The sequence below is a fragment of the Hemiscyllium ocellatum genome, chromosome 28 (genome assembly GCF_020745735.1).
Source record: "Hemiscyllium ocellatum isolate sHemOce1 chromosome 28, sHemOce1.pat.X.cur, whole genome shotgun sequence".
Taxonomy (NCBI): domain Eukaryota; kingdom Metazoa; phylum Chordata; class Chondrichthyes; order Orectolobiformes; family Hemiscylliidae; genus Hemiscyllium; species Hemiscyllium ocellatum.
This window is the reverse complement of record NC_083428.1, coordinates 20,072,401-20,194,296: the sequence shown is the minus strand read 5'-3', so window position 1 is coordinate 20,194,296 and position 121,896 is coordinate 20,072,401. Positions and strand designations below refer to the sequence as shown.

General features: G+C 40.1%; 1 protein-coding gene across 3 annotated transcripts; it reads right to left on the bottom strand.

Moving 5' to 3' along the window:
* Positions 1–2,306: 2,306 nt before the first annotated feature.
* On the bottom strand, positions 2,307–77,466 carry LOC132829178 (nuclear receptor ROR-beta-like). Of its 3 annotated transcripts, none has more exons than XM_060846535.1 (10): positions 77,340–77,466; positions 32,183–32,268; positions 24,404–24,545; positions 21,760–22,173; positions 19,922–20,043; positions 18,066–18,198; positions 15,296–15,403; positions 12,843–12,953; positions 5,898–6,010; positions 2,307–2,891 (listed from the first exon to the last, which is right to left on the bottom strand). In XM_060846535.1, the coding sequence occupies exons 1-10, from the start codon at positions 77,458–77,460 to the stop codon at positions 2,730–2,732; spliced, it is 1,512 nt and encodes a 503-aa protein (XP_060702518.1). In that variant the 5' UTR covers positions 77,461–77,466; the 3' UTR covers positions 2,307–2,729. The 3 variants fall into 3 exon arrangements, with proteins under 3 accessions (XP_060702518.1, XP_060702520.1, XP_060702519.1); XM_060846537.1 differs by having other exon boundaries at positions 77,246–77,426; XM_060846536.1 differs by lacking the exon at positions 77,340–77,466 and adding an exon at positions 46,938–47,015.
* Between the last annotated feature and the right edge of the window lie 44,430 nt (positions 77,467–121,896).

Here is a 121,896-nt window from a genome sequence, read left to right as displayed (position 1 = left end):
TCTTCCATATCTAACTGGAGGTTAAATGCTACACTGCAAGTGAAGAAGTGGAAATGAATACACAAGACCCATCAATGAACAGGAAAATCAAAAGCACATTAGGTTGTCTCTAATGTACATTTCATAAAGAAATCTTCAATATTTTTAAGTATAAAAGGTGCTTAAAATCTGGAATCCAGTGAGCAGATCCTTAGCTTACACATGTCCAGTCATCTCAACTGTACCCAACCTACTAAAAATAATACTTTATGCTTTGGCTGTTTCAGCAGTTAATTAATCCATCTACTTAAAAAGCACAAATGCTCTTTAGTGTGTCCATAGCTGAGACATGCCAATATATGGTTTTACTTTTCAGATTAGATGCTGCATCAGGAATGGGAGGACAGGTATTGGAATTGCATTAGAAAATCTGTACTATTTTAGAAGTGCCATTTAGTGAAACAAAAACACTACCCTTCATTCAATGCTCTGTGCTTGGTCGTCATCTTCCTTTTTGTCCTCTATGTTCATAATGGTGGTGAGCCATAATACAGGTCTATGGTTACTGATAGCTTGCTAGTATTTTGTTCAAAGGACCATTTTTGAATCAAGAGTGGGAATCCCAGTTGGCTTTACAACTGTGCACACACATATGCTTTCCAGAAGTTGCTCAGTGAATGATGATTAGGAATGAAAGCTGACTTATTGATTTTTCTCCTCCCTGGCTCAATGCATTGACTTCAATCATTGCGAGTTTCATGTCTCCACGGTTGATGTTGACCAACAGACAGTGAGTGAATCTGAGTTGTCTGGGCTTAATATCATACCACTCATTCTAAATTTACTTACAGGGTACTTTAAGCATTTGTAACGTCCCTTGTATGCTGTTCCAAAAACTTCATATAAACCGTTTGGACCATAACCTGGTGTCATGTTATTTGTTACCAGTCCAACAGCAGCACCTCCACATCATGACCCTTATATGCAGTTCACACAGCAATTTTTCAAAGCATATATAATGTGATTGTTTCATTGGAATCTATTAGGTCTATGATATCTGATTCGGCAACTGCAATTTCAGCTCTCTGTTGATGCCACATTCTCTGCACAAGTAATTTTCCATGGATCTCCATTATTGCTGCCTAACTGCAAACATGCAACAAGTGTGTAATGTCCTAACTGCTAGAATTGATTTTTTTTTCAGTTGCCCGCCCCCTACTTCCATGAAAATTTTGAATTAAATTTGTGATGATAATCCATCACAATGTAAAGCTATCCTCTATGCTTGAGCCAATAAATAATTAACTTTCACAATTCTGCTTGTACATTGTTATATATTATTCCCTTACAGGAGATCAGTAATGGGAAAATTAATTTACACAATATACTAAACAGATATTTTTAAAAACCAGTTATTTCAAACATTTGATTAACTATTTAGAATGTTTAATTGTTTCAGTTACATGTTACATGTGTGTCCTGTAATGTTTATTGGAGTGTACTAGATACTACACATTGTCTGTGGGGAAAATTGGGTAATGGATGAAAACTTTCCTGAAAGAAACAAACAATTGTAAATAATATTTGAAGACTATTTTTAATATATTTGGGTGCAGCAAGGGATTATCACGAGAAAAAGTGTGAAAAAGTGCATTTTTAAGTTTTGGGGTGCACATTGTTGCCTGCTGTGAGTAGATCAGCAGTTAATTTTATTTTTACCAGCATTTTAACTTTATCGATTTAATTTTCTGCCTACAAATTCAAATGCCAAATGTCACTTTGGTGTACTATAACCAGCTTAGGACTGTCACTTTTTGAAGATCGCAGCCACTTTACAGTTAGCTATTAAAATCTTACCAGCCTGTGTGGCTGCATTTTTCAATACGTTATTCAGGGTTCCCCATCACCTGGAATAATTTGGTTCCTGTGCAGTAAAATAAAGAAACCTTTTCTTAGCCATCTAACGTGTTTCTGCAATAGTCAGTCCAACAGGCCATTTTATGGCAACTAAGGGAAACACTGGACTTCAATCTAAAGATAAAATAAAATACATTGCAAAGCTATGACTACTGTCCACTAACATGGTCATAGTGCTAATGGATGCCATAATCTTTTACTTCATTATTACATGCAGGTGTCTTTTTTGACCATTTCCTAAAGATATATAGTAATAATATAAACACATACATATTTACATGTATAAGATTTCAACGTTTTTAAATGCTGGTTTCAGCATTGTTGTAATTTAGTTTCAAGAAATTTTGATCCATTCCTTCAAATCATCTTCATAATTTATTACTGCTGAAGTTAAAAAAAAACTGCCTGCGTAATAAATCTTCCATCAATGATGAACCACAAGAGCAACCCTGAAATCACTGAAATCTCAGTAAAAACAAAAACCCTTCATAAAATATATAGGTTTGCATTACAGATAAAATACTATCTATACTCCTTTAATCCACAGTTCTTTTTACCAACAGAAACAGATTTCACAAACAGCATTGGAAGGTCAGTCTTGCAATTTTGAATTAACTCTGGTCCATGAACACAATGGAGCAGCTTTTAAATGTCATGCACAAGGGTTTTTTTTTCCACTACTTAGTATCCAAGTATTTACATTCTTTTGACTGTTGCGGTGAAACCTTATGAAGTGCAGTACATTCATCCTAGTGCTATTGCAATTGGTGATGCAGGAATTTTAAATCCTTCTTTTCACTTTGGGAATGCAGAGTTGCACAGAACTGGCAAACTTAGCTGTTGGAGGAGTCTGGATATTGCACCTCTGTGCTGAATACTTCCTTGTAGAGTGGAGGAAAGTTGTGCACTGTTTGTGGATGTAGCAACTTAAATAGCTGTAGCTTATCCACATGGAGGTTGCATACGGACTTCACCATGGACAATTTGGAGATCAGCTGTTGAGAAGGAAGAGAGAAAAAAAACTGCATTGAGCTGTTAGAAAACAGGGAGAGTTTCTTCGAAAGCTTATTTAAATTATGTTAAAGGATAGAATTCTTATTTTTGTTTCAAAGCCCAGAAATTAGCATATGAATGCTGCTGCTTATAGTTACTCTTACTAGACGTGCTGTCATGGTTTGGTATGCACCTACATCTTGCACCTTCTTAACCCTTCTTCTGCAGCTCGTCTGCAGCCACTCTGTAACTATGCCTTGGTCCAGTTTATTTTTTATAACATTGTCCACTATTTTAAGTGTAATGTGAACATCTTCATTAAAATAGTGAGCAGAAAGAAACAATGTAAACTTCCACGCCCAGATGTCTTGCTGAAGTGAAGTAAAATTGGATAACTCACTTCCAAATGACAATCAAATCATGTTGGCTGGGACACATTTATGGTTCAAACTTCATTGGAGGCTGGAGAACACAGAATAGAGCAGATGGTGCTGGTAACTGAAGTGCTGGTGTTCATTTCACATTTTACAGCATCACTGACATTACTGTACTTTCTTTGTAGTTCAATCAAGTCAATTAAGTCTCCAGAAGGAAACCTACAGCATCAAGTGGGACATCACTGTGAACAGTTTTGGTTGCCTTATCGAAGATATACTGGCATGGGACCCAGTCCATAGAAGTTCACTAGATTAATTCCAGATATGAAGGGATTTTCTTATGAGGAGAGACTGAGTATGTTGGGATTGTAATCATTTGAGTTAAGAAGAATGAGAGGCAACCTTACTGGAATATGCAATATTCATAGGGGATATAGCAGGGAAGATGTAGAGATTTGTTTGCCCTTGCAGGAGAGTCTAGGACCAAAGGACATAATCTCAGAGTAAAGGGTCATCCAGTTAAGAGAGAGATGAGGAGAAATTTCTTTTCTGAGGGTAATGTATCTATGGAATTCTTTGATGCGGAGCGCTATAGAGGCTGGGCCGTTAAGAATATTCAAGGTTGAGATAGATTTTTGATCTATAAAATAATCAAGTGCTATGGAGTAAAGGCAGGAAGTGGAGTTGAGAATTATCAGATCAGCATTGACTGAATGTCAGAGCTGACTTGATGGGTCCAATGTCCTCAATTTACTCCTGCATCTTATGTGCTGATCAGTTTTGCATCTGTCTAATGTCATGTTTCACTGATTTCCAAAGTGGGCATGTGATAGGGTAAACTTCAGAACTTTAATAAGTGTTCATTTACTGAAAGAAACAGCAATACCTCTGTATGGACAAAACTGTTAAGAGCCAGGGACAAACTTATCTAGGAATGCGATTAGCCATGCCTTGAAGAAGAGAGAGTCAAGGCGACATGAACAGAACTGTTTTAACAACTGCTTGATAAATGGCTGCCTTATGTCACAAGGACAAATGACTGCCCTACAGAAGAACTTAAGGAGTTAATCACAGGAAAGCTGTGTCTTCAAACGGTCAATGCCAAATGTAACAAGGAAGCCACTTTTGTTAAGAAGGCAAGCTGCAGACTTGCAATATTCTGGATGCAAAAGATCATCAATAATGTCATACCACAAACTTGAAGGACAGAAAATTGTATGAAAATTCAACTGTAGGATTTCTTGGGAGCAGAACGTGGAGAACAACACTGCATAAGGACCGCATCCTGGACACAACCAGAGACACACCATTGATAGGAACCAAACCTAAAAAGCACCCTTAATTGGGTAATAGCCAACTTGAGTTGTGAGGCTTAATTTGCTTATTTGAGGGGTTTTATTTTGGTTGCTACATGCAATAAAATTTAAATCATTGTTTCAGTATTTGATTACTTGAGGTTTCTTAATAAGTAGCCAAATTAAAGGTTACTTGTGATCATTTACACTTAATAGGCAGAATATCAAACAAATGTACCTGATTCTGTCCACTTCAAATGGGCACATTCGATCAAAAATACTCAATACCATAAATGTTGTACACAAGCAGTGTATGAACAACAGATCAGAAAAATGGGCTAACTAACCACCTGATTTTTCCATTGTTGGACTGCTTTAAAGTTCTCGAGAAAGTGAGGACTGCAGATGCTGGAGGTCAGAGTCGAGTGTGTAGTGCTGGAAAATCACAGTAGGTCAGGCAGCATCTGAGGAGCAGGAGAATCTACTCTGTTTTAAAATTTTGGTCTTATCAACACTTATGGAAGTTGGGCTGACGCAGAATCAGGTGGTTTGGCTGTATGTATTTATTTTTGTCAGGAATGTGGTAGTATGTCACCTGGACACACTCCAGGGCCAGCTTGTCTCTATCAGGCTAGAGACATCAAATCTCTGTCAATCGTAGATATGACAAAAGGCACCAATATAAATGTTACCTGAAAACATCAACATTTTTTTAAAAACATTTTGGTGCATTGAAATTACATTTGAACCATGGGTTTTAAAATATCAAGTCAGACTTGGTTGCACCAGTTCACTGTAAGTCAGTGCATATTTCAAAAGCCCTGACATATTGATTGTTTTCGTGTATGATTTTTGTGAAGATACACACACATAATCCTATTTAAAGTTTGCACAGAGAATTTCATTGTATTGTGTATACTGTACTGACATTTTATGAATAAAATGTTACAAAGCTTGTGCTGCAAAAACTATAATGTGTACATTGTGTCTAATCTCAATTGCAATTGAAAATATCTGCTATTTTGTTATAGTTACCTATACATTATTCGATTAACTATTTTATGTTTTCTTTTACTAACTAGACAAATGTTTGCAAGTTCAGCACCCCCCCCCCATTCCTTGCTAGAACTCTCACACAACATTCTGATTTTGATCACTAATACATTTTTTATTTGATGCCAATATTTCCACTCTTATGATTCGGTGACAGAAACCGGAACAATGTTTTATATAAAAGTGCAATACATATGCATAATTTTTGTTATTCATCCATTGTTGATTGCACCTGGTCATGCTAATTTCTGTGTCTATGACCTCCTGAAACAAATCGCTATACCTTTGATAACTTGTCATCATCCAGTTGATTTTTGTGAATGACATGCTGCAATGCCTCAAAAATCTTGTCCTGTAGCTTCTTGACTTTTCTAGCTTCTGTCAACCATGGTCGATCTAAAAGAAAAAGGTGAAGTGAGACATTCCACACCTACTAAAGAAACTTTCGGAAAGTCAGAGTCAGAGATGTACAGCATGGAAACAGACCCTTCGGTCCAACCCGTCCATGCCGAACAGATATCCCAACCCAATCTAGTCCCACCTGCCAGCACCCGGCCCAAATCCCTCCAAACCCTTCCTATTCATGTACCCATCCAAATGCCTCTTAAATGTTGCAACTGTACCACCACTTTTTCTGGCAGCTCATTCCATACAAATACCGCAATGTGTGAAAAAGTTGCCCCTTAAGCCTTTTATATCTTTCCTCTCTCACCCTAAACCTACACCCTGTAGTTCTGGACTCCCCGACCCCAGGGAAAAGATGTTGCCTATCCAGCCTATCCATGCCCCTCATAATTTTGTAAACCACTATAAGGTCACCCCTCCGATGCTCCAGGGAAAACAGCCCCAGCCTGTTCAGCCCCTCCCTATAGCTCAAATCCTCCAAACCTGGCAGCATCCTTGTAAACCTTTTCTGAACTCTTCCAAGTTTTACAACATCTTTCCGATAGGAAGGAGACTAGAATTGCATGCAATATTCCAACAGTGGCCTAACCAGAGTCCTGTACAACTGCAACATGAGCTCCTGACTCCGGTACTCAATTTTCTGACCAATAAAGGAAAGCATACCAAACGCCTTCTTCACTATCCTATCTACCTGTGACTCTATTTTCAAGGAGTTATGAACCTTCACACCAAGGTCTCTGTTCAGCAACACTCCCTAGGACCTTACCATTAAGTGTATAAGTCCTGCTAAGATTTGCTTTCCCAAAATGTAGCACCTTGCATTTATTTGAATTAAACTCCATCTGCCACTTCTCAGTCCATTGGCCCATCTGGTCAAAATCTTGTTGTAATCTAAGGTAACCCTCTTCGCTGTCCACTACACCTCCAATTTTGGTGTCATCTGCAAACTTACTAACTCTACCTCTTATGCTCACATCCAAATCATTTACGTAAATGACAAAAAGTAGAGGATCCAGCACAGATCCTTGTGGCACTCCACTAGTCACAGGTCTCCAGTCTGAAAAACAACCCTCCACCACCACCCTCTGTCTTCTACCTTTGAGCCAGTTCTATATCCAAATGGCTAGTTCTCCCTGTATTCCATGAGATCTAACCTTGCTAATCAGACTCCCATGTGGAACATTGTCGAATGCCTTACTGAAGTCCATATAGATCACATCTACCGTTCTGCCCTCATCAATCCTCTTTGTTACTTGTTTAAAAAACTTAATCAAGTTTGTGAGACATGATTTCCCATGCACAAAGCCATGTTGACTATCCCGACTCAGTCCTTGCCTTACCAAATACATGTACATCCTGTCCCTCAGGATTCCCTCCAAAAGCTTGCCCACCACCGAGGTCTGGCTCACTGGTCTATAGTACCCTGGCTTGTCCTTACCACCCTTCTTAAACAGTGGCACTACGTTAGCCAACCTCCAATCTTCTGACACCTCTCCTGTGACTATCGATGATACAAATATCTCAGCACGAGGCCCAGCAATCACTTCTCTAGCTTCCCACAGAGCTCTAGGGTACACCTGATCAGCTCCTGGGGATTTATCCACCTTTACCCATTTCAAGACATCCAGCATTTCCTCCTCTGTAATATGGATATTTTACAAGATGTCACCATCTATTTCGCTACTTTATATAACTTCCATATCCTTTTCCACAGTATATACTGATGCAAAATACTCATTTAGCATCTCCCCCATTTTCTGCGGCTCCACACAAAGGCTGCCTTGCTGATCTTTGAGGGGTCCTATTCTCTCCCTAGTTCCCTTTTGTCCTTAATGTATTTGTAAAAACTCTTTGAATTCTCCTTAATTGTATTTGCCAAAACTATCTCAAGTCCTCTTTTTGCCCTGATTTCCCTCTTAAGTAAGTATAATAGGTCGGAATTTTTTGCCAGATCAAACAAGTAATATACGATTTGTTGCTCACTATAATGCTTTATATTGTGATGTGTACATATGTACTTGTGATTTCTTCTGGAGGACTTGAGTTTTGAAGGATTATGAAAAAATAAATTTAATTTTAAGTTTTGTAAATATACCTGGATTGATTTTTTTTCAAAGAGACAGTGAAAGGATACATTGGAGCATTTATTTAAGAGATATCTGGGAAATTTCATCACTTCAACTAACTATACTGTGATTAGCTCAGTGGTTAGCACTGCTGCCTCACAACACCAGGGACCCAGGTTCAATTCAGGACTTGGGCGACTGTCTGTGTGGAGTTTGAACATTCTCCCAGTGTCAGTATGGTTTTCCTCCCACAGTCTAAAGATTTGCAGGTTAGGTGAATTGGCCATGTTAAGTTGCCCATAGTGTTCAGGGATGTGAGGGCTTGGTGCATTAGTCAGGGGAAATGTAGAGTACGGTAAGGGAATGGGTCTGGGTAGGATACTCTTTGGATGTTCATTGTGGACTTGTTGGGCCAAATAGCCTGTTTCCACAGTGTAGGGATTCTATGAAAGACATTAAATGGTTTAAAACATTACATTTAGCTGGGTGCTGTGGCTCACGCCTGTAATTCAGCTGCTGGGAGGCTGAGGATGCCGGATTACTTGAGTTGGGAGTTTTGGGCTGTTGTGGTCTATGCTGAGGATGACACAGTGGCTCAGTGGTTAGCACTGTGCCTCACAGTGCCAGGGTCCCAGGTTCGATTCCAGCCTTGGGCAACTGTCCGTGCAGAGTTTGTATATTCTCCCTGTGTCTGCATGGGTTTCCACCAGGTAATCCAGTTTCCTCCTACATTCCAAAGATGTGTAGGTCAGGTGAATTGGCCATGCTAAATTGTCCAATTCACCTGACCTACCGTTGGTTTTGCTCATGTGTAGTGTAGTGTACAACATAGTGTACAAAATCCCATGCAAGGACTGCACAAAACACTACATAGGACAAACAGGAAGACAGCTAACAAACCACATCCATGAACACCAACTAGCCATGAAACATACGACCAGCTATCCTTAGTAGCCACACTCGCAGATGACAAACAAGATGAATTCGACTGGGGCAACACTACTATTATAGGGCAAGCCAAAAACAGAACAGCCAGGGAATTCCTAGAGGCATGGCACTCATCCACAGATTCTATCAACAAACACATCGACCTGGACCCAATATACCGGCCACTGCAGCGGACAGCAACTGACAACCGGAAGCGGCAGAGACAAGCCACTATAAATGCCGGAGGAAACATCACACAAGCGCTTCAAAGGAGGCTCCCAAGCACTGAGGATGTCACCTAGAAAGAGGACGAAACGTTTGCAACAAAAACTCCCAGCTTGGCGAATAGAACCACACAACTAGTTTAAACAAACAGAAGACTTCTCAATGCTGTGTTTAATGAGCAAGCCACGTCTGCCAAGACTCCAGAGACAATGGCACGTGTTTAGTGACCTGTTTATAAATCTGTTTATGTGTGCCTGAACACCAATCAAAGACTAGGAATTTTTGGCCAAACTTTTTTTTTAAACCACACAAAGTGAATTTCTGCAGTGGGAAGTCCATCTTTTCTCCTTTATCTGATGTGTGCATGCACATGTGTTGGGTTATTTCGATGGGTAAGCAGTTATATTATTCCTATTCCAAACTGTACATTTGCTAACTACGGTAATGCGAGTAGAGAAAAATAATGCACTCCTCCCATCTTGGTCATAACAACAGTTCATGCAATCAATTACTTTACAGTCAGTGGAAGGAACTATCAGGCACTGCATCTAATAATGTCCAACCCAATACCATTTCTTTTGTACCAGTGCCTGAGAACAGTTTGATTCAATGGAATGGCTGTTAATGAAGCCTCCTACTGGTTTATTGTTTGTCAAACTTGATAGCCACTCATCAAGATATGTATAACACAGGCAGCACACTTCAACTAATTTTTAGAAACTAAACATCATTCTGCATTAATTTATTCCTTTTACTAGCTCATAAATCTTTATGAAGTGGAATAAAGTCATTTTTCAGTTCTGATCAGTTACTTCTTCAAAGTCACGTTTAACTGATTTATCGGAGTACTTTGAAGAAGTAATTTGCGCTGTTAATAAAAGGGAATCCAATGGATGTATTGTACTTCGACATTCCGGAAGCCCTTTGCTCAGTGCCACATCAACAGTTTTCGTGGGAAGTAAAACCTCATGGTATAAGGAATGACATATTTGTGTGGATAGAAGATTGGCTAGCTAACAGGAAGCAGAGAGTAGGAATAAGGCTGTCATGATGTCATGAGTGGTGTGCCACAGGGGTCAATGCTAGGATTTCGATCCTATACAGTTTATGTAAACGGTTTGAATAAAGACACTGAAGATATGATAGCTAAATTTGCTGATGACACAAAAAGAGATAGGAAAGTGAGTTGTGAAGGGGATATAAAGTATTCCTGATGAAGGGCTTATGCTCGAAACGTCGAATTCTCTATTCCTGAGATGCTGCCTAACCTGCTGTGCTTTGACCAGCAACACATTTGCAGATATAAAGGAGCCTACAAAGAAACATGGATAGGTTAAGTGAGTGGATGTGAAAAATTGTGAAATTGTCCATTTTTGCAGAAAGAATAAATAACGAGTATGTTTTCTAAATAGTGAGAAGTTGTAGAGCACTGTTTTGCAGAGAGATCTAGGTTTCATCGTGCATGAATCGCAAAAGGTTAATGTGCAGGTGCATTAAGTAATCAGGAAAGCCAATAGAAGGGAATGCTCATGAAGCAAGACTAAACATGTATCCTCTGGTGTTTAGAACAGTTGTCAGTGGCTTAATTGAAATATATTAGATCCTGAGGGGACTTGAATGAGTGAATATCAAGTGGATGTTTTCTCTTGTGGAGAAATCTAGAACTTTTAAAATAAGAGGTCACCCATTTAAGACAGAGATAAGGAAACATTTTCTGTCTCAGATGTTTGAGAGCGTTTGGAATACGCTTCCCCAAAGACAGTGGATGAAGAATCTTAAAAAATATTTTTAAATGCAGAGATAGATAGATTCTTGATTACTAAGTGGATAAAATATTGGGGATATTCAGGAACGGAGAGTTGTGATTAAAATCAGGTCAACCATAATCTTCCTGAATGGCAGAGCAGGCTTAAGAGCCAAATGACCTACTCTTTACTCACTTTATATGTTCTGACATTAAACAAAGTCCCCACCTATCTTTGAAAATATCTCCTGAGCATTTCTAAAAGTAACAGTGCCCTAGCTAAAAGTCCTCCTTTCACTAACACCTCCAGAAAAGATTAATTGTTTTTTTTGCAAAATCACTTGCCCACTCATATCCTCCATGGCAATTTTCTTCCTATCTTCTCACTCTTATGGGTCCTCCTCGCTAACTAAGCTCTCTGCATGAGTCCTTATACTCTTGGTGCCAATCTATTACAATTTCTAGTTTATTCACCGTATACACTCTACAGAACCAACAACCCCTATAGAATCAATACTAGGTGTGAAAAAAGATTTATAAAACCTAGTCACTCATTCAAACTTTATTTTTTAAAAATACTTCTACTGTAGCCCTATATATGAACCAGCCATTCAGACCTTTAAAGTTTCAAATGGAGAAGCTACTATCCCATGGAAACCTTGACTTTGTGAAAAGTAAACATTGTGCAATCAAAAAGTAACAGGTGTCAATCAAGCAATGTTTTCCCTTGGGTGTAGATGTTTCAAACACACTAAGAGACCTCTGGGCTTTTGGCCAAACCTCACTGTGTGTTCTTTCAAAAGGTTCTCTCGTCTATATGTCGATTCATAACGCCTTAAAGGGGGGTGAGCATGACTCCTTGAAAAGTTTACCTGACACCAGAAAATCATAAGGAACTAGGAGAGATGCCTAATCCTGCCATTGAGCCAAGCAGTTCAGGAATACAGGGTGAGGTAACGTGACCTGCATCAATCCACACTGGCAGAAATTGAGGGGGGCTGCAAACCAGGCAAGGTATCCTAGAATCAGGTCCTGACCACTGTTTTTACAGGTTTGCAGAGTCTCCCTGCAAGGAGGGCTGACTCCCTTGGAATGACAACTCAAGTCCTGGATTAATATCATTTTTACAGCCTAACAATTTAGAGATGCAATAATATAGCAGTCACTTACTGTCTTTCTACATTCCATGATGTTTATATTCAGCTGTCTACTTCAAAGCAATTAAAAGTGAATTCCGCTACTATTTTTCAGGAAGCACTTCCGCTCCACTGTTTAGGTGGAGATGTGTCAAGGGAAGAATTATGGAAAAGAGACATAATCACCAAGGCAAATGTGAAGGCTGCAGATATAATCACCAGACTACACACACAAAGTCAGTATACATGATTCTTAGGTGGCTCCACAGAATAGGTCATATAGAGTTCTACAGCACAGTAATAGACCCTTTGGTCCAAATTGTTCATGATATCCTAATCTGTATGGAGAGACTGTTTCAACTTCTGGACCAGAGGGTGTAATCTCAGAATAAGAGGACGCTCATTTGATATGGAGATGAGGATTTTTTTTACTTGTAGAGAGTAGTGGATCTGTAAAATTCTTTACTATAGAGGGCTGTTGAGGATGAGTCATTAAATATATTCAAAGCTGAGGTAGACAGATTTCTAATCATTAAGGGAATCATAGGATTATGTGGATAAGTGGAATTGAAGACTATCAGGTCAATAATGATCTCTTTGAATGGGATGCCAGACTTGATGGACTGAATGGCCTACTTCTGCTCCTACATTTTATGGTCTTCTGATATGGTCAACAGTGCTTGTATTTTCCAGCTTACTGCTTTAAAGGTCCACATTTTACATACCTGGTGATAATAAGATGCCAGCTGTGAATAATGCAATCTCTTCCTCCGTCAAATGCAGGCAGCACAAGCTTTTTGCCAAGTCAAAGACAATGTTGATCAAATCATCACAACCTAAGGAGGAAGTATAAATACAGCTGCAAAAATGTCTGCAAAAACAGATTACTGGTAATGAGATAAAATTTGTCATCACCATCATCATCAAACAGCTGCAAGAATGTTACTTCTGTAATTCCTAAACTGAATGCCATAAAGTACCATTTGAGAAATGCCTTAATTTAAAATCTTCTAGGGTAGATTTACATCCTCAATTTCCACAGAATGCAGTGGTCTCAATTTTCCATGCTTGCACCATGCGAGTTTCTTCACTAGGGGTCAAAACTGGGAAATTGACCTTATTACTGCAATACAAAAATGGAAATTCAAATCTAAATTTTAACCACATTTCCAAGTTAACACCAAAATGGCAGGTGACAGACTCTAGTTTGTAATGTAAGCACTTACTGATCTTTATCTGAGAAAGAACATCGAACTTTGAACAGCAAAGGGCTGACGATGTTGTGACAAACATGATGCCAAATTAAACTAAACCCTTCTGCCTGCCCTTGGTCTATATTTATTCATGCCTTGCATATTCATGTGCTTATCTAAAAGTCCCCATCATATCTGCCACCACCACCACCCCAGGCAGCGTGTTCCAGACGCTTACCACTCTCTGCACAAAAAACCTGCCCCTCACATCTCGTTTGAACTTTTCACCTTTACCTTAATGCATGCTCCCTTGTAATAGACATTTCAACTCTGAGGAAAATAATTCTGAACGTAAACCCTATCTATATATCTCATAACTTTATACACTTCTATCAAATTTCCCCTCAGCCTCCCTAACTCCAGAGAAAAGAACGTGAGTTTTTATAGCTCATACCTTCTAATACAGGCAATATCCTAATAAACCTCTTTTGCACCCTGTTCAAAGCCTTCACATCTTTCCTGTAATGTGGCAACCAGAATTGAATGCAATACTCTTAAATGTGGCCTAACCAAAATCTTATAAAGCAGCAATATGGCATCCTGACTCTTGTACTCAGTTCCCTGACTAATAAAGGCAAACATGCCATATGCCTTCTTTACCACCCTGTCCACTTGTGTGACCACTTTCAGGGAGCTATGGACTTGAACTCCAGGATCCCTCTATACATCAATACTGTCATGGTCCTGCCATTAACTGTATACATTTCCTTAATATTTGATCTCCCAAAGTGCAGCACCTCACACTTACCCAAAATAATCACCATATGGCATTTCTCTGCCCATATCTGCAACGGATCTAGATCCTGCTGTATCTTTCTACACTATTCACAACTTCACCAATCTTCGTATCATCTGCAAACTTACTAACCCAACCATCTATATTTTCATTTAAGTTATTTATATCTATCATAAACAGTAGAGGACCAGTACAGATCTCTGTGGAACACCACTAGTTATGGACTTCCAGCCAGAAGAACACCCTTCTACCATGACCTTCTATAGATAAGCTAATTCTGAATCCATGCAGCCATGTCACCATGGATCCCATGCATCTTAATCTACTGTATGAACCTACCATTAGGGACCTTGTTGAAAGCTTTACTAAAATCCATGTAGACAATGTCCACTGCTCTACCCTCGTCCAGCACCTTGTCATCTGCTTGAAAAATTCAATCAAGTTGGGTAAGACATGATCTGCCCCGCACAAATCCATGCTGACTGTCGCTAAATAGGCCATGCTTTTCTAAATGAGAATTAATTCCATTCCTAAGAATTCTTTCCAAAAGCATCCCAACCACTGATGTGAAACTTGCTGCTCTATAATTTCCTGGATTATTCCTCTTTCCCTTCATGAGCGAATGAACTTTAGTTATTCAACAGTCCTTTGGGACCTCTCTGGTAACTAGCGAAGATACAAAGGTCTTGATCAAGGCCCTAGCAATCTCCTTTTTTGCCTCTCTCAATAACATGGGGTAGATACCATCGAGTCCTGGGAACTTATCCACCTTAATGCTATTCAAGAGACCAAACACCACTTTCTTGATCTTAAAACGGCCCAGCATATTAGCATGCTCCACACTAAACTCACTATCCTCCATATTCTTCTCCTGGGTGAATCCTGATGCAAAGTACTCATTTAAGGGATTTCACCCACATCCGCTGCCTCCAAGCTCAAATTCTCTCTTTTATCCTTGAGTGGTCCTATCTTATTTTAGTTATTCTCTTGTTTCTATAATGTATGTATAGAATGCCTTGGGATTCTCTTTAACCCTACTTGTCAAGGCCATTTCATTACCTCTCCTTGCTCTCCTAATTCCATGCTTGAGTTCTTTAGGAAACTTAGGTGTTAATTCAGTACTGTCAGATTTTTAGACTAGTTGACTTTACTGTGATGCTTCCTTATTTGCATACTAATTAAATCTTACCCAATGATTTGAAGATCTGTGTGTCTCCATACTTTCCTTCAAAAAATATTGTATTGTTCAAAGGGTTATATGCTCGGCACATTCGAACCAATAAGACTTCTAGGCAACCTAGAATAGAAAGATAAAAAATTTCATCTCCAGTCTTACAGTTTAAGACATTTTATTTGGAACAGAAACTTCAACGTGTGGTTAGACTTCATCAATTTCAGATTGACATTTCAAAAAGAATCTTTAAAATAAGAGGACAAAACTGAATTAAAAATTTGATAAACTTGAACATAAAAGGGCAAAATGCTACTTAGAAGTGTACCTAAGATAAATGGTTAATTAAAAAATAATGACTCAACAAATGGCGATGGCAGAAGTAGTCAATTTTGGGTGTAATTTTAAGTTAATTTGCCCACCTAGCTGAAATATTGGACTTACACTCAGCCTGATTTTACTCGCTAATGTACAGAGTAGTGCTTGGTTGGTAATGATGAGATCAACATTCCTTCCATTCCTGTGAGCTTTCCATTTGGTGTGTTGGTTAAAAAAAAATCTTCCAATTTGTCTGTTTTCACAAAGGAAGAGGAATGTGGGATTAAATGATGAAGGATGCTATTAAACATCCACCATTTAGAAATCTTTAGAGGAAACTGCAGTGGAAAAGTTGGCAAAATTCAATCAACACAGGGCTGAGACACAAGGTCATCATGAAAGAACACAGGTGAGAATTGAGAAAGTTTTTAATAATAGCTTTACCACAAGCCGTTATTGAAGCAGACACCAAATGTATTTAAAATTGGAACTGTACTAAGTATTTGAAAAGCAAGAAATAACATTTGAATAAATAGATAGCACAAGGGCAATTGATAAATATGCTGAGGCTTTAATATCAATACTTTACAGTTATAAACAATATGTTCATCTGCTCCAATGTTCCGGATTTGTAAACAGTTCATTCATGACTTGGCATTCACATCCACCTTTTAATAGCAAGTTTACGATATCTTTATGGTTTCTGTTTCACGTGCAATTTATTTTGTAACAAAAATAACTTTAGCTCTGACATGGAGGGTTAAATCAAATCTAACCCTGTTGCTAAATCTAACATTGTAATGATTTCTTCAATCTGTTTGATATATTCAACTTCTGTATCTTCCATTTTAAAAGTTGAATGTTAATCCAGAAAGTATTACTGTTTTTTATTATGATTCACTTAAGGACATCCAGGCAATTTTCCAAGGGCAATAATACATTCTTACAGACTAGATTATTATAACGTATCTTTGGAATGAAAGAAATTTATTATATTGGAGTGGTGTTCACTTCTGGCTGTTTTGCAATACCATGTTACAACAGAAGTTGAAGGAGTGCACAAATTCCTTTCCAGTGCCACTCCTCCCTTGGTCAAAACTTTTAAATTTAACCAGTTTGGTGATATAGTCAATTTTGTAAATTTTAAATGTATCTTGTTTTTATATTTGAAACAATTCAGCCAAGTTTCTTTCTTCAAGAAAGAAGAATTAATTTACTACCAATCAAATTACTCAAACACGAAAATGTAATTGACAAAAAAAAAACTTATACTATGCAAAGATACATATGACTATTATTCCAGCAGCCCAAACTTAACATTAGGCAAATATGAATAACTAACAAATGATGGTTGATTATCTTAAAGAGTAATCCAAATAGCAAATGTGAACAAATAGATCTCAGTCACCTCCGAAGATGCGATGGCATTTGGGGTCACCAAAACGAATTAAAATTTCACAAGGGATCACAATTCTTCACTTTTGATGTCTTGACCATGAAACTTCCTTAAAAGTGGTTTTCTAATGGAGTGCCTCAACAACTGCACATCTTCTGGTTGTCCACGTTCTTTTCCTGTGACTGCTGTCCTCTGGATTTGTGGAAATTGTACTTCCATACTTACTTATAAGCACCACTCAAGATTTTCACAAACAGCATACTTTACCAAGCTGATACTATTTCTGTATTTCTTTGAGCTCCTATTATGCATGAAACAAATGCTGCTTGTGGGCTATCAACCCCAACTACTGTACTGGGCAATTAACTTACTACCTATCTATTTATTCTATCCATGCCCCTCATGATTTTATAACCTCTACAAGGTTATTCCTCAGCCTCAGACTCTCCAGGGAGAGCCGCCCTAGCTTATTCAGCCTCTCCCTGTAGATCAAAATTTCCAACCCTAGTAACATTGTTGTAAATCTTTTCTGAATACTTTCTATTTATATTTCAGATTTTCAAACATCTGCAGTATTTTGTTTTTAAGTATAATGATGCATTCTGTGAATAGCCCCATTATCAAAAAAAAGGATTTGTGTCTAATTTGATATTACGTAGGTTCGGATTGTCTGTTTAGCCTGTACTTAATTTCCTTCATTATAGAATCTGTTCTCTTTCCAATCCTCTAAAAGCAGGACATCATGTTATGGTTGCTTAAAAGCGGACGAATATATTTGCAGACTTAGCCCTTTGTCAATCCATAGCTGAGAATTCTCCAACATTCACTGTTTTGCAGGGATAGGCCAAACATAAAATCCCCCTGAATTTAAAACAGGCCAACAGGTGACACTACAGGGTTAGAATTCAAAGTCTGAATCAGGCTCTCAGCTTTACTACTGCTTTGGTGCTGGTGTTTTTGTTGTGGATTTCCATTTGTCACAAGCCGATTAGAAGCATACCTGCAATGGTCTCAATGCTTAAATTTAGTAAGACAATGTTTTGCAATTTTCTTAGAATAAGATATGATCTGTACCTGCTTTAAGGAGTATAATCTGATCATTCTGACACAGTTCCATGAATCCACTGATTCGCTTGGCAAATTCCACTACATACTGGATTGCATTTGTCACCTGGATTGCACACTGCTGCCACATGGCCTCACAGGACTGTTCAAACATAGAATCAAAGTCAAGGTGTTGTACAAAGACATCACAGTCTAAACAACAGTTCTTGAACCTGACAAGTAATACAGACAGGGTAGGATCAAAAGATTATTTATTTATTTATTTATTTTTTATAATTAATAAATAATTGTTACAAACAAAGAAAGCTTCTTGTGATGGTTGAGGAGATATTCTCCAGCACCAAACAGAAATTCCAGGAAAATATTACACCAAATCTTTGATTTAGTTCAATGTTAACAGAAGAGTTGTAGTGAAGCCCAATTCCCATTTTGCTTATGTGACAACCTTGAACAACAGGCTCCTGATTTTAGTGATCGGAGATATGAGTTTTCATGCCTGCGCTCTAATGGGTACAGTACCCAGCCAACATTTGAACAACCCCAACTGTTACAATGCAATGTTGAGGCAGAGTTTTCTCATTAATTTAATGAGAGTTAAGTTACCATCAGCAGAGTTTTCAATGACCTCATATTTAGGGAAGGTAGGATGTAGGAGACCAGCCAGAAGTGTTTTCAATCATCAAGACTAGGCAATTAAAGTATATAACTTAAAGACTGTAGATGGCTATTATGGATTAAAATCAGAAACATAATCTCAATGGAATTTGCATTCTTGCTGTTTGGGTTTTTTAATAAATTGTCAGCCGGGTATAAAATATTTTTTCACAAGCAGAGAAGGTTGCTTCAAATTACAGAGGAACCTTGATCACATGGGCCAATGAGTCAGAAGTGGAGTTTAATTTAGATAAATGTGAGGTGGTGCATTTTGGAAAAGCAAATCAGGGCAGGACTTATTCACTTGATGGTAAGGTCTGGTCTGGTATGCTTGCCTTTATTGGTCAGTGCATTGACTATAGGAGTTAATGGTAAGATACTGGGGTGTGTTGTCGAACAATGAGATCTTGGAGTGCAGGTTCATAGTTCCTTCAAAGTGGAGTCGTGGGTTGCTAGGATAGTGAAAAAGAGGTTTAATATGCTTGCCTTTATTGGACAGTGCATTGAGGGAGGTCATGTTGTGGCTGTACAGGACATTGTTAGGCTACTTTTACATTGTTGTATGCAATTCTGGTCTCCCTGCTGTGGAAATGATGTTGTGAAGCTGGAAAAGGTTCAGAAAATATTTATGAGGATGTTGCCAGGGTCAGAGGATTTGAGCTATAGGGAGAGGCTGAATAGGCTGGGGCTGTTTTCCTTGAAACATCTGAGGCTGAAAAGGTGACCTCAGAGGTTTATAAGGCCATGAGGGGAATGGGTAAGATAAATAGGCAAGGTCTTTTCCTGGGTAGGAGAGTCCAAAACTAGAGTGAATAGGTTTAAGGTGAGAGGGGAACAATATAAAAGAGACTGAAGGGACAACTATTTCATGCAGAGGGTGGTGCATGTATGGAATGAGCTCCCAGAAGAAGCAGTGGAGGCTGGTACAATTACAACATTTAAAAGGCATCTGGACGGGTATATAAATATGGGCCAAATGCTGGTAAATGGGACTAGATTAATTTAGGATATTTGGTCGGCATGAACAAGATGGACCGAAGGGTCGGTTCCAAGCTGTATATCTCTTATGGCTCTAATTATTTTAACTGTAAGTGACTGAGAATGTAATTTTAAATGTAAATTTCTTTTTTTTTGTACGTGAAGGTCTTTCGCTTTATTTAATCATTATTTATAGAATTACTGAAGGTCACTTAAAGTAGTTCAATCAGTACCTTATTTTGAAAGTTCCTGATTTCTTCTTGTGTATATGGCTGCCAGGCAAGCTGCTTCAACTCTTCAGTTGTGTACTGGCAAGTCTCTGAATGTGATTCCACCACATTCTGCGCTATCCGATCTGGAGACGAATGTGCAGGTTTTAAAGGGATGATACAAAACACTGGCTCAGAGCCAGGAATACTTATGTATTTAATCCAAACAGATCCTAATTACAAAGCCAAAATAAAGCATTTCTGGCGCCCCACTTAGATTGCTATCTGCTAGGGTCAGGACATATTGGTCATCGTATGATGTTTGCTGTTCATTATACTTGTCACTGAACTATGCAACTCAAAAATGATTTGCCCACAAAGTTGGAAATCCAAGCTAATATCTGCACAACCACAGAATCTAAATTTTATATGCAATTGGTTAAGGAGGGATTTCTTTGGGTGACAATGAGATTAAGTATTAGAAATTCAATGTCAAATCAGGCACAAGATGACAAATTAAAAAAAAGAAACATTGGATCATAAAAGGAGAGAATAGAGACAAATTAAATATTGTAAATGGTCCAGAACGTGCTCTCAAAATAAAGGTAATGTTAATGGCATTCACGTCTGTTTAAATAAGGCAAGAATCAGATTCCAAATATTGTTGTCAGAGTGACAGCACTGTTGTTAGCTTTGACATTTGCTGTTACATTTTCCAATGAAGGTCATGAAATTGCTATACTTGTAAGCTCCTCACAACTGAAATCCACCACAGATATGAAATACTGGTAATTAGTAGCCAAAATACCCCTTTAATGACATGATAATAATTTATTAACTGGCATTGAGAAATGAGAACTATCTATCAGATGTGTTGATTCAAGTTTTGAACTTTTCCAGAGAGTTTTTAAAATGTCATAGAGTCATGAAAGTCTACAACACAGTAAAAGACCCTTCAGCCCATCAAATTCATATGAGTCAAAAACAAGCACCTAACTATTCTAATACAATTTTCCAGCATTGGGTCCGTAGCCTTGTCTGCCTTGGCATTGCAAGTGCACATCTAAATATTTTTTACATGTCATGAGGATCTCTGCATTGACCACACATCAGCGAGTTCCAGATTCCCACCACTCTATGGGTGCCAACTTTTAAAATGTAATTTTTTTCTCATTTTCACATTTATTTTATTATCCATGAATCCAATCTTTTGTTTCTCCTCTTTTTGCATTTGTTTTGACATGGTGGTGACCCTCCCTTCCAGTTCTTCATGTGTTTGGTTAAGCAGGTATCCTGCTGCTGGTCCTGTTCATTCAGGTCCCAGATTTCCTCTTTCCCTTACTGCATCCTTATCACTTTCGGAAACTTAGTGGGCATAATCTTTGAGCTTGAACAAGTCAAATGAATTACACATGATCAAACATGGAGTGATGAACAGCAAATTACTAATTGTCCACCTGCTCCTGGCCTGACGCTACTGTTTCATTTTATAAATAGGTAACAGAGAATGCTATCAGCTTCAACATTACCAAATTATGGCCCATTATGAAATTCCAACTGCATAACTTGTGGTATAGTGAGATTGCTCAAAGTTTCAAGTTATCAGTGGGATACATGAATATTTGAACAGAATCATTGCAGTGTGTGTTAAATGATTTGAAAGTGAAACATATCATTTCATAGTACAGCAGGAGTACAATGGCGAAAACTGAAGATCTCTCTGGATGGATGAATTAGGATGGCCAAAAGGTCGTTCACAGCTATAATTATTTTGTGATTTAGTGTGCAGAATAAGTGGATTGTCAGCCCATATTTTTAGCACAAATTCTTATGCTTTCTTAATCAAGAATAGCAATACATACCTATCTCTGCCATTGAAATTTCTGAGGCTAGTTGACCACTCTCTGGTGAAGGATAGGAGAACAAACTGGGTTCCAGCATGATTTCATATATGGACTCTTGTTTAATGTGTTTAATGTCATTCATGTCAATAGCAGACTGGTCTGGAGATGGTTCAGCAGAGGTTGAAAGATCAAAGTTATAAAAACTGTTTCCTCCATCAGGGGTCAGTGGAAAGTCAAACAGGAGCCCGTCTGAGAACGTGCTGCTAATGTCATCCAGATCTCCCAGTCCACTACTGACACTGTTTGTGTAGACTCGTGCTAGTCCCTCAGAATCTTCCTTTGATGCCAACTGCTCCTGGTGTTGTTGATGTTTTTGTACCTCTGCATAGAGGCTGTCACGTTGCTTTTTGGACATGCGACCAAACTTCACAGCTGTTAGTAAGTAAAGGAGAAGTATTACTGATGAGCACCGATTGCCTGTATTAGCAGTTGCATAAAAATGTGATTACACATCCAAAAACCTTTCGAGGTCCAGAAATGTTTTTGTTTAAAATTTTAAGAGTATAGGTTTGGAAATCAACAAATTTTGATCCTTCGTTTTGGCTTAATATTTTGACAATACTGTTTCTCTTCATCAGATCATCTAAAGATCTCTGCACAAAATGTTTTTTTAAAATGGAAAATGGACAATAAGACAAGATAAGTAAATATGACAGCAATCCAGGTGAGCGCAGAATTCTTTTCACTTCAGCCACTCCCAAACATTCCAGTTTAGGTGGAGTGAGATACAGGGAATAAAGACAACTTTCCCCAGCTCCAATAATGGACTGGATCTTCCACAGAGTGATGATCATGATTGGATTGCTATTCACCTAACCCACGCAGCTCTTCATTTCTTGCCTCCAAGCCCAGCTTCACCAGAAATATAGAGCGCAGCATCCATTAAAGATGTCCAACTCAGCGCAGCAACTTTTACTTGAGGAGTAGGAGTGTGTGTGTGTGTGTGTGTGTGTGTGTGTGTGTGTGTTTTAGAATGAATGAATGATTGGTAAGATGGTAGGCTAGACAATTGGATGAGTTAAGTGAATAAGTAGATTGGGAGATTGATAATGTGCTATGTGAACAGTTGCATGACGAATGATGTGGGCGAGTGTGTAAGTGGTTGATATGAAGGGTTCTCAGGCTGTAGGGATTAATCAGGTGTGCTTGGGTGAGGTTGTAGTCAGGGTTTATTGTGGCCTGGTAGTGGGGGGGATGGGGTGGGGTGGGGTGGAGGCTTGGTCAGGCAGGGTTCAGCTCTCTAGTTACCTAGATGCTAGGCTTTCATAGGTCTAACACTGCTTGGCTCACTATTCATGTAGAAACCATGGAACTGTCCCTGTCCAAAGTCTCCAATTTTAGGTTAGTCAGAAACATTTGCAGATGATTCCCTGGAGCACTAGGAATTACTGATCAGAAGTCAGAGTTCATTACATTGGACCTTCAGATGATCCAGGCCAATCCCTGAATCCCAAGCTTAAAGTGAACAGGGTTGGTAATGTGAAAAATTAAACGCCGTTTTCCCACTTTGTGTCTGGCCGTAAAATTGTTTTTCGAGGTTCTGATTGCAAAGGTAAACCAAAGAACTGCTTGTTTTGACAAAACAACTTTCACTCTCTCATTAACCTCCTTTCATTCAGGCATTTGTTTTTACAATGTGCAAAATTCTATTTAAAAATCCAATATTTAATGTAGCCCCCTTCTAAATTCTCTCTGTGGATAGAACTTAAGAGCAACTTGTTTGGTTCAGCAGAAAGTTTAAAGATTAATTAATGTGTTATCAGATTATATCTTAAAATATAGCAATAGTAGATTTTTCTCAGTTCCACATCAATATTCCATCAGTAGCTTGACAGTAGTCAAACCTTATAAATGCATTACCACACAGCTTAGATATAATAAGCTACTTATTATATATTATAATATACAATATTATTATAATATTATAATAACGATAACAACAATACTTAGGGTTTTTGTACATTACAGATAAAAATAACTAATTTGGACATCTTTGAACTGTTGCCTATTTAAACATTAATACATCTGGAGAAATGAAGAAAAGTCAAATTGGATAAACTTCCAATATATGCTGCTGCCTCTCACTGAAATCTACTGGTGGATGGATAGGCTTCAAATGTTTGTTATTAAAAACAGATATGTGGGGAATACATCAAGCCTGGATCAAGGAGGGTGAACAGGAAATTGAGGTGTTTGGTTTTATGACTTGGAATTCAATGCTGAAATTTATTGTCTGGCCAAGAATAGGTTTATTGGGGTCCAGTGTATTGAACTAACACCAGAAAATAGAGAAGGCTAGAAACCCAATATGATCTAAATCCAAATCTACCTGCCCCATGGGAAAACCTGAGCCAGTACCAATACCAGAATAAATGCATGTTTTCACTGAAGTTCTGCTAGTGAATAATGCTAAAGGGAATCAGTTGGACATCTTGAACTGCGTTTTGTTTCAGGTCCAAAAACCAAGAAACTACCCGAAGCAAGACCAGTTTACAATTTCCTAATCAATGATAATTCTTAAACCATGTACACACACACATAAGTTTCAAACAAATGCAGAAAAAGACAGACTAGTTGAGCTAATTCCAGTCTTCTCTCTTACCATCACGTGACATTCCAAGAGTAAGACACTTCTGCAGTCGGCAATGCTGGCAACGATTCCGATTGGTCCGATCAATCAAGCAATTCCTCTGACGAGGACAGGAGTATGCAGCATTATTCTGTTGGCTTCTCCTGAAGAAACCCTGATTTAAAATAAACTTAAGGTTGTTACTAATGGTGTCACTTTGGAAAAGCATATTGTATTTCCTTAGACTGTTAATTTCAGACCAAGAAACTACCACTGCTCATAACAGATAGTCACCACAGATTCATGACATGTGGCTGTATTTTACTTATTCAGTAAGATGTAAAGAAACAATGAAACTACAGTATACTCTGGACACTTTACAGAATGAGATCAGCTGTTCTTTATTTGCAGCTTTCTTCACAATATCATAATTGTATGCACTGTCAACATTTTCAATAAAATGGTTAGTTTCTATACCTAGCATCCAAAGCTCTACCCTTCGATGGAGTTGTGCAAGTATCAGGAATAAAGAGGTTTTCATGAATTCTTGGGTAAGTATTCTCCAAATCCCAAAAAATTGTCATTTGTATCACAAAACTGCTGCTGCCGCTATCTTGAGCTGACCTACAATCACTGTTTTACATTGGAAAAGGGCTTGGTGCATTGAAAGCAGTCTATATTCCATATCGAACCATCCATGGTTTTAGAGCACCTCCTGCAAGTTATTTGGTTCTCTTGATAACTGCTTGATAATTTGCAGTTATTTGTATTATTTGAGGATTGTCCTTTTATTCAAGGTTCACTACAGCTAATTAATGACACTGCACTTTGGAACATTGAGGATATAATAAGCAGTATATTATCATGATGTTGTTCTTACAATGCAGTGTTTCTGCAGAAATGATTCCTTCTTGAAGATATTTTATCTCATTGCTCTTCATATGAACCACTGATTTCAGGCATTATTTGTAGTTGACAGAGCAGTTGGCAGACAACCTGCTCCCAGGCTTTGAATCTGCTATTCCAAACCAGAGATCAAAGTATTGTAGGGGAGGGAGAGATTGCAGGAATGGAGAAAATCAAAGCTATATATAAAGAGTTTTGAGAGAAGGAATGAGAACTTTAAAATTGAGATGTTGCCAGATCAAGATTCAAAGTAGGTCAATGAGTGCAGGGTTTTTTAATGATTAGGAGTTTATGCAAGTTCAGCTAAAGGCGGCAGAGTTCTGGATGTGATCAAGTTTATGGAGGTTTATTAGTGGGCGACCAGCCAGGACAGAACTGGAGTAGCCAGTGAAAAACATCAAAATGAAATGAAACTCTGGCTAGCATATCACATTAAAAAGATATATCTCATCGCAAGGAACTCTGGTTGTAAAGGTGAAGAATGTCACTTTAAGATTTTAAAAAGTTGTAAAGTTCAGTTATTATCAGTTTATTTACTTTATAGTTATGCCATGTGCCAATATTGGCTACTGCAGTAAATACGCAGTAGTACTTTCAAGTATGGTGAAAGAAGTTGTAGTTTGTCTTTGGGAAAAATATGTTTTGTAGTACTGTATCCACTTGCAGTAAAATACAAGGACATGGAGTGACTATGGAGAATTCCTGCCAACAGAAATGGCTCACTGTGTCATCCATAGCACTGTGGTAGCACCTAAACCTCCAAATTAGAAGATTATGACTTCAAGTCCTACTTCAGGACCTGAACACAAAAAAGGACAAGAATGACAATCCAGTGCGGTACTGAAAAAATACTGCATTTGGATGAGATTCTAAACTAATCCCATCTCCTCTTTCAGGTGAATGTGAAAGGTCCTATACCTGAAGTCTGAAGAAGAGTAGCAGAGTATTTTTATTATTATTCATTAAAGGAATGGCCAGCATTCACTGTCCATTGTTAATTGCCATGGAGAAGGTGGGTTGAGCTGCCTTTTTGAACTGCTGCTGCAGAAATACTTACAGTGCTGTTCGGAAGGGAGTTCCAAGCCTATTATCCAGTCACAGTGAAGGAATGGCAAATGAATTCTAAGACCAAATGGTGTGTGTGGCTTACATAAGCTGGTCCTCTCATGCAGCCGCTGCCCTTGTCTGCTGCTGGTCTAGTTCAGCCTCTGGTCAATGGTATCCCCTAGGATGTTGATAGTAGAGAATTCAACAATTGTAATGCCATTGAATGTCAGGGGTCAATGGTTTGATTTTCTCTTGTTGGAAATAGTCAATAACGGGCATTTCTTTGGCATGAAAGTTACTTGCCACTTGCCAGCCCAAAACTAGGTATATGTCCAGGTCTTCCTTCATATGCAAATGGACTGTTTTGATATCTGGTGAGTCATAATTAATGCTGAACATGTATAATGATCAGCAAATATCTCCAGTTCTGATCTTGTGATGAAGGACAGGTCATTGATAAAGCAGCTGAAGTTGATTGTGTCTAGGACACTTACTGGAGGAAATCCTGCAGTGATGTCCTATAACTAAGATGATCAGCTTCCAACAACCACAACATCATCCTTTGTGTAAGGTATGACTTCAGCCAGTGGAGAATGTTTTCTTTCTGATACCTATTGACTCCAGTTTTGCTCAGGTTCCTTGATGCCATACATAGACGAATGCTGCTTGATGTCAAGTGCAGCCACCTTTAGAGTTCAACTCTTTTCTCCACGTTTGCACCAAACTTGTAATGAGGCCCAGAGCTGAAGTTGGCGCGCCAGACTAAATTGTAAGCCCGTCACCCTCAGTGCTTCCTCGAAGTACTGTCCAACGTGGAGTAGTACAGATGCATTAGCAGGGGCAAGGAGGTAGTAAATGGTAATCAACAGAAGTTTTCCTTGCTCAAGCTTGACCAAATGCCTTGAAATGTCACGGTGTCCAAAATCAGTTTTGAGGACTTCCACGACAACCCCTTCCCAACTATACATCTTTGTGCCGTCACCTCTGTTGATCTGTTCTGCAGTTTGGACAGGACATACCCAGGGACAGTGATGGTGTGTTGGCTTATATTTATCCTTCAAACAATATCACAAAAACAGATTTCCTGACTAGTATCATACTTGCTGTGAACTAATAGACTATTTCCTACATTACAGCAGTAACCACTGTCAAGCACAGATGTCTAGTAGCCACGAGGTAGCATATGAATGAACATCAATTCTTTTTGTTCATTATTATCTTCAGTGAGATTTCCATTTACTTTGTCTGAAACATTGCACACAATCCAAATAAAGTTATAGTCATAGAGTCATTGAGATGTCCAGCATGGAAGCTGGTCCAACTCATCCATGCTGACAAGGTATCCTAAATTAATCTAGTCCTATTTGCCAGCAGTTGGCACATATCCCTCTAAATTCGTCCAATTCATATACCCATCTTGAAGCCTTTTAAGTGTTGTGATTGTACCAGCTTCCACCACTTCCTCTGGCAGCTCATTTCATAGACACACCACTCTCAGTATGAAAAGATTGTTCCTTTAGGTCTCTTTTAAATCTTTCCCTTCTCACACTAAATCTATGCCCTCTAGTTCTTGGACTTCCCCACCCAGGGAAAAGACCTTGTCTATTTACGCTATCCATGCCCCTCATGATTTTATAAACTTCTATAAGATCACCCCTGAGCCTCCAACCCTAACCTATTCAGCCTCTCCTTATTAGCTCAAACCCTCCAACCCTGGTAACATCCTTGTAAATCTTTTCTGAACCCTTTCAAGTTTCACAACATCCTTCCTCGAGGAAGGAGAGTAGAATTGCGCACAATATTTCAAAAGTGTCCTAATCAATGTCCTGTACAAGCCGTGACATTTCCTCCCAAACTCTGTCCTTAATGCTATGACCAATAAAGGAAGCATACCAAATGCCTTCTTCACTATCCTATCTATCTGAGATTCCACTTTCAAGGAACTATGAACCTGCACTCCAAAGTGTCTTTGTTCAGCAACACTTCCCAGAATGTTGCGGTTAGGTGTATAAGGCCTGCCCTGATTTGCCTTTCCAAAATGCAGCACCTCACATTTATCTAAATTAAACTCCATCTGCCACTCCTCAGCCCATTGGCTCATCTGATCAAGAACCTGTTGTATTCTAAGGTAACCTTCCTTGCTGTCTACTACACCTCAAATTTTGGTGTTGTTTGCAAATTTACTATCTATACCTCTTACATTCACATCCAAATCATTTACGTAAATGCTGAAAAGCAGTGGACCCAGCACTGTTCTTTATCCCACACCACTGGTGACAGACCTCCAGTCTGCAAAGCAACCCTCCACCACCACCCTCTGTCTTCTACATTCTAGCTAGTTCTATACCTAATGGCTAGTTCTCCTTGTATTCCGTGTGACCTAACCTTACTAACCAGTCTACCATGAGAAACCTTGTTGAATGGCTTACTGACGTCCATATAGATTATGTCTACCGCTCTGCCCTCATCAACCCTTTAGTTACTTCTTCAAAAAACTCAATCAAGTTTGTGTGACATGATTTACCATGCACAAAGCCATGCTATCTCTAATCAGTCCTTGCTTTTCCAAATACAAGTAAATCCTGTCCTTCAGGATTACCTCCAACAATTTGCCCACCACCAATGTCGGCTCACTGGTCTATTGTTTCTGGACTTTTCTTTACAACCTTTCTTAAATAGTGGTACTATGTTAGCTAACTTCCAGTCTTCTGGACCCTCACCTCTGACTATGGATGGTACGAATCTCTCAGCAAGGGGCCCAGCAGTCACTTTGCTACCTTTCCAGAGTCCTAGGATACATCTAATCAGGTCCTGGGGATTTATCCACTTTTATGCATTTCAAGACATCCAGCACCACCTCGTCAGTAATATGGACATTTTGCAAGATGTCACCATCTATTTCTTCACATTCCATATCTTCCCTGTCCTTCTCCACAATGAACACTGATGCAAAATACTCATACAGTATCTCCCCCTTCCACTTCTGCAACCACAATTGCACCTGAAGGTGATAATGATCATGACCCTCTGTCCCTGCAATAACAATAGTTTTTTTAAACGTAATGTTTAAATTTACTTTTGTTTTGTTAATAAATATGATTTAAACCTTCATTCAGGTTATGCTATACTTTGTGTAGGCTTTTGGGTGATTTTTGAGCGATCATGAGTGATTTTTTGTAGGGGTCTGCCCCAACTCTGCTTTTCCCATAGGCCTCATTATTTCTATTAAGCGAGTTTTAGCTGGAATGTAACTACAGCGTTATAGGTGAGTACTACCTATATTCACATTGTAAGTCAAGATACATTCATAGCTGACAACTCACACAGAGGTGAACAGTTTAACAATCTCAATTACTATACAGAAATTTACAACTTGAGCCAAAAACGTTCCTGCTACCAATTAGGGAAGTATTTCCTGACAGTTCAAAACCATCTGAAGAGTATTTTGAGTAAAGGAGTTGGGATGTCATGTTGAGGTTGTACAGGACCTAGTGAGGCCAATTTTGAAGTACTATGTATAGTTCTACTCATCCTGTTATAGGACAGGTATTATTAAACTGGAGAGGGATCAGAAAAGATTTACCAGGATATTGTCGGGACTGAAGGGTTTTATTTATCAGGACAGGCTGGATGGGCTGGGACTTTTTCACTGGAGCGTAGGAGGTTGAGGGGTGACCTTATAGAGGTTTATAAGATCATGAGGGGCATAGATAAGATGAATAGCAAAGGTCTTTTCCTACGATGATGAGTTTAAAACTAGGGGGCATATTTTTAAGTTGAGAGGAGAAGGTGTTGTTGTGGTTCTGTTCGTCGAGCTGGGAGTTTTTGTTACAAACGTTTCGTCCCCTTTCTAGGTGACATCTTCAGTGCTTGGGAGCCTCCTGTGAAACACTTCTGTGCTGATTCCTCCGGCATTTATACTGGTTTGAATCTGCCGCTTCCGGTTGTCAGTTGCTGTCCGCTGCAGTGGCCGGTATATAGGGTCTAGGTCGATGAGAGGAGAAGGATTTAAAAGGGACCTGAGGGGCAACGTTTTCACACAGACGGTAGTTTGTATGTGGAATAAACTGCCAGAGAAAATGGTAGATCCAGTTACAGTTACAACATTTAAAAGACATTTGGGCAGATACATGAATAGGAGAGAATGGGCCAAACACAGGCAAATGGGACTAGTTTCATTTGGGAGACTTAGTTGGCATGGATGGGTTGGACCAAATGGTCTGTTTCTGTGCTGTATGACTATATGGCTCTATGCCACTATGACTCTGATATTGTACTTTCAGTGGGGAGTCAACTGTATTTCTTTTGGACTTGGGTCTTCTTCCAATGTGAATGAAGCAAGGTTTTCAGTAACCTAAATTAATTATCAGGGTTGACAGCTTGAAGCAGATCAGAAGATCACCAAATGATCTTGGCAAATTCCATGTACACATGCGACAAGTAAGCAAAAATAATGTACCAATCTTGGTTGATGGTTAAGCTGCACAATGAACTTTCATATTTTGCACTGCAGTGAGAAAAAAAGATGTAAAACACTATTTATAACGATTGCCTTTTCCTAAGCAGAAGCAAGTCCTCACAATACACTGCCCATATTTTGGTATTAATGAGCAATTTCACCCAAAGTAGTCATAAGCACAACTGGTCTTAGACACATCTAACTGAACAGTGGGCTTCCTTAAAATGAAAGTCAACATAGATTGTCGACTTCAGTCTATAAATTATGCAATGCATTATATCAAGCCTCTATTATATTTGGTCTATAAGAAATATAATAAATAATGAAAGAAAATAATGTTCTGTTTCACAGGACCAGTTAGTGTCTTTGCTTTCAAATGACAAAAAATTAATTAAATCTTATAAAATCCTATAAAAGGAGGAAGATTAAGGAGGAAGTTTATAAAGTGATCAGGATGTGCAGCAACAACTTCAAGAGATTGTAGGTTGATGTTCCCTATTGTGAAATTCAACCTTCTGCGTTTGCCTTCTATTTCCATACTGCAGTGGCAAATTGCTGCTCACTAGTGTCCCCATTGCATTGATCTCATGTTTTCTCCCCAGAAACATAGTGTCAGCAGCACACCTAATGGCCAAATTTTATCATCTTCATAGCCTCTTGTGACATGAATGACATTCCCAGCATGCCATCATATCCTGAGATGCAAGAAAGAGCACAGAGACATTACGGTACAAAATAAATATCAAAATGTGGGAGGACAGGTTGAGAAGCTGATTTGAGAACATACACTCTTAGGTATTATAAACAAAGGCTTAGTGTACATAACATAAAAAAGAGTAATACTAAATTTATATATGTCATTTGTCAGGGCACAGTTCTAATACTGAACAAGAATCCATAACACATTCACTCCAATGACAATGAGAATGACAAGCTACAAAATAAACAAGATTTTGCATTCGAGCAGAGAATATCATTCAGTTTTCTTTCAGGGATACTTAAAATTATGAGATACCTTGCTATGGTAAAATTGGGAAATATTATTCTTGCAATCCCAAACTACGGAGTATAAATGGAAAATGATACTGAAAGAGATTCTAGGTTTTTTTGCATGGTGGGTGTTTCGAGAACATTGTCGAAAAAAAACAGCACAGTAGCTTATAATTGGAGCTAATTAAAAAGGAACCATTTAAAAAGAATGTCGGAAGCGGACTAGAGAATGGATCATATTAGATGGCTTTTCAAAAAACTAGAACAGGAGTAATGTAATCCATAAATCTATTTTAAGGCTCCAACTCAGCGAGCTCCTCCCTCCTGAGTAAGAGAACTCAACATAGAAGTGGCAGGGAATGAGAAATGATAAATTAGAAGGAATTAAATAAGTGCTTTACCCCACTTACTTTACATCCTTCACAAGTGATGACTCCATAGTGGATTCCTGAAGATTTATCTCCACAGATTTTACACGGTATCACTTCAATTTGGGCTATAACAAGAGGAACAGAAATAAAAGTAAATCAGTTAGCTAATAATTTTTTAGTTACTTTCAAATCTAGTTAAAAAAAAACCAAACGTTTCCTAAATCGGAATTAATATTTCTTCTTGATTCCAATTGTTCTTCGGAAACTTACACTTAATCATTCTGAGCCCTTTATCCAAGGATCACAAAATGGTAATACCCTTATTTTCTCAACATTCAAGAAAAAAAACTTGAATTACTTAGCCCCCGATTTACAGCCACAAGCCACATGTAATAAAGATGCCACAGGTTAGGAAAAATTTACAAATCGAATGCCTCAAAATGAGCTTAACCCATATATTCCCTTATATTTACAAGCGAGTAGATTAGAATCCATTTTAAGAGTTAACTTTGGAGTACATGCCCAATATATATGGAAATCTCTCTCTTTTGCCTGCAGCGTTTATAATATCATGAAAATTTCCCCTGTTGCCCTGTTCATACATGGGCAACAAGGGAAACAGTGTGACAACATCACAATACTATCACGCATCTTTAGCTTGGGTAGATCTGAAGAAAGACATCTTGCCTTATGAAAATAGAAAGGAAAATAAATTTTGAAAGTATGAAATGGAACTTTCAAAGATGCTGTTTACAAAATACCACACTTAACACCCTTCACATTTGAGAAGGCTGCAAGCCCTAAATATGATGACATGGTTGTTACAGATTTGAACATATTTTTTAGTTTCTTGTTAAAACCAGTTCAATATTTCCACAGCAAATACATTTTTAACTAAGACAGTTTTGTTTTGAGAATACAAATATCCCTTGTGCATTATTAAAGCAATGCATGACCAGAAGTCATATGCTCTTGCTTTGTTCATTCCTGACGTAGTTCTTTGTAATTTTTTTACTCATCCTATTTAGTGAAATTCTAGCAGTTTGTGTTCCAAAATACATAAGTCATTTTTCAAATTCCACATGATCTCAAATGGCAAATATATTTTTAACTACACTGATAAACAAGATGAGAATTATAGACTGCCTATATATGTGATATTTTTTGGGGGTGAACATTGAATTCATTAACAACGTTAGACCATTGACTCAGGTTGCAATATCGTATTGAGATTGGGCTTGCATGGTAGCAGAGTGAAGTGAGGTCAGCACTACAGTCAAGGAGTCATAGAGATGTACTGCACAGCAACCGATTCTTCAATCCAACTCGTCCATGCTGACTTGATATCCAAAATCAATCTAGTCCCATTTGTCAGCATTTGTCCCATATTTCTCTGAACCCGTCCTATTCATATACCCATCCAGATGCCTTTTAAATGTTGCGATTGTGCCAGCCTCCACCACTTCCTCTGGCAGCTCATTCCATACACACACCATCCTCTGCATGAAACGTTGCCTTAGGTTCCTTTTATATCTTTCCCCTTTCACCCTAAACTTATGCCCTCTAGTTCTGGTCTCACCCACCTCAGGGAAAAGCTCATGTCTATTTATCCCATCCAAGCCCCTCGATTTTATAAAACTCTACAAGATCACCCCACAGCCTCCTACTCTCCAGGGAAAACAGCCCAAGCCTATTCAGCCTCTATCTATAGCTCAAACCATCCAACCCCAGCAACATCCTTGTAAATCTTTTCTGAACCCTTTCAAGTTTCACAACATCCCACTAAGTGACTTAGTATTAGGACAACTGAGAGGTTCTAGTTATACAAATAAAATATCTCAAGTGCTAGAAATTCAAGAATAAAAATCAAAATCTGAAAACACTCATCAAGTCAGTAAGCAACTACAGCAAATCAGCATTGAATATTTCTAGCTATCACTCTTCCTCAAGCAATTCTATTCTTACTGGACAAGTAGTGGTGTACACTAAATAAGTGAACTGAATCAAGCTGCACTGAAATACAGTCATGTTGATTTTCTTTCTACCTGCATTTTCTAAATAATAACAGTGATTGCACCCATGTAGAAATCCCCAGGTTTTTGAACACTATTGGAGTGTTGAAAAGATGCAATATAGATGTTTTCTTTTGCTCCAATCAGCTAAACAGATCCAGGCTTGTTCACAACTAGCTGGTCTTAGCAACAATAGCTGCGCAGGTTCTACATTTAATCTCAGATTAGGAAGGAAAAATATTAAGAAAATGTTCTTGCTGCTAATTTCCAGCCTATTACAGTACCAGTTTGTTGGACATTCTGAATGAAAAGCTTTGGCACCTGAAAGGAGAAAGCTATTTATAAAGTTAACTAGACATGGGGCACGGAGGTAAATTGGATGAGCAACAATGTAATGATAGTAAAGTCAAGACTGCAGGCTGGAGTATGGAGACTTGGTGGTAATGTGAAAGGAAAAGGGAAGGAAAATAAGAGATATGGGTTCAGAAACATTGGGTTTCACCCATTAGAGGTAGAGGACTACTTTTTCAGGTTCACTTCTATCTTTAAATTGTTTTTAAGCAACTGCATTCGCATCTTACTTAGTAGCCAAACTCACCCGTATGGTTTTCTACTTTTAATATGTTTGTCTGAAGATTACTGAAATGTTTGTAGGTTCAGGTGCAAGGACAAATATCTTGCAACTGATTCCTGAGATCTGATTGGACTTATCCCCTTACATTGAAATTAATTAAAGATCACTCAACTCTGAATTTGGAAAATAACAAGTGACTCAATTGTAAATCTAATTTTTTTAAGCATGTCAGGCAATATTCTATAGCATCCTGAAATCTAACTGTAAAGGTTGATTATTTGTGTTCAGAAACATATTTGAAAATCCTATTAATCTTCTTCCTTCAGATACCGCACCCAAGAAGGTGCTGACAACCATAGATAGTCATTGCATTGGCCAGGCCAATGCTTGGTAAAGTGATTTCTATAACATTCTGTGAGAAATTCTCCCATTCTTACTATTAGACAAATTGGAAAGATATATTGGCTGGTAGTCAATTATTTTATTTCAAAAATATATTTTATTCATAAAAATGATACAGTAGAACCTCAATTATCCAATAATCAATTATCTGAATTTCTGATTATCTGAACAAGATCTCAAGTCCCATAAAAATGGCATTATGCAAATCAGCATTCAGGTATTGGTTAAACGGCATTATGGTGTGCATTGCCGGATAACCAAGAAATGTTCGGACAGCCGGCACTCATAAATTAACGCTTGTTTATGATCAGATCAATTATCAGAACAACATACTCCTCACTCGTCTCGTTTGGATAATCGAGATTCTCTGTAGTCATTGAAGCAATTTAGTTGTATACAGTCGCATATGAACAAACATTTGAATTTGACTAACTCCAGCAGCAAACCAAAGGCATTTCTTACTTGTACACAACTAATATATTAGATTAGATTACTTACAGTATGGAAACAGGCCCTTCGGCCCAACAAGTCCACACTGACCTGCCGAAACGCAACCCACCCATACCCTTACATTTACCCCTTCACCTAACACTACGGTCAATTTAGCGTGGCCAATTCACCTGACCTGCACATCTTTGGACTGTGGGAGGAAACCGGAGCATCCGGAGGAAACCCATGCAGACACGGGGAGAATGTGCAAACTCCATACAGTCAGTTGCCTGAGCCAGGAATTGAACACGGGTCTCTGGCGCTGTGAGGCAGCAGTGCTAACCACTGTGCCGTCCATATTTGAGGCATCAGGAGAGTCCAATAACTGAATTGACCCACATTTAACTTTGGCTGAAAGATCTTAGATGGATGTCTTTCCCCACTGCACCTTGGCAACAGCTGCCCCAAACTTTAGTGCATCCCTCAGCACGTAGTACTGGACTTTGGAAATGTGCCACTCTGCAATACTCGGCTGAGCTCAAGTCCTTGCTCTGGACGACCAACAAGTTTCGGGCAGATCAAAGTGCATTATCAATCTGTTTGGATGTGTTAAGAGTGCACTTTCTATGGCCATCAAGTCCTGAAGGGGTACCTGAACGCAGGGTTTCTAGCCCAGAGGTAAGGATGTGTCCACTGCATCACAAAACTTCCATGCCACTAACTATCCTGTTTTATTATAGATTTTGTGCTAGTTTTTATGACACACAAAATATGCTTGGGGGCTAGATCAATGCCTCTCTGCTCATCCCTGACCTGATTCTCTTAAACAATAAACAAATGGGTGCCAAGATCAATTAATTGGTTTAATTCTCCAAAGGACATTGGTGGACTAGATGGATTTCATTACAAATGGCACATTTCAGTGTTTTCTTGTGCCTGCAGCAAGTTATCAGATTTGTAAATTTAAATGTCACAATTTGGCATTGTGAGATTTCAACCCACTACCTCTTGACTGTTAGACTTGTATCATAACCAAAGGATGGCAAGTGATTGTGAACAGCAAAACAGCAAGTGTTATCCCCACTGGCCTGCCATTATTGAAGAAAAATACCTTACTAGAGAATAAAGAATCATATAATAAAGGCAGAAAATGCTGGGAATGCTCAGTAAGTCATGAAACATCTGTATGTAGAAATGTTGAGTTAACGGGTGGAATCTTATTGATTCCTGACACCAGGGTGCCCCTTTTCATTGAGCCCCACAAACCCAGAAGCCAATCTGGTAATGGGTGGCCAGCAACAGACCTTTCACAGGAAAGAGGATCTGGGTGCTGGTCACTATCGAATGGAAAACAACTTTTTTTTGCTCAGAAGTATCTGATTCTGGCTGTTCCTCAACTGAAATGTACTGGAGTCCCAGACTCACTCAACATCCAAGTCACAAGACTTCAAATGGGTAAAGTGGGAGGATGGGATTTCAAGGGGTGGGGAAGGCAGAAAAGGAGGGGTTGAGGGAGCCTTTAAAGAAATCAACAGCAAGGGCAGAGGTGTTGCTCTCAGTAATCCAACCCCTCTTTCTGATGTTGAATCCATCAATCAGGCTTTGAGTGCTTTGAATTGAGGATCACATATCCCAGTTCCTGGAAAATGACAAGCTAGATGCACAACTGTACATGCCATACAATGACAGCCTGCCTGCAGCTGGGTGAATACCAGCAGTGGCTGGATAAAGCTCTCACTCGTTGGTGAATTGGTGACATGGTGAGAGTTCCAATCATGCGCCTTTATACCCCTGACCTAGTTCTGGCAGAGGTGGGAAGGTGATGGGGTTCAAGTACACCACCGTCCCACCTAATTCAATGCTTTCCCAGCATTCAGAGTGGAGTACAAGAGGGGCACAATATTCTGCTCAATACCTCAGAGGTCCGTGACCTTTCGCCAGCTCCTGAAATGGAATGTTATTCAGTTTCTCACTCCACACATTAAGTATTTTCAGCACTTTTTGTCCTTATTTCAGATTTCCAGCACCATAATGTTAGTTCTTCTCATGATACTGCTTCATTATGACTGAAATTTCTGCCTCAAGTTTGGAATACAGCGTCATCCTGGTCGCCAAATAACATATTCTGAAATGGTCATCTAGCAATCCTAGCCACTACACCTAATGATTCAGTTTGTTCATCAGACTTTGGTGGCAGCTCAACTTTTTGCTGCAGTTGCAAACCCTCTTAAAATTAAATTGAAATGAATTTTTTGTCCCGTTTTTCTAAACAGAAGTTTAAATGTTAAGAACTAGGAGCCAGAGTAGGCAATTCAGTCCCTCAAACCTGCTCTGACATTTAGTTTGATCCTGGCTGATTTCTCCTCAGCCCCAATCTCAGTTTTCTGTCCAGTCTCCATAACCCTTCAACCCGTTACAAATTAAAAATCTATCTCTTCCTTAAATTTACTCAATGTGCCAGCATCCACCACACCTCAGGGTGGTGAATTCCACAGAAGTTGTTAACATTGCGTCCTCTTCCAACTGATTTTAGTACTTTACAGCCACCAATCATCACTGATTGACATATTTTTAAAAAAAAATCATTCAGCAATACATTGAGCACGATACTTAAAGACGGACCAGGTTAGTCAAGATCATGCCCAAGTTCCTAACTTGCCCCTGAACAACTTTGTGGATGATCCCACAGGTTACGACCAAGATGAACAGGAAATATCACATTCCACAATATTCTAAAACTTCGCATAAATTCAGATTTGTGTTGATATAATCTGTAGAATGCAACATTTAAGTTAAAGCTAAGGATGGAACACTCTTGTAAACCATTGGGGTTATACATTACGTTGGTTTTAATAGTCAAATTGAAGACAGTACTTCCTGTTTAAAGTAGGCTGAGTAAGCTGTTTGTCTTCTTGATTTGGGACCTATTTACCAGAGGTCACAATAGGAGGAAACAAATAAAGCCAGAGAGGGTTAAAAATAACCTAAAAAAGATTTTGCATACCTGAAAAATGTAATGTCTCAGTATCTGGGACACATGTTACAAACTTCGACGACTATTGATTATCACAGTATGGGCTGCAAGTTCACAGTTTCATTGACAGCTTGAATTTTTTTGTCAGTGATAAGCTCTATTTTATGTGGGGCCATGAATATAAATATTGTTTTTGCAGAGGACTATATATGTGAAAGTACTTAAATAAACTGAATGGATTTTTATCAGTGAGCTTTGTTTTTAAGTATAGTTGTCTTTAGATATTTAGTGTTTTATTTTATGTTATTTCAGTATGGCTCCTAAGGTGTTCCCATGGTGATTACAGGGTGAGCTAGCATGGAGTGAGTAACAGCACAGAGTGGTGGGGGTGGGCATGGATTGTCAGGATTAGCACTAAGGTAGCATGGGGCTATAAGGGATTATGGGTGAGGGTTATCGGTTAGCACAGGCATTAAAAGGTTTCAAACGAATGGGTAGAAGAGCTTAGGTTGGCACAGAGAGTATGAAGAGGTATGAAACGATTGGGGCAAGAGAAATGGATTGAGAGTGGGTAAGGGGACTTAGAGGGCTTAATTTCTCAAATTACCAATTTAAACTAACCTCTCTCAGGTAGCAGGCTGAACTCCAGTACAGACAGCGTCCAACTGCCCACACTACTAACCATGCCTGAGCTCTACTCCCACCTTCAGGGGCAAGTTACATGCAGCTGTTTCCTCTGTGCCAGGTTTGCTTAGCCAGCAATACTCTCTGCACCAGCTTCAGTGTGAAAATCAAGGCCTATTATTCTATCAGGTGACATTTTCTTGTTCATACATTAAATATAAATATTGTTATATTCTTTAATATCTCCAATCTATTTTAGTCCTTCAGGTAAAGTACCCTTTTTTAAAGAATATTGCATGTCAAGACTTACATTTAGTTCCCACAAAGAATATAAAGGTGAAATAATATGAACAAGGTTAAGGTTTAACAAAGATTGAGGAAAGTGGTTTATTTTATTGTATCAAAGTTTCAGTTATAGAGCATCTTTAATATAGAGAAATGCCTCAGGTACTTTACAGGGCTGTAATCAGACAATAGTTGACACAGAGCCAAAGTGACATTGAGAATCATTTGCACTTCTGAAACAAAGTTTGGTCTTAAAATAAAAGCAAGCTACTGCAGATGGAGATCTGAAATTTAAAAAATCATAAAGTACCTTGAAAATTCAGGGAGACAGAGTATCTATAGAGACAGAAATGGAGTTAATGTTTCAAGTAATTTTCTTTGGTACGAAGGGCTTTCTCTCATTAGAGAGAGACGACTGCTGGTGATTTAACTTCAGGGTCACCACATCTCAAGTGACGGCAGAGGTTGAGAAGGCTGGACCTTTCACAATAACCTCAGCCAGTGCGAGAATTGAACCTGCTCTGTTGGTGACACTCTGAATTGCAAACCATCCATCCAGCCAACCGAGCTAACCTTAGAGGGGATACAGTATCAGAAAATCAGCCAATGGTCACATGTAAGATACCTTAGCCTTTTTGTTCCAAAACATCTCACACATAAAATGCTACTAAATATCTTTTCAAAATACAAACTACATTTTCTGGATTGTGCTTACACAAATTTTTTTAGTTACTGTCTCACAGGGCTAGCGAGCAAGAACAATGTTCTAAATCTGTGCTGATTACTCGTTTGGATCTTGTGGTCTTTAGACAAGCACTGACAGCATCTTGTATACTATTCGTCAGTATTTTCCCCTCAGGACTGATGTTACAAGAATGAAGTAAGTTGAAAAAAAAAGTGACTTTTTGATGAGCACAAAAACAAAAAAATTGTTCAAAATAATAGTTTCGGCCAGATGAACAGGTAAATATAAATAACAGGAAACTAGAAAGGAAACAAAAATTGTTTCCTGTTTAGAATTTATTTTTTAAGATAACGTACACAACTTAGGTTGGTGAAAACACAGAAGGAATGAATTTGTGGAAAAGACCTGAATTGCATTTTATTCGTAGAATTTTAATTTTTTTTCTTCAACAGCTTTCACAACCCTTTTACATTACCTTGAGTGAAAATGGAGTAGGACTGCAGATATTATGACTAAGCAGATACAAAACATTGCAGGTTTTATGGACAACCAACCATAATATAGTTAGACCAGTTGAAAACTAACAAACTAGAAATGAAAATTTTCTTAATGGATTAGTATTAACATATACCTTACAAAGTATTCTATTTATAATGCAACTACAGCAAATGATTTGCTTTTTATTATTTTTAAAAAAATGAAAAGAGCTTCACTCACTACACTGAGCACAAACATTAGTCACACCTCAGTTACAGTTAGCAGTGTGTAATTGAGTTCTGATTATCCAGGACTTTGAAGAACTTATCGGCAGGTCATTGGCATATATATCAGCAGAGCATAATATCCACAAACATTTTTATCAGCTTCAGAATCACACTGCTCTTTGGAAAATATTACTGTAGGATCAAAAGAGCTTAGTGGAAAGTGCTAAGCTAGCTTTGATGAGATTACTTGTACAGAGACCCTTCTTCGAGATTTGTAAGATATTAATATTCTGCACAAGAACGTACAATTAAATCTCAATTAAGTAATGCAAAAACAAAGTACTGCAAAGGTTGGAAATCTCAAATAAACAAAAAGTGCTGGAAATAATCAGCAGGTTGGGCAGTATATGTGGAGAGACAGAGAGAGACAGTTAATGTCTGAGATCGACCACATCTCAACAAAGCCATAAAACAACAAAAAAAAACCATTATTATTAATTATTCATCACTTCCCATAATTCTTTCTCAGAATAGTGCTTACATCTATTTTGTGACTAAAAACGGATTCAAGAATTGGAAAAGTCGATAAATCAGTGGATATGACCCATTAGACATATGCCATTTTCTGTGCATCATGGAACATGTTTTCTCAGCTTCTTTACAACACCTACTGATCAACATATTCAACATTAAAGCAGAGCTGGGCTGTTCTGCCTGTTTTAAGCAGAAGTACATCTTAAATATTAGACACAAACATCAATGAGAGAAACAAAGTATCAAACTTTCTCAATGTTGAATACCAGTAACTTTAACAAATTGATACTTACAGTGGGATGGATTTTTCATTTCAAAATTAAACTCAATACTCCTCTTAAACCTTTCCTATCTGCCAATTTGCAAACAATATCTGCTGCTCTGTTTCCCATGGCACAGAGTAAAGCAGTGCTTACACTAATAGGATTTAACATGGAACACTCTATTCAGCTCCTTTCAAACTGCATTACTCAGCTATCAATTCCACAACATATCTAATGAAGGTCTCTAAACCAAACTCAGCAGCAATGTTTTTGTTCAGTTTCAAAAAAACCTTTCAGACCCTGGAGGCATTTAACAAAATGCACCTGTAATCGCTTCTTTCTATTCCGATGATAGTCACTGGACACAATGGAGCAACCTAAGTCATTAAAAATGAGCAACCGCTTTCAAATACTGAAATCATTTACCCTGGCAGTTATGTAATGTCAAAATCTAAATGTTTATTTCTCAAGTAAAAGACAAAATTAAAAATTCTGAGTACATACTGAAACAACAATCTTGAAATGAAAAAGAAAATGGCACAATAGTAATCACATGGTAAAATATTAAAGCCTTTGAGACCAAACAAATTGACTGATTCACTGTTAGAATATGTTTTTTAAAATAGGTTAAAAAGATAACAGTGAAGTAGAGAAAATCTTAGCACTGCATTTCAAAACCTTTCCTATGAAAGGAATATGAAGCATATAAATCTTTCCATTTGCTGTATGGAGTTGCTCTTACATTTTTTTAATATGACTTTGTACACAAGTCTCTCTGGGTAATGAATTCAGATACAGAGTGGGAAAATCTGAAATGCCAATTAACTTACTGCAGACTTAATGGTAGATAACCTTTCATGCATTATTCTTCCAAATGAGCAGATGGATCAAAGGAGGCCAAAATCTCCACTTAAAAGATGCATTATTTTGATCTTGGTTTCTCGTTATACACTTTTAGAATCAGTTACTACATTTCGTCCAAAGAAGACAAGTTAGTATGATGGCTGCACTCTTTTTCATTTTGCAAGATTCAAATTAGACTGTCAAAAGTTGAGGAAAACTGCAGATGTTTCACATTTTTAAATTAACTTTTGAATCAACATCGAAAATGATTAAAGAGTACACTTGACATGTCTTTATTTTATCAGTGATAATTTTCCAACTAGCTGGCTGATTATAAAATGCTACTTATACAAACCATTTTATAAAATTGAAACAAAATCACAAACACAGAACAATATTTAAGATTTTTAGCTATTTAGCCTCTCCCTATAGCTCAAATCCTCCAATCCTAGCAACATCCTTGTAAATCTTTTCTGAACCCTTTCAAGTTTCACAACATCTTTCCGATAGGAAGAAGACCAGAATTGCGTGCAATATTCCAACAGTGGCCTAACCAATGTCCTGTACAGCCGCAACATGACCTTCAACTCCTGTACTCAATACTCTGACCAATAAAGGAAAGCATACCAAACGCCTTCTTCACTATCCTATCTACCTGCAACTCCACTTTAAAGGAGCTATGAACCTGTACTCCAAGGTCTCTTTGTTCAGCAACACACCCTAGGACCTTACCATTAAGTGTATAAGTCCTGCTAAGATTTGCTTTCCCAAAATGTAGGTCCTCTGAATTAAACTCCATCTGCCACTTCTCTGCCCATTGGCCCATCAGGTCAAGATCCTATTGTAATCGGAGGTAACCCTCTTTGCTGTCCATCACACCTCCAATTTTGGTGTCATCTGCAAAATTACTAACTGTACTTCTTATGCTCGCATCCACATCATTTATGTAAATGACAAAAAGTAGAGGACCTAGCATCGATCCTTTGGCACTCCTCTCGTCACAGGCCTCCAGTCTGAAAAACAACCCTCCGTCTTCTACCTTCGAGCCAGTTCTGTATCCAAATGGCTAGTTGTCCCTGTATTCCGTGAGATCTAACCTTGCTAACCAGTCTCCCATGGGGAACCTTGTTGAGCGCCTTACTGAAGTCCATACAGATCACATCTACCATTCTGCCCTCTTCAATCCTCTTTGTTACTTCCTCAAAAAACTCAATCAAGTTTGTGAGACATGATTTCCCACACACAAAGCCATGTTGACTATCCTTAATCAGTCCTTGCCTTTCCAAATACATGTACATTCTGTCCCTCAGGATTCCCTCCAATAACTTGCCCACCACTGAGATCAGGCTCACTGGTCTGTAGTTCCCTGGCTTGACTTTCCCACCCTTCTTAAACAGTGGCTTCACATTAGTCAACCTCCAGTCTTCTGGCACCTCACCTGTGACTATCGATGATACAAATATCTCAGCAAGAGGCCCAGCAATCACTTCTCAAAAAAGTTGTCTTGAAAATTTATGCAATTGGGAATACATGTGCCTATGTAGAACATTTACCACTGATCCTATCAAAGTTCACAGGTCAGGAATGTCATGTGATTTAAATGCGTTCACTAGGCTAGGGCCACCAGCCCTTTTGTCCTTAAAGGCCAGCAAGTTATGTAAGAAGTCACAGTAATCCTTCAATTCACTTTTACACTCTCATGGAAATACGTTGAGAATATCTAGCGTTGTAATTGTAGGCCTAAGCTTGGCCCCACTTCAGGTTTGCAATGCAAAGCGATGGCAATAGCACAGGTTCAATTCCTGCACTGCCGGAGGTTAACAAGAAGGAAATTACATTCTTAATCTCTCCTTTTGCCTGAGATGCGGTGACCCTCAGGTTAAACCACCACCAGTCATCTCTCTAATGAGAAAGCAGTCCTCTGGTCTGTGGCATCATTAACTTCTTGCCTTACAGAGGGACTATTATTTAGCCAATGTCCATCTTATTTCAGACTCTAATTGTTAACTGTCAAATTGTTTAATGTCACAATTTCCTGGAATCCATTCTGAATACAGCAATAAGATACAATACAGAGAGTTTAACATGAGGTCTAGGTCAGCTGGTATTGGGGTACAGTGTCATTTCATTTCTGGACAAACAGTCCAAAATCAGCCAAGCAGGTTATTAAGTGCTGATAGGAGAGCAAGGAACCAGTATCTCACCCAGTCACAGGCCTCAACATTGGTGAATAGGTTGCTAGAAGCAGGGGTACTAAAATCTACTGGTTGAGGCCTACTTCTTGTGGGGGAGGGGGGGTTCGGTGGAAGGGTAAGTTTCTTTTTTCTTCTTGTAGTAGTGTTGGCTGTTTGAGGAAGGGGGGGGAAATGGGTTTAGGCAGGGGGGTAAAGGGGTATTGTAGGTAAAAGGTAGAGAGAGTCGGGTATTGGAGGTATGAACCAAGCAGTTAGCAGGTCACCATGGCTTCCCACTCAGGAAACTAGTCACCTTAATTGCCTACTGGAGAGCCAAGTTATTGGTGAGGTGGAGGCTTGAGGTTCTTACATGGCCTTAATTGACCACTTAAGGACTTTAATTGCTGGTGAGTTGAGAAAGTCACCCATGGATGTTCTCACTCAGCATCGGAATGCTGAGATAGCAAGAAGGAGGTGAGTTTCAAAGACCAGCTTGCTCAGTTATGTCCCTTTCTTACCATCTCTCCTTACTAGAGGAATATTGAATCCATAATACAGATATTTCTCAACGATATGCTTAAAATTTCACCAAAATATTTAAACGAAATTTTTTTAGCATGTCAGAAATAAAATTTAATCAGATCAAATAAAGTTTTAAGCATTCTCTCAGGACTTGCTCCAACCACAGTACAGTCTTTTTTTTTGTTTATAAGCTGATCATATTTTAAAGGTTAACAAAATACATGTGTTTTATGGATGCTAATCTCAAGATACGATTTTTTTGACAGCACAACAATATAATAATGGATAACTCTAAATTGAGCTAATAAAAGCTCTAATTTAGTTAAGTCCATCTAGGCGAAAGTATGTTCGAAATTTTATTTCAGTGTCTATTGTAGCTATCAGCAAAGCATTCACCATCACAGAGCGACACAAAAACAACAGATGGCCTCAGTGGGCAGATCTCTGTGATTAGCCAAATTAAGTAACCAATGGACTGAGAACTTAAGATAACAACCAATACCCCATTTCAGTCAATGCCTTTGGAACTCCCTACTGGCTTAGTGGGTAATGTGCCAAATGAAGTGTTGCTGAGGCCCACAGATCAGGGCTGAACTGGTTGAATGCCCATTCTGTGCTGAATTAGCCAGTCTTAGAAGAAAAGGCAGTGGATATGTTCCAATTGGCTTTTGTATCTTCAATATAAAAAGGGCAAAACAAACTCTGCTAGAGTACTATATTGTCCAATGACCCCTGCTGAAAGTGTTAAAGTATCAGGTGCAGTCCAGAATGAGTTTCTATATGATAGCTGCCACTGTTGGATGATGTGACACACAGTGATTTTCTGATTGAAAGCTAAAGAACAGGAACTTAGGCAAGGTTCCAAAAAAATTTCAAGTGAATGAGAACAGGAGAAAGGGGGCAAGATAAAGATACAAATGCATTAAGAGGCACATGCTATAACACATGTGATTATTAAAAAATGTTTTCACACTGGTCCAATCTATAGGAGATGGAACAGAACATTTTACATTGTTGAATAAATTACTAAATTTTATCCATTCTTCCTCCTGTAACTATTTTAAACTAAACATTTTTTTTGCGATTTCAGAAATAGCACATGGGGAAAAGATGCATCAGAGCTGATAAGAAGCATCCCTGAAACACAAACAATTTGTTGCAAGCTCTTGCCTATACTGAGCATCAGCAGAATTCAGAGAGGCTGGTAAAGCTGCTAACCACAAATGTCGCTACAAGCTCTATCAACAGCACTCCCAACTGAAGAAATCATACCTTGAGACAGGCAAGTTCTGAAAAAAAAATGCATCTTTAAAAATGTACTGTTAAATCAACCTTTCTGCTCGCCTTCCAACATGCTGCAAGGTTTACTCTCGAAAGTCAAAATGATGGAAGACTTAAAAATATCTTCATATATTCAATCTTTATATTGATACTATGGTTTAACATTGCACAGTTATAAAAAATGTCAATGTGTATCATACCAGTACATTAATTTTCTATTATAAATTTTATTGATATGACAAAAATCTGTTTTTAATCAGTTTTACCACCTTTTGTGATCTTCAGACCCAGAAAAGTGCTATTTTAGACTGTTTCTCACACCATTACAAAGACAGTATATTGAAAACTTGAGCAATAAATTAAACACGGCTAAATGTGTATACACACACACACACACACACACACACACACACACACACACACACACACACACTAGAAACAAACTGGAACCACAGTTTCTTTATTTTTTTAAAAATCAGCAAACTTACATGAGGGCATCTTCTATTGCTCAAGTGCTGCAATGTTGAGGCATTGAATGCTTCCTATTTAGTTAATTTGAGCATCTTCCTTGATGTGTAGAACCACAGTGCAGTTACAAAAAGGTGTACAGTGGTGAGTACTTCCTTTAATTCAACAATAAGCAGCAGTCAAGCTATGCACATCTATTTACAGGCTGGATTGATGAACCACAGTTATGTGGTGTGCTGGATTTCTTAAACAACTATTTGAAACCATTTTGCCACAATATGTTATACAATTTTCACAGGCTTGCACACTGTGCTTTCACCTCTTGGTTTGAATTCAAACCAATGAGGAGGTCGTAATCGTATCTCTGGTTGCAAAATCTGCTTGCAAAATAACTTTCAGGGTAGTATGAACATAGCATCTCATAACCGGTAAATCAGAGAAGTGTAGGATATACACCACAATTTACTATCTCACTAAACAAGACAAGTGGATCAGCAATATAGGAAGAAGTGTTTTAGTTTGCACCTGGCTATTGTCATGGTGAATCGTGGTTAAGCACACTAGCCCCAATTTCAATAAGCTCAAATATTTACCCAACTGTTGGAGAAAATTTAATGCTTTCTTATTTATTGTTTACAAAGGATTTCAGGTCATGTTCACATGACTTAAGGTTCTTCAGAAAACAGAGCAATTCTCAGGACACAGTATAATAATGAGATTGAAAGGCATAAAGGAAGGAAGATGCTTGCATTTATATAGCACCTTTTACAACATCTCAATTCAGTATGTTTGAAGTGTACTGACTGTGTAATGGAAAAACAAAGCACAATGAGAAGACACCATCAGTAATAAGCTATATGACGGAATAATGTGTTTTAGTGATAATAACTTGCAAGATGGATACAGGCTAGGGCACTGGAAAACTACCCCAGCTCATCATCAACCATGACACTGATCTCTTCTGGCAATCAAAGAGGACAAACTATTCCCAGGTTTAATGTTTTCTTTGGAAGATGGTACCTTCTACAGTGCAGCTCGTGCTCAACACTGTACCATGGTATCAGTTTTAATTATGTGCTCACATTTCTAGAGTGGATCTTGAATACACAACAACTCGCTCAGATGTGAGCATGCTAACAAAGAGGCAAAAGGTGTAGTCAGATGTTTATCAACAAAACAAATAACAAGCCTTCTGTTCTTGGAGCTCACATTTTCTTATGGAATCAGTGGCAGACAGAAACTGGGATAAGTCTGTAAAGGAGCCATTCAACTCACATGCTCATTACTTTTTGTCTGATTTCAAATCTTCTTGCCCTGGATTTTTAGTTTCAATTTCTTCTTTTAGGTATCTCTCAACCCCATTTATGTTACTTCTTAACGTGTTTACATAGTTCCAGAAATCCAATAAACTGCGTGAAAATGTTCTGCATATATTCCCGATTTACTAATAGTTTTTTAAAACATACTTTGAATCTAATCAGAGTGAACAATTTGATTTGATCAATTTTGAATTTATTTTGGAACAAAAATAGAATGCAACTTCCTCAGTTGTTCCTTATATTTAACATTTCCAAGCTCCAGACTATCCTGCATCCCTCTCAATAACTACAACATTTCCTACGATGTAATTATCAGTAATACAGCATTAACCAACACCGAAATATTGACTGGCTGAGTGCCAATTTGTGGCTTATTTCATACTTGTGCAATACTTGGGATGTTTTATAATATTAAAATTTGTTGTGTAAATGAAAGTTCTTGATATATTCTCAATTTGTTTTTGATCTCTTCGAGAAAGAAACTGAATGTGTTGTAGTAAGCCAAGTACTCCCAAAACTATTTCCTGAATCACAGGCTTTATAAAATGTTCCAGGAAAGGTATTTAATCCAGTTTCTTTAAAAGAAAAGACAAAGACATTCTTTCTTTCCTTTACATATATGGAAATTCCCTTGATGTAATTCTTGGCTTAGTGGTAGCATTTACACATCTGAGTCAGTAGGTTACGTATTCAAGTTTCACTCCAGAATCACAGGCATACATCATTAAGGTTGACACCTTAGTTAATTGAGGGACTGCTAAATGTCAAATGAGATGAGACGTTATACCTGGACCCATTCTGCCTAATAGGGAGACATAAAGGATTCAATGGTACCATTCAGAGCATGATTGTCCGCCATCTACAAGGCAAAAATCAGGACTGAGAATCAATATCCTACACTGACTGTTCCAATGATATTTGAGAAGCTCAACGCCATCCAGTGAAAAGCAACCACCTGATTGACACTCTATATACCATCTTCAACATTCCCTTCCTTCACCATTAGTTCACTGGGGCACCATTTAAAAATCAATCAATCTGAAAATAAGTCAAAAGGCACCACCCACCAAACTCATGGCCTCTATTCCATAGAAGCAGCAGATGTAATGGGAACAACAGCAACTGCAAGTTCTTCTCCTTCCTGACTTGGAATTGTCATTATCATTCCTTCAGTGTGGCCGGGTCAAATGCCCAAAACACCCTCAGTAATATCAGTTTGGGTGTTCCAAAACCTCCACGGTCTGCAGCAGTTTAACAAAGGCAGCTCAGGACCAACATCTCCAGAGAAATAAGGCATGGGCAGTGGACTCTGACTGAACCAGCAAAGTCCACGTCCTATAAATAAATAAAAATGTAGGCAACTTTTTCATGGTATCCTGGCCAGCATTTACTTCTCACCCAATCTCAAAATATGGTCATTATCTCATGCTACTGTGAGATATAGCTCTATGTTAAGTTGGTTGCCATTTTTCCTAGAATTGCCACTTCAAAAATACATCTTTTACTATAAAACGCTTTAGAACAATTTTTCCATGTTAATTCACTGTGCTTTTCTATTTTTCTCCTATTGTTGAACTTCCTTTTCTTAAGTTTCTAACAAACGTCCATTTGTCAAACCATTCTTTAGAGAGGAACCACAAACAAATATCGGCTTCCATTAAAGAACATAGAACACAAGAATAAGAAACGGGAGAAGAAAGGGGTCAGCCAGTCTCTCAAGCCTGCCCTGACATTCCATAAGACCATGGCTAATATGCCACAGACTTCAATTCCTTTTCATACCAAACACTCCACAGCCCTCAACTCCTCGATATTTCACATAATTCAATCTCAGTTATATCGACTCCGCAGATCTCTGGGAGAGAGAATTCAAGACTTTCACTACTCTTTAGGAGAAGAAATTCTCTCTCATTTCAGTTTTAAATGAATCTCCCTTATTTTGTACCTTAATTCAAGACACCTCCACTCGTGGAAACATTTTTTCAATGTCTACCCTGTTAAGCTTAATGTTTTAATAAGATCAGTCCTCATCCTTCTCAACTATAATGAACAAAGGCCTAACTTGTTTCGTCATTCTTGGTAATTCAACACTCCGTCCTTGCAATACCCTCGTGAATATCTTTTGAATACCCTCCAATGTCTGCATACTTATTTTTAAATACAAGGACCAAAACTGTGCACAGTACTCCAAGAGCAAGACTTCCCTATTTTTAAACTCCAACACCCTCTCAATCAAGGCCAAAATTCCAATTGCCTTCTTAATTACCTGCTGCACCCGCGTGCTAACCTTTTGTGTTTCATGCACAAGAACACTTAGATACCTCTGCACTGCACATTTTTGGACTCTCTGTCCATTTAAATAGTAGTTCTGTCCTTTGATTCTTCCTAACACAATACATGGCCTTACACTTACCTACATTAAACTCCATCTGTCAAGTTTTTACCCACTCACTCAACTTATATTCCCTGGTTGATTTCTTATGTCCTCATCGCAACAGTCTTCCCACTTATTTTTGTAAAATCAGCAAATTCGAACACATTATGCTCTACCTCTTCCTCCAATATAGTAAATAATTGATTAGGAGAAAGTGAGGACTGCAGATGCTGGAGATCAGAATTGTGAGTGTGGTGCTGGAAAAGCACAGCAGGTCAGGAGCATCCGAGGAGCAGGAGAATCGATGTCCTGAGACTGATTTTTGTGGCACTCCACTTATTATATACTTCCAATCTGAAAATGTCCTATTATTAATTCTAACTATTCATATTTAAGGAAGAATTCTAACTATTCTAACTATTCGTCTTGTGTGTATTAACCAATCCTCAGTCCATATTGATACATTACTCCTCAATACATGAGCCGCTATGTTGTGCCAAACCCCTTTATGTCCCAGCTACTGAACGCCTTCTGGAGATCCAAATACTAGTTTTTCTTTGTCAATTCTGCTCATTACATTCTTAAAAGAACTGTAGCAAATTTGTAAAACATCATTTCCCTTTTTCCTGTTTGATCGTGTTAATCTTTTTTAAATGTTCTGCTATTTTCCCGAATAGTCTGTAGCATTTTAATAGATATTAGGCTTTATGACCTGTAGTTTCCTGCTTTCTGTCTGTCTGTCTCTCTCTCTCTTGTCTTGAGCAGGAATGTCCATTAACAGTTTACTAATTCTCTGGAACCCTCCAGGAATGTAATGACTTCTGGAATATTTTGACCAATGCCGTTGTTGTCACTTCCTTTAAAAGTAAAATGTATTTTTTATCTGCTATTCTCATTTGCAAAGTTGGGAGGTCATTCAGCTCACCAATCCTAGGAGTCTACCAGCAATGCTCTTAATCAAATGGAAAGAGGAGAGGAATGGAGGAAAGCTGAAAGGAAAGGAAAAGGAAACAAAATTGCCAACTTTTCATAATTTCAGTCTGCACTAAAACATTTTACAACATTTTTTTTGGGATTGGAATCACTGCTGAATTGTGACAAAGCAGCAGTAGTCCGAAGGTAGGTACAAGTTACCCAGTGATTCAGTCTCTATACTAAAAGGTCAATAGATATTTTCAACAATTTTAATCTGTAATATATTGTCAGTGTTTAATCTTAGCATTTCCTGAATTCCAGCTTAAACATCCAGTCAAGTGCTACAATGCATTAATTTAACACCCCATTTCTACAGAATAGAAAGAAACATTTGTCTTTGTGATTCTTTACATAAATGAGTTACTAATATTTACTAGGTAACAAAAGAATAAAATGTCAGCTAAGGATGAATTTTGAGCCAGTTGCCAGAAAGTGGAAAAAGGCTTCAGTACAGATAATTTAAAACAGATAATCTTTATCAAGGCGAGGTCATACCTGACAAATCTATTAGAATTCTTTAAGGAGGTAATGAGAAAGTTAGACAAAGGAGAGCCAATGGATCTATTTTGATTTCTAGAAGGCCTCTGACAAGATGCCACACAGAAAACCGGTAAATAAGAAAAAGCCCATGGTGATAGGAGCAAGGTACCAGCATGGATAGAGGATTGGCTGACTGACAGAAGTCAGAGAATAGGGAATAAAGGGGTCTTTTTCAGGATGGCAGCTAGTGACGAGTGGAGTTCTCGAAGGGTTAGTGCTGGGAACACAACTATTCATGTTATACTTTTACAATTTGGACAAAGAAACCGAGGGCATTGTTGCTAGGTTTGCAGGTGACATAAGTAGAAGGAAGTGTTAAGACTGGAAGGCTGCAGATGGACAGCGTGGGCAAAGAGGTGGTAGATGGAATACAATGTAGGAAAGTGTGAGGTTTGGAAGAATAGAGACATTGACTGTTTTCTAAACGGGGACAGGCTTCAGAATTCTGAGGCACAAAGTGACTTAGGAGTCCTAGTTAATGCAGATTAACATGCAGGTTCAGCTGACAGTTAGGAAGACAAATGTAATCTTAGCATTCATTTCGACAGGTCTCGAATACAAGAGCAGGATGTATTGCTGAGGCTGTGAAGGCTCTGGTCAGACCATATTTGGTATACTGTGAGCAATTTTGGGCCTCATATTTAAGGAAGAACGTAATGACTTTGGCAGAGGTCCAGAGGATGTTTAAAAGAATGATCCTGGGGATGAAAGGATTGTCATATGAGAAGCAATTGAGGTCTCTGGATCTGTACTCAATGGAGTTTAAAAGAATGGGGGAGGGGCAGGAATCTGACAGAAAATTATAGAATACTGAGAGGCCTGGATAGAATGGACATGGAGAAGATGTTTCCAGTCATAGAAGAAACTAGTACCTGAAGGCACAGCCTTGGAGTGAAGGGATGACCTTTTTTAAAAACTGAGTGAGACTGAATTTCTTCAGCCAGGGGGCAGTGAATCTTTGCAAGACAAATAGGTTCTTGATTAATAAGGAGATCAAAGATTACAAAGAGGAGGCAGGAGAATGGGGTTGAGAAACTCATCAGCTATGAACATATGAGGTAGATCATACTCAATTGGCCTTATGACCTAATTCTGTTTGTATATCTTTTGGTCTTAAGTGCCCTCTCGATTTAGGAGGACATAACACAGAAAAATCTATTGTTAAAATATTGATTAAAATAAATTCCAAGATGAAATGCATCTCAAATAATTTGCTGCATCCCCTGCAAATGGAAGGTATTAACTATACTTTAGTTAATTAGTTACTAATTTAATAATCAAATAAATAAAGGAGGCTCAAGGGGTCAGTTTAAGGGAGGCTTAGGAATCTAAAGAGAAAAGTCAAGTCAGCAGACCAGTTAGCAATTTTAGGTAAAGATTGGATAAATGAGACAGGGAATTTAATGATTGTTCACCAGCAAATAAAGGCTCATATAAAAGCATAGCAAAAAAAAATTGAAAACTCTTCATCTGAATGCATGAAACAACGGTGACAAGATAAGTGGGCTAGCTAAACAAGTGCAGTTAAATGATTTGACATAATCACCATAACTAATACATGGTTGCAAGGTGACCAAAGTTGTGAAATAAATATTCCAGGTATACATTATTTTGAAAAGACAAGCATAAAGGAGAAATAGCCATCATTATACACGGTATTAAAAGGATCTTGGCTATTCCAATAGAATTAGAATAGACATTAACTGATTAGGAATAAAAAGGGCAAGAAACATTGATGGTAGTACAACTCCTTAACATTGACAAGGGAAATAAATAAAAATTATTGGAGTTTATAACACAGGCAATGCAAAAATCTGAGGAGAACTATCATTTTCATATAGACTAAACAAAGTAAATTGGCAAAGGCAGTCTGAAGGATTAGTTCGCAGAATGCTTTTGCAATGTTCCTGTAGGATAATCATTTGGGGAACAAATCAGAAAAGGACAAATTTATTTTAGATTTGGGATTGTATCATGAGGCATGGTTAATTAGTAATCTCATAATAAAAAGAACCGCTGGGAAAATGTGATAATATAGCATTAAATTGTATTACTAAGTTAAAAAAGTAGTAAATTAAAACCAAAACATGAATTTTAAATAAGACCTACATAGTTCTGAAGTGGGAATTGGCTAAAGTTGATTGGCTGAATAGACTGAAAGGTAGAACAGTAAATAATTGAAGAGGAAAAAGGATTCAAAACATCTCAACAAAAATTCATTATATTATAGATAAAATCTGAGTCAGGAAGATTTATCCCAGGCATACTAGGGAATTTAAGGATAATATTTGATTCAATCAAAAGGCATATCATGCTGTAAAGTGTAATAATAGGGCTGAGGATTTGGAGAGATTTAAAAACCAACAAATGGTGAATAAAACATTGATAAAAAGGGGAAAAAATAAAATGGGATTCACCTAGTCAGGAGTATAAAGACAAATGATTAAAGCTCTTAGGAGTACATAAAGAAAGGAGAGTAGCTAAAATCATTAGTCCCTTGAGACAGACAGAAGAGACTATCACAGGAATTTGACACAAAATGTATTCTGCACCTGTTTTCACAGAATGCATTAGAAATAGAGGCTGAAAAGAGCTGAGTAACTTAAAGCAACCATCAGCAGGTAAAGGTTGTTGGAGAATCGTAAGGAACTAATACACAGTACCTGATACCTTTTGTGCACCCCAGGTGCAAGCTAACTGCAGAGATAATGCACTAATTTTCCAGAATTCTCAAGATTCTAGCATTGTTTCAGCAGATTAGAAGTTAGTAAATCTAAGATAACTTATCATGAAAGGAGAGAGAGAGAAAATAGGATACAGACTGGGATTAGGAACGTGCAGGAAATCTTAACAATGCACTTAGAACACCATAGAACATTCAGACTGTAAATATGTGGCTCCAAAAATGTGGACTAAGTTTAGATGCCACCTCAAGACTCTTGCGAAGTACCATCAACATTGTTTAACACAAATACTCTGCATCATCTGGGAGAACATCAGCATTCCTGAAGCAGCTAATGGTACCATCATCGAAGCAATGATAATCTTCAACCAACTCCACTGGGTTGGCCATATGCTTAGGATGCTTGCATTCCGCCTTTCAAAGCAAGTCTACTTCAAGCTTAAGGAAGTCACTCAAATGAGAGGGTGACAAAGGAACAATTTCAAAGACTCCCTAAAAGCTCCCCTCAAGAAATGAAACATAGCCATCAACGAATGGTAGACCCTTATTCAGAAAAAAAAACTGGCTTGGAGGAAACTGTATGAAGGGATACAATTCTTCCACAACACCTGTTAGCAAGATGAAATCTAGAAAAGGAACTAGGAAAAGGAACATCAAAAATCTCAAGGCCAAGAACCACATCCACCTCCCAGAATCACCTGTCAGAGATATGGCTCTAGGATCAGGCTGATCAATCATGCAGGAACCCATAGATCCCATGACGAGTGACAAGGAATTTCCGAGGTGAACAATCGTACTTATTAGCAAATGTTGAGTTTAGAAAAGGAAACTACTGTCTGACACATTTAAGCATTGTTTTGAGTGTGTACTCGTAGTGTAACGGGCACTTGATAGATTGAGTCTACTTTGGATTTCCAAATGGTATTCAAAAACTTCCAAATAAATGATTAATATGCAAGATAAGGACTTTTGAGACAGTCAAAGATTCCTACAGCATGGAAACAGACCCTTTGGTCCTACACATCCATGCTGACCAGACATCCCAATCTGACCTAGTCCTATTTGCCAGCATTTGGCCCATGGCTCTCTAAACCTTTCTATTCATAAACCAAGCAGATGCCTTTTAAATGCTGTAATTGTACCCACTACTTCTGGCAGCTCATTCCATACAAGCACCACTCTCTGCGTAAAATAGTTGCCCTCTGGGCCTTCTTAAATCTTTCTCCCTCACCTTAAACCTATGCCATCTAGTTTTGGACTCCCCCACCAAAAGGAAAAGACCTTGGCTATTCACCCTATCCATGCCCCTCATGATTTTTTTTTTAACTTCTGTAAGGTCACCCCTCAGCATCCGACACTCCAGGGGAAAAAGGCCCCAACTTATTCAGCCCCTCCCTATAATTTAAGTCATCCATTCTCAGCAACTTCCTTGCAAATCTTTTCTGCACCCTCTCAAGCTTAACAACATCCTTCTGTAGAAGGGGGAAACAGAACTGTGGACTATTTTTGAGTTGCAGAATGCTACCAGTATTTTAAAAGTGGCCTCACCAATTGGGGCAATTTATTAGCAACGATGGAAGACCCAGTTAAAAGGACAGCAATCAGAAATTGGGGATAAACAGGGAATTTTCAAGTTGCCACCCAAAGCTCATGGAGTGTCATCATGATCAGTGAACCTCAGATATTTATCAATCTGTACAAATAGTTTTGACAAACAGACAAAAATTAATGCATCCAAATTTGCTGACATACAAATCTGTGTAATGTAAGTTATCAGCGCACCAAGAGGCTGCACAAGTCTATACAAGTAGCTAAACGGAGTGGGCAACCCGGTGGCAAATCATGTATGACATTGTCAGGTGTGAGATTATTCACTTTGGAAGCATGAACAGAAAAGCAGAATACATTTTATTACGGAGCCAGCTTTTAAATGTTGATGAACAGAGAACCTGTATATTCTAAAAAAAAGGAAGAAAAAACATTAGCATTCAGGCACAGCAAATAATTATTAAGGCAAATGGTATGTGAGCTTATTGACAAGGAGCTGGATACCATGTCTTTCTATTATATGGGGGTCTAGTGTGACTACAGGGGGATTACTGTGTGGAGTTTTGGTTACCATACTTAAGAATGGATACAGTTGCATTAGAGGAAGTACAACAAAAATTCAACATAGTTGTTCTTGAATGACAGAGTTGTTCCGTAATGAGGAGCTGAGCAAATTTGACCTACATTCTCTGGAATGTAGAAGAATGGGGAAGGTTTCTTCTCTCAGACGTTGTTTGGAATTCTTTTCCAAGAAAACAGCTGAGATTGGGTTATTAAATAAATCGGAGACTGATTGACAAGGGAGTTAAGGCTACAATCAGATCAGCCATGACCTTACAAATGGTGGAGGAAGCCCGAGGGGTTGAATGGCCTATTTCTGCTCCTGTTTCTTATGTTCTTACCTCATTAAAATATACATGATTCTGTAATGTGCACATTGAAAGACCTAAATTGCTCTAGTTCAGGAATCTAGTACAAGGTAGCACCACTTCATGATATAGGGTTGATCATTTAAGACAAAAATGAGAAGGAATTTGAGGATTGTGAATTTTTAGAATTCTCTATGACAAAGAGATGTGAAGGTTTTTATATTTATTGATGGGATGTCATCATCACTGCCTAGGCCAGCATTTATTGTCTAATTCCAAATGTACAGGAGAAGGTGGTGGTGAACTGCTTTCTTGAACTGTTGATGTCCTAACGGTGTAGGGACACCCACAATGGTGATAGGGAGGAAGTTCCAGAACTTTGACCCAGCAACAATGAAGGAACGATGATACAGTTCCAAGTCATGAAAATGTGTGGCTTGGATGGAACCTTGTACGTGGTTGGGCATCTGCTTTGAGGAGGCTAATAGTCTACTCATGATCCTATTAAGTTATCTTCAGAGTTGAACTAAACAGAGAGAGAAAAATTTAACACATTATCCATTTCAACGTACTGCAGCTCAAAATTAGTCCATGATTTGGGATGGTACTATATTGAGCCACATTCTCTTAAGCTTTGCTCACATTCTCAAATCCATATTGATGAAATTTGATCATTTCTAAATTTACCATGGTTAAGCTTCTCATTTAAATTTTAATGAGCCATATGAAAAAAAATGGGATGGGTAAATTAATAGTACATTTAGTCATTTAAATTCAATGTGGAAAGGCTTTAAACAGACTACAAAAGAAGTACTCAATCTGCAAAGTTATCCTTCAAACATTGACGTGTGCTGAGTGGCTGAGAACTGCAACATTTTAGGATTTATACTGCTGAATCAAATCTGTTTCTGAAGTACTAAACACGTGGGATCTATTTCATTCAAAGATGGTGAAGATTCTAAATCTTCTCCCACTGCCGAAATTTTGTAACCTGAAGCAAATTATAATTGAAATCTAGTCTATTAAAAGGTAAAACAGCAACTATATGCTGTCATGACCATGGATCATAACCCCTGGATCACCTATGAACATACTGAAATTTTAATTGCAATGTGTGTTTTAAGAAAAAAAAGAGTTCCAGATCCTCTAACCAACCTGTCATCTATTTTCCAAGGATCCATAATCCCTCTGCTCCCTGCCCGTTCATGTATCTGTCTAGATGTGTCACAAATGACGCTATCATGCCCATGCCTACCACCTCCATTGGCAACACATTCCAGGCACCCATTACCCTTTGCATAAAGAACTTTCCATGTATATTTCCCTTAAACTTTTCCCCTCTCACATTGAACTCGTGATCCCTAGTAATTGAGCCACTCTGGGTAAAAGCTTTTTGCTATCCACCTCTCATGATTTTGTAGACCTCAATCAGGTCCCACCTCAACCTTCGTCTTTCTCATGAAGATAATCCTAATCTACTCAACCTGTCTTCATAGCTAGCGTCCTCCATACCAGGCAACATCCTGGTGAACCTCGTCTGCACCCTTTCGAAAGTATCCACATTTTTTTGGTAATGTGGCGACCAGAACTGTATGTAGTATTTCAAACATAGCCAAACCAAAGTCCTATACAACTGTAACATGATCTGCCAACTTTTGTACTCAATACCCCTTCCAATGAAGGAAAGCATGCTGTATTGCTTCTTGACCACTACTGACCTGCATTGCCACCTTCAGGGTACAATGAACACCCAGATATGGCCAGACGATGATTGTGGATGTAAGTTCACTGGATGTCTGGATAAAATTCTGGTATGTCAGAACTGGACAAAGTTAGGGAAGAGATAACCAGAGGCTGACTACCCAACTTCCTGTCAGCAGGAGGCTCAATACAGTTCCATCATGAACCATGGACTACTTTTGAATTGCAGATATATATGTTTTATCTACCAGAGGTATGCAAACAAAATGGGATTAAAGCGAACTTCAGACCTCATCTATGTGTGTTATTGGCCTGATATCCAATTATGCGAACTAGTGTGTTGTGAAGGTCACTGTTTGGAGAACAAATATTAAGTACCCTACATTGCTAGCAAAGAAAAGATACTTTCACAATAGAAGTGCTGCCAGCAGTCACTGTGTAAAGGAACCAGGACAAAACAAATTCAATTGGCAAAATCAAAATTCACAAATTGATTGTACAATTCCCAATACTATGGTAGCATCCACTGGAATGGTCGCAATGTTCTACTGTCTATTGTTCACTAACAAATCAAACGTTTGTTTGGACTCGCCTGTTCTTAAACATGTGCATGTGTTATGTTATTATTTCTTGTGCTCAGGGACTAATAAGCTCAAACAAGTGAAATGTCATGAGTTAGTAATTCCTCTACCTTGTTACAATTGATTGCAGCTGTCTCATAACTCCTGAGATGCAGGCAGGAGCTTGGATTCTAGTGTGCATGGCCTAGAAAACTTAAATCCTGCTGGATGTCACTATCTGATTGGCTGGCAGCTCTTCATTCCCAGCAGTGCCAAGGCTAAGTAGTGGGCACTGTCTGGATTGTAGTAAAATCCACAATGAGGATCATGGCTGTCCCAAGAAGGTAGTGCCTGGAAATGTTGGGCAGAGAAGAATCTTCCTGCCCATTTCGGGGGGTGCAGTACCACCAGTGGCCACTACTCACACTAGGTATAGTCAGTTAAAAATTACACAGCACCTGGTTATAGTCCAACAGGTTTATTTGGAAGCACTAGCTTTCGGAGTGCTGCTCCCTCATCAGGTGGTTGTGAATGAAGGGGCAGCGCTCTGAAAGCTAGTGTTTCCAAATAAACCTGTTGGACTATAACCTGGTGTTGTGTGATTTTTAACTTTGTACACCACAGTCAAACACTGGCACCTCCAAATCAGAGGTATAGTCAAGTAGCTACCATTCTCTGATTGGCTGGCATCTTTGTGGGAAGAACTTATCATTGGGAATTTCCATCATGGGAATGCCTGTTAGTGCCTGAAGGGAAATGCTGTGGCAATTACAAGAGTTCCTAGCTGGTTCTGACTCACAGGAATTACCCCCGTTAGCCTCATGAAATCCTGTCCAGTCTTTAAGCTGTGTTCAATATTCTTTACAGTTGAGAACTTTTATCATTCTGGCATGTTTCAAAATGTCCAAAATTATTGTAGTTCAAAGCATTATGAATGACTGAGCATTTATACTTTGTTTTGTCCATATATCCAGTTGCTGATTTGCACTGGGTAGAAGTTTATGAACATGCAATCTGCTTCATTTACCTGCATAACCCCTTGAAATTGAAACACTGCTTATGGACTAGTACATCATACATTTTCCCTTCCTATGTGCATTGCTACACATCTGCCCATATTAAATTTTAATAACATTTCTCACTTAGAGGTAATGTAAATAAAAGTGACCTTTGAGCTGTTGTTTCTAATCCCATTGCTCCATCTACCTTGGCATCTTCTTTAAATTGACCAAAATGTTCAAGAGGTTTTTGAATTTTTCTGAATGGTGCGATCCTAACACCACTTCTTTAAACACCAGATATGATTCTTTCCCTCAACCCTAGACCACAACAGAGTCACTCAGTATTTCTATACTAGGTTCTTATCTATTCTCAAGATATTTGTGTTCCTATAGTTTTGAGTTTAAGTCATAAACTTAGCTCAAAAGGTAATACACTAAAGGTTGTTCTGCTATAATGCAACAGTCGTATTGCTTTGCAGCCTTGTGCTATAGAAAATTGCGCTGCAGAAGATCACTAATAGAAAATCACTATACCCGTTCAGTAGAAAGTTCGCATTATCCAAATAACATTCCCAATTTATCAATTGCATTTTGGCCAATTCATGCAGACAAAACATGCATTAGAGCAGGACATGACTCGTAGGGCCCAGGGCTTGAATTCCATTCCTGTTAAGTCGTGTGAACTGAAGGTTACAAATTTGGCTCGGAATTCTGGCTGACCTCGAGTATATTCATGCCCATTGGGGACAGTCTCAGAACATCAGCAAGCTGTTTAGGACTGAGATGAAGAAATGAACCTCTGGAATTCCTTGCCCCAGAGAGCTCTGGAGGCCATGTTATTCAGTATATTCAGGACTGAAGTTGGTATATCTCCAAATATTGAAAACCTCAAAGTGTAGGGCAAGAAAATGATGCTGAGTCAAAGATCAATCATGATCCCATTAAATGATGGATCAGGCTCCAGGGGTTGAATGGCCTACTGTTCCCATTTCATATGTTTATGTAATCACTTGTGATAAATTGTCTACTTTGCAGTTCTATTAGTATGTCTGGAACTTCACTTATTATTTTACTGAGTGAATAATTAATTATTCTAAGGTGGATCTAAAACAGATCGAACTATAGTGCAATAGATATATAATCCTGCAAGGCATTATTGGAAATTATGAATATCATCTCTTTTAATGGATTCACCATTGGTGTCTAGGTTTCTGTTCTTCTGCACAGTTTCAGATCAGATGAATCATCTTTGCAGAGCATCTGGAAACAACTTGTGCTAGGCACAAAAAGACTACAGTTGTTGAATGGACTTGCACAGTTTTGTTTGAATGACACTTACTAACAAATACATTGACAGAGCTGATAATGTAACTGACAAATTACATCTTTTATTTTACCAGCACTCTTACCTCCAAGTATCCTCGATTTCAACTCCCCATCATTGATGCCCTTGCCTTCAGATGCCAAGATCCTAAGCTGTGGAATTCCCTCCTTAGACCTTTGCCTCTCTTTCCTCTTAATGCATGCTTCTAAAATCTACTTCTTTGATGGAAATTAGTGACATCTGTTGTAATACCTCATATGGTATTGATCTCACTAATACTGCTTGATAGTGCTTTTGTAAAGTACATTTTGATGTTAATAAATACAATTACTGTCACATATAATGATGAAAACCACGAATTCTAATAGATCAGCTGGCAGTTTTCATTTTCATCTTGATTAATTTTTTAATGAATTTTCCACCTTTAATTGAGAAATATAATGGTTCATTATGAGGTGTATTATCCTGAGAACTTACATTGTATTGTGGCCTCTTAACTGATGGTCTGTGTCCCCAATTTACAGCTAATGTGCTAGGCCACTTGTGTGATAGAAGCAGAAACACCATCACATTGTAAGTGTATGAGCTGTACAGCATCTCCTCTGCAACTACCCTGTCACACTCATTGACAGATCAAGGTGATGTCGGTCATCCTTGACAGTGTTCTTCTTCTCAATGTTTGACCAATGGATCACCACTATTCAAAATCACTTGTTAAGATCAAACTGCCTAAATAATTTCAACAAAATTAAGAGCAATGTATGTTATTGAAATATTAAATATATGTTTGTGCACCTATGTTATCATCTTAATATATTAGCAACAGCACAGACGTTTCAGTTCACTTCTTGAGACCTTGATAGTTTGTATTTTGGAAAGAGGCCAGATAGATGTGTGAAGCCAATATAGCAATACTTCAGGTAATGTCTAGCTTTATCTATTGAAGTGACCTTTAGTTGTAAAGCACAGTTTATTGTATGTCCTCCGTTTTAAACCATTTGAAATGATAAAGATTAAAGATTCAATACTCTTTACAGTTGAGAACTTTTATCATTCTGGCATGTTTCAAAATGTCCAAAATTATTGTAGTTGTGAAGGTGTAATCTTCATGATTTTGACTAACTGCTCAGTTTGGGAAAAGTGAGAATTTGCTTATGGTAAGTTAACACCTGGCATAAAGCACCATCTTACATTCCTCAGCGGGTTAATTGTATTAGCTTTAATCTAGAAGATGAGAATTTTCTTGATAAAGAAATTAACCATACACGGTCTGAACTGAGCTTTCTGGCATCTGACCACAAAGTCTCTGAAGTAATGACCACAACGTGATATCATTTCACCATCTTAACACTGGATCAAATAATGTACTGGAGGAAAAAAAATCTAATCAAGCAAAAATTCTGGGATCTGTAAACAAAGCCAGCAATCATCTGTGAAAATCCCTCTCAGATTTGGTTTGATTTAGGTTCTGCAGTTCAGATGTTTCTTCTTCCCTGTCCCAATGTTCTCTCTGAGTGAATCAGTTATCAGTAGTTCAAAAGGACCTCAGTTCTAAATTAGTTATAAACTCTTGACTTTAACTATTTTCCATGTTAGTGCTGAGAATGGCAACTTGAAAACGTCAAGCACAGAACCCACAAACCAAAGAGATAAGGGGCACAGAGAGAGAGAGAGAGAGAAAGAGAGAAAGCGTTGAGAGTTATTTGGCGTGCACAGAAACCACACAGCATCTTTACAAAACTGAGTGGCAAAGGAAGTAAATAGCTTTTTAAAATGTCAAGTTGGCTGTTTTGCTTCTTAGAGTATGGCCACAAGAAGGAACAGTTTTTGCAGCCATGCATTTTGACTTCAATCAGGTGGACCGTTCGCTGTGAAAGGATAATTATATCTGATCCTTTGTTCAATTCTTTGTCTTGAAAACTGCTAATGCTTTGATATATTGGTACATTTGATACTACTTAAATAATCTAACTGATAGTGGCTTTGTGTACTAGAATTAATATTTGAATGTACTCAAAAGATAAAAAGTGATTTAAAAACTGCATACAATAAAATCCAAGCAAAGAGAGTATCAGAGAAAAATGCCCAAAAGCAGTAAATATATTTCATGATTTATTTTGATCTAATTAAAACACTGGATTTGAAAGAAAGATTGGATAAATTATTCGCTGATAATACCAACAGTTTCTTGACTGCCAGTTGCTCAAGAAGTTCACTAAGATCTATTTACTTTCACTGTCCCATGCTATGGCTTAACATTTAAAAAGGTTAACTCTAATTTTGTACTGATTTGCGAACCATTGGGTTTGAGCATTTCCCCTGAAATCTTCTGATTGGTAACTTCCCATTTTAGGATGGACAGATCGGACACTGGGAAACCAACAAAACAAAAATATCTGGAGAAACAGCTCAAAGGTGGGAAAGTTGGAATTCTTCAAGTAGGTCACCCCTTAACCAGACGAGACAGGAGTGCCAAAGCACTTATTCTTTCCAAGCCTCCACAGACTTAAAATTTAAACAAGACAAACCAGTGGATTAAAAATCATTCAAATACAACCAAATTGTTCAGGCTGTTCAGTACCATTCACCGGCATTCACAAGCTTCAGAATTGCAGCATGGGCAAAAGTGCTGAAAAGAAACAAAAATGGTAGGAAAGGACTTCTGTTGATGCTGGTAAAAACAATGAGTGCAGATGCTGGAAACCAGATTCTGGATCAGTGGTGCTGGAAGAGCACAGCAGTTCAGGCAGCATCCAAAGTGCAGCGAAATCGACGTTTCGGGCAAAAGCCCTTCATCAGGAATAAAGGCAGTGAGCCTGAAATGTGGGGAGATAAGCTAGGGGAGGGTGGGGGTGGGGGTGGGGAGAAAGTAGCATAGAGTACAATGGGTGAGTGGGGGAGGGGATGAAGGTGATAGGTCAGGGAGGAGAGGGTGGAGTGGATAGGTAGAAAAGGAGACAGGCAGGTAGGGCAAGTCCGGACAAGTCATGGGGACAGTGCTGAGCTGGAAGTTAGGAACTAGGATGGGGTGGGGGAAGGGGAAATGAGGAAACTGTTGAAGTCCACATTGATGCCCTTGGGTTGAAGTGTTCCGAAGCGGAATATGAGGCGTTCTTCCTCCAGGCGCCTGGTGGTGGGGGGGGGGGGCGGCGGCGGTGAAGGAGGCCCAGGACCTCCATGTCCTCGGCAGAGTGGGAGGGGGGAGTTGAAATGTTGGGCCACGGGGCGGTGTGGTTGATTGGTGTGGGTGTCCCAGAGATGTTCCTTACAGTGCTCTGCTAGGAGGCATCCAGTCACCCCAATGTACAGGAGACAGCACCGGGAGCAACAGATACAATAAATGATATTGGTGGATGTGCAGGTAAAACGCTGATGGATGTGGAAGGCTCCTTTAGGGCTGTGGATAGAGGTGAGGGAGGAGGTGTGGGCACATGTTTTACAGTTCCTGCTGTGGCAGGGGAAGGTGCCAGGATGGGAGGGTGGGTTGTAGGGGGGTGGCGTGGACCTGACCAGGTAGTCACGGAGGGAACGGTCTTTGCGGAAGGCAGAAAAGGGGTGGGGAGGGAAATATATCCCTGGTGGTGGGGTCTTTTTGGAGGTGGCGGAAATGTCGGCGGATGATTTGGTTTATGTGAAGGTGGAAGGTGAGCACCAGGGCGTTCTGTCCTTGTTACGGTTGGAGGGGTGGGGTCTGAGGGCGGAGGTGCGGGATATGGACGAGATGCGTTGGAGGGCATCTTTAACCACGTGGGAAGGGAAACTGCCCACACATCAACCACACCGCTCCGTGGCCCAACATTTCAACTCCCCCTCCCACTCTGCCGAGGACATGGAGGTCCTGGGCCTCCTTCACCGCCGCTCCCTCACCACCAGACGCCTGGAGGATGAACGCCTCATCTTCTGTTGATGCTACTAAACTAGTATGAAAAATTTAACAGTATACAGTAAACCAGCTCCGTATTGCTGCATCACATCCATGAAACAGCAACATTTGAAACACTTGCGCTACCTTCTATCCTGATCCACAAAGTCACAGATGATTAGTATTCCCCTATATGGATCTGAGTCAAACTAACAAACCATTTGAACTATTACTGATCCAGGGTTGTACCAAGAAGAATCACAGTCAAAATAATGTAGCAATGATAGCCTGTTTCATGATAAAGGTAGATGAGTAATCCTGTCTCCCAAAACAATCTCTCCTTGCACAAATGACAGCAGAAGGAAGCATCATTTAAATGAACAAAACAGGGAAGGAAAGGCAACTGAGCTTCAGGACAATCAATTTCATGAATTGGCAAAAGATGTAATCAGCCATTAACTGTTTAGGTGGGTAACCACTTAGACATTTAGTCATGACTGACCGAAAGGATGCTATATAACAACCAAAGAAACCCTCTTGAATATACTTAAAGTTTCCCCAACCTTTAAAACATTTGACAAGGTGACAATGTTGCATTTTAATGAGGGGTGCAATTTAAGTATTAAACACTAGGTGGTAGTAAATACCAATTCTGGTCACGCTGAAAGCTGTAAGAACAAGGGTACAATGCGTGTAACTTGTACTCCACTGAGGTCCTTCTCACAGAGTGAAACTTCGTACACTGGTAACAATGAGAAGGTTCTAAATTCAGCAAAACACGTTTACGTATTTTCATTCAGCTACTATGAAGAAGTAAAAGGGAGTAAAATAATTTAGATGCAATTATTATTTAATTATAAATAAGGACAAACGTAATCAGTTTTGCATATGAAATGTGGTCTTGATACATGCGAATTTGTTAACAGGTCATGATTCCTTCTACTTGTCATTTTGTCTCCACTCAAATCTTGTATTGATATCCTTTAGTATTATTTGTTATTGTAAACCTACCGAAAATACTCCAGAAAATCTCTCTGGAAATCTATGGTACATGAAATTGAACTCAGTAACACCTAATTTTGAAGTTGTAAATACCCTTAACATGCCAAGACAGCATGTGCTGCATGTTTGCAGACTTGGGGGAGGAGTCATACTGGACACCATGTTGATGCAGTTTTAGTCCACAGGAAGTGAATGTCTGCTGGAAACGTGACATTGCAGAGTAGGCAGAACACAATCCGAAGTTAATATTGATTACGTGCCACTGTTGCCAATTTTGGACCTCACCATTTCTGCCAACGCTCTTTCAATCCACACACCTGAATACACATTAGCAGCAGGGGAAACACTCTTCTCACCATCAATCATATTTAAAGAGATTAGTTACCATCTACAGATTAATAAATGAATGATTTCTTCTGGTTGTTGCTACAATTGTGCAGTGTTTGATCATTTCTATAGTTGCTACAAATTGTAGAACTCTATGGGGAGGGGTAGTTTTTCAGGATCTGTTTTAGACACAAGTTTAAGATTTTTATTTGCTGATTTTAAGGCTTCTCCAGAACCAGTGCTTCAAGGAATTCTCCTTGGCATTCTTCATAATTTTGAGAAATAACAGTGGGTTGTGTAGAGTGGGACAAGCTGCTTGAAGAGGAGAAAAAAGTGAGGTCTGCAGATGCTGGAGATCAGAGCTGAAAATGTGTTGCTGGTTAAAGCACAGCAGGTTAGGCAGCATCCAAGGAACAGGAAATTCGACGTTTCGGGTCAGAGCCAGGCTCTGGCCCGAAACGTCGAATTTCCTGTTCCTTGGATGCTGCCTAACCTGCTGTGCTTTGAAGAGGAGAAAAGGCAGAAATGCTTTCAATAGAAATCACAGCTGACAGGCTGCTCAGGGAGCAATTTTCCTCTCTAAACTTAGCAATGAAAACTGTACAAGATGTCTGTACTTCATTAAGGACATCCCCACTGAAATCTGCCACAGGCTGCCACCCACAACGTACAACTTCAGAATAGGGCAAGTGCACTGCCAGTGACTATGAAGGCAACAGTGGAAATGAATGTGCATCATCTATAAATCAAGACTGAAATCTTGACTTATAGATGATGCACATTCATTTCCACTGTACCAACACAGCAACATCTTGCTAGTTATCATCCCCCAGTGAAGCTCAGTGTTCAAAGGCAGCTATGTTTCATTCTTCTTCACTAAAAACTCAGACAAATTGAGAACATGGCTTTATCAGGATTATGAAGAAGATGTCACTGGCTGCATACATTACTTTGGGTGCACAGTGTTCATACAATGCTGCCACACAAAATGTGTTGGACCAAATCGCTGGTTGCCAAATCAGCACCCCGCCTTCCACTGCCTGAACTGATCTCGTACAGCCCTGTATGCATCAATATTTGGAGTGCTCTGCTACCAGTTTCATAACTTCTCCATCTTGGAGGGTCAAGAATTGCTACCAGCTATGCTACAACCTACTGTGGAATAGAAAAACGGGGACACATAGGGGAGGAGCCTTAGCTAGCTCATTTCCGCTACATTGTACAGGAAGAACTTAAATTGAAAATGATACAGGTAACTGCAGTCCGCAAGCCATTGATAAACAGATGCACACCTTATCTTCTATCTGCCACAGATCATCATAGCATCCGCTTGGTTGCAACACAAAAGTACAGAAAACACACTTAGCTTTAATGTGATTCCAGCCACACTCAGTATTGGCTCCCTACTGAAGCATTCAACCTATGACTTAATGCCGGCTGCCTACAGAGATCATTCAAATGTCCAGACTGCACAAAACTGCCTACATTGCAATCAATGGGCAGAGGTTAATTATGCTTCAAGATCCTTGTGCCTATTTTCAGGAGCTATGCAATTAAATCACCTTAGGTTTTAAATGGTTAACTGTAGCTTGTCCTTTTTACACTAAAACAAAATTGCAGGCAAAATCAGCAAAGGTACAAAGGTTCAGTAATTGAGAAATGAGCCTGTGTGTGTAATCTATTTAAACAGTTGCAATTTCCAGTTAGGACTGGATTAGTGGTCTCTAGTCATGGATCCCTAGTTTGCAAATTTCATTTTACTGTGCATGCTGTGGAATCAATATGGAATTCTGTAAACTGATATTTTCAGAAGTTTCATCACATTGTTACCCAACACATTTAACATAAAAGACATGACAAAGGAATATCAAACATGACTGATGACTGATCTGATTCCATTACCCAAATCATCATTCTATAATAGAAATGAAAGAGCACTTTTCGGATTTAGTAAAGCGATAGGGTTAGGGTTAGAAAAGCATTGAAAATAAAACAGAAGTCATTGAGCCATCTTGCTGGTCATTTTGCAGACAATTTGATCACATCATTGTTCAGGGTGAAGAGTTCTTGTGAATTGCTTTATTTTACAGAACTTGCAACTTTTTCTGCTATCATCCATGTTTAGAGCATTTTAAAAACTTATTCATACTTTCCAGTGCTCATATTGAGTTCAGAGAAAAGTCATTTCCAGTAAATTAATAAGAGGCAGCAGTTCACAGACCTCAGAAATTGCAAATTACCTCTGCATTTGGGAGATGGGGGAATACAGGGGAAGTTCTGAAAATATACTGAATTAGAAAATTTACTACCAAACCTTCCCCTCCCCCTGTGACTCCAAATAAATTTAGTTGGGTATGAATATAAAGAGCGAGTCATATTTGCAAAATTTTCCATCTTTGATTAATAGGTTTCATTCACACCCCTACTGGGCATTAGGTTGTAAATAACATAGTACCTTGTTGCAAAAATTAAACAATGGAGCTAAATTGTATCAAAGCGGAGTGTGACACAGGTGGAGAACCAAGTAACCATACAGTAAATGAGACTCTTCCTGACACATGGGGTAGGATTTTGTGTACTCCACCAATGGGGAGTTTGAAGACAGGGACTTTTAATCATCTAGGAGGATGGCACGTGGGAACCCCCACCATCTTCTCGTCTCAACTCCATTTATGGGTGGCACAGTGGTTAGCACTGCTGTCTCACAGCGCCAGAGAGGTGGGTTCAATTCCCACCTCAGGTGACTGACTGTGAGGAGTTTGCACATTCTTCCCGTGTCTACGTGGGTTTGCTCCGGGTGTTCCAGTTTCCTCCCACAGTCCAAAATGTGCAGGTTAAGTGAATTGGTCATGCTAAATTGCCCGTAATGTTAGGTGAAGGGGTAAATGTAGGGGAATGGGTCTGGTGGGTTGCGCCTCAGTGTGGACTTGTTGGGTCGAAGGGCCTGCTTCCACACTAAGTAATCTAATCTAATCTAATCTATGTCTATAGGGGAAAGATCCACTTGGTCTGAGCTTCTGGTCTTGTCACCAATCGAGACCCTGAAGCAAGTAACCAATACCATCACTGGTAATGTTCACCCACATAGGGAGCACAATAAGAAAACTCCTGTTGTGTTGTTGTGGCATTGGGAGGCACTTGTTCACAAACAAATACTCAGTGTTTAATCAAGTGATATGGAAATCTGGAAAGGGGTCATGGGGAATTCTGCTAAGTAACAACTCCCCTGATCCAGGTGAGCCAATCATTGTGGTTGGTCACAGCACTATTTTGGGTGAGACAATTTAATTTATCCCATTCAGATTCTGAAGTAAGGGTCATTATTGTACTGTATTCTTCTCATTATCAAGTTTAGAAACATAGATCTATCAAATCTATATTAAAATATAAAACATTCAGTTGAGATTTACTTATGTGGAAAAACTAACTGGTCTCTGCATAGATCAGCTGCCTTGCATTCATATACCGATTTTCTACCAAACCTTTGGCATTGCCTCTTAGAGAAATTTCTATGACTAGCAATGAAGACACATCGTAGCAGCCATTACCTTTGTACAAGCTATAAATCTATTGGTTTTAGCATAAATAGGGGAGTCAAATTTTTATTAAAAATATTTTAAAAATTAAAAGAATTTGTGCTTCACTTCGAATCGATAATTCAGCTATTGTGAAAATATGTATTTTAGCTTTATTCCTCCTCTCAGTATTTATTCAAAAAACCCGCAGCTTTGATACTGTCAAGGAAGACATGGGGGAGATGGGGTCTACTTAATAATTTAAGGCTCAAGTTTTCAGACATCATCTCTTTTGATAGAATAAACTGAGGTAAAGTTATTCCCTTTAGAATGGTTCAACCTTGAATTTAAAGAAGGCAATAAAATGTAATTGGTTTTAATGAATTCAGGGCAACAATGACTAAGCAAAATGGTGGCTCAGTGGTTAGCACCGCTGCCTCACAGGGCCAGGGACTTAGGTTTGATTCCTGCCTCGGGTGACTGTCTGCATGGAGTTTGTACATTCTCCATGTGTCTGTGTGGGTTTCCCCTGGCTGCTTTGGTTTCCTCCCACAATCCAAAGATGTGCAGGTCAAGTGAATTGGCCATGTTATATTGCTCATAGTGTTAGGTGCATTAGTCAGGGGTAAATATAGGGTAGGGGAATGGGTCTGGGTGGGCTACTCTTTGGAGGGTCGATATGGACTTGTTGGGCCGAAGGGCCTATTTCCATACTGTAGGGAATCTAATCTAAAAAACTTGAAGTGCTTCATAGTTGTAAAATTTTGGAATAACTTGACACTTTGATAAACGCTAAACAAACAGATCTTTCTTTTTGACATGAAAATTTGATAATATTACCCTGAAAATTATACACTCCCATTGCAATGAATTGCACACTAGTATAACAGACATGCCACAGAATCACAAGTGTTATAGCTGAGAAGGATGCCATTCACCCCATCGTGCTGCACCAGCTTGTTAAATGAACATCAGTACCTGCTGCAATTTCCTGCTTTCTCCCTATGCTCTTACACCTTAATTTTTATCCAATTAAACATCCTCTTGAATTCCTAGCAACGTGTTCTATACCGTAGCTACTTGCCGAGTTAAAATACATTTTTCCTCACTTCACCTTTGCTTCTTTTGCAGATCGTTTGAAATTGATACCTTTCTGATCGTGATCCTTTTATGAGCTGGGACAGTTCCTCTCGAGCAGGCTGCTCATGATTTTGAGGACCTGTATCAGATCTCCACTTTGCTTTCATCTCTCCAAGAAGAGAACCTCTTCATTCTATCCTCATGAGTGAAATTCCTCATCCTTGTGACCATTCTTGTAACATCTGCACTTTCTCCCAGACGTTCACATTTTTTCTGTAAATTGGCTCCAAGGACCATACACAATCATCCAGCTGAGGTCTAACCAGCATCTTAAACATACACTCTGATAATTCAGAAGTATTACAAAACCCTAATTTTACAAAATTTCTAGGATCACTATTTATTAAAATTAAATATTTTGTGCTGATTTTTTATAGTGTAGAATTAGAAGTAGCTTAGCATTGAATAACAGATTGCACCAGGTGAAGAAATGTCTAAGTTTTTTCTAAAAAGTCAGTATTCTTTCAATATCCATTAATATTTTATTCAAACCAAATTAGATTACTTTTCTAAGATTCTAATAGATGCAATTGACATGTAACTAAACAGTGACAGTATTTAAACTGAAACTAGGTCCTGTTGAGGAAACATAAAAGTCATAAATACTGCTTTCCTCAAGTCACAAGTGGAGCAATGTATCATGTTTTCAATTGTTTTAAATGAAATTGAAGACTTTCAACTCAAAAGCATTTAAAAAGAAATCATATTCAGATTGAAATCTGAAAAATGTGCTGCTGGACTAGATTCATGAGTATAAATATATTTTTGAATATACATACTTTAGTAAATCACTTGCAAAAGATTGATGGAAAATATGCCAGCTGTCAGTCATGATTGAATGATGCTATGGTAATGAGCTATCAATTGACCGGATGTGTGGTGACACAGTTCCTGCGTAGGCAACAGCATTACAAATCCATGCCGCAACAGATTATATTTTGAGTTCAAGGACTTCCATTATTATTCCAGCTCAAACCTGATTTTTCATTCATGAAGACATGTTCACTTCTCATCAATGCAAGAATATTTCCTTGTGGTGTTTTGGCTCTTTATAGATAAGTGGACTTCTGAATGCTGCTTAAAATAAAATATCCCTTTGTTTACTATCTTTTCATCATCTGACAGCAGAAATGTCTGTTCAAATATTTTGGAAATTAATCCTCCCACCCTAAAGTTTATTAAATGTAAGAACACAAATGCAAATATTGAGTAGAATGGAACAGAGCCAGCAACATCCGAGAAATGCAGCCTGGTATCTGTATCACCGAGCTTTGTGCTGCATGTCTTCCAGCTCATACAGAACTGAAACTTGATGAGAAAAAGGTAGAACCTTTATCCCAAAAAATAGACAAGAAAAAGGCTTTCAATTGACAATGCTCTTGGTACACTTCTTATGCAAATGTTTATTTATGAAGGGGATCTTGCTGTCATCCTGAATACTTTTAGATGAGAGTCAAACTGTCTCTGGAATCAAAGCATCCAGCTTTTGATTTCTTTTGTAACTAAATATTTCAAAAGCCTGTTAAAATCATCTGCTTGTACAGTTTTCTCACACCGCAGGTTAACTCAGTTTATTTCATTTCAAAAAAAAATTTCCAAATTACTGTACATACTTTTTAAACATAAAAAATAAAACTGCTGAATTCTGACAACTGATAGTGTTCCAAAGACTATCTTCCCACCATATTGGACAAAATCCCAAAGCATGGTTGGATAGCTGCAGCTCTGATTTTACTGTCAAAGCCCAGCTGCAGCAAAAGTGAGTTTTGTTTTCAAGTCATCCTTGAAGAGGAATCCCAACATCTGAGTGAATGGAGTTTATTTTAGTAAGGGAGTGTGTCTAGTTTTCAGTCTTTAATGATTGCAAGTTACTGTAACATGTCAATCTACAAAAATTTTCCAACATCTGAAGCAGACTGATCATTATGTAAAAGTTTAATGGAATCAGGAATTAACATTCATTCTTAGTATTCTGCATACTCGCTTCAAAATAAAATCAATTAAGAAAAATGCACACAAAAGGTTAAGTATTACCCCTGGCAATTAGCATTGATACATTCTTCAAAAGGTTTTTTAAAAAATTCTTACGCAGTCAACAAGAAAATTTTGTATTCAGAAGTAAAATTAATTAGCATGAGGTGGAATTTGGTTAGAAGGGTTCAATCTGCATGAAAACCACGCAAAAAAGACTGGAAAAATATCGTACATCAGCCCAGAAGAATCATATATGTAATGCTAAATATCTCCACACTAAGTTTATCAGTAACAGACCAACCTTGGCTGGGCTCTCACTGTATCATTATATAACAATTGGAATGGCAATACTCCATTTTTCTTTAACCATCTGTGCAAATTCTGGTGCTCAGGCAGAATCTTACTCCACCCTAGTTCTGCACTGATCGGTTCTAAAGAAGGCGTTGATGTTTGGTTTAATATGTTTGGTTCAACCAGCTGTCAATCTGTGGTATTCGATGAAACGAACTTTGAACTCTGAACAACTCTACAATAGAGCAGCCTTGAAGAATAAACATTGTGATTAAACCCTGGTATTGTGATTTTATAATACGCTTATGCAGAATGAAGTGGCGTTGGGATTAGACTATTGATCCCAAAATCTGACGCACAATCACCAAATCTTACAATTTCTATTTTGTTTAAAAATGTGACTTCTGAATGTTGACATCTGTTGTACTACATGCATGGGAAAGTGGCTATATTCTGCTGTTCAAGACTGTAGTTTAATTAGGCATATCAACTCACTAATGAGCATGTATTGGTTAATTTTTAAAAATTAAATATAATACAAATTGATATTTCACTTCTATTGATGTTTAGTTTCAGGGAACATTTCAACAATGTACTGGACCATTTAGATTTTTTTCACCAAAGAGGATGGCAGAAACGATCATGGCATTGACTTCTGAAGAAGTTGCTTTAGCTTTTTGATGTCAAGTGTCTTTCAGGCATTGAAGAAGGGTCTTTCAAGAGATGCAATATTTTATGTGAAGAAGGGGACGGTTAAAGTACAGAAATCTAAGGCAGATCCGTTCACTCCCCAATTGAATGATACTGTGTGTGAAAGAGAATGGGTGGAAAATGACAGTAAGCGACAGCTATGTATGAAAATTCTTAGCTTCCAAATTAAATGAATTTCAAAAATTTAGGAGTCTGCTCATGTATCTTTTACACTACATCTTATAGTTGGAATAATGTAGAGCTGATATATTTTTTGTGTCCACTTTGAAAGTGCTCTTAATTTGTTACTCTGAGTAAAACTTCAAATGAAATGTTAAAATGCACTAATTTCAGCATTTCAATAACGTGGTTGTCTGACAGTAGCTTAATGCCATTACTCCCGGAAATCTAATTAAAGCTTTTCCTTCTCTTAACATTTAGAGTTTATTCACACCTATTGCATGTCAGATGGAGTCAAAACTAACAGGGCTCCATCTGCCTCCCTAGAAAAGGATTAGAACAGGCATTCTCTTAAAATCACCAACCATGCAGCATCTTATAATTTGCATCATCCAATATTCTGATATAGTTGGTGATTCATTACAACTGATAGCAAAATTCACACAATGGCTGAAAGTAGCTCTATGGTGCTCAGGCGATGCACCGATACCTGCAAAGACCTTTGCTTCTATCAATCTTTTTACCCTCCATTTTATATCAGGTGTCACTGAGCTTAAATCATGCGACCACAGAACAGATGCAAAGATCATATTAACGTAGAAACAGCAAATATTTCCCTCAAAATTCTCAAAGTATTCCTAAAGGGAGTGCACACATCTTACGCTGAACATAACCAAAATTTATTTTAATTAAAAATACAAAAGTGAGAGGGGAAACATTTAAAAGGGACCTAAGGGGCAACTTTTTCAAGCAGAGGGTGGTGCGTGCATGGAAATGGTGAAGGAAAGTACAATTACAGCATTTAAAAGGCATCTGGTTGGCTCTAGGAATTCGCAGGGTTTAGAGGAAGATGGGCCAAACGGGACTAGATTAGGTCAGGATATCTGGTCAGTATGGACGAGTTGGACCAAAGGGTCTGTTTCCACGCTGTATGTCTCTAGGACTCTGACTATAATGGGAACTGCCAAACAGGACCGTTGGTATTTGGGACAGAAACCAAGGTAATTTTTCAGGTTCTAAATAAGCTCACTTTTTTTGTATTCTGACATTTATTTCAGATTTGCAAAAGTATTCTTTTAAAATCAACATTTTTAAAAAAAAGTCATGAATTTCTTATGCACAGCTTTAACGTGTAAAATCAAATCTTGTTAAATATTTGACTTTGAGAAGTGTACGTAAACATCAATCATATTTCTGGCAAGCTTTTCCCTGCTCTCCTGAATACAAAGATTGAAGTTTGACTGTGAACCCCTATGACAATCAAAGACATAAAGTCCGATGTTTGGTGTTAGACCCCATGTAAAACCAGCATTTAATTATTAAAGTTCATCATCTTCTTTATCAATCTTATTTTGAATATGTAGTTGCAGAAATTGAAGGTGCAAACTCCTTGAACTTTTAAAAAAGTCACACTGACAATACATTTATATATTCGATATTAAAGGTTGCAGTAGACAAATTAGTTACAGTATGTAGGTGTATTGTCCTCCTTTGTCTGTTCTGATTGTTTACATCATTGTTCAGTACATTCAAGGACTGAGATACACAGAAGCACCGAGCGACCCCCAGCCCGCATCCCCCTTCCTCTCTCGGACTGATCCGCTCTGACAGATCTAGGTCACTGGGACGCTCTTGCAGTCTGGCAACTGATCAGCCCACTGCCTGCCTTAATGCAGTGCACACACTGAAATAATCATTTTAAATAAACCTGTACAAAAGTACGCCACAGCAAAGTGCACAGGCATCTGAGCTACAGGAAAGAAAGATGTTACAGAAAACTGCACGGAATGTGCACACCTACAGGCATAGCAACAAAGTTCCAGATCTAAACAAATTACCAACTTTGTCCTACTGATGAGACAAAGTTACAAAGACTTTATATTAAATTTGATATGAGAACTTCTTAACCCATTCCGCTCAAATAAGAATCTGAAAATTAGCATTGAACAAACCATGTGATTAGGCTGCAAGATGCAAGGCAATGCAATACTAAGTAGCCACTGAATACACAGTGCAACATAAAGATTTAAAGTAGACAGACATTTACACATATGTAAATATAATATATAGGCTGGATCGCAGCTGAATACCATGCAAGAGGGCTAGAAAAGACAATTTACTGAAAATGTCAGAAAATGATAGCACACTGCTCGCTCCACACACCGACTGTGAAAATAAAATGAATCAAGGCTCATCCTCAGAGGAACAGCCGTGGACTAAATGTCAGAACTTCAAATTTAGGCGTTACTAAATATCACAGAGAATACAGCGTTCGTGCCAAAGAGGGACTGGCGTTAACAAAATCCCTTCACTTTGACAACCTCGATAAACTATAAATTGCCCTTGAACGCACAGAATTGCAAGCAGCAAACATTTTATTTTTTAAAAAGTTAATTTTTTTTGAAAAAAATCGTCCTTCCGCTCCCTCACCAAAAAAAAATTCAGTGACTTACCTCTCATGGCTGGTATTTGCAGGGTGACCTCATGTAACAATGTTGAGGTGGAGGGAGGGAGGGTTAAGAAATAGACAAACAACAAAGCAGTTACCCAGCCAGTCTCTCCCGCGCTGGTTTGTTTGCTCAGTTGATATGAGGGATGATGAGCTGGGCACTGACTCACTCACTCTCCAATTCCAACCCCAAATTCTCGCCCAGTTTTTCAGCGACATGTGAAATCCGCCTTCGCGTGATTCGCCTGTCAGGCTGCTCTCGCTCCTCCCCGGTCTCCTCCCATTTTAACAGAGAGCCCAGCCTCCAGCCTCCCTTCTCCCAGATCCACAACGTTGCGCGTACCCCTTCCAGTTGCCAACAGCGTTCTCTCTTATCTGTCTGTGCTTCCACTCCCTTCTTTCATCTTTCGCTTTCATCCTTTCTTTGTTTCTTCCATCTGTTCTTCCCTCTTTCTCTTCCAACTTTCTCTTCTCCCTCGATCTCTGCCTCCCTTAAACCTCTCTCTCCAGCGAGTTCTCCCTATTTCTACTTTTCCCACCACAATCTCTCGCTCTTTTATCTTTCCTCAATTTCTCACTTCATCCCTCCCTCCACTCCTGCCTCAATCTCTCCCTTCAGAAATCTCCCTCCTTCCTCCTATCTCTCCCCTCCATTCTTTCCCTCCAGAAATTTCTCCCTCTCTCCTCCTATCTCTCTCTCTCCCTCAAATCTCTCAACCTTTTTCTCCCTTTCATCCCTCCCTCAAATCTCTTCCTCCAGAAATCTTCCTATCTCTCCCTCCTCTATCTCTTCCTCCCTCAATCTCTCCCTCCTCATCTCTCCCTTCTTCCCTCAATTTCTCCCTCCCCATCTCTTCCTCCCCCATATCTCCCTTCCCCATCGCGCTCTCCCCCATATCTCCCTTCCCCATCTCTCTCCCCATCTCTCTCTCCCCATATCTCCCTTCCCAATCTCTCTCTCCCCCATATCTCCCTTCCCCATCTCTCTCTCCCCCGCAATCTCTCTCCCTCAATCTCTCCTTCCCTCTCATCCCTCCCTCAAATCTCTTGCCGCCCCCACAATCTCTTCCCGTTTCCCTCCCTCTCCTACGCTCCCCCCCAGCAATGTCTCCATCCGTCCGTTGTCTCTCTTTCCCTCCTTCTCTTCCTGTTCCCCTCACTTTATCTCCTCTTGTTCTCCCTCCGTCTCCCTCTTTCTTGCCCTTTACTCTCACTTTCATTTCTGTGTTTGTTATGACATGTGATCAACTATTTCCAAACACGAAGTTTGGGAAGAAGAAAAAAAACGTGTTACCATAGTAGCAACTTAGCCAATAAGTGATACCTGTGAACATATGTAAAATTTTACACATAAAATTGTCTTCACCAGGATCTAAGATGTGTTTTCAATGCTATCTTAAATCATGAGTGATACTGGATTGATGTCTTTACCCTGGATGTTCATGGTGAAGATGTAATATGATATTTACCTCAAAGACAGAAATCAAAGGGAATTTATTGTTTAAAACCACTGAAGTAGTGTGATTGCAATTGATTACATTCAAAGGCGGATTCCAAATCATTGTCAATGTTTATGTATAAAGGCTTCTCCTTCGCAAACTCCCTACCGGAGATGGAGATTAGTGGAGTTCTGCTTAATTTTTTCATTGGTCCAGTATGATTTTCGCTTTTTGAGATGTAACTAAACTAATAGATTGTAGAAAATAAAACATTGCACAATTATTTAAACCATCTGGCACAGAATGAAGTCATTTCAGACTAGTTTTCCTCCAGTTTAGAGACAGATATTACACAAGTCAAACTTTGACGTATTGCAAGTTTGTACTTATCACAATGGTTAAGTTTCAGGCTGAAGTCGACGTCTTTACAAATAAAAGACTGTTGAATGTATAAAGATGCCTAATTGCCTACATTTCCTAGGTAGCACTGAATGCAAGATATCCATTGTCCTAATACAGAAAAGGAATAATTAAAAAGTGTGCAGCAGTGATGACATTTAACCCTTAATAGAATTTCAGGTTATGTTATCAACTACAAGACAGAAAATGCTGTGAGTTATGACCATCATTAAACACAGATAATATGTACTCATTTTCAGGTACATTAGCTTTTTATCTATACAGTAATGTCATTCTTCTGAGATTGGGGCTTATTTCAGTGGTAGATTCTGATTCTCATCGCAGCAAATGGCAACGGTCAATGCATTTGAAGATACTAACTGCAGGATGACATACAAATCAAACCTTAATTATTCTTAATCCTTGTAATTGATCACATAGTAATCAACAATTACATTACGGTCAGCATAGTCGGTATTTTTCATACTTATTTCTGTCCAGAGGATTAAATTAATAGAATGAGCAAATAAAAGTTTACATTTGAAAGCAGTTAAAATTTAATGTGATGTCTATAAAGGCAATTTAATGCTATATAGTGCATTATGAATTTATTGAAGAATCTTGGTGGATTTCATAATTAATTCCTTTTGAGATGCAGTGATTATATTGAAGGAAGAGGCAAGATTCAGTTCAGAGATGGCTATTACCCCTCTAATGGATGTCAGTGGTTTCAAAGGAATATCATAAATGTGGAATATAATTCTGCCTGGCCTAATGTAAAATGTGAGTTGTGAAATACTTTCCTTTCTCTTCAAGATCATGTATTGAAGGAGAATTCCACAATGCAAAGCCTTACCCAAAGAAACATTGTCAGGAATCCAAGGTGACACTCAACAGGATGAATTTTATCAGAGGAATGGGTGTCAAGAATGTATATTCTAAACTTACAAAGTGGATAACAACCCTACAAGATTTTCAATGCATTAACCATTTCCAATGTGTATTGTCAGCATATGATATTCCTCACAAGAAATGTCAATTTTATAGCTATTTAAATTTATATATGAAATTATGTACCACGACCATGTCTCTGAAGTTGATTTGAATCCAGCTCAAATTCCTGGAATATAAATCTTCTCACTTTGTAAATTGGTTGTACATAGTTAAAAATGCTATCAATTGGAGACGAGGTGGAACTGAAAAAGTCAGTGCATTGTAAGATGTGAACAAATTGATAAAGAAAGACATTTTTCACAGATTTACTGTGTTTTCATTTTTTTTCATCTAAAGCATGCTTGTAGGGTTCATCAGGTTACATGGGGACAGCCTTAGCTACCTTGAAGCTCCATTTAAAACAAAATTCTGGACAAGTTCATGTTTGTTGGACTGTGTGTGAAATTACTGTAATTAACAATGTGAAACTAATTTAGATGCGTAATTTACACTAGCCACTAGTTTGACTGGTGTGAGAAATATACAGGCACCCAGTAAAACATTCTTATTTTTAAATTCTGTCATGGCCTTCTGTCTCACTAATTCTGCAATCTCTTCCAGCCTTACAACCCTTAGATAACTGTGCTCCTCCATATTCAGGCTTCTTGAAAGTCTCTGGTTTTGTTTGGGTCATCAGTTGCAGTTTTCTTTTCATTGCCAAGGCATGAGCTCTGGTGTTCTCTTCCTAAACATCTCCATCTTTCTACCACCCATTTATATCCACACATTCCTCTTTAAGACTTACAACAATGACCAAGTTTTTGGTTAGTTAACTGAATAATACCTTTGTCTCAGTGTGAAATTTTGTCTGCCAAGAGCCCTGTGAAGTGAATTGGGATGTGTAACTATATTAGAGGAGCTATATGCATATATGTTGTCATTGTACCACATTACTAGAGTCATATTTCATTCAGAGCTGAAAACGTGTTGCTGAAAAAGTGCAGCAGGTCAGGCAGCATCCAAGGAGCAGGAGAATCGATGTTTCGGGCATGAGCCCTTCTTCAGGAATCATATTTCATTCAGGCATGAGTAGAGGCACTTTATATGTGCAATAGTGAAGGAAATTCACCCTAATCTCCAAGCAGGACTCAATTTGCTTAAATTATTTAAAGTTGATTCTGGTTCGTTCTCTAGCAGTCAAGTTACTTAGAGTCAAAGAGTCATAGAGATGTACAGCACGGAAACAGACCCTTCGGTCCAACTCGGCCATGCTGACCAGATATCCCAACCAATCTAGTCCCACCTGCCAGCACCTGGCCCATATCCCTCCAAACTCTTCCTATTCATATACCAATCCAAATGCCTCTTAAATATTGCAATTATACTAGCCTCCACCACTTCTTCTGGTAGCTGATTCCATATATATACCACCCTCTGCATGAAAAAGTTGCCCCTTAGGTCTCTTTTATATCTTTCCCTTCTTTTCTTAAACCTATGCCCTCTAGTTCTGGACTCCAGGGAAAAGACTTTTGCCTATTTACCTTATCCATGCCTCTCATAATTTTGTAAACCTCTAGAAGGTCACCCCTTAGCCTCCAACGCTCCAGCGAAAACAGCCCCAGCCCATTCAGCCTTTCCCTATTGCTCAAATCCTCCAACCCTGGCAACATCCTTGTAAATCGTTTCTGAACCCTTTCAAGTTTTACAATGGGATGGGAAGGAGACCAGAATTGCACGCAATATTCAAACAATGGCCTAACCAATGTCCTGTACAGCCACAACATTCCTGTACATAATAGTCTGACCAATAAAGGAAAACATACCAAACGCTTTCTTCACTATCCTATCTACCTGCGACTCCACTTTCAAGGAGCTATGAACCTGCACTCCAAGGTCTTTTTGTTCAGCAACACTCCCTCGGACCTTACTGTTAAGTGTATAAGTCCTGCTAACTTGCATAAATGAAACTAGGAGAATGTGAGGACTGCAGATGCTGGAGATTAGAGTCAAAATATGTGGCGCTGGAAAAGCACAGCCAGTCAGGCAGCATCGAGGAGCAGGAGAGTCACCATTTCAAGTATAACCTCTTCATCAGGATGTGGCGGGGTAGGGGTTTGGCAAGGGAGAGATAAATGGGAGGGTGTGAGGCTGGGGAGAAGGTAGCTAGGACTGTGATCAGTGGGTGAACGTGGGGGTTGATGGTGATTGTCACAGTGGAGGGTGAGCGGATAAGTGGGAAGGACAGGTAGGACAGTTCAAGAGGGCAGTGCAAAGTTAGAGGGTTGGATCTGGGATAAGGTAGGGGTAGGGGAGATGAGGAAACTGGTGAAATCAACCACTGATTCCATGTGGTTGAAGGATCCCAAAATGGAAGATGATGAGTTATTTCTCCAGTCATTAGGTAGCTAGGATTTGATGGTGGAGGAGGCCCAGGACTTGAATGTCCCTGGCAGAGTGAGAGGGGGAGTTGAAGTGATTGGCCACAGGGTGATCGGGTTGTTCAGTGCATGTGTCCCAGAACTATGCTCTGAAATGTTCCACAAGTTGGCTTCCTGTCTCCCCAATATAGAGGAGACCTCATCGAGAGCAACAGACACATGCAGTCATACCTGCACCATTCCCCACCTTTTCGTCCGCTACATCGATAACTGTATCGGTGCCACCTTGTGCTCCTACTTTCACAAACTTCACAAACACCTTCTGCCCTGACCTCAAGTTCACTTGGACCATCTTGGACACCTTCCTCCCCTTTATGGACCTCTCCATCTCCATTTCCAGCGACTGATTCAACACGGACATCTACTTCCAACCCACTGACTCCCACAGCCATACTCTCACAACCCACTGACTCCCACAGCTACCTGGACTACACCATCTCCACCCACTTCCTGTAAACACATTAGCTTTTACTCCCAATTCCTCTGCCTCCACTGCATCTGCTCCCAGGAGGACCAATTTCACTCCAGAACATTCCAGATGGCCTCCTACTTCAAGACGTAATTTCCCCTCCCATGTCGTCAACAATGCCCACCAGCACATCTCCTCCATTTTATGCACCTCCACCGTTGAACCCCACCTCTCCAACCACAATAAGGACATACTCCTCCCTCCCCGATCCTCACCTTCCATCCAACACCAGAGATGTATTTCCCTCCCCACCCCTATCAGCATTCCGTAGGGACCATTCCCTTCATGACCCCTTGTTAGGTCCATGCCTCCCACCACCCCACCCTCCACTCCCGGCATCTTGCCTTGCCACTACAAGAGGTGTAAAACCTGTGCCCATACTTACGCCTTCACTTCGACCAAAGGCCCCAAAGGATCCTTCCACATCTGGCAGAGATTTTCCTGCACATCCAAACTCCTCATCTTCTGTGTCTATTGCCCTTGATGTGGTCTCCACCACATTGGGGAGACAGGACGCCAACTTGCAGAACTTTTCAGAAAACATCCCTGGGGCACACACACTAAACACCCCCACTGCCCTGTGGCCGACCTCTTCAACTCCCCCTCCCACTCTGCTAAGCACATACAAGTCCTGGCCAGCTCCACTGGCAAATCCCAGCCACCCGACGACTGGAGGAAGAATGCCTCATCTTCCACCTTGGGACCCTCCAACTGCACGGAATCAATGTCGATTTCACCAGTCTCCCCATCTCTCTGACCCCCATCTTATCCCAGATCCAACCCTCCAACGTGGCACCGCCCTCTTAAACTGTCCTACCTGTCCATCTTCCTTCCCACCTATCCACTCCACCCTCCACTAATGATCCATCACCATCAACCCCCACCTTCATTCACCTGTTGCATTCCTAGTTACCTTCCCCCAGCCATACCCTCCTCCCATTTATCTCTCAGCCCCCTTGGGCACCTCCCCCCACCACGTTCATGATGAAGAGCTTACACTCGAAACGTTGACTCTCCTGCTCCTCGAATGCTCCCTGATTGGTTGTGCTTTTCCAGCACCACATTTGTTGCATAAATGAAAGTTCAGCTAGTTATTAGATTGAAGCTAAGATTTGTTAATTACCTAGCAGTTTTTTTTGCTGACAGTGTACAGAAGAAAATGAATAATAAGGTCACTGTTACATTCTGTTCCTTATAGCAACTTCTTAAAAATTATTTCTAAGCTTTTGAAGCAATTTACTTGGATACTTTCAGTGCAAAGGACCCTTGAAGTTGGCAAGATGGAGGTTTTGACTAGAAATGCTGGTTTAGTTTTCATTTAGAGCACAACGCCATCTTGGTTAAGGAGTTACAAGATGAGCATGTAATAGCCACCCAGGGGATTAATAGAGGGTTAATTGGCACTTAAATTGCCTGTCCGGACTCATTCAAGAAGATATACAGGTGGAGTATTTTGCTGCATAGCACTTTACTAAATCCCATCTCCTAACACTGACCAGCTGGCTGGGAGAGCCAAGTAATTGCTGAGAATTCCTCGTGCTACTTTGGAGGTGTACCATCTTTTACTGTTCACTTGCTGAACTTTTGAAGGGGACTTTTGATATACATGGGTGATTTCGGGAATATTTTGTCAAGACTTCACCAACACTCCATCAAGTTTATCCTGGAAATTCATCTAAAAGAGCAGTGGGTGAGTGGAATCCACACATCCTGCCTCATGAAAATTGTGACGAATCAGCACTGTGTGGTAAACCTGCAGGGTTCTGTTTTAGCTTTCCCAGGCAAGGTTAAATTATGGTTGTCAGTATGTAGGTCTAAAATTGCATGCAAGAAATATACCTTCAATGATTAGTGTCATATTAGCACAGGACACACTTACAACTTTTCACTACATATTATGAAACTATTAAATAGGATTCTGATGGAGAAATGTAAAGCAAGATGACCATTTTGGTACATATAATGCAAGGGAGTTTTGTTCCACCTAAATTACACTGAATCCAATCCTTCAGCAAGAATGCGTTGGACTTTAAAAGCTGACAGTGAAACTTACTTCATCATGCCATGACTCAGCAGGAGACACAACACATGGTTAAAATGATAGCTCGTCTGAAGACAGCTCAGCTATTTGGGGGTTATGTCCTGTAGTTGGTCCTTCAGTGCAAATGGAACATGCTCTGAAAAGAAGCCAAAAAAAAAGCAAAAACTGTGGTGGACAGTTTTCAGAAATTGGACAAATTCTGTTCCTCAGCATTCCACCAGGAGAACTTCACAAACACACACTGACATTTTCAATAAACTAGTCTCTCTCTCTCTCTTATTCCTGATGAAGGGCTTATGCTCGAAACGTCGAATTCTCTATTCCTGAGATGCTGCCTGGCCTGCTGTGCTTTGACCAGCAACACATTTGCAGCATTTTCAATAAACTAGTCAAGGAAGCAGAGACCACACAGTAAATATATCTACAAACGTAGAACTGTAAATACACCTACAGACCCACAGATTTACAGCCATTCCTTCCAAATGCAAATCCAGACAAATTTATTGATAAACAAGAAATTGGCCTGATGTAGCCAAGTTCTTCCCCATCAAAGTTATCTTCATATTTTAATAACTTATTTGCAGAATTGTGACTATATGTCGGAAGCGCAGAACTGGGGAGAGATTTTGTGATAATTTTTGTCATGGGTATGATCTGTACTTTTCTTTGTGAGGTTGTGAATATGATACTGATTTCAGTTAAAAAGGGACAGGATACAGATGTTTGTCAAGAGTGTATTGCTGGAAAAGCACAGCAGGCCAGGCAGCATCCGAGGAGCAGGAGAATCAATGTTTTGGGCACAAGCCCTTCATCAGGAATGAGGTAATGGGCCGGGGGCTGAGATACAAATGGGAGGGGAGTGGGGCTGTAGGGAAGGTAGCTGGGAATATGATAGGTAGATGAAGTTGGGGGGGGGGTGGAAGGTTGGAGGGGAGGGTGAAGTGAATAGGTGGGAGGAAAAATGGACAGGTCAAGAAGGCAATGCCGAATTGGCGGGTTGGATCTGGGCTAAGGTGAGGGGAGGGGAATTGAGGAAACTGGTGAAAACCACATTGATCCCATGTGGTTGCAGGATCCCAAGGCGGAAGATGAGGCATTTTTCCTCCAAGCATTGGGTGGTTAGGGTTTGGCAATGGAGGAGGCCCAGGACCTGCATGTCCTTGGGGGAGTGGGAGAGAGAGTTAAAGTGTTTGGCCACAGGGCAGTGGGGTTGGTTGGTGCAGGTGTCCCAGAGATGTTCTCTGAAACAATCCGCAATTTAGCGACTTGTCTCCCTGATGTAGAGGAGACCACACCGGGTGCAATGGATACAGTAGATGACATGTGTGGAAGCACAGGTAAATTTCTGTCAGATATGGTAGGATCCTTTGGGGTCTTGGATGGAGGTGAGGGGGGAGGTGTGGGCACAGGTTTTGCTCTCTTGCTTTGTCAGGGGAAGGTGCCAGGAGTGGGGTGTGGGCTGGTGAGGGGTGTGGATCTGACAGGGAAGTCATGGAGGGAATGGTCTCTCCAGAACACAGATAGGGGTGGGGAGGGAAATATATCCTGAGTGGTGGGGTCTGTTTGTAGGTGTCAGAAATGGCAGAGGATGATGCATTGTAAATGGAGGTTGGTGGGGTGGAAAGTGAGGACCGGGGGGTTCTGTCCTTGTTGCGATTAGAGGGATGGGGTTCAAGGGCAGAGGTGCGGAATGTGGAGGAGATGAGCTGGAGGGCATCATCCACCATGTGGAGGGGATGTTTGTAAATTTATCAGAGTTACAATGAAATATTAAAAAGTAAGGCATAAGCCTGGACAATTTTATGCATTAAAACATATTTCAGACCTGAAAGATAGGAATATAAGAGCAGAGTGAGATGTGCTTACCTACCTATACAGGCAAAATTTGTTACGATAAATGTTGTATGATAACAACTAACTATATAATGGATGGGTTATATCTTTTGGAGTTGATGTGAATGCTTCTAGCCCATATAAATTAGCTGTTGAACACATCAGAAAAAGATCTAATAACTAATGGAGCTCGTGAGTACTGGCTATCACAAGTTCAGTCTCTCTACCAGGTCACACACACAACACAGCCATAAGATCAGTCTTTACTTGGAGATAGGTTCATTAGGGTCCCTTGCCCAGAGGTTTCTCCATCAGCACATCAAATGAACCACTATCCATTGGACAATAATTTGAAAAATGTATCTCTAATTTTATATATTTCCCTTACAGGACGATATGGCACAGTGGCAGTGGCCCCACTGAGCCATGAGACCCAGGTTCAAGTCCTGGCTGCTGAAGAGGTATGACATAACACATCTGAACAAGTTGATTAAAAATATTGACATTTTCCCGATGATCACAAGATTGCACCGACTCACCACGCTGTCTCTGACAGCACTGTCCGAAACCACAGCCTCTACCCATCAGGACAAGGGTAACAGATGCAAGAAATCACCTCCGCCTGCACCTTCCCGCCCAAACCAGGCCCCTTCCGAACTTGGAACTATATGATTGTTCCTTCATTGCCATTGGATCAAAATCCTGGAACTCCCTTCCAGTCATTGGATTTGCATCACTTGGATTGCAGTGGTTCAAGAAGGTGGCTCTATCACTTTCTCAAGGGCAGTCAGGATGAGCATCAAATGCTGTCATATACACTTACTGGTAAGGTCCTGGGGAGTGTTGCTGAACAAAGAGACCTTGGAGTGCAGGTTCATAGCTCCTTGAAAGTGGAGTCGCAGGTAGATAGGATAGTGAAGAAGGTGCTTGGTATGCTTTCCTTTACTGGTCAGAGTATTAAGTACAGGAGTTGGGAGGTCATGTTGTGGCTGTACAGGACATTGGTTAGGCCACTGTTGGAATACTGCATGCAATTCTGGTCTCCTTCCCATCGGAAAGATGTTGTAAAACTTGAAAGGGTTCAGAAACGATTTACAAGGATGTTGCCAGGGTTGGAGGATTTGAGCTACAGGGAGAGGCTGAACAGGCTAGGGCTGTTTTCCCTGGAGCATTGGAGGCTGAGGGGTGACCTTATAGAGGTTTACAAAATTATGAGGGGCATGGATAGGATAAATAGACGAAGTCTTTTCCCTGGGGTGGGGCAGTCCAGAACTAGAGGACATAGGTTGAGAGTGAGAGGGGAAAGATATAAAAGGGACCTATGGGGCAACTTTTCATGCAGACGGTGGTACGTGTATGGAATGAGCTGCTAGGGGAAGTGATGGAGGCTGGTACAATTGCAACATTTAAAAGGCATTTAGATGGGTATATGAATATGAAGGGTTTGGAGGGATATGCTGACAGGTGGGAATAGATTGGGTTGGGCTATCTGGTCGGCATGGACATGTTGGACCAAAAGGTCTGTTTCCATGCTGTGCATCTCTACGACTCTATGGTTCAGTCAGTAACACTCCAAAGAGGCCATAAGAATTTCTTCACAAAGTCTGACATGACATACTGTACCCAACAATAAATATCAACCTGAATGGCAAAAGGAAATTCTGTGTCTACAACAAATCCCTTGCACCCCACACAGGAGTCACAAACCTACCTCCACTCTCCTGTTCATGGATTGCAGATTGGAGCACTGGCTCTCGATTTACATGCCTGTTTCACTCTCTTGTCTTTTGATCATGGTATATCTTTGTGGAAGATGCATGCAGATTAGGGAAATGGACAGTGAGCAGAAAGTAAATGGCTTCAAATTAAAAATATTGGACTTAAATGTGACAGAGAACAGATTTGGAGCCTGGACTTGACTGTGTAAAACTGGAAAAATAGTAACCATACAAATACGTTGGTTAAATCATCTGGCATGTGAAAGGGGAAAATAATTACTTATTATTTAGAAAGGTGTCATTGTTTTTGCTACTCTGTAGTTGAGAATGGAAATGAACAAATATCTGGCAAACATTTCAAAAAGTGTTTGATAATTTTGAGATAAGTTGAATGGTTGAGTTTTAATAATAGAATAATCAACATAATGAAGCAGATGGTAATCCTTTTAAACAAACAATCAGGATTGAAATAGAAACATAGGTTATATCTTTACAAACCACCATTACACAACCTCTGTGAAAAGAATGGGTATGTTTAGTACACTGCAAGACCACTTTTATCAAAGCTGCAGAACAGGTAACAGTAAATCACCTCCTCACTCCCCACGGCATGTCCACCATCACCTCCTCACTCCCCAAGGCATGTCCACTATTATCTCCTCACTCCCCAAGGCCTATCCACCATCACCTCCTTACTCCCCAAGGCCTGTCCACCATCACCTGACTCCCCAAGGCCTATCCACCATCATCTCCTTACTCCCCAAGGCCTGTCCACCATCATCTGACTCCCCAAGGCCTGTCCACTCTCACCTCCTCACTCATCAAGGCCTGTCCACCATCACCTCCTTACTCCCCAAGGCCTGTCCACCATCACCTCCTCACTCCCCAAGGCCTGTCCGCTATTACCTCCTCACTCCCCAAGGCCTGTCTACCATCACCTCCTCACTCCCCAAGGCCTGTTGACCATTACTCCTTGACTCCCCAAGGCCTGTCCACCGTCACCTCCTCACTCCTCAAGGCCTGTCCACCATCACCTGACTCCCCAAGGCCTGTCCACCATCACCTCCTCACTCCTCAAGGCCTGTCCACCATCACCTGACTCCCCAAGGCCTGTCCACTCTCACCTCCTCACTCCCCAAGGCCTGTCCACCATCACCTGATTCCCCAAGGCCTGTCCACTCCCACCTTCTCACTCCCCAAGGTCTGTCCACCATCATCTGACTCCCCAAGGCCTGTCCACGCTCACCTCCTCACTCCTCAAGGCCTATCATCCATTACCTCTTGACTCCCCAAGGCCTGTCCACCATCACCTGATTCCCCAAGGCCTGTCCACCATCATCTCCTCACTCCCCGAGGCCTGTCCACTATCATCTCCTCACTCCCCAAGGCCTGTCCACCATCACCTCCTCACTCCCCAAGGCCTGTTGACCATTACTTCTTGACACCCCAAGGCCTGTCTACCATCACCTCCTCACTCCCCAAGGCCGGTCCACCATCACCTCCTCACTCCTCAAGGCCTGTCCACCATCACCTGACTCCCCAAGGCCTGTCCACTCTCACCTCCTCACTCCCCAAGGCCTGTCCACCATCACCTGATTCCCCAAGGCCTGTCCACTCCCACCTTCTCACTCCCCAAGGTCTGTCCACCATCATCTGACTCCCCAAGGCCTGTCCACGCTCACCTCCTCACTCCTCAAGGCCTATCATCCATTACTTCTTGACTCCCCAAGGCCTGTCCACCATCACCTGATTCCCCAAGGCCTGTCCACTCTCACCTCCTCACTCCCCAAGGCCTGTCCACCATCACCTCCTCACTCCCCAAGGCCAGTCCACCATCACCTCCTCACTCCCCAAGGCCTGTCCACCATCACCTCCTCACTCCCCAAGGCCGGTCCACCATCACCTCCTCACTCCCCAAGGCCTGTCCACCATCATCTGACTTGCCAAGGCCTGTCCACTATCAACTCCTCACTCCCCAAGGCCTGTCCATTATCACCTCCTCACTCCCCAAGGCCTGTCCACCATCACCTCCTCACTCCTCAAGGTGTATCCACCATCATCTACTCACTCCCCAAGGCCTGTCCACCATTGCCTGACTTGCAAAGCCTGTCCACTATCATCTTCTCACTCCCCAAGGCCTGTCATCCATTACTTCTTGACTCCCCATGACCTGTCCACCATCACCTTCTCACTCCCCAAGGCCTATCCACCACCTACAAGGCACTAGTCAGGAATGCGATTGAATAGTGTCCACTTGCATGGGTGAATGCAGTACCAAAAAGAACTCAAGAAGTTTGATACCATCCAGGATAAAGCATCCCTTTTGATTGGCACCACATCCATAAAACATGCACTCCCTCCACCACCAACGTTCAGTAGAAGCAGTGTGCATTATCCATTAGACACACTTTTATGGCATAAAAAGGTGCAAATTGTAAAATGATTCCAATAGAATCGCTTAAAAAGAAAAGTTATGCAAACACATAGAAACCAAGCAAACCAAAATAAGTGAATCCCATTCAAAACCTGTGATACTTGGAAAATCAGTGAATGTACTGAGTACTGGAAATTGTTCTGCTGACATGGTGAATGCAATGTTCTTTCTCTGCACAAATTTAAAATATAACAAATTGGAAAATATATTCTATTTCCTGAGAGTTTTACTTCCAGTTAATGAAAGAGCTAAAGTAATGGGCCAAGTAATTTTATGCTCGAAACGTCGAATTCTCTATTCCTGAGATGCTGCCTGGCCTGCTGTGCTTTGACCAGCAACACATTTGCAGCTGTGATCTCCAGCATCTGCAGATCTCATTTTTTACTCGAAGATTTTAACCTACTGCGAATCCTCATACAAGGATGCCTTCCTTGAAGAAGCTCTCTTCCTCCCTCTACAAGGATTTCAGTGAGTCCCTCTCTCACTGCACCCCCCAGGTCATCTCCTCTGCACAGAAGCCTCCATCGCCCCTCCCCCAGTCCCTCCTCCCTACCTTTTATCTTAGCCTGCTTGGCTCTCTCTCTCTTATTCCTGATGAAGGGCTTATGCTCGAAACGTCGAATTCTCTATTCCTGAGATGCTGCCTGGCCTGCTGTGCTTTGACCAGCAACACATTTGCAGCAAGTAATTTTATATACAACTATTGCTCAATCTTTACCCCTTGGTGGGTAAAATATTTTTGAAGTCACCTAATTATTATTTCACACTTTAGAATTGTTACCTGAATATTAATGGGGAAATTAGAATATGTTTTTGGTAAGCCAAGGAGCCAGACAGTTGGTAAAAGAAATTGTTAGCCTTGAAGTTTTCACATAAGATAATTTGTTAAAATGAAAGTGTAAGGTTGGATGTAAAGAATATATTTTCTATTCATTCAAGAGATGTAAGTGTTGCTGGCCAGGCTAAAATTTATTATAGCCATTCCTGGTTGCCCATGAGACGGTGGTGATGGTAAACTGACTTCTTGAACCAACAGTCCATTTGGTTTAGATAGGTCCACAATGCTATTAAGGAGGGAGTTTGAAGATTTTGACCCAGTGATACTGAAGGGATGGCAATAAATTTCCAAGTCAGAATGCAGGGTGGCTTGGAGAGAAGCTTGATGTGGAGGTGTTCCCATGTACCTGCTGTCCTTGTCCTTTGGTGTAGTAGTAGTCATGCCTTGGAAGGTGCTGTCTTAGGGAACCTTATGTTCATTGAAATAATGGACTGGTAACAAATGATGTTGGGTTTTTGTACAACAATGTTGACGAGTCAGTCAGGGACCAGAAAGATAAATTGAGTAGATACTAAACATTAATTATGTGTGTGTTAGTTCAGTGGCCAAGGTAGCATGAATGGGCTATGCAGACAGGAAAAAATGTATAACAGCACTTACCACCCTAGCAGCTATTTATTTTCTACCTTCCATTATTTTGTCTGCATAAACTTTCTAGTCAGCAAATTCCTTGCTGGAGATAAGTGAGACACTCATAATTATATTGTAAACAGAGATTCTGTGTTGGAATTAGGACCATAACTCAATTTTAACAGCAAACATTAGGTCTCCCATCCACTGCCTAAACCACTAAATGAAGGCTAATGGATTGATTGCAAGGGTGGCAGAGTGTAGTGCTTAAAAAGATATTTAGTTGAAGGCACTCAGATTATTGGCATCTGTATATTAGTGACCTTTTCGGAGTTGTTTAACATTGAATGTTGCTTGATTCTGATGAGTTATTTTCCACAATCACCCTGAAAAATGAGTGAGAATTTATTGTGGGTGCCCTGTACAATGTGGAGACAAAAAATATAGGAGGAAGAGGATCAAGGACATTAATAGCAATGGGAGAGATATTGACCTCAAAATAAAGATGCATGCTGGCCTGTGTACTCTCATGAGCCAATAGGAATGGATGTAGAAGGTGTTAACAACCAACCTGGGTCTGTTAGCTCAGAACTGGATCTCCTAAGAGAGCGATGAGTGAGGGGGCTGCATTTTCCCAGGGATGTAGTTGTCGATCTCAGCATCCCCTACCTGCTGGGACTGTGGGCTGAGGTAGTGATGATAGCCCTGAACCTGTTTGGGTCAGGGCACTTCCAGGCTGTAACTGTAATCAAGAAGATCACCAATACATTTTTTTCTTCCAGAGTAGGTCAGTACATTGCTTTTCCTACTGAAGGAAAAAAAATGAACTGAGAAAGCCTGGGCACTTGCACCAACTTGAATGGCTTCCTTCAAGTGCAAGATCCTGCTGACCGCAATTTTACTGGCATCAAGGCATGAGAAGACGAATCAACAGTTTTGCCAAAAGGAAATGGATTCATATTACTAATGTGCAACGTGTAACATGATCACATTAGAAAATGTTGCAACTCTGCCAGGTTCCAAGGAAGTTGTCACAAAATATTTATCTGAAACATCCTTGCACATTTCCACCTTATTTCTGAGGATGGCTACTTGAGATGAAGTCACATTTCCCTTAAACTGCTTGGTAACCTGGAAGTTCCCAAGCATGCCATGTATAAATCGACCTACCTAATGTACCACGTATGGCAGATGGCATAAAATATAAATAGATGTCTGCTGAAACAAATCACTGATACACTCCAAATAAAAGGATGCAGGTCCATGCCCACCACCAACCCATCCTCCCCTACCACCACAAGAATTGCAAAACCTGCACCCACACCTTCCCCCTTACCTCTATCCAAGGCCCCAAAGGAGCCTTTCACATCAGTCAGAAATTTACCTGCACTTCCACACGTGTCATTTACTGTATCTGTTGCTTCCAATGCAGGGAGACAGGACGCCTACTTGCGGAACACTTCAGAAAACATTTCCGGGATGCATGCACAAAAACAACCCCACTGCCCCGTGGCCAAATACTTTAACTTCCCCTCCCACACTCCCAAAGACATACAGGTCCTGGGCCTCCTCCATCGCCACTCCCTAACCACCCAATACCTGGAGGAAGAATGCCTCATATTCTGCCTTGGGAACCTGCAACCACACGGGATCAATGTGGATTTCACCATTTTCCTCATTTCCCCTTCCTCCACCTTATCCCAAATCCAACCTTCCAAATTGGCACCACCCTCTTAACCTGTCCTACCTGTCCATCTTCCTTCCCACCTATTCACTCCACCCTCCTTTCCGACCTATTACCTTCATCCCCACCTTCATCCACCTATTGCATTCTCAGTTGTCTTCTCATGAGCACCACCCCCCTGTTATCTCTCAGCCCCCTTGGCCCACAAGCCTCATTCCTGATGAATAGTTTATGCTTGAAATGTTGATTCTCCTGCTCCTTCTATGCCGCCTGACCAGCTGTGCTTTTCCAGCACTACATTCTTGACTCCAAGTAAAAAAGTTCAGTGGATACATTGGGATAATGTGCCAAAAACAGAAAATTATGGGGGAGTTCAGCAGGTCTGGCAGCATCTGTGGAGAAACACAGTTAACATTTCAAGTCCAATATGACACTTCTTTGGAATCTTTTCTAACATAACTGAGCAGATTGTCAAAGTCAATTCACAGAACGTCTATTCACCTGAACCTTCCAACAAGCACCAAGGCATCGCTTGGCTGGTCATGAGAAGGGCACTACCAGTGAGTTCCTTCATGTATCCTTAAACTCTCTGCGCCACTGCACACTGCTTACAAAACGGCTATGGGGGTGTACAGTTTGTCACACATCTCCTGCTGCAATGTACCTTTGCAAAGCTCGGTTTGTTTCGAGGATTTCCATGTCGCAGGTCTCTGTGCTGTACGGTTTGTTCCCCAGGATGTACTCTGAGACAAACCAAGTGTACCTGGAGGACCACCGCTTAGGTGAAAGATGCTCTTGGGTCTGCCCAAAACTTGTTGGTCTTCCAGAATAAAGAGTTGACCCTGACCGAGTACTGTAGACTGGCACATTCCAAGGTCCAGGACGATGTGCTGACAGGTGCACTAAATCTTGGGGCGGCTGCTGCCAAGGTGCAGTGGGGAAAGCCCACCATCTAAGGTCTTTCCGCCGAAGCTCAATGGGAGTTTGTTCAGTTGTCAGACCCTCCCGGTGCCTCAAACAGATGTAAATGTAGTCTTGTAAAAGTAAGAAAGGCTTTGGTTTGTTTTGGATACAGTCAAACTCCAATGTTTGTTTGTTTCTTCATATGCTACTGTAGAGAAATGACCTGCTTTAGTGACTAAGTGTGTGTATAAAGATATTTTTATGAATAAGGTATATATTTGAAATAATGAAAAAAACTACCTGGGTCAGGGACATAAGTGATGGGAGCTACTTGTCTGTCTGTTTCCCACCCTCCCCTTGTGATACCTAAATTGCTCATTTACTTCAATATAGTTTCAGCGATTCAATTCAAATGTAGATATTTTGATAATTATCTTTTGATGATTATAAAATCTTTACTCTTATGAACTGCACCCATTGCTGACATGTAAAACATTTCAGGAATGCTATTACCATGCATTAGTGAGTAGCTGAGATTGTATTGTGTGGAGAGTTATGGATATATTAATTGTCTAAATATCCTTTCGGGCTGATTCTCATTATAAACTCCACCAAACATGAAAAACAGGTCACAGGCAAGGCCTGTAGGTCTTCTGAAACTCTCATTCAATTGCCACATACGATATTAATTCAAGTTTAACCCCAGTTGTGTTTATATATGCTCTCTTGAATAAGATAAAACAGACATTAAAAACATTTCTGCAAGATGATGGTGGCATCTCTCTGTCTTGGGAGATGATGGACTTTTGTATTGAACATGCCAGTTCTGGTTTTTGAGGTTGACTTGTGAGTGGTGGTCCCAACCACAACTGACACAGAAGAGTCCGGTTGACCTGATGTTTCCTGAGGCTTTTCCTTCTACTGAGCTCTTTTTTCCACTCTCTGGTCACTTGTTTTGCCCTCTGAACTTTGCCTTTCCAAACCATTGGTCATCAGTCAGTAGTGAGGACTTCATATGAATCAATTCTGGTCCTGGTCAACTTGAAGTCTTAGATTAGATTAGATTAGAAACAGGCCCTTCAGCCCAACAAGTCCACACCGAACCGCCGAAGCGCAACCGGCCCAGATCCATTCCCCTACATTTACCCCTTCCCCTAACACTACGGACAATTTAGCATGGCCAATTCACCTAACCTGCACATTTTTGGACTGTGGGAGGAAACCGGAGCGCCCGGAGGAAACCCACGCAGACACGGGGAGAATGTGCAAATTCCACACAGACAGTTGCCTGAGGTGGGAATTGAACCCGGGTTTCTGGTGATGTGAGGCAGCAATGCTAACCACTGTGCTGCCGTGCCACCCACAAAGTTTTATGTGTAGACATCCTTCTATTGCAGACATGTGCGACCTGTTGATTTCATCCTGATAGTAAGCTTGACTTTATGGATGCAGCTGTTATCCAATTGGTTCAGATACTGTATCTGGTCAGCATAGAACAAGTTCGATCGAAGAGTCTGTTACCATGCAGTACAGCTCTAGGACTCTATGACTGTATGACCCAGCAAATGGAATTGTAGTTGCCTAAGGAGAGCAAACATTTTGGAGATGTCAGAATATTGGTGTCCATTTGTGTTTGGCACATTCCAGGCCAGGAGACAACATGGAGGTGGAAGCTGTTTATTTTGGCATAATGGGACAGGTTGCTGTTGGTCATTGAACCAAAGTATGTGAAGATATTGATTACCTCCAGAGTTGGGTTGTCAATGTTGGTGTGGAAGATGAAATCTCTATGTCTTGACCCAGGACCTTGATCTTCCTGACCCTGATGGCAAGTCTAAGCCTCTTGCAGCAATGGAAGAGATGAACCATGAGCTGTTGCAAGTGATGCTATAGTCCTAAAATGGCTCAAACAAACTGTAATGTTAAACATAATCTCTATTTCAAAGGTCCTTTAATGCAAGATGAGATAAAAAGATAAATGTTATGCAACTTTGTTCCTGGCAGATTCTGCCTACTTTAAAGATTACTATTACTTTATTTTTAGACTGTGGTCTAAAAATGGGAAAAGATGGTGCCTTAAGCCAATGAAACTGTAAGAAGATCCCTGCAGTTTTAAGAACAGGTAACTGGAACACATTGTGAATTGCATACACAAGGTTGCCTTATTTGAGCCGTGAGGGAGAGTTCCAAATAAATCATCACTGCCTGTGTGGCAATTTTACACAGAGACAGTCATTTGATTAGCTTTTCAATTGGCACCAGTTGGTGTAGGTTCAGGAGAGTTCAGCACGGTAACAACAATTGATTGATTCTAGGCAGAAATGGATTAATTACTCAGTATGGATTAATGTTTAGAAATACTAGCACACCTACTTACACAATAGTAATGCCTTTTCTATCTCTGTTCCATAAAAATGAGTGTATCTTTTGCTGAACTGAAGCAATGTATACCTCATCACGGTCTGTATGCCTTTGGATTTTTCCAAATTACTATCCTTCATACATTTAGTCAGTTTATATATCACAGATGCAGTCAATATTTGCAAACAGCAATGTATTCACTACTTTTCCTTTGTAATGGAAGTGTCTGTTTACAAGGTACTAATCCCCAGGTTTTAAACTTTTGAAAAATGCACAGCATTGCATCAAGGTCTTATTAATGACATAGACTGCTGAACCTACCTGCTGTTTCATGCAATGACACATACGTCACCCTCCTTTGCAGTCTTTCCTGAAATAAATCCTGCCCTACTTGACCATTTGTCTTCAGTTTCGATTTGGCATCTCCACAATAATTTTCTTTCGGCTAGTTTATGTCTGCCATTTCTTCCATGTTTCTCTAATTTTAGGCCAACGTTGATAAACATTAGAAACACAGAGACAATAAACCTTTTTGCACTTCTGTTCAGAACCATTCACTTTTAAGTCCTCTCATCCCTTTAAATTTGAGCTGCTAGTCAGATTTTGGGCTCTGCTGGCTTCTGGGCAAATATGTAAAATTGGGTGCTAGCTGTCAGCTCAATATGTGATGTGGGCCAGCTTGTCTCTGGCTGGCAGCCACCTACGCTAAAAATTTTGTTGCTCTCACAAAATCAAGGCTGAAGAGTGAATTGATGTATGACATGAAGGACAGTTGCTGAGCATGCATGAATGTGGGATAGTCATAGCTGAGTAACCAGGCAGATGTCCCTGCAGAAGATCTTTATCAGTAGTGTATAATGAATATATTTTGTGTTATTGTACTTGAAAATTGCATTGCAAGAGATTGTTATTGTCACATTCTGATTTAACATCACAATGGATTTGAACTGAAAGCAAGACAATCGCAGAGAATGAGAGTTTCCAAGAAACCCATGCAAATGAAAGTTTTTGAGAGATTTTTTAGAATGCTGTCGGGTAAATTTTTTTACACTTCAAGGGTTGGTTTAACTCAGTTGGTTTGATAGCTGGGTTTGCAATGATGGATCACATCAACAGCGTGGGGTTAGTTCCTGCATCAGCTGAGGTTACCATGAAGAACTCTCCTTCTCAATTCAAGGTTTGTGGGAAGATTTGTAGCTCGGGTGCTCGTTGTTGTGGTTCTGTTCGCCGAGCTGGAAGTTTTTGTTGCAAACGTTTCGTCCCCTGGCTAGGCGACATCATCAGTGCTTTGGAGCCTCCTGCGAAGCGCTTCTTTGATGTTTCTTCCGGTATTTATAGTGGTCTGTCCTTGCCGCTTCCGGGTGTCAGTTTCAGCTGTCCGCTGTAGTGGTTGGTATATTAGGTCCAGGTCGATGTGTTTGTTGATGGAGTTTGTGGATGAATGCCATGCCTCTAGGAATTCCCTGGCTGTTCTCTGTCTGGCTTGCCCTATGATAGTAGTGTTTTCCCAGTCGAATTCATGTTGCTTGTTGTCTGCGTGTGTGGCTACTAGGGATAGCTGGTCGTGTCGTTTTGTGGCTAGTTGATGTTCATGTATGCGGATTGTTAGCTGTCTTCCTGTTTGTCCTATATAGTGTTTTGTGCAGTCCTTGCATGGTATTTTGTAAACTACATTAGTTTTGCTCATGTTGGGTATTGGGTCCTTTGTTCTAGTGAGTTGTTGCCTGAGCGTGGCTGTTGGTTTGTCTCCTTCTCAATCTCTCCCATTGCTTGAGGTGTAGTGACTCTCAGGTTAAACCACCACCAGGCGTCTCTGTCTAATGCGAGAGCAGCTCTATGGTCCAGTAAGACTATGGCTATTTTACTGGATCAGCCATGATCCTTTACAATGGTGGAGCAGGCTTAAGGAGCCAAATGGCCTACACCTGTTCTTATTTCTTATGTTCTTAATCTGTGCTGGTACCAAATATAATTGCTTAAAAAGTGCTCATGTCAAAGGTAGCTCGATAACAGTGTTGCTAAAATCAACTAGGCAAAGGTGAGAACTGTTGATGCTGGAGATTAGAGTCGAGAGTGTGTTGCTGGAAAAGCACAGCAGGTCAGGCCGTATCTGAGGAGCAGGAGAATCAACGTTTCAGGCTAAAGCCCTGCTTTCCTGATGAAGGGTTTTTGCCAGAAACATTGATTCTCCTGCTCCTTGGATTCTGCCTGACCTGCTGTGCTTTTCCAGCACCACACTCTCGACTATAACAGTGTCGCACCTATTGTCCAACTTGTGTTGCCTTTGAGCCTTTGTAAGATCATGGGATTGCTGTATTAACCAATGTTCTTGTCAAAGAATAAACTGTGACAACTCCTTCATAACCTTCTATGTTGGATGGATACGAATATCACCATGTGTTCTGATTGCTTCAGTCTGATTCAGAAGAACATCAATGGCAGCAGGATCAGGTCGCTGTGTTCATCAAGCCTGCTCCCTTATTCAGTAAGATTAATAAACTGAGCTCAAGATTAGAATGGTGCTGGAAACGCAGGTCAGGCAGCATCTGAGGAGCAGGAAAATCGACATTTTGGGCAGGAGCACTTCATCAGGAATCATTCCAATCTTGGCTCTAGTCTCCAGCATCTGCAGTCCTCACTTTCACCTGAATAAACTGAGCTCCTATTTCAACTCCTCCTCCCTGTTCTGTCCTCATGTACCTTAGTACCCAAAAAGCCATCACTCTCAACCTTGAATATGCTCATCGACTGAATATCCCACAAACCCCTGAGGTACAGAATTCCAGAACAATCTAAGTGAAGTGGCCTTTCCTTACCTCAGTTCTAAATTGTCAACCCCTTATTCTGAGGGTATGACCACTAGTACAGTACTGTCTAGCCAGAAAAATCAACTTCTTTGTCTAGTCTTCGAAGAACTTTATACATTGACTGTGATTAGCATTCATATTTTTAAACTCCAGAGAGTGCACTCTAGTGAATTCCTCTCATCCCAGGAAGAGTGAAATTTACTGCATCCCCACCAAAGCAGGCATATCTGTCCCAAAACACTCCAGGTAAGTCTCACCAAAATCCTGGGCCAACATAATTGAGGCAAGGCTTCCTTACAGTAACATTCTAAATTACTTGTAATAAAGGTTAGTGTATCATTAATTATTGTAATGAAGTCAGCCAAATGGACTTCATAGAATATGAGTTCCCTGATTGGGGCTGTTCATCTGATCCAATCAAGGAGCCCTGGCTGACAGATCAAAAGGGGAGATCAGAGATACTGCCATTCTGATAGCTGATTCTAAAGAGGCAGTACTAAAGTCAAGGACAGCTCATGTGTAAATAAAGGGTGACTTGGTGATGTGACACCAGCCTCCGTGGAGTTATTTCAGTAACATTTGTTACATGTAAACCTGTGATTTATATGTGAAAATGCCCAAGTCCCTCTGAACACCAATATTTAATAATCTTTCCCTTTTAAAAAATGTTCTGCCTCTCCATTGTTCTTACACTACTGGTTCAAGGTTTGTGCGAAGATTTGTAGCTCGGGTGCTCGTTGTTGTGGTTCTGTTCGCCGAGCTGGAAGTTTTTGTTGCAAACGTTTCGTCCCCTGGCTAGGCGACATCATCAGTGCTTTGGAGCCTCCTGCGAAGCGCTTCTTTGATATTTCTTCCGGTATTTGTAGTGGTCTGTCCTTGCCGCTTCCGAGTGTCAGTTTCAGCTGTCCGCTGTAGTGGTTGGTATATTGGGTCCAGGTCGATGTGTTTGTTGATGGAGTTTGTGGATGAATGCCATGCAGAGAACAGCCAGGGAATTCCTAGAGGCATGGCATTCATCCACAAACTCCATCAACAAACACATCAACCTGGACCCAATATACCAACCACTACAGCAGACAGCTGAAACTGACACCCGGAAGCAGCAAGGACAGACCACTACAAATACCGGAAGAAACATCAAAGAAGCACTTCGCAGGAGGCTCCAAAGCACTGATGATGTCGCCTAGCCAGGGGACGAAACGTTTGCAACAAAAACTTCCAGCTCGGCGAACAGAATTACACTATTGGTAATTTCACACCTCCTTACATTATATGTAGGGGCGGCACAGTGTCTCAGTGGTTAGCACTGCTACATCACAGCACCAGGGTCCCAGGTTCAATTCCAGCCTTGGGTGACTGTCTGTGTGGAGTTTGCACATTCTGTGTCTGCGTGGGTTTCCTCCGGTTTCCTCCTACAGTCCAAAGATGTGCAGGTCAGGTGAATTGGCCACGCTAAATTGCCCATAGTGTTAGGTGCATTAGTCAGAGGGATATGGGACTGGGTGGGTTTCTCTTCGGAAGGTCAGTGTGGACTTGTTTGGCCGAAGGGCCTGTTTCCACAGTGTAAGGAATCTGATCTGATCTAATTATATCCATACTTGCCACCTTCTTGTTTCATCACCGTGCCAGTTTATATCCTTTTGTAGAAGGGCTTATGCTCGAAACGTCGAATTCTCTATTCCTGAGATGCTGCCTAACCTGCTGTGCTTTGACCAGCAACACATTTGCAGCTGTAGTCTCTTTTCATCCTCCTGACGGCCTGCTTTCCTATCTAACTTTCTATCATCAACACATTTGGATACATTACACTCAATCCCATTATCTAATTCATTGACATAGGAGTTGAATGTTGGGGGCAGTGACAAACTTAACTTGAAGAAAGATGCCCAGAAAACCTTAGTGAGCTCCATGGTGTCAATGTTATTTTGGTCCATAGATTGACATTCAGGAACATTAAGTCATTAAGCTGACTGAGAGACCAAACAAACTGGGGAATTCTCACAGGCAGTAAAATGGGATGTAAAATGCACTAATTATTGACACGTTTTAATTATTTTACAGAGTACAAATTATCGATTTGGACAGACACGTGGGTAAGTATCATGTAAACAAACATAAAAAAAATTCTATTATTTTAATAATCAGTGATATTTTTATGATGCAGGAAATAACACTTCAGACTTCTAATATTAGTTTTTCAGGAATAGAGAGTTGTTCAGGAGTAAATATGACATGGGACTTCTATGAAAAACTCAGTTACAACAATTTCAATCATTTTCATAGTGCAAACAATTACAAAATGTTACAGACCACATCAAGTCACCGATTCTGTGCAGATAACATCTGTGAAGACTATGCATTTTGTCAATCAGCAACAACTTCCTGACTTACACCTTTAGCTGTGCATTTGTGGATGGAAAGGTTATTGTCAGTCTTACAGAGCAACGATGGTGAGCACTGATAATCTTACTGTCATTATAGCACCAATTCTAAACCATTGGTTGGAGATAGTTAAGGTACAAGCAATTATCTTTTTGACAGTCAAGAGTTACAACCTACCTTCCCAAAAATGGCTTGTTTATTCCAAGTCCTTTTTCTGTCCATTAACCAATCCTCAATCCATCATCATCTATTGCTCCCAATCCCATTAGACCTGATTTTGTAAAGCAAGCTTCGGTGCGGCATCTATTCAATAAATTCTGAAAATCCAGTTATACCACATCACTGGTTCCCCCTTAACTACCTGCTAATTACATCCTGAAAATTTCCAGTAGATCTGAAAACCCAATTGCCCTTCCATAAAGCAATGTTGACTTTGCCTAACATTATATTTCTTTCCAGATGTCCCATTTCTGTGTCTTTAATAACAGACACTAGCAATTCCCTATTGATGTCAGACTATCTGGTTTATTAGCACCTTTGTGTGTCTCTCTCTCTCTCTCTCTCTCTCCTTTCTTGAACACTGGGATTACACTTACTACCCTTCAAGCTGTACAGTATTGACCATTTTAGAGTCTGGAGAATTTTGAAAGGTCAATCTCATGTTCTCTGATCACTGAAGATCACTGTGCCAGTGGGAGTGGCAAATCTTAAACTAAGAAGTTGACACTGTTGTTACTTGTTATTTTTATCCATACCTTGTTTAATTTGTGATTAATTTTATTAATGTTAATGTTATTGCTAATAAGAAAGACATGTTGCTAAAGTTTATAATCTTGCACTTAATGGGACAAATACCAGAATATAAAGTTTCAAATCATTATTTGCATAGAATCCCTACAGTGTGGAAACAGCCCAACAAGTCCACACTGATCGTCTGAAGAGTAACCCACTCAGACACATTCCCTTACCCTATTACTCTACATTTACCCCTGATTAATGCACCTATTCTACACATCCCTGAACACTATGGACAATTTAGCACGGCAATTCACCTAACCTACACATCTTTGGATTGTGGGAGGAAACCCATGCAGACACAGGGAGAATGTGCAAACTCCATACAGACAATCACCCCAGGGTGGAATCAAACTCAGGTCCCTGGTGCTGTGAGGCAGTAGTGCTAACCACTGAGCCTCCGTGCCACCCTAGTTATACTAGAAGATAAAAGATAAAAAAGTGCTGGTTGTTGGCAAGTTGATTCTCATTTGCTGAGACATTGCCATGATGAAAGCAACAAAGTGGGCACAAGACTTGAACATATTCCTTCTGTTTGGAGCTGGTTATCATTATGGGCTTGAGATCAAGGCTCTAATTGCTACAGGCCTCAGGCCTCATGTTCAGGTGCAAAATCTGAGTACACTGCTACTTTTGCTATAGTTTCAGCTGCAAGACCTAAGTCTGGTCCAGTTTTACGTATGGAATTCTAGATAGCAGCTTATAACAGTGGAAATATGACTTAATGCATTAGTAAGTAAATAGCATACTAAACTAAAATCTGCAGCAAAGAAAATGAGAATTTGAGGACATAAATAGCACTTACAATAATATATAATGAGAATTTTAAATGATACTTTATAATAATATTATATTATAGTTCTTATTAAACTTCTAATAACTTTTAAAATATAGTGCAAATGTTTTGTGGTTTTGCGAGGCTGGGGGTCATACCAGACCGACATATTTGCAAGCCAACAAAGGGAAGATGGTCATTCTAAATATGTGTGATTATGTTGACAAAATGCGTGCTGTTCTTAATGACAGTTCCAAATTCATACCTATTGGAGCTTCCACCAAACATGATACACAACCTTGCTTAAAAACAGCTGCAAACTTGTTTGTTAGTCTTCATTAAGGGTAATGAGCTGTCTTGCAATATGTATAATAGGATTCATCTTCAGCATTCAGTGTCCGTGTGCTCTTTCACCATCGTTAACTTATTTATGAGTATGCTGTTGAAGGAAATTCCATCAGTATTTGCTGCATGGGACTATATCATGACAAGATTTTGAATCTGTATTCATTAAACTCATGAACTTAACAAGTCATGGGGTGAGTGAAACCATGTTTGCCAAAAATAGATTATGTAGCCATGGGATCCCCTCCAGATCCAGAACTCACTAACATTTTTATCAGAGAAACACAGTTTTGTGGAATGAGCCCATACCCCATCTTTACATACTTACGATATGTAGATGATATGTTTATGATCTTTGACCCTCAGCTCTATGTAAGGGGATCCTCATATACCTTAATACAGTCCACCTTGCCCTCAATTTCACTTCTAAGGTGGACCAGTCTAATGCACTTCTTCTTTTTGACATTCTCATTGAAAAAAAACTAATGGAGTCGCCACTAATGCAAGCATACGTTGGGATTCATATATCTCCAAATGGAGCATACAGCATGAAATGCTAGTCCTTCAAGCTGAAAGAGGCGATGTCTAGGTTAATCAGAATTGACTTGCCTGGTTTGAATGTTAATGAAAGCTTGGTAGTTAAACATATCCTGGTGCATTGTCCATGACAATGTCTCTACCAATCAAAGTCTACTTCCCAACCAATCAGCATCTTTCTTTCATGAAGGATAAATTGATGTTGCCTATGACATTTGGAGTTCTTGAAAATCTGCCCTGATCAGTGCAGGACTAAAAAACGTCAACACTTAGCTACATTATACAGCAAGCACCTGCTGTTAGATAAAACTCTGAGAGTGGGTAACTAAACAGAGTATGGGTGGCATGACCTCATCTGCTAGTACTCTGGAAAGTGGACTCTGCTCCCTTGCACTATCCCCTTGAATAATAAGGTCCCTCCACATCCCTGTAGGAAAGCCACGGTGCCATATTCCCCTTTGCTGATATCTTTAGAAAATGTCCTTGACTGAAAGGAAAACCTTGAAATGCCAATGCGTGTTCATGAGCAATGTTGCCTGTTAAAGATGGTGTGGGCACAACTGTTGTCAGTCCTTCAGTAGATACCTGGTGAGTTGACCTGGGAATGGTTCGTGTGTGATGGGACTGGAATCAAACGTTAGAGGTGGGGTAGATAATTATTGAGTTGGGTTTGGTAAGGTATGATGAGAAATCTCACTGGGCCTCATAGTGGGAATCCCTCCAAAAAAGTTAATGCAACTCTCACTTAACCAAATAAACTTAAGATTTAATCTAAGAGTTTCATTCATGTTATCCTGTTTGATTGGCATATGTCCTGACTCTTTCTTAACCACACTGTGTTAAATGCAGCTTCTGATTAAAAACAAGGTTATGGAATCAAATATTTTAAAGTCCAGTTTCTCAAACACTAATCAAGTAAAGGTGTAGCAGCCCTCAATGAAAACTTACATCACCAGCAGAAGGTTGAAAGAGAATAATCAAGTCATGCGTTTGGTGTGAGCCCTTTATGAAATTGCTTATCTGCACAAAACTATGGCACACCTTTTCTTCACCCACTGTGAATCTACTTTCCACTTATCAGTGGTTTTAAAGAAAAAGCTGTAAATCTAAACTTACTTCCTGCAGCAGAAAGTGTGTGTTGCACATACATCACACACTGCCCAGATGTTGTCTGCCAGGCTTGGCATTAAAAAAAAGTCAGTATGTACAAGGCTTTTGGGGGAATGTAACCCTGGTGAATGGTGGAATTTTATTGCATAATTAAAGTTTTTCTACAGAAAAAAAGCATAAGGAAGATCAACAAGTTACTCTGTATCATAGAACAGGAATATAGAATGAAGAAGTATAAGTAACAAAAGCTTGACTGTCTGTCATTTGGAAAATACTCTTACCTTCTCAATTTTCCCCAGAATAACTTGTTTCACCTTGCTCAAGTAATGGTACTTTTTGACAGCTGTGTTGTCCTTCCCTTTGCTTCTTCACCTCAATGATTCCATTAACTGGATCAGGTCCATTACATCCGTAGTTTTCCTTCATGTCTATCTTTTTTTGTTTTAAGTGGAAGTCTACTCCATAAGTGAATAATCAAGTGTGAAGAAGTTCATCTCTTAGTAGCATAACCTTAAATTTCCTACCTTGATTCTTCATCAAATGCGTTCTTAACCAATTTGTGTAATTACATTTTTTAAACATTTCGCCATTAAATTTTATTCAATCCACTAAGGGAATAATTTAACTTAGAGTAAATATTTAAAATAGATCTTTACAACTGATTAAGGCACTTTAACACTCTCAGTTATATAATGTCTCTTGCATCTCTCCAGTCATGGTTAGGCACAACTTGATCATTTAATAGCTGTACTTGAATTTTAAATTCAAGAAGCCATTTGAGCACCCAGCGCTATTTTATAATTATAATTAAGTTGCAAGTATGTCACAGACATTAATCTCCATTATTTCTTATTAACATTTAAAAATGTATAGTACACATGTTGTTGGACAGTAAGGAAATCTGCTTCAGCTGCATTCATGTCAAAGAACAGACTCTAATTGTAGTAACATTGATATGGTTTGTTTGCATGGCAATGGTGGGAATGGGCAGGTGGTCCTATTTCCTGTGTTCGCACTGAAAGATAGGTTTTACCTGCCATGTAAAAATAAAGCTTAGTTTCGGAGACAATGGTAGAAGTTATGCAAGAATTTAAGAATTTCCCTTACAAAGGATCAACCTTTGTTATTCAATGTTACTCAAGTCAGCCTGGAAAAATCTGTCAAGAATAGAAGTTTTTATGTAAATTACAAGTGGAATGTGACAACATTTTGTGCTTTTCCATGAGGAAGTCCCTTTTTATGTGGATTGTTCATTAGCCTGACTCTCAATGCCCAACCAGGCACGGTGGCACAGTGGTTAGCACTGCTGCCTCACAGCGCCAGGGACCTGGGTTCAATTCCCGCCTCAGGCGACTGTGTGGAGTTTGCACGTTCTCCTTGTGTCTGCGTGGGTTTACTCCGGGTGCTCCGGTTTCCTCCCACAGTCCAAAGATGTGCAGGTCAGGTGAATTGGCCATGCTAAATTGCCCGTAGTGTTAGGTAAGGGGTATGGGTGGGTTGCGCTTCGGCGGGTCGGTGTGGACTTGTTGGGCCGAAGGGCCTGTTTCCACACTGTAAGTAATCTAATCTAATAATATGATGGCTGAGTTGCGACTCTATTTTTGCTCTGTCAGTCCTTTCTTCAAAGACTAAAGCCCTGATTTTGTTCTCATTGCAGCTAAAAAGGGTACTGTGCTCTGATCGACAACAAAAAGCTTACTGGATATCAAGTCGGTATTAGAACTCTCATCTCTGATCACTGGGTTACAGGCCGAGGTACAATGAATTAATACCCTCAATTATAATATCCATAATATCCAATGAAGGACAATGAATATTGTGGATGTTATAATTGAGGTTATCAATTCATTGTACCTCAGCCTGTAAGCCAGAAACAGCTATTCTCCTCATTCAGATCTCTATGTGGGTCACTGTATTTTCTCAATTTGCCCATGGAGTTCTATGAGAAATTAATCAAACAGCTGTTATATAAACATGTTTCAATACAATTTACTCAATAACAATCTCTATGCATATGGGATTTGCAGAAATAAGCAGTCAAAAACTGATACAGAACTAAGGAAGATGTTATGGGTCAGAGATATGTTTTATAGACTGTTTTAATGTGATGTATAACTAAACTCAAGGCAGAAGATTCCAGAGGTGAGGGTTGAGGTGGCTGAAAGCATGGTTGGCAACACTTAAGCAAAGAGAGTCAGGATGTTGGAGCCATGCTGCTCTACTTGGGAATTTTACAAGTTATTTGTCTGGGTTTTCATCTTAAATTTTGTTTTTCTTTGCTTCCCTACCAAATGTCAAAAATGCACATTGCAATGAATCAATGCCGGTTGCTACTTTGTGCGGTAACATTGTTGGAAGCAATTCTGAATCTTGGAGCTGAGAGGGTCTGGCTTGTTCCAGGACTGGCAGACCTGTATTAAAAGGAAAGTGGATTCCAGAGCACGTACATTGGGAAATTTCCCAGAAAATTATGGTTTGGACATCTGCCACGATCTTGCTCTCTTTGAGATGTCCCCAACGAGGGTTGTAAGCCATAAGGAAACACCCTTGGGTATGGCAGAAAATCTTTTGAAATGATGAAAAGTCAGTTAAGAGTGATTTTCAACAAGTATTTGCTTTTCCAACAGCACACAGGTTGAGTTGAATTGAATTAGCTTTATTGTCACATGTAGGAGGAGAAAGTGAGGTCTGCAGATGCTGGAGATCAGAGGTGAAAATGTGTTGCTGGAAAAGCGCAGCAGGTCAGGCAGCATCCAAGGAGCAGGAGATTCGACGTTTCGGGCCCTGAAGAAGGGCTTATGCCCGAAACGTCGAATCTCCTGTTCCTTGGATGCTGCCTGACCTGCTGCGCTTTTCCAGCAACACATTTTCAGCTCTTATTGTCACATGTACTCAAAAGAGTAGAGTGAAAAGTTTATAAGTCACCACTCACAATACCATCTTAGGTACAAAGTACAAGGTTGTTACAGTGTGACAATGTCACTAACACACGGTGCCATCTCAGGTACAGAATACCTCAGTACAATCCTTAGTTACAAACAGAGAAAAGGAGAGAAAGATTTACCTTACAGCTATACACAGTATGACTAAAGGTGAGAAAAACAAGAAGAAAAGCTAAAAATACAAACATCACAGTCTGTCTCCAAGAGCTCTCCACAGCAGACAGCGCAGGGGGCGTCCATGTGGTCTGACCACTGGCTGCTACCATGTACTGCCCTAGGCCACTACCCCTGCTTTGCTCCAGGTTGATGGTCACTGGCATTCCAGGTTCCGTGTTATGTTAGCACATCAACAGGATCATTGAGTTCATTTTGGGCGGCACGGTGGCACAGTGGTTAGCACTGCTGTCTCACAGCGCCTGAGACCCGGGTTCGATTCTCGACTCAGGCGACTGACTGTGTGGAGTTTGCACATTCTCCCCGTGTCTGCGTGTGTTTCCTCCGGGTGCTCCGGTTTCCTCCCACAGTCCAAAGATGTGCGGGTCAGGTGAATTGGCCATGCTAAATTGCCCGTAGTGTTAGGTAAGGGGTAAATGTAGGGGTATGGGTGGGTTGCGCTTCGGCGGGTCGGTGTGGACTTGTTGGGCCGAAGGGCCTGTTTCCACACTGTAAGCAATCTAATCTAATTAGCCTGACTCTCAACGCCCAACCAGGTCTTTCGTCAGTTACAGTGAAGAGCTGCAGCCAGGTCAGGTGAGAGACTGTTGTACAAAGCACTTCTTCTCCCATAGAGTGATTGGTAGTTTCATGGAAGACACTTCTCTGGTCCGGTATTTCACACACCTACTCTGCTGCCATACACCTAATGCAGCTCCAACTTCTACTTCTCATGTGGGGCAAGAGCAGAATAATGAAAAATATATAGGGCAGACCAGTTGAAGAGGGAATTTTCCTTCCTGAAATGGCAAAATTGAACCAGACAGCTGTTATAACAATCTTCGATGGTTTCAAGTCTCCAGGTTATTAGTCGCTGGATTACTAATCTAGTGATAATACAGCTGCACTGCTGCCTGCTCCTATACCAGTACCTCCAAATCCACTATTTACCTGACCATTGCCATCAGAAGGTAGGGCCTGACACCTGAATAATAGTGATCTGTGTATCTACATCACATGGACTGAGAAAGTTGAAGAGGCAGTTCACAGCTATTTTTTCAAAGGGAATTAGGGATACATAATACGTTGGCTTCGCTACACTTGCATCCCATGAACAATCTAAAAGGTATAAATCATGCTCAATATTCAACATTGCTAATGGAGGGGTGCAACCATCCTTCGCTTTCCCCCCCCACCCCTCCTCCCCACCATATGCATGGACACATCCCTCTTATCCCAGCCTGCTGCTTGATCTCTGCTTCCACATACTTAACAGACCTAGTCCAGTCAGGAAGTCATCCACTGTTGGCAATAACCTAGCAGCTCCACTTTTTATTCCAATTGCCTCCTTAACGGGAGCCAGCTAATTGCATTTGCTTTGAATCAGCTTCTCATGGGGTCACTCAAACCTGGGAAATCTTCAAATATCTGATTCTGATATTCATCTGTTGGAATTTCCCCACACCCCTGCCACTTAAGCCGCCTCTGTGTGGTTGATAAGATTCTGTTGAGAATAGGCAAAGATGGGGTAGAAATCTATCTCTTGGATTCCAACCCAAAAATGCCTCCATGCTGAATTCCAGAATGTGACAGCCATTGACATCAAGGCCACATTCAACCGAGTGTGGCACCGAGAATCCCAGCAAAACTGGAATCTATGGGTATCAGGGGCAAACTTTCCACTGATGAATCATACCTGGTACATAGGAAAATGTGCTGTAGGTCAGCCATCTCAGCTCCAGGACATCTCTGCAGTAGTTCCTCAGAATAGAGTCCTTGGCCCAGCCAGCTTCAGCTGCTTCATCAATGACCTTCCCTTTATCATAAGGTCAGAAGTGGGGATGTTTGCTAATGTTAGCATAATGTTCAGCACCTTCAGCACCTCTCAGATACTGAAGCATTCTGTATTCAAATGTAACAAGATATGAACAATATCTGGACTTGGGTTGGCAGGGTCAAGTGACATTCGCAACACACAAATGTCAGGCTTTTACATTACCAATAATTGACAATCTAACCACAGGCCTTGACATTCGATGGCATTACCGTCTCTCAATCTCCCAACTATAAATGTCCTTGGGGCTACCATTGACCAGAAGCTGAACTGGACTCACCTTATAAATACTGTGGCTACAAGAACAGGTCAGGGGCTAGAAATACTATGGGGAGTAACTCACTTCTCAACTCCTAAAGCCTGTCCACCTCTACAAGGCACAAGAGAGAAATAAGATGAAATACTGTCCACTTGCCGAGACAAGTGCAGCTCCAACAACACTCAAGAAGTTTGTGGGCGGCATAGTGGTTAGCACTGCTGCCTCACAGCGCCTGAGACCCGGGTTCAATTCCCGCCTCAGGCGACTGACTGTGTGGAAATTGCACATTCTCCCCGTGTCTGCGTGGGTTTCCTCCGGGTGCTCTGGTTTCCTCTCACATCCAAAGATGTGCAGGTCAGGTGAACTGGCCATGCTAAATTGCCCATAGTATTAAGTGAAGGGGTAAATGGGTCTGGGTGGGTTGCGCTTCGGCGGGTCAGTGTGGACTTGTTGGGCTGAAGGGCCTGTTTCCACATTGTAAGTAATCTAATCTTTAAAAAATGTTTGACACTATCTAATGCAAAGCAGCCCACTTGATTGGCACCATATTAACAGACATCCACTTCTCCACCACCAATGCTCAGTTGCAGCAGTGTGTACTATGGACAAGATGCACTGCAGAAATTCATCAATGCTCCTTAGACAGCTTCGAAACCCACAACGACTTCTATCTAGAAGGACAAGGGCAGCAGATACATGGGTACACTACCACCCACAAATTCCCACCAAATCACTCACCATCCTGACTTGGAAATGTATTGCATTCCTTCACTGCCGCTGGGTCAAAATCCTGGAATACCAACCCCACCCCAACCCAGGCATTGTGGGTCTACCTACAGCATATGGACTGCAGCAGTTCAAGAATGGAGCTCACCACCACCTTCTCAAGAGCAACTACAGACAATAAATGCTGGTCCAGCTAATGATGCCCATGTGCCACGAGTGAATAATACATAAATCTTGGCAGGTGCTGAGGTGAGGAGATTCTATTCACCCATATTCACCCAATGTTTGCATTTTTCACTTTATTCTGCTTCTGCATAAAATACACAAAACATTTAATGATTATGTACTGCTTTCCAGCTGAAAATACTTAGTCATAAAAATCAAAGACTGTTTCCTTTTCTTCACCTTGCATGCCATGTATATTTTCTCTAAATTGATAACATCCACTGCAATTACTACATTAAGTGCTGACTTAAGTCTATTAAGTACAAGAGTAATGAGGCTGCATTGAATGAATAGACTTTATACTATGATTTTCTCACAGTAACATAGTGTTATGGCCTTTTACCACAACTTACTGAAAAGTATGGAGATGTGTTAAAAGACCTGGCTTACACGATCTGGAATTTCCTTGGAGTAGCTCTGGATTCCCCCCAGAAACTCACTTGGGGTGCAGTAAAGGCCCTTTCAATACGTAACTGGAGTTTTCTGATGCAATTCTGAAAGATTTACACTGAGGAGCAGCTCTGTGAAAATTTTCAATCAATGGCTGAGAGCTGACTTAATGCAAAGCAATTACTAGCTACGTATGTGAATGATTAGGGTCAATATAAAATTTAGCTCACGCACATCTTTCTAGGTTACCTTGTTATATTCCTTCCTGTTCCAGCTTTCTCCCATCATCATCCCTTTCTTTTGTGATAATTGGAGTAGTTGTTGCAGCAAATTAGGTTAGATGTACAAACAGACTTGTGAAAACTCAGGTGTCACCTCTAATTTACTCTAATCAGCATGACTAGGAAACTATTGTGATGGGTTCTTGTGGTTTCCAGCCATTCATGATTGCGCAGATTCTGCCAAAATGGATAATTTGTCTCGCAAACGCTGTTGCTGATGACCCAGGAGCAATGTTTTATGCATGCACAGTTCACACTTACTCATCATCCTGCCTTCTCTGGCAAACAATCATTAATGTATTCATTGGCCCCCACTGGTTGTGACACCATGACAGAAATTCTCATTTTCTTACTTAGGCTGGGCACATAAGCTTTATCTACACGTTATTCCCAAAATACCCAAGTACCAACTTGTTGTTGAAAATTGACACATACTTTTTCCCCACTTTTAGCTCACAGCCAACCATATTTGGATACCGAAGGGCAATCCTAAATTATTACACCAACAAAGAAAGCATATTTTATATCCATTGGCTACAAATGCAGATATTTGTCTGTATGTGTGCACAAAGGTAGTTTTCTCTCTCCTCTAGAGACCCCAGCTCAGGTTTGTGCAAAGCTCTCCCTCACATTGCGATTTGGGTTTTTGGGGAAAAATTGAGACTTTTAAAATATTTTCTAATCAACTTGCACAGAGTTGCTAAAACACATCTCTGGAGCAGATGGGGCTTGAACCTGGATTTACCTAGGCCAGAGGCAGGGATACTACCACTGTGCCATAGGAGCCCATCAGAATTGGTTTTATCTCCACCTTCCAATTTTTCTCAATTGTTCCTTGACCTTTATGACTCAAAGACAAGAGAAAATATGAGAGAAAGGCAGGAGACACATGCTGAGATAAAAAGTATTTTGCACTTACATGAAGCCTTTCATGACAGTGGGATGTCCCGACACACTTTATAATCAATTAGGTGGTTTTGAAGTGCTGTGCTGCAAAATAGGAAGCATGAAAACCAATTTGCAGACAGCAAGATCCCATAAACAGCAATGTGGTAATGGTCAAATAATCCAATATCTGAGTGGTATAGGTGTTGGCTTGGGCGCTTGAGGAAGCAAGGAGACTGCAGAAGGTCTTAGACAGTTTGGAGAGAGGGCAAAGAAGGGGCAGATGGAATACAATGTGGGAAAGTGTGAGGTTATACACTTTGGCAGGAACGTCAGAGGCATTGACAATTTTTTTGAATGGAGAAAACCTTCAGAAGTCTAAAGCCCACAAAGAGGAGGTGATGGTCTGTGTGTACATCGAACCTAATCGAGAGACTCGGGTAATATTCTGGGGACCTGGATTTCAATTCTGCCACAGCAGATAATGGGATTTGAATCCAATAAAAGTCTAGAATTAGGAATGGGCAATGAATTCTGGCCTGGCCAATAGTGTCCTCATTTCATGGATCAATAAGAAAAGCCTCAGGGGTCCTAGTTTAGGATTCTCTTTAGATTAACATGCAGGTTTGTTGGCAGTTGGGAAGGCAAATTCAATTTTAGCATTCAATTCAAGAGAACTAGAATACAACAGCAGGGATGTATTGCTGAGGTTGTTTCAGGCTCTGGTCAGACTACTTTAGGAATAATGGGAGCAACTTTGGGCACTGTATCTAAGAAAGGATGTATCTGGAGGGAGACCAGTGTAAATTTACAAGATGCTTCCAGACCTGTTGAGTTTCTCCAGCAATGTCTGCATTTGTTTCAGATCTTCAGCATCTGCAGCTTTGTTTTATTTGAATGTTAGTAAATGAGGGGTGAATGCTTTGTCCTGAATGGTGTCAAGGGGAAGAAAGCAGAGTTAACATTTCATTTCTGGTGACTCTCCATCAGTACCATGAGTTCCACAAACATTCACTCACTCCACCACCAACATTCAGAAACAACCAGACGGACTGCAGAAATTCACCCAGGCTACTTAGACGGCACTTTGTTAATCCACTACCCATGAGGAAGAAAAGGGAAGACAATCATTTGCAAGTTTCGTCAATCCAATCTTCATTCAGACTTGGAAATCTATCACCATTCCTTCCCTGTCATTGGATAAAAATCTTGAACCTCCCTCCTGAACAGCATTGTGGGCATACCAACTCCAAATGAACTGTAGCAGTGCAAGAAGGCAGCTCACCACACCCTTCTCAAGGATATTAGGGATGAGTAATGAATGCTGGCCACGTCAGCAATGCCCACATCCCCTGAATGATTAAAAACATCAGAGCAGAGCCTGGTGGAGCACTCCAACTTCCCTTCCCCCATTTCCTCTAATGCCTTCATGCCCAATCTCTTCAGAACGTTTCCCTAGCAGTAATCAAGAAACGCAGTTCAGGTGACTCCATTCTGCATGTAGAATGTATGGCATTCTCCTGCAACCAGATAGGAAGATGACATAAATTGGTATAAGGACTATGACAAAATGTGTGCTACTAAATTGTCAAGACCTGCAATTCCTGTACATGAGTCCATGAACATACACCAGTGTGTTTTGGGTTTGTCACTTGCTGCATGACTTAAATTACAGACAAAATATGTGGAATTTTCTCTTGCTGCCCAGAAGATCAGGTGAATTGGCCTTGCTAAATTGCCCCATTTTGTTAAGTCAATTAGTCAGCGGGAAATGGGTCTGGGTGGATTACTCTTCTGAGGATCGGTGTGGACTGGTTGGGCCGAAGGGCCTGTTTCCACACTGTAGGGAATCTAATCTAATCTAAAAAAACTATAGAAGGGTGGGCAGGGGAACCTAATTGGTTGGGAAATATAACTTTAGTTTCCTAATGCTAGGTAAACGTTTTAGTACTCTCAGAATCTTTCAGAAGGGTCAGCTTTCGCAATCTTTGAAATGTTTTGCATTCACTAGCATGTCATGAATACTCATTAGCACTCCAGCCCACTGAAATTACATTCATGGGTGCAATCTTGCTAGCTAAAACTAGGCAACATGTGCTCACAAACCTGCACTATTTCCAACATGCATGTACCTGGTGGTGGTCAATTTCTTTCTTCACCTCCACTGGGTATAAACTTGATCAGCCACTTGACTCCTTCATAACCAAGGTGTTTCTTTACGTAAACACATTCAGTGTTGGTGATCAGCTTACGGGCAGCCTTAGTCATATGCAGTCTGGCTTGTTAGAGTCGTTGACAATCACTGTGTTACAGTTGAAGCCTAACTGGGTCATCAGTCTGTCCATGTGAGGCAGCCTTATTGGCTGACAAGTGATGCTGAGCACAAAAGGGGACTTGACTCATGATGCCATTAATTGTCATTGTGCACTTTTCCCCTCAAATATTTTGTAATAAAACTATCAAATGTGTATATTCTCTTAGTTATGATGAAATGACAATGACTTGATGGGGCACAAACTGCTGAATGTTGAAGCTCCTTTAATGTTTTAAGTGTGAACTCTGGTGGATGAGTGAGACACAGTACCATTGTGTTGTTAGCTGCAATGAAGCGACAGCCACCAACTGTAAATGAGGCATCTGATGGAGATGTGTGGCACCCAATCTCCTGTGTAACAGTCCCCACTGTGACAACCTTACCATGCAAACTCACACTCATGAGAGCGTGCAACATTGAGGAGACATACTCTGGCGAAACGCAGAAAATCATTCATCCTCTTGTGGCACTGGAGCCAGGTTCTCTGCAGCCATCTGTGTCCAGACTGCCTACATCAGTCAGACTGGCCTTGTTGCTATCCAAGAGGAAAAGAACTTCTCTACTCTCCTAAACAACTTCCAGGAGGTTTGCTCAGGAGGTATCACTACAGCTACTTTTTGCCTAATTTCACAACATTTTTTGGGGTGGGTGGGCAGTGATGAGCAGAGGTTGAGCGATGCTCATGAATTGTAAAGCGTGAAATGCTGTTCAGGTACATTTTAAATCTGACGCCTGGATTTTGGAGCCTGGATGGTCCCTGTGAGTTTCAGAACCTCCAACCTGTAGGATTTAACTTTTTACTCATGCATGAAAATGTAATGAGCTGAGAAAAGGTAAATTGCATAGGGAAGCCTGTTCCACTCTGAATTGTAAGTCCCTCCTGCTTTTGTGTCTGCCTCCACACTTAATCACACAAAGAGAAAATGATGTCAATGTATTGTAATGGTGGCAATCTATTGACTATGTAACAGGCGAGCACGCGCGCGCATACACACACATCTTTTTGCATTTAGAAAGTAGCATGAATAACTGCTGGAGTACAATGAATTATAATGCTGTACAGAGTTTGCAATGAACTGCAATTAAGACTCGAAATTCCAAATGACCTCGTCTTGCTCCATCACCAGAAGTCACAATAATATTATTTGGACAATGAAGTATGGGCAGCTCAACTCTCAAGTGTTATTCCTGAAAAAATAACAACACTAAATGCAGTAAATTTTAAGTACATTCAATGAAGTAAAGCTTATCCCAGCTCCTATGTTGGGGTCACTGATGAGTCAGCAATAAATGCTTATGCAAACTCCAACCTTGCTATTCTGGCACTGAACTTAAACAAATGTGGCCTTCCATTCTAAAAGCTTCTAATTTTTACTGCATGCCTTGTGCAAAAACAACCCTGAAGCAGCAGTGAGCCATTGTGCTGTCCTGCCGGAATGGCTTAGTTCTGTCATCATTCCAATTTGGACCCTTTTAAATAATAGCCACTTGGTTGTGCCAAATATATTGTAACAGTCCCAGCATCTGCATGCCTCCAATGCAACTAAACTGATTTTCCCCAATAGTACAAGACTAACAAAAAGCGCTACTGAACAGTGTAGGAGTAGTGAGACAGGAAAAATATTGCTCTAAATAAAGAAAATGCAGTGCTTGAGTCGTAGAAGTTGCCCATTCAGTCAAAGACACTGAGAAGCAATGCCCAACAGTTTTCTCGTGCTTTGTCAGTGATACTTAGACAAATGCTTAATGTCGATGTTACCATTCTCAATTCTCCAAAGCAGTTTTCTCTCTAATCTATTTTATTTATGCACCAATGTAATTGGATTTAATTTAGTCATAGAGTCATAGAGATGTTCAGCATGGAAACAGACTCTTCAGTCCAACTCACCAGATAACCTAAACTAATCTAGTCCCATTGGCCAATACCTGGCCCATATCCCTCTAAGCCTGTCCTATTCATCTACTCATCTAGATGCCTTTTAAATGCCGTAATTGTACTAACCTCCACCACTTTCTCTGGTAGCTCATTCCATATACACACCACACTCCGTGTCAAAAAGCTGCTCCTTAGGTCTGTTTTAAATCGTTTCCCTCTCACCTTAAACCTGTGCCCTCTAGTTCTGGACTCCCCCACCCCAGGGAAAAGACCTTGTCCATTCACCCTATCCATGCCCCTCATGATTTTATAAACCTCTATAATGTCATCCCTCAGTCTTTGACGCTCCAGAGAAAACTGCCCCAGCCTATTCAGCCTCTCCCTATAGCTAAAACCCTCCAACCCTGGCAACATCCTTGTAAATCTTTTCTGAATCCTTTCAAGTTTCACAACATCCTTCCTACAGCAGGGAGACCAGAACTGCACACAATATGCCAAAAATGGTCTAACCAATGTCCTGTACGGTGGCAAAATGACCTCCCAACTCCTATACTTGATGTTCTTACCAATAAAGGAAAGCATACCAAACACCTTCTTCACTATCCTATCTACCCCTTTCATGGAACTACAAACCTGCATGCCAAGGTCTCTTTGTTCAACAATGGACTTGCCATTAGGTGTATAAGTCCTGCTCTGATCTGCTTTTCCAAAGTACAGCACCTCACAGTTATCTAAATTAAACCCTATCTACCACTCCTTAGCCCATTGGCCCATCTGATCAAGATCTCGTAGTATTCTGAGGGAACCTTCTTCGCTGTCCACTATACCTCCATTTTGGTGTCATCTGCAAACGTCCTAACTATACCTCCTATGTTCACATCCAAATCATTTATACAAATGATGAAAAGTAGTGGACCTAGCACCGATCCTTGTGGCACACTACTGGTCACAGGCCTCCAGTCTGAAAAACAATCCTCCCCACCACCCTCTGTCTTCTACCTTCAAGCTAGTTCTATATCCAAATAGCTAGTTCTCCCTGTATTCCATGTGATCTAACCTTGCTAACCAGTCTACCATGAGGAAGTTGTTGAACGCCTTACTGAAGTTCATATAGATCACGTCCACCACTCTACTCTCATCAAACCTTTTTGTTACTTCTTCAAAAAATTCAATCAAGTTAATGAGACACGATTTCCCACTCACAAAGCCATGCTGACTAATTCTAATCAATCCTAGCCTTTTCAAATACATGTAAATCCTATCCCTCAGGATTCCCTCCAACAACCTGCCCACCACCACTGTCAGGCTCACTGCTTTATAGTTTCCCAGCTTTTTGTGACCTCCTCTCTTAAATAGTGGCACTACGTTAGCCAACATCCAGTCTTCTGGCACCTACATCTGTGACTATTGATGATACAAATCTCTCAGCAAGGGGCCAGCAGTCACTTCCTTATCTTCCCACAGAGTTGTAGGGTACACCTGATCAGTTCCTGGAGATTTATCCACCCTTTATGCATTTTAAGACATTCAGCACCTCCTCCTCTGTAAATGGACATTTTTCAAGATGTCACCATCTATTTCCGTCCGTTCTATATCTTCCCTGTCCTTCTCCACAGTAAACACTGATGCAAAATACTCATTCAGTATTTCCTCCCTCTCCTGTAGTTCCATACTTAAGCTGCCTTGCTGATCTTTGAGGAGTCTTATTATCTCCCTTGTTGCCCTTTAGTCCTCAATGGATTTATAAAATCCCTTTGGATTCTCCTTAACCTATTGCCAAAGCTATCTCATGTCCCGTTTTTGTCCTCCTGATTTCCCACTTAAGTATGCTCTTACTGCCTGTATACTCTTCTAAGGATTCACTCGATCTATCCTGCCTATCCCTGACATATGCCGCCTTCTTTTTCTTGACCAAAATCTCAATTTTTCTTGTCATCCAGCATTCCCTACACCTATCAGCCTTTCCTTTCAATCTAACAGGAACATACTGTTTCTGGACTTTTGTTATCTCATTTTTGAAGGCTTCCTATTTTCCAGCCGTCATTTTATCTGTGAACATCTGCCCTCAATCAACTTTTGACCGTTCTTGCCTAATACCGTCAAAATTGGCTTTCCTACAATTTAGAACTTTGATTTTAGATCTGGTCTATCCTTTTCTATCAATATTTTAAAACTAATAGCATGTGTGGTTAGATCAATCACAGCAGTCATTACTTTAAGTGTTACAACTTTGAAATTATATTTTCAACAGTGCTTTAGTCATGTTAAAGTAATCTTGGTGAATTGCTGAAGTGCATCATGTAGCTTTTAAAGATTACAGTCAGTGTACAAATAGTGGAGGGGCTGGGTGTTAAAACCAACTGGGAAGAATACTAATCAAGCAAACTACTGCCTTGGGCCATGTTGAAATTCCTCCCAGCTCGTCTATGGCTTCAACAGGTTTGGGGATTGGTTAAAAGGAACAATGAGGATTGGTTCCATGAGGTCTCCTGACCCCATCATGTCCTTCCTCATAAATCACAGCCCCTCTGATTTAACAAGTGCGTGGATGTTTGTTTCTGTTTGTAGATTGTGGTACACACTAGCAGGAGGATACATGTACCTCTGAAGCACCTGACATTCTTCTGTTGGCCCTCCTTTCTTTCCCCCACAATACACAGCTAACAGGGAAGGAGAGGAAGTGTGGGCGGGAGGGGGGGAGATGGGGATTGAGAGTTCCTACTGGAAAGTCTCTTCTGGCACTATAGTAGTTGCTAAAATGAAGATACCAGCACAACAGTTGCCATGGAATGCAAATCATAATAGAGAAAAAAACGTTAATAATAGCTTCAAGAAAGTGGCAAAAGAAACAACCAGAATATTGTAACATCCACTTTGTGCCTGATCCTCAAATACTGCTAACTAGGAAATTTATTTGTCTCAAAGAAATTGTAGCATAAAGGGAACTGGCACAGGTCAAGGATCAAATGGAAATACACTTAATTTTGCATAGCAACGGCCAATGGCTACACTTACTGGACCCTGCTACTCGCCTGATGTAATAACATACCTATGACCCTAGAGCTTAAATTTTTGTTTGCTTTTTATTTGCTATTCCAAGACTCATACTCATAGCACAAGAATATCTAAGGAATCAGAACTACCTCTATTGAATACATGATGTATCTGAAGGTGTGTCTTATTCTTGTGGTATGTTGTTAACCACGCAGTGAAATTGATTAAGTGATAGAAATGGAATGTGTAAAATTTGCTGCTCATTTCACATTTTTCACAAAGATGATTCAGACAGTTTTGATTGGAACAAGTGGAGAGTATCATGTTCCTAGGAATGGTCATCCACAACAAGCTTTCTTGGACTCTTCACATGGACTCAATGGTTACAAAGGCCCAACAACATCTCTTCTTCCTCAGGCAGTTGAACAAATTTGGCATGACGGCGAGTACTCTTGCCAACTTTTATAGGTGCGCCATTGAGAGCATTCTGTCTGGATGTATCACTACCTAGTATGGCAACTGTACCATTCAACATCAGAGACAGTTACAGAGACTGGTGAACTCGGCCCAGACAATCACAAAGGCCAACCCCCCCATCTATAGAATCCATCTACCAGGCCCGCTGTTGAGGTAAGGCCACCAGCATTGTTAAAGATCCATCCCATCCTGGCAATGTTTTTCTATAAACTCTACCAGCAGGGAAAAGGTACAGAAGCCTGAACAAACGCACCAGCTGGCTTTGTAACATTTTCTTCTCTATTGTTAGAATACTGAATGGACTCACAAGCACTTAACATTCGCCTGTACCTGTGTTTTTGATTTTGCTGCTGTTTACCTATTATTTACTTATCTATGCTACTTAACTCTGTGATCTGCCCGTATTGCTCACAAGACAAAGCTTTTCACTGTGCCTCGGTACACGTGACAATAAATTCAATTTAATTCACTTCAATTCAAGTTTCTTC

Excerpts from the sequence above, each read along its gene's own strand:
- LOC132829178 (XM_060846535.1), bottom strand. The coding sequence starts at position 77,460 with ATGTCGCTGAAAAACTGGGCGAGAATTTGGGGTTGGAATTGGAGAGTG. Across the intron at positions 20,044-21,759 it reads AATTTCAATGGCAGAGATAG|ATCGGATAGCGCAGAATGTG; the intron begins GTATGTATTGCT and ends ATTCGTCTCCAG. Across the intron at positions 6,011-12,842 it reads TGGCATCTTATTATCACCAG|ATCGACCATGGTTGACAGAA; the intron begins GTATGTAAAATG and ends TTTTTCTTTTAG.